Source organism: Geotrypetes seraphini, chromosome 19 (genome assembly GCF_902459505.1).
Source record: "Geotrypetes seraphini chromosome 19, aGeoSer1.1, whole genome shotgun sequence".
Taxonomy (NCBI): domain Eukaryota; kingdom Metazoa; phylum Chordata; class Amphibia; order Gymnophiona; family Dermophiidae; genus Geotrypetes; species Geotrypetes seraphini.
In genome coordinates, this window is record NC_047102.1 from 2,158,493 (window position 1) to 2,302,671 (window position 144,179).

The 144,179-nt window shown below is 40.0% G+C and overlaps 2 protein-coding genes across 2 annotated transcripts; one reads left to right on the forward strand and one right to left on the reverse strand.

Moving 5' to 3' along the window:
- Positions 1 to 3,229: 3,229 nt before the first annotated feature.
- Positions 3,230 to 65,883, reverse strand: METTL15 (methyltransferase like 15). Its single transcript, XM_033928429.1, has 6 exons — positions 65,734 to 65,883; positions 63,747 to 64,027; positions 39,567 to 39,703; positions 13,576 to 13,767; positions 11,643 to 11,821; positions 3,230 to 4,018 (listed from the first exon to the last, which is right to left on the reverse strand). Exons 2-6 carry the CDS (start codon positions 64,008 to 64,010, stop codon positions 3,585 to 3,587), a joined length of 1,206 nt encoding a protein of 401 aa, XP_033784320.1. The 5' UTR covers positions 64,011 to 64,027; positions 65,734 to 65,883; the 3' UTR covers positions 3,230 to 3,584.
- On the forward strand, positions 65,874 to 109,650 carry KIF18A (kinesin family member 18A). Its single transcript, XM_033928428.1, has 18 exons — positions 65,874 to 66,021; positions 67,500 to 67,858; positions 69,808 to 69,965; positions 70,881 to 70,985; positions 72,571 to 72,681; positions 75,782 to 75,979; positions 76,144 to 76,320; positions 80,117 to 80,191; positions 80,694 to 80,797; positions 85,095 to 85,257; positions 86,442 to 86,606; positions 87,070 to 87,191; positions 87,375 to 87,613; positions 91,150 to 91,236; positions 102,581 to 103,013; positions 105,149 to 105,256; positions 106,118 to 106,230; positions 109,291 to 109,650. The coding sequence occupies exons 2-18, from the start codon at positions 67,540 to 67,542 to the stop codon at positions 109,431 to 109,433; spliced, it is 2,820 nt and encodes a 939-aa protein (XP_033784319.1). The 5' UTR covers positions 65,874 to 66,021; positions 67,500 to 67,539; the 3' UTR covers positions 109,434 to 109,650.
- Positions 109,651 to 144,179: the final 34,529 nt, after the last annotated feature.

A 144,179-nucleotide genomic window follows, 5' to 3' on the forward strand; every position in this document is an offset into this window, starting at 1 on the left:
CAACTTAATATGTAGAAACTCAGGTTGAAAAGAAACTCCATGCAGTTTTTTCCCGGTTCAGAATGGAACCTGTGTGACTAGTTCAGCATATGTGAGTACTCATGTAATGTAATAACATTATGAACTGGGGTGCATGAAGGAAACAGTTACAAACACAGTTAGAACATACAAACTCTATATGTATGGTGTCCGTGGTAGAATAGAAAAGATGTCCCTAGTGGTTATAGTGTCATAGAAAGTGTTTTATAGTTGGAATTACTGTGAGAATAGCAGCTTTTTACATCCTTTCCATTGACATGAATGGGTGAAATCTCAGTTTCTGTTTGTAGCTCCGCCCACGTGTGCAGGTGGGCCGCGAGACCCCCAGAACATATCACCCCAGGTAGTGAGGGATCTGCATACCAAGTTTCGTTCAATTCGGTCAAGCCGTTTTTGAAGTACTGTGAGAATGGCAGCGTTTTACAATTTTAGCATTGACATGAATGGGTGAAATCTGATGTTCTGTTTGTAGCTCCGCCCACGTGTGCAGGTGGGCCGCGAGACCCCCAGAACATATCATCCCAGGTAGTGAGGGATCTGCATACCAAGTTTCGTTCAAATCGGTCAAGCCGTTTTTGCGTGATCGCGGCACATACACACATACATACCTCCGATTTTATATATATAGATATATCAATATCAATAAGTGCACCGGACATCCTGTATTTGTGGATAAGATTTTTGTTACCGACATGCATCACCTTGCTCTTATGCACGTTGAACCTCATTTGCCATGTCGCGGCCCATTTCTCGAGTGTGTTTATGTCACGTTGCAGGTCTTCGCAATCCTCCTGCGTCTTCACTACTCTGAATAACTTCGTATCATCTGCAAATTTAATCACCTCGCTCGTCGTACCAATTTCCAGGTCGTTTATAAATATGTGGAAGAGCACGGGTCCAAGCACCGAAGCCTGCGGGGTTGCTTTGCAGATGTGATTGTTTTGTACACATGGACCTAGTAGTGTATTGGTTACAGAGTTGTTTGTAAAGATGACAAAAGGAAGAAACATACAGTCTTAGTCTACTGACACAAACTCCAGTCACAGAAACACACATTCATAGCACAAAACTCTTCAAAAGTAGCTACTGTATATGACTACTTTTTAAGGGAAAACATCTCAAGGAAATAATTGCTTGAAATGCGGTAGTTTCGTTTCCATATTTGACAACCACAAGCTTCTGCTAAAATTGTATCAACCACCGTGGCTGTACAGTTTTTAAAACAACCATGCCCGACTACAAATCCATGATACCACTGACAAAAACTAGTAGCACTTTTGTTTTTTGTAAGCAGCAGATTTTCGGTATTATTCACTGATGGCATTCAAGTCACATTTCTTGCTGGCCAATCCAAAAGACATCCGATAAACTGCTATAAACATGTAGCCCTCAAGTGTTTTTTGAGAAAAATCATTTTTGTGCTGAGCAAACATATTTCCCAGAGTCCCACCTACTGTGGTCTATAATTTGTTCACATGCAAAATCTGTGTAGTATAAAGTCTTCAGGTTTTACAGAGCATGGTAGATATTGCATGGTAGAGGAACCAGGAGCAAGATGATTTTTATTTAAGGGTCACTTGAATAGAAGTCATCTTGGTACCAGTTCTTCAGGCCGTTTGTGCTTCTTTTGTTGCATGCTGGTCAGTATTGCACTTTTGGGCATTTCTTTCTTGTCGTCTCATTAGAACAAAATGGGAATCAGTGCAAATTGGGGTTTGCATAGAAGACCTAAAAAAAATGTTTGGATTCAGATGTTTCAAAAGGTGAACATTAGTGCTAGTTGTGTCTTAAGTGAAAAATGAGGTGATGCCTTGCAATGAGCAGCTCTTCTCTTTGATGCGTACACCACAATGCCCTGAAAGCATGATCTCTCGGCACACCGCCCGGTCCCCTTCACTTTTAGGCAGCTGCTTTGCAGAAAGTTGTGATTACTGACAAAACTAGAGTCAAAAAATGATCCTCTAGGACGGGCTGTGATCGGTTCTAGACCAATGCCAAAAGATTTTTCAGACCTATAATACGCTATGCTTACCAAATGAGGTATTTTGCTTTCCTTTGAATACTGGGGTCGATCTGGCTATCAGCAGCCATCAGGTGGCTAATTGCCCTAAGCTTTCATTAGCACTATTTCATTTTCCTTTAATATTTAGAGGGCCAGGTTGTCAAATCCTGCACTACTCCTAGGGACCTTGGGTAAGTCATTAATCCCCCATTGCCCCAGGTGTGAGCCCTTCAGGACAGATAAGGAAAAATGCTCAAATACCTAAGCTATAATATAAATATTTAAAATAAAGATATTGCTTTGCTACTAGGCAGACTACAATACACCCATAAATAATCATATTTAATACATGTACAAAACAATTACAATACATAAAATCACTTTTAAAAATTAATTACAAGCTAGCTGGAACATATAAGGGCTCCTTTACTATGCTGCGCTAAATTGCCACGCGCGCTAGACGCTTTTTGCTTGGGAGTCCCAAGGTGTCTTTCTGGTACTGGATCCCATAAGGCGGTTCCGTATGTTCTTCTGAGCACTGTTGAACTTTCATCATTGTTTCACTAGGAATCGTGCATTTTGCGACTCTAGTTCCAAACTTTGAAACTCTGCCAAAAGAAATTAGAGGTAGGAGCAGTCTTAAAAACCTAGCTTTCTAGGGAAATAACTGACTAAGATAACCAGAACCAATGCTAAATTTTATTTGATGATTTGCTTTCTATTGTGAACTGCTTTGATGCTTGTTAGTCTAATCAAAACAAGCATTGTCATTCAAACAAATATTTAAGATTTAAAAATAATGATGTAAAGACTCAAACAGATATTTTAACATACAAGAAAGATTATCCACCTGTGACATAAGTAAAAAGTTGGAACCACGTATACAATCCACGGCTGTAACCACCATGTAAATGTAACAGCTGCAAATATCGGTATTTTAGAAGGTTATAAAAATCTAAAAATACCACCAAAGACTATAAAAAAAAGGCAGGGAATAAAAGAATAATACAGAAAAACCGGCTTAAAATTCTATACTTTTTCCTCTCTTAAGCCTGTCTTTCTAAATTATTCTTTTATAGTCTTTGGAAGCATTTCTAGATTTTTATAACCTTCTAAAATACCCCATTATTCTAACCTATTAGGGCAGGGGTGTCAAAGTCCCTCCAGTTGGCTTTTCAGGATTTCCCCAATGACTATGCACGAGATCTATTTGCATGCACAGCTTTCAATGCATAGTCATTGGGGAAATCCTGAAAAGCCGACTGGAGGGACTTTGACACCCCTGTATTAGGGAATCAATGGACATGAAGCATTCCACTGCTAGGGGAAACGCTACTTTTATCTTGTCACTTGCATGGAGCAGCTTCACATCAGCTGCAGTCGAGCTCAGCAATTGGACTGGACAGGCCATTTTCCTACTACATTGGGGGAGCTCCTGCCCTTTTTCTTTTCACATGAATACTTGCTACATGGAGCATATTGTCATGCCACTCACAGTTAACTTTAATAACTAAAATACATACAAGGTGTACCACGCACATTTTTATAACTTTATAGCTGCTCTTAATTTCGCAGATCGGCCCCTGGGATTGTCTTGAACCTCCTGGAACTGGGGTGTCAATACTTTTTTTTGTATAACTGTCCAATGAGATTGTGTCCGTGGGAATTCTTTCTCATCTTCCTGTCTACTCAAACTCTTTGGTCTTATCTTCTGTCCTAAAGAAAGGTTGGGCTTTTCTGTCATGCTAATTCCATGTAGGAATCGTTTGATGATGCGATCCTCCAATGAATGAAAAGAAATGGTGACTATTCGCCCACCAGGCTTTAGAAACAGTTGAGCTGTCTGAAGTCCCAGATATAGTTCATTCAGTTCATCATTGACAAAGATTCTTAAAGCCTGAAACGATTTGGTAGCAACATGAGTTGGTCTCTGAAGTAAGTCCTTCCGTGAAAAGAGAGATGCTGCTGGCAAAGCACCTGTTACAGATAAAAACATGAACGCATGAAAGTTTTCCAGGTATCATAAATAACTTTAACAACAATAAATCTTAGTACAAATGTGAAGCGGAAAAACGACCTTAAGACTGACACGTCTCACCATGTCTTTGAATCCAACCAAATTCCCTAAAGAAAAGCCAGCTGATATGAGGTCTTGCCCTTTTGCAACTCTTTGACTTGATTTACCAATTCTATTTGCTCATCCCTCACTTTGAATTGGAGGGGAATGAATTATAATTTTGTCTGATTAGTTGAACAGAAGTTAAAACAATCCAAATAGATCCTTAAATTGATTTTTTAAATCTTCATTCTGAAGACAAATTATAATAAGAGAAGAACTGCTATACTGGGACAGACCAAAGGTCCATCAAGTCCAGTATCCTGTTTCCATCAGTGGCCAATCCAGGTCCCAAGTATTGTTTTCATGTTCATTTTTATGATATACTCCAAAAAAACTCCAAACTGCTCTGTTTGTTTAGATCATAAAAATATATTCCAAGTAGTGCTGCCTGATTTATTGATTCAGCGACCAGCACCACCCTGGTGAGACCTGACATACCTCCGAGGCCTCCTGAAACAGCCACAGCAGTGGACGGTCAGCAGCAGCATCATTCTGAATGGGCTTTCCATCTGCCGTGTCACCGATGATGTGGCAGAGGAAAGCCCTAGGGGGTGCAGGCCACGAGTAGCCCATTCAGAGCAATGCCGCAGCTGACTGTCCACTGCTGCTGCTGCTGCTTTAGGCCTTGGAGGTATGTCGGGTCTCACGGTGGGAGAGTCAGTAGGGTGCTGCTGCAGAGGGGGATGGGAGGGTGGAGGGATGGAAAGCTGATGTTCAGGGGGATGGGTGGGGAGGAAAGATACTGCACATGGGAGAGAGGAAGAGAAAGAAAGGGGTGAGAGGAAGAAATCCTGCACACGGTGGAGGGGAGGAAGACATGCATGGAGAAGAGGGAGGGAGAAATGTTTGACATAGGGTGAAGGGCAGGGAGAGATGGTGCATAGGGAGATAGAAAGAAATGTTACACATCATAACGGAGGGGAGGAAAGGAAAGATGCTGCATGAAGGGGAAAAGAGAGAGAAAAAGAAGGCAGTGGGAAAGAAACAAATGTTGGATATGGCTGTTTTCTATTTGGTGATTACAATATGTCAGATTTGAAATGTGTATCCTGTCAGAGCTGGTGTTAAGAAAGCAAGCAGGAACTAGGACTTAACAGAGAGAGGAAAAGCCTTTTTGTTTTTGGGGTTTTTTTGTACCATAGCGCCGGGGTGGGGTGGGTAGAAAAGCTACAAAATAAATTTGTCAGGACGTTTGAAAAAACAAACCAACCCAAAACGTCCAATTGGGCAGGAACAATGAATTGGGCTCATACTTAGATCTGTGGTGTTGTGAACAAAGCCGCACTTTCCTAACTCTAGCTCTGCATTTGTAAAGATAATAACATTTGATATTTGGGAGAGCTGCATGAATGCACAGCAGTTGAGGCTAAAACCTTTATGGTTAGCAGTATTGTTCATAAGTTTCAAACCTTTTCATGTGTACGCTTCTGAATGAAATTAACAAGGTGTTGTGGCTGTCAATATGACGCATTAAAATCCCCTGAGTGGAGAAGAGTGGCAGAGTTTAAAAATTAATTCAGATCTCACACCTGTTTGCAGGAATTTGCTTCGTATTTAATAAATCTCTGTGATGCAATTCATGTCCTTTTGTCTAGGCTTCTTTAATGCAGTGTCTTGAATTCTTAAAACCTAAAACTCAAGTGGTATTACATATTTCAAACTATTAATTCAACTCTAAACTTGAATATATCAAAGTGGCTTCTAGTTAAAACCTTTCTTTGCTGACATAATAAATACAGTGCATTTCTACTTTTACTTATACTTAGCTCATGCCTTTTCATTGATTCCCAAGTAGTAGAGGAAATATTTTCTTCCCTACTGAGACATTAAAATCTAATGGCCCTATGTACAAACCCGTGATAAAATGTGCATTGAACCGCACCAATTTCAGGTTTTCCTTGATAATATAAAATTACTAGTTCCTGCAGGGGAACCTGCACAGTCCATCAGTTGCCCAACAAAATGAGCTCATAACATATGATATGATCTTGATCTGTCTTTGCTAGGGACAGGTCACCGAGTTAAGTACTCCTAGAGCTTTTGCATGGGGACAGATACAGTTCCCTCCATTCTGGTTTTCTATGTTTTGTGACCCCTTTTTTGGGTCCAACTCTTCTGTTCTGTTCGGAATGTGAAAAAAAATGACTCCATTTTTATCCATATCCCAATCTCCCATCTTCCATTCAAATGTTATTTGTTTGATGTATCTTTCTGAAATTTGAAATAAAAAAGTGATTTGATGTACTTTTTTACTATAGGAAATTCCCCCCCCCCAGATTCAATAACCTCTGGTACCAAAGCTTATTAAATCCCATGGTAAATGAATGTAGAGAATGACATGGCGACAAATTTGTTCCTGTCCCCACAGAAACTCAATTTCTCCGTCCTGTGCCCGTGAGTTTTGTCGCTGTCCCTTCCCTTGGGGGTCTTTTCAAATATTCCAAAAACCTCTGAAAACTTGGTTATTTTTTAAGCTGTAAACTCTTGCCTATTTTTTCACTTTATTCAAATTTATTGTAAACTGTGTCGAGCTTTATTTTTATAGAGAAGATGCAGTCTATAAGCTTAAGGTTTAGTTTAGATTTAAAACAGACTGGAGAAAATATTTCTTCACACGTTTGCAGAAGAATGTGGTGAAATCAGATAGCTTAGCAGGAGTTTGAAAAGCTTGGATAATTTCCTACAAGAGAAGTCTGTAGGCAATTGTTGAGATGAATTGGAGAAATCCACTGCTTATTCCTAGGATAAGCAACATAAAATCTGTTTTACTTACTTGGGATCTTGCTAGGTATTTAGGATCTGGGTTGGCCACTGTTGGAAACAAGAATTGTCATACTGGGACAGACCAAAGGTCCATCAAGCCATTATCCTATGTTCTTAACATGTAGAGGTGACATATATGTTCAGTTTGAAATCCAGATTGGTACAGTTATACAATATCTTCATACTGTGTCAACTGCATTCCTGAGTGAAAGACAGCCTTGGCAATATCACTTGTCCTATCTTCTTCATTTGACTTGGTGAACCATACTGTAATAATTAAGGAGACACACTGAAAGATCTTTCTACAAGAAAGGGAAAAAAAAGTCATACCACTCCTTTTCTCTTCTATCCAACAACAGATCCATTGTGGTGTGTCGGCTCAGTTATTCTTTAATATCTTTCAGAGTCCTTTACCATACTCATCTAAGATCATGGCATCACTGCTTTTTTGATGCTTACATGGACCCTTAATCGCCAGACTCTGAACAGCTTTTTCTTGTTCTTAATCCCTCTGAGATGGTGGCTGCCTGGCTTATAGGTCAATCTCTGAATGCTCTGTGTGGTCCAATGCTTAAGAGTTTACGGCCAACATGATCAGCAATTATCTTTTGAAATTTAAAATTTCAGCTTTAGTTAATTTTTTTATATTACAATTTGAGTATTAATTAGATGACAAATCCCAATTGGCCATTGTAATAGTTCAACCGTGATGCAGCTGAAGATCTCACTAACGCTGGTATAGGAACAATAAAGCTACTTTAAATGCCTTTTAACCTTAAGTAGTGCTCAGACTCCAAGATGGATCGTAAGAACTCAATATGGGGACAAGCCCCTGTAGAGATTCCTATGGTATCTATCATTGCACCATTGTACAGTTAAAGGTGATTCAAAGCGCTATTTGAAAAATACTCATATATTTCCCTACTCCATATAGAAAGCAATAATGTCCAACTATAAAGTAACTTCAAAATTGTGACTTCAAAAATAGACTTAGCTTGAAAAATGCCAACAGCGTGAGTTCAGCTGGGTTCTGACGCGTTTCGCCGCCCTGGCTTCCTCAGAGAACCCGCTAAATTGCTGGAAAAGTTCAATGCAATACTTGTCCTGGTTCAAAGAGTAATTTTTCTGGTCACAGGATATAGAAAAATTACTCTTTGAACCAGGACACATATTGCATTGAACTTTTCCAGCAATTTAGCGGGTTCTCTGAGGAAGCCAGGGCGGCGAAACGCGTCAGAACCCAGCTGAACTCACGCTGTTGGCATTTTTCAAGCTAAGTCTATTTTTGAAGTCACAATTTTGAAGTTACTTTATAGTTGGACATTATTGCTTTCTATATGGAGTAGGGAAATATATGAGTATTTTTCAAATAGCGCTTTGAATCACCTTTAACTGTACAATGGTGCAATGATAGATACCATAGGAATCTCTACAGGGGCTTGTCCCCATATTGAGTTCTTACGATCCATCTTGGAGTCTGAGCACTACTTAAGGTTAAAAGGCATTTAAAGTAGCTTTATTGTTCCTATACCAGCGTTAGTGCATTATTGACCTTTAGGAACTTTTTTCTTTTGAATTTTCCCAGTCGTTTACATTGAGCAGCTGAATATCTGCCATCTCTGCAGGCCACTGAAATTAGAATTATGTGGCATGTAAAAAATATGACCATGTTACAGCTTTTGGTTCACTACCCCTGGCTTCCCATCCAATATAGGATAAATCAAAGGTTCCTACACTGACCCACAAAGTCTCAGACAGCAATACCTTTTCTTACCTTTCTTCTCTAACTATTCCTCATACTCCCAATGGGACTTTGAGCTTGCTACATGATGGTCAATTATGTATTTCCTGTCTCATTTGATTTTGAAAAGGAAGGTACCAAACTATTTACAGGAGCTTATGGTGATCATATACAGAGCTGAGCAGTCCCTTCTGCTTGAACCTTTAATATTTGACTGTTTTGCTTTTGTCTTGTCCAAAAATAATATTCCTTTTTATTTTTTAACTTTCTTTTTAATTTTAACAAATAAAAGATACACTACTTGTTAATGCAATAGTTAAGTAGTGCTTAACACAATATTAAAACTCAAACATATTTAATAAGAAAAACAAAAGGAAAAAAGGAAAGACTTAGGCACTTCCTCAGACCACTAAAATAAGGAGAGGAAGGAGCTAAGAAAAGGATTTGGGAGAATTGTTACTAAACTGTATTTCAACATAGCCAAATAGCAAAGAAGGCTATGCCTCAGGCCTTTACATTAAATTATTTCTCTTTATACAATGTCCAATATTATCTTCTTGAGGTCCAAAAAAGACCTTAGGTGTTCAGGCTGGAAACACACATATCTTAAGCCTAAATATTTTATCCCACATTTACATGGATATGCTAGTAAATAATTAGCTCCTCGTTTCCTCTCTCATTGCTAGGAATTGCTTTCTTCTCTCCTGTGTGGATTTAGTCACTCCCGGATATAACCATAACCTCTGTTCACAAAAATAGGAAGCTGAATTTTTGAAGTATATCCTCCGAATGGAATTCAGATCTTGCTCAAAGACAAAATTTACAATAAGTGTAGCCTATTGGTTGGAGCGGGGTTAATGAGCAAGCCAGCACCATGGCCCTCACAGACCCCTTTCCTCTTTGTATGCCGCATCTCCTCTTGAATAAGAAAGGGAAAAGAACCACTAAACAAAATAAAAAAACTCCAAAGAGGTAAGCCGCTCGAGGAAATAGAAAGAAGTACAGATGCCGTCAAGCGCTGTCAGCCATCTTAGTTCTTCCCCAGTGTTCCTTTTTATTTGAGTACTTTTCTGCAAATCCCCTTGCTATGAAAGGCAGTATATCAAATTTAATAAGCCCTAAACATAGTGGAGGAGTAGCCTAGTGGCTAGTGAAGCAGCCTGAGAACCTGGGGAACTGGGTTTGATTCAAGGCAAGTCACTAAAACCTCTACTCACTGCCCCAGATACAAAATAAGTAAACCACTTTGATAGAAAAAGGTCTATTAAATTGTCACTTTGAGCGAATTCCAGAAAAAAAGGAACAGAAGGACATACATGATATAATTAAGTTCATAATATATTATGTCATTTGACGAGAAGACTGATGTTTTCTGAATTATTAGGCGGTCATGGATGAATAAAAACTATCACATCTTATACTATGACTCAGTCGAGATTCTCTGATTATCCCAGATAACTAACTGCCTCTTGTGGCCATTATATAAGACAGCCCAGTCTCATACAGTCTGGCAGCCTATTGCTACAGGAGGGAAGGCAGAACAAGACTGAATAATTTGCAGTCCGGAAAAGGATAAATTTGATTGGGGGGCTGATTTCAGAGAACTTATTTTCTCCTCCTGAATCAATTTCCCCAGCAGAATCTTTAATAATGCCATTGTGATACGTGACAAAGGTTCTAGTATACAACATCGCAACTTGCAAAGTCTGGCTAAAAGAGTGTATTCAAAGATAGCAACTTAGCAAAATAAGGAAAAAAGAACTGATAAATGGTGAAATTGACACGGTTTAGAATCTAAGTAATGCTGCAGATTGAAGCCTAGTATCTCCTTTGAACGGAAAGAGAATGCTTGTGTAGGAGGAGAGTTGTGACAGGTATCTAAGGAAATAAGAGTGTATTACGTGCTGTGCTGTCATTGAAGTTTCTAAACAAAATGCAGTGCAAGAACAAGCTATTTGTATAGCCCAAAACAAGAGTGCATTTGAATACATCAAAGAGAGTTATTGCTTACCTGTAAATGCTTCAAAGAGTATTTAAACAGCTGGCTACCAAAGCCACTGCGGGCCTAGTCAAAAGAAAAATCTTCCCAAGGTCTATGGCAGGTGGAATTAGTTATTGGAAACCCAACCTCAATTCTTTTCTGCTTTTCTCATCACAGATCAACTTTCTTCATCTACTGGGGACTTGGGGAGCAATTTTTGACCAATATATTTTCAACAGATTTACTTTAGCATGGCACCTGATGTCTGAACCACGCAGATCTATAATGCCTACTATTTGATGCTGAAGTGCTTTTTCATGACAATATGAACATAAGAATAATCTTACTAGGTCAGAGCAATGGTCCACCTAGACCAGGGGTAGGCAAGTCCAGTCCTTGAGTTTTCAGGATATCCACATGGATCTATCTGCATGCACTGCCTCCTTGATATTCATTATGCAATTCACAAATGGCAGAAAGCTGCTTTTGTGTTTGTTCTGCTAGAAACAAACTGATCGCTTGTTGGTTGGTTTTTTTGCCATGGTGAATAAGCACTATTGTACATTTGGAACAAGTTTTATTAAATATAATGTACTGAAACAAACAATGATTTACAATGAGAAAAGATCTAGATCTTGCTGGCATTCCAAATCTGCTGAAATATCCTAGATCTGGTTATCTGACCACTTCAAATGCAGGAATTAATCATTTCACTAGCCGGTTTATAACCAAGTAAATAAATCATGGCTATCACCTGTAGTGATGCATCAAGACTATCATCTTGTCATTCTTTGTTTCCGTTTGGCAGGTAAAAATGATCCGTCATTTTGGGTGAAATTCATTATTACATTAATCAGCAAATTATTGTACAAACATGGGAAGCTGACATCAGAACAGGATTAGATTGAGCCTGATTTCAAGTACAAATAAATCCCTCTGGGACTTCAGGGATTAATATTTCTCCCTCTCAGACACTGTTCCGAATTAATGAGTGTACCTGCAATAATGCTAGCAAGCTGCTGAGTTCTGGTGATGGGGTAGACGCTGCGTGCCTGAACGAGGGCTGAAGCTATTTGCTTGGCCTGTCTCTCCTCCCCGTATGTCTTCAGGATGGACGCAAGCGTCTGTTGATCTAAAGCGTTCACAACATCAGCAGCAGTGGGCATGCCAGGGTACCTACGCACAAGGACAGCCAATTAGTTCACTGACGTCAGTTTTCATTGACAAGAGGTGAAGCTTCAGAGCACTGAGACAGAAAGCCGCATGTGAGTGTCTCTGAGGTTCTAAAAAAAAACATCCAATCTTTGAGAAAGAAAATAGCTTCTTTTATTGCTTCAGAACTTTATTCTCAACATTAGCAAAGAAAATCAGAAAGAAACTTATGTATTAATTGACAAAGAGCATCATGGACTGTCCTTAAGCACATCAGAAACAGTTTTGGATTTCTCGCACCACTTACCAAATATCACGGAAATATGCAATCGTACTAAATTTAATCATCATTTCATCTCTATTAGGGTCCTCAGAATCGAGCGCAGTAATCCTTTTCCATATTTCCATGATATTTACTTTGGCTCTTGATTGCAATCTACCGCTTAGGCACAAGGCCTACCCATGACCAAGAACTCCCTATTAGAATACATTTCAAAATGCGAACAGAATTTCATGAAACTGGTGCTTGTTCATATTATGCGAAGAGGAAACATCTGCTCTTTTTATGATGTTTCTTCTATTATGCCCCTAAGCTGCCTCTACACGTCCTTCTAATGGTGGACATCTGATAACGTGAAAAGAGAATTCAAAGCTATTCTATACCAAAGAACATAATACAAAAATCCGTAATATTACAATATGACAGATGCAGAAAATACTTATCTCCCCCTTTTACTAAGCCGCGGTAGAGGTCTCTACCATGGCCCAGAGCGCTAAATGCTCTGATGCTCAAAAGAACTCTATAAGCGTTGGAGCATTTAGCGCCCCAGGTCACGGTAGAAACCTCTGCCGCAGCTTAGTAAAAGGGGGGGGGCCTATATTTATTGAGTGTTTTGATACCACTGCCTTTGATATCCTGTTCTGAAGTGAAAATATTTTCCTTTCAGCAACATACATATGAGATGAATATTTTTGTATATTTATTGTGTATGTAAACTTAGAATCCACCTTTCACGATATTATCTTGAAATCCATCTACTGCTCAATCAATTACAACTTTTATTCAGTGCTGCCCCTATGAAAACACAATTTACCTCTTTTTTAACGAACGTATAGTGCGGGTTATACCGCCAGCAGCTGCTGCAACTGCTCCGCCGCTCCCAGGAATTCTATGGGCGTTGGAGCAGTTATTGTCACTGCCGGTGTTAAAACCCGCACTACGGGTTTGTAAAAGAGGGGGGTTAATAAGGTGACTTTTTGTTGGCTTGGCTTCTGAATCTCCCGCCGAATTCCACAGCACTGCTTATAATGATGAAGTGGAGCAAATGAGTTTGTTTCTTAAACACTTAAAGCTTAGCGCACAAGAATCGAATTAACGTATGCTAAGAAGCCTATAGGTGTAAAATGGGCTTCGCTTTAGTAAAAGGGTCCTTTAAGATTGGATGAAACTAAATGGTCTAAGAGTTAATTTCCTGGAACCGTGTAAATGTTGTAGTTTTTTTTACCAGGCAAGGATGAAATCTGACATCCAAGTGAAAATGCACTGCATCCTACATTATATCAGGAATCAAATTTGTATATGAAAACCACACTTTTATGGACTGTTTATAAAAATGCTGAGATGCTGGGCTTCACGACAATGCAGGCTGATTTATTATGTATGCACAGAGCTGCATGTGGGCGTATGATGGGAATTCTACGTCTCAAAAGGAAATTAAATTCACCCTGTTGAGAAATTGATTCCTTTTTGTGAGAAGGAATGCTTTATCAATACTCACCTGTCACCATCCATCCTCATGTCCAGGGGACCATCCTTTTGCAGGGAAAAGCCACGCTCAGGAATATCAAGCTGCATGGATGAGCATCCTGCATCCAACAGAACTCCATCCAGGGATCCTGGCCTTACCCCAGTTGCCACCAACAAGGCTTCTACTTGGCTAAATCGTCCTAAGAAAGCCCAGACTTGTTGCCTACAGAAAACAGAAGCAAAATTGCAAATTATTCTGACTGCATTTTCTGTCTCTAGCCTAATTATTCACTTAGCACATTTCAAAAATATTACATTATATAAAAGCAGCAATGACTTATATGGCTTATTCAGAGATTAAAGGTAGAAATCAAACGAGTGAGTCTTTGAAAAGCAGAAAAAGAATTTAATCTTTAGCAGTACAGGCAGTCCCTGAGATACCAATCACAAGAAGCAGTACCTTGAACAAAAAAAAAAAACCCTACCCCGTTCCACTCAACCAACCCTCATCCACTAACAAACCGACCAGCATCCTAAAAATCCAGGCACGTGACACGGGTTCCCCCCAAAATGAGCCGAAAGCAATCACAACATAAAAACAGACCTCCCTCCCTGGAACTAAAAGCAAATCACAGAACTCAACCCAAAAAGTACGAGCCCCTCCTACAGGAAGCCATTTCAGCAAGCATGTGGTACATGTCCAGCCTTCTAATGTGCGCTTGCACCCTGTTCCTTCTGCTTGCCTGAGTTAGCAGTTCCTCCTCTTCATGTGATGGGGGTACGTGGTTGTCAGTGAATTGTGAAGTAACTGTATGGCGGAAGTAGTATCATTGTAAAATGTCAAAATTATTGCAAGGCCCCACGCTGTATGAATACCACTGGGAAGCGGTAGCAGGAAACAAACGGGCAAAGAAAGAGACACAGCTTCACATGATGGAGTGACAATGGCCAGCTCCTAAAAAAAAAGGGTGGGGAGCAATGAGGGGAAGGGAGGCGAGGGGCCTTTATTAAAGTTTCCAATGACCTGTTCCTGGCCAGATTCAAAGGCCTCGACTATCCTCATCCTTCTTGATCTGCTGTCTTTGATACTGTTGATCATCGCCTACTCTTGATATGCTGTCCTTGCTGGGATTCCAGAGTTCTGCTCTCTCCTGGTTTTCTCCCTCTTCCGTGTATACAATGGTGGTTTCCCCTTCACAGCCTTCCCCTCTATCAATTGGTGTACTTCAAGGCTCTGTCCTGGGACTACTCTTCTCAATTTACACTTGCTTACTTGGAGCGCTGATCTCTTCCATGGCTTCCAGTATCACCTCTATGCTGATTTCCAGATCTACGTCTCCGCACCAGATCTCTCTACTGAAAGCCAGACCAGAATCTCAGCTTGTCTGTCCGACATAGCCATATTCAATTTTAGATGGCAGCGAGATATCCAGGTGGCAAAGACAGAGCTGTTCATCTTCCCGCCTAAACCCATCTCTCTGCTTCCCTCGTTCTCAGTCTCTGTGGACAACACTCTCATTCTTCCTGTTTTGTCTGCTTGTAATCTTGGGATCATCTTTGACTCCTCTCTCCTCTTCACTGCCCAGATACAACATATATCGTTAAAACCTGCTGCTTCTTCCTCTATAATATTACCAAAATCTGACCCTTCCTCTCTGAGCACTCTACCAAAACCCTTATCCATGCCCTCATCACCTTGCGCTTAAGACTACAACTCACTTCTCTCAGATCTTCCGCTCAGCCATCTTGCTCCCCTCCAATCCATCCAGAATTTGGCTGAACAACTCATATTCCATGAGAGTTGCTATACTCACGTTCCTCCTCTCCTAAAGTCACTTCATTGGCTTCCCATCGGTTTCCAAATACAATTCTAGCTTCTTTTACTGACCTACAAATGCATTTACTCAGCTGCCCCTCACAATCACTCTTCACTTATCTCCCCTCCGCGACCTCCTGTCTGTGCCCTTCTCTTCCTCTGCCAATTCCAGACTCCATCCCTTCTAATTTGCTGTGCCATATGCTTGGAACGAGCTGCCCAAATCACTATAGTGGGCTCCATCTCTGGCAGTGTCCAAGGCCAAGGTCAAAGCCTAGGTCTTCAAGACTGCTTTCAACTCCTAACTCCTCGCACCTTGGATGGCCTGACCTGTAGACACTGCCTTACTTTTTATCCTGTCCAGAGCCGTAGTTTCTCTTCTTTTGCTTCTATAATTATAAATTGCAATTTGTAAACAGTTCTAAACAGCTCTGAAAGGCTTCTCTAGGATAGTATATCAAGCCAAAATAAAAATGAAACCAAAACCCTGGTCATTCTACTGCAGTGGTCTGAAACTCAAACCCTTTGCAAGGCCACATTTTGGATTTGTAGGTACTTGGAGGGCCTCAGAAAAAATAGGTAATGTCTTAATGCAAAATTGTCATTTCTTTAATAAGTAAAATTCTTTATAGTTTATAAATCTTTCATTTTGGCTAAGTCTTAATAATAATATTGTCATTTATAGCTAAAGAAACTGTTTTATTTTACTTTTGTGATTATGATAAACATACCGAGGGCCTCAAAATAGGATCTGGCTTTGTGGCCCCCGGACCACGAGTTTGAGACCACTGTGTTACAGGTACTTTCAAAATAGTTTAACATAGTAAATGACGGCAGATAAAGACCTGAACGGTCCATCTAGTCTGCCCATAAGTTATATCCAATAAAATTAAAGTGTCTCTTTTTTGATATTTCTGGGTCACAGACTGTAAAGTCCACCTGGTCTTGTCCTAGGTTCCAAATGCTGAAGTTTCAGTCCAAGCTCACTCCAGCCATCCCGTTGTTTGCAGGACATCTACCGTAAAGTCTGGCCAGTAACATCCTCATGTTCCAAATTAGTGGAGTTCCCACTGATGCCCAACATATATGGGACACAGATCATGAAGGTCTATCCAATACCGACCTTAGTTCTTTACTTTACATCCTAATTAGAGATCCTCTATTTTTATCCCACACTTTTTTTGAATTCCATCACCGTTTTCCTCTCCACTACTTTCCTCAGGAAGGCATTCCAGGCATCTACCTCCCTCTCCGTGAAGAAGAATTTCCTAACATTACTCCTGAGTTTTCCTCCCTGTAACCTCAAATTATGCTCTCTAGTTTTACCATTTTGTCTTCTCTGGAAAAGATATTAATACCTTTCAAGTATTTAAACGTTTAACTCTTGTGATGTTGGTCTATATAAAAGAGCTTATAAAAATGTCCGAGTCAGCCTTTCCCTGGGGATTACATTTCACTAACATAGAACACTTCTGGATCATTCATACTGCTGTGGCGTGTAAAAATTTTAATTTATTAACAAATTATAGGATGGCTGGGGTTACAATGACATTAGGGAGCAAGAAAGAGCAAATGTGTTATTTTCTTATTAGTGGATCTCAGCTCTGCCTTCTACAGAAACATTGTAGTACCCTGCTAAAATGCATCCTAATTTAGAAGAGTTTAAATGTCAGCAGAGAATCTGGGTTAGAATATGACAGCACATCTGGATTTGTATCCACTGAAGTGAAAAAAAAAATCACCATCTTTCCTAGCCAAGAATAGGATATGAACCAGTTATTTTAAGCAAATTGTGTTAAATTGGCCAACAAAGATTGAATTGTCTACTCTTTAATGGCAATATTCAACAAATTAAATTCTCATGACTGGACAACTGCAACAGTCATGACACCAGCGACGGAAACCTAAGAGAACAAATGCTCCATTCCTTTTAATTACTCGTCATGTCTAGGAATGAAAGTCCAAGTTAATGGACATTTCATCTTCCTGTTAAACAAAAGACCTGGGAATTAATCTCTGGGGGAAAAAAACCACGCTGCAGTTTTGAGCATATTTAAGATGTTTGACATTTGAGTCTTAATCATGAAAAACCAGTAAAAGCAAAGAACGTTTTGATCCAAATTTAGAAATGCATGACTAACATACTATTGGCATACTACCTGAAATACTCACATTAGCAAGTCAATGATTTTTTTTAAGAAATTAACAGCTTAACAAAATTATAACCCATAGCTTTTCTGACTCACTGAATTTAAGTAGTGAAATTGTGATGTACGCACCGTCACCACAACAAATACAAAAAGAAATCCCAAAAGTATTTTGTCTTATATTAACCTTAAGGCCACTTAGCAATGGAGAAGTAAACAAAGTTTAGCTCCACTTGAATTATACAGTTGATGGACAGGACAAATATGTGTATCCGATATGCCTTGATGCATAGGGTCAGCAATTCTGTGCCTCCCTGCTTACTGCCTACTTGCTTGTCAGTTTATATCAACAAAATCTTGTTGGTGAGCCACAACTGAAAGGCTTTCAGAGTGTGAAAGAGCCCACTCTTTCCTCTTATATACCGCATCATTCCCATTAATCATGAAGTTCATTGCGGTTTAACTAGTTGGATGACACATTAAACAACTTTTGAAACACTAAAGAATCACATTTTCTTAAAAAGGAATGGACTAGAATGAGAAACAAGACCCTTTGGCTGAACACCTTTAACTGATGGAAAGACTAATGAGAATAATGAGAGATCTTCGACTTACTTCTTTGTCTTGATGGAAATAATATCAAAGGAACAATTTGATTATCTAGTTGACCTTGAGTGCGGAGATGAATCAGGTATATCCCTTGGATGGACTGTGCAGGACTTTTTTTCTGACATTCAATGTGTTACTATAAGGGGGGAGTACATCCCCTACATACCCCACAGATACACACCTATGGATCGCCATACATTTTAAATAAACAGTGCCCTCACCATTCAACACAAACGCATACACACTTGAGAGCCACACCACAAAACACACTTCAGTAGTCTCTCGCTAAGTCCTGCATAAAGGTGTGCCAGAGTGTGACAAAAGATGAAAGGGAAACACCTAGCTTTAGAAAGAAAAGCACACTACTGAGGGCTCAATGCAGAAAGCAGGTGGCAGTACTGCCAGATTAGCAAGAAAATATTCTGTCACATGCACTAAAGACTAAGCAAATAAAATGCAAATTTGGGGGGTGGAAAAATTGCTTTGTTAATAGGTGGATTGTACACACGTGCATTTGTTTTCTATGTTGTGGAAAAGCTGTTCCGTTCCCAAGCATGTGCAGGCGTACAGCTCTGATGGGTAAAGACCAAGAAATTCTCAGATGATAGAAACAAAACAAGAAGCCCAGCACAGACTCCTCTGGCACTTTTCTGGGGTTACTAGTGAGTGCTGCAAGGTTCGATTCTTTTTAGAACATTTTTGTAAGCAATATTGCCAAAGGGCTACCTCATTGTGGGTGATACCAAAATCTACAATATGATAGATATTCTTGATGGTGTGGATAACATGAAGGAGGACCTAGTGAAGCTTGAAGAATGGTCTGGAATTTGGCAGCTAAGATATAATGCTAAGAAATGCAGGGTCTTGCATTTGGGCTGCAAAAACCTGAGGGAATGGTATAGTTTAGGGGGTGTATAATTTTGTGCAGAAAAGAGAAGTGAGTCTTGGATGTGATTGCATGAAAGGTGATGGATAAAAACAGAAAGATGCATAGGGAGAGAAATGGCCAGTAGAAAACAGGTTTAAGTGGGGTATATGTTTTTAAATAAATACCGGTAAATGAAGTCTTATACAAGAGCATCATCATTTCTAATTGGTTCACCGATAAAAAAGGCTTTATTTATAGAGAGCTTGTCTTGAAAGCTACTCACTTTAATAATACTATTGGAGAGTTTTTTAAACACCTTTTTAAATCTCTGACATCGGTGCACAGATGACACACATGCACGTGAAATAATCACGCCGACGACAACGCACTTCTGGTTGTGTCAAGCCGGGGACACTAGGTTTGCGAGACACTGGTCTAGAGGAAGGCTACTAAAATAGTCGGTGGTCTTCGTCAAAGCGCATGGGGACTGGCAAGGATCTCAATACATATACTCTGGAGGAAAGGCAGAAGAATAGTATACATAAAAGGACATGCATAGTTTCTGTAAGAAGTCTCTGGCTTCATGCTTCAATGCACTGTCTATACTTCAATAGCCCAGTGAGTAATTCAGTTAAAAATAAATGTACTAAGACAATCTCTTGCAAATTATGCAATGTAGTTTTGCTTTCACTTCCAAATAAGTGTAGACCACAGTAGTGGTGAATAAACTATATAATCTTTTGAACACATCGTTCTGCAACAATATCATTTTTTAAAAAAAGCATTAAATCGCAATCGGAGTATCATTTTGAAGCACTACAACTTTGATAAAAATAGTTAGAGAGAGAGAGACTCCCCCACCCCCTACTTGTTTTATGCGTATCAGAAAAGAAGTGCTAATTGGTTGAAACCAGTCATAAAATTTTAACTATGTTTCTGAAAACAGAAGTGCCAAAGGGTAATGCATCGCTAATAGCTTCTATTGCAATAAATAGATGATCGACGTCAAAACTTTGCTACACTCCAATAACTGGATCACTTGGGGTTTCAGATACTTCAAGATGAATCTGAGTTTTAAGTACATGTATAAAAATAGAATGCAAGAAGAGCCTTACTGTTACGATGTAAGCTGACACTGATGTATGTCCAAAAAAGCGAGAGATGGTATAAAACTAAGTGTGTGGCTCGATTTTTAAAGAGAACAGAGACAAATTCAGTATCTCATACATTAATCATGATCAAAGAATCTCACACAACAAAGCAAGTTTTTCCTACCACGATACCATACAAGCATTCACCCCCCACCCCCCGCCAATAACTTGAAATGGATAATGATGCAATTACATAAGTTAATTAGGATCCTAATACATCAATAGAATACATCGGAAGGGCTTGTAGTTTTCAGCATCACTTCTCTTAGCTACACAGTAGGTTCAAAACATATCCAAAATAATATCAATCTAGCATGAATATGTCAAAAAATAAATTGAATAATATATGTCAAGGGGATAAAAATTGTATGCTATCTAGAATCGATGCAGGATAGCACTGAAAAGTAGCTAAAGAAAAGGGAGAATAATAATAATAATAATAACAGTTTATATACCGCAATACCGTTAAGTTCTAAGCGGTTTACAATAGATTAAGCGAGGTACAAATTGATTGAATTTAAGAGGGGGGGAGAGGAGAGTTAATAGGACCGGAAATGCGTTGTTGAGGAGAAAGAGATTAATAGGACAGAGGAATCACTATGGAGGAGAAAGAAGATGAGTGGGTCAGTTGTCTAGATACTTTAGGAACAGTTGAGTTTTTAGACATTTTCTGAATTCCTCATAAGTAGTGGGCGAAAGCAGTTGATCTAGGTCTTTACCCCACAATGCTGCTTGATGTGAAAGAAAGTGTTCATGGTGTTTTTTCAGTTTACAATCTCTAACAGGGGGGGAAACGAAGTAGGAATGAGAGCTTCTCTTGTGTCTGTTGGCAGAGAAGGAGAAAAGGTCAATTATGTATTTAGGGGCAAGTCCGTTTAGCACTTTAAAGCAGAAGCAGGCGAATCTTCTCCGATATTGAAACCAAACCAATGCTCAGCAATCTCCATGTCAATCGCTGTTATTTTCTGCTCAAAATAGCAAAAGGCCCAAAATTCTGTGTGCACTCATCCAAACGAGTGCTCCTGTAATGAAAATGTTGAAAAAGTCTGAAGAGAGTGTGGCGCAGTGGGTGGAGCTCCAGCCTCAACACCCTGGAGTTGTGGGTTCACACCTCGCGCTGCTCCTTGTGACCATGGACAAGTCACTCAGTCCTCCATAGCCTCAGGTACGTGAGTCCACCGGGACAGATAGGGAAAATACTTGTACTTGTAAAACCACTTAGATAATATAGAAATTGAAACTTAAATGACACGCTATCTCCTGTACTTCAACATTAAGAAGGCATCACAAATTTTGATTATGATAACATCAAGAAAATGTTCTTCTTCATTTTTTGCTCATCAATATGAGGTATACTATATATGTCTCTTTTGACCAGGGCCTTTGACCTTTGACAAGGTACCCCATGAGCGGTTACTTAGGAAGCTGTGGAACCACGGGGTGGAAGGGGACGTACACAGATGGGTCAAACACTGGTTGGCAGGCAGGAGACAGAGGGTTGGAGTGAAGGGTCACTACTCGGGCTGGAGGAAAGTCACGAGTGGAGTTCCGCAGGGGTCTGTACTTGGACTGCTGCTGTTCAATGTATTTATTAATGACCTGGAAACGGGGACGAAATGTGAAGTTATAAAATTTGCGGATGACACTAAACTCTGTAGAAGGGTCAGAACTATGGAAGAGTGTGAGGACCTACAAAGGGACCTAAGCAAACTGGAAGAGTGGGCGAATAAATAGCAGATGAAATTCAATGTAGGGAAATGCAAGGTCATGCATATAGGGAGAAAGAACCCGATGTTCAGCTACCAAATGGGGGGACTAGTATTAGAGGGAAGTAACCTTGAAAGAGATTTGGGTGTACTGGTGGATACAACAATGAAGTCAACGACGCAATGCGCAGCAGCCGCGAAGAAAGCGAACAGAATGTTGGGTATTATTAAAAATGGTATTACGACCAGAACAAAAGAAGTCATCCTGCCGTTGTATCGGGCAATGGTGCGCCCGCACCTGGAGTACTGTGTTCAGTATTGGTCACCGCACCTTAAGAAGGATATGGCAATACTTGAGAGGGTCCAGAGGAGAGCGACACGAATGATTAAGGGCATGGAAAACCTTTCATACACTGAAAGATTGGAGAAGCTGGAGCTCTTCTCCCTGGAAAAGCGGAGACTCAGAGAAGACATGATAGAGACCTACAAGATCATGAAGGGCATAGAGAAAGTGGAGAGAGACAGATTCTTCAAACTTTCAAAACATAAAAGAACAAGAGGGCACTCGGAAAAATTAGAAGGGGATAGATTCAAAACAAATGCTAGGAAGTTTTTCTTTACTCAGCGGGTGGTGGACACCTGGAATGCGCTTCCAGAGGATGTAATAGGGCAGAGTACGGTACTGGGGTTTAAGAAAGGATTGGACAATTTCCTGTTGGAAAAGGGGATAGAGGGGTATAGATAGAGGATTATTACACAGGTTCTGGACCTGTTGGGCCGCCGCGTGAGCGGACTGCTGGGCACGATGGACCTCAGGTCTGACCCGGCAGAGGCATTGCTTATGTGCTTATAACCTTGCTCAGTTTCTAAGCTTTGGGGGTCACTTTTCACAAATGCACAGACTGAACACAGCTTTTCTGATCATTAACTTTCTGCAGTTCTAAACATTACTTATGGGGCAAAGAGACACTGGAAAGCTGCTATTCTTAATATGGCCTTAGCCTTCAAAATATATCACAATACAGTACAGTATTTATGAAGCTTTGTTGAAGTTGCTGTTAAGACTTAAAATATTCTGAGCCTCTGACCTTTCAATATGAGACATACGTCAAAGCAGCACGACACCAGCAACACTGTTGGTTAGTACAGCGAGACAATATGGATCAAGTATTTTATCAACATGTTGAAATATGTACATAAATAAAAAGTAATGCCTGTTATGTCTATTACTGTATGTCTTTATCAGGTGTCCTTCTCAACTATCACCAAGTCAGCCTTTCCTCATACTTGGAAACCAGCTGGCCCAGTGGTAGAGCCACTGCCTTTGCACCCAGAGGTTGGGGGATCTAATTTCTGCACTACTCCCTGTGACTTTGGACAAGTCAGTTAATCCCCCACTTCCACTGCCCTCCACTTTGTATGTATAACCACAAGATTGCAATACCCACTTGCTCTCCCCTTTACCATATCACTCATCATTCAAAGTACGCTAATCCTAGAATAGGGGAAGCAGGAAGTTGTAATTGGTTTACTCTTACTCAAGACAGGTAGAACTGAAGGAACACATTACTCCACTAACAGATCCACTTATCAAGAGAGATCAAAGACTCAAGATTAAAGGAGATTTTAAAGGAAGTCATCAGTGTTTGTCTGATCTTGAGACCACTGCACATGAAATACCAGCAAATGGAATAACAAATGGAAAGCAAGTAGGGAAAACTTGAAGCAGATCATCTGTAATGCAAACTCTGTTGTCCAGGGTCCACGTGTGGGAATCGCAGGACTCAATCCAATTTGCCTGCCAGTATATTGTCCTTTTTCACCAGACTCGTGGCCTGAGCCACATTCCACATGGAGTGGACAACATTAATGGCGTACTCATGTTAACCCCTCTTCTTGAAATATCTATTTCTTCAGTTATGCTGAATACTTTCTTTAAAGCCAGATATCTACCTTTATGACAGCTACCTCTGGCAAAGCCAAATAATTTCTATTTCTGAGGCCAAAATTAATTTGGGTGAATTTTTCCTAAGATAAAGGGACCAACTTCTTTTATACCATAGAAAGAGCTCCAGAACAATCACTGGAAATGATCACACTGACTAATCCAATGATATTTCCTATATGAGGGAAGAGGGACAAGGAGACCACGCAAAGTGAAGTCATACGCTACTGAACTGAATACAAAGTGCACAGCCATTTCTGCAGCAGAACACAAAACAGGCATTAGGTGTGTCTTAAAATTTTGCACAATTAAAAATATCACCCGGTATTTTAAGTCTAGCTATATTTATTTCACTTCCAGTTATGAGACACCTCTTAAGGAAAAGCCTGCTCTATGAAACAGTCTGCTGCAGTGACTGCTAGGAACCAATTATCTGTTCTATTAACCAAACCATGCAGGGCCACAAAAGCTTTTATGTCTAGAGAAAAGTGATCAGCATTCCAAATCTCTATTAATAGCACGATCAAAGTCTAAGAATAAAGTTACCAAAGCCATTAGTATAACGTATCCATGGCCTTATGTTCTTATAGAGAACACTATCTGATAAGCATAATAGGATTAAAACTGTACTGACTACTAAAATACAGAGGTCTTCTCACACATAAGAAACAATCCATCTGTAGTCTTAATAAAAAATTATAACTACTCTTTGCCTGTCTATATTTAGATACACAATGCACTATAATACATTCTGGCATTCAGTGTAAGTTAGGAACAAATTGCATCTGGAACAAAAATTCAATTTGAGCAAATCTCCAGACTGGTTAGACATACGATATATACAGTGGTAAATTTTTTTGTTGTTGTCTTAAAGAAAAAAAAAAAAATGAACCAAGATGGAGCCAGTGATGGCTTAAGACGAAGCAATTTCAAAATCGTTCTACAGTAGATGGATTTTCTTTTTAAATTTTTTTCCTTACCATGTTGCCAATCCCTACTGGGTGTCCAAATTGTAACTGACCAAAAAAGGAAGGCTGAGGGAAATTCATCAGGGGATTCAGCAACCAAAAATATCCTAGTACTGAAGGTTGCTCAATCCCATCTTATAGAAATAATACTGCTTGCAAGTAACTTTAAAATGGATGACAAGGGAAGTGGTCTCTCTCTCAGATGATTGACAGACTTTTGCTTGGCATAATTCGTCTGTCTTCAGACTAGCAACTGCTCTTTGGCCGAACCATTTGTTTAAATTGGACCCAATGTAGCTGATTCGTGCGAGAAGAACTGGGGCTGAAGACAGGATTACCTGAATGACATGACATGTCTAGATGTGAGGTGCATGATGACCCGGATCTGAAAGAGGTTCTGGGAAAGGAGAGTGTGGCATGTACATGCAACAACCAATTGGATGCTGAAGAAGAGAGGTCAAGCACAGAACAGCCAATGAAGAGTGCCTGGTATTGTCTATTCTGTCTCCCTCCTTAAATGACTATGCAATGATGACTTGTGTCCTAGGACATGCATTCATGAAACTTTGGGGATTACATGGAATAAACGTTATGCATAAAAGAATATTCAGAGGCAATTATGGGGGTTTGGTTTTGTTCCTTCCTCTGGGAAAACATTGCTGAATAGAGAAAAGGCACTTGATAATATATTTTCTTTGACTTCATTTATAGTTTTTAGTTACAGCATTGAGGAACTAATTTATTATTTTTTTTTAAGTTAGGAGAACATAGAATAATAAGATTGAAGACCTAGAGGGTTTAGAAAAGTTTTGCTTTGTGATCAGACTGCAAATAAACCTGCCTCCAGTTATATATTAACCAGCTATACTAAGTTTTTTTTCCTTTGTAATTTACTGAATTATTATAATAAACTAATTTAATTATTCCAATTTCACTTCTGGTTTCCTTTGTCATACGTATTTGGGGAGAGTATTGTTTGTGAAGGGTGATTTATACGAATAAATACCGACCTCTGGGGAAAGAATAGCTAAAGATAACTATCCACATAGAAAGAAAATAGCCCAGTGATATATTACCTTAACAGCTTGAGTTCCATCCCCTCCCCTCCCCTCCCCCCAATGTAGGCCCCACTATTGCCCCCTGACCCAACCCGCAGATATGCCTTCTACCTCTCACATCAGCAACCAAGAGTATAAAGGGGATGGAACTCCTCTCGTATGAGAAAGACTAAAACGATTAGGGCTCTTCGGCTTGGAAAAGAGATGGCTGAGGGGAGATATGATTGAAGTCTACAAAATCCTGAATAGTGTAGAACGGATACAAGTAGATCGATTTTTCACTTTGTCAAAAATTACAAAGACTAGATGACACTCTATTTTTTCATTCAGAGAATAGTTAAGCTCTGGAACGTGTTGCCAGAGGTTGTGGTAAGAGCGGATAGCGTAGCTGGTTTTAAGAAAGATTTGGATAATTTCCTGCACTGGCATTTTTAGCTGAAACCGACGCGTAGTTGAATACAAATTTCAGGCTGGTTTTGGCCCAAAATTGGGCTGGTCTCTAGTGCTGACTGAAAACTGACTAAAAACTAGGGTTCAAATCCTGCTTACACTCCTCAATTTGTGGACGTCACGTAATATTTCAAGGCCTCAGGTTCAAAACTAGAGTATAAACCTTCTGGAAATAGAAAAATATCTGCTGTACCTAAATGTAGAATGTAACACAGGAGAGTCAAATCCACAATCACACACGCAGATGCGAAGGAGTGGAAAAGTCCAGTTTGCAAATGGCGTTTTTCACAGCGTGATTCAATATATTTCCTTTTTAAACCATTAGTGCGATGTCGATTTGTTGACTTTTACACAGACCTGTGAAACTCCTGAGGCAGGCCATTCAGACCGAAACATGTTCATGTCGAGTCAGTGTTTGTTGTATTGAAGAAATAAAGGGTGTTTATGTAACACTTTGAGTTCACCAGTCTCCTTTGGACTTTTCCACTCCTTCGCGTCTGTGTACCTGAATGTAGCTCATCTGGAGCTCCCCATAAAAAGGCATAGCTAAATCCAAATTATTTATATGATGGCCTTTAAAATGTTACCAAGATATTTCTAATATAATATTATCCTAGGGTTACTCTAGATCAGAATCTTACCATGCGCAACCAGGTGGACATAATGGTCCACAAGGGTTTCAATATGTTATGGAAACTTCAAACACTCAGATGATATTGCAGTAATCCAAGTGCCCGAGAATCAACAACTGTACCAGAATCTTAAAAGCAGAAAAGTAAAATAGTTTCTATTTGGCAAACACTTAGAAAAATGTACTTAAGATGTGAATAATCCAGAATACTGCGATTAGGTTCATTTATGGACTGAGGAAATACGATCACATCACACACTGTTATCGTGACTTGCATTGGCTGCCTGTGGAGGCATGGATTCTTTTTAAATTGGGATGTCTTTATTATAAGGTATTAATGGATTTGGTTCCTTCCTACCTGAGTGGTTTTGCTATTGCTCTATGCAACACTCACACATTGCCAAAGTCTTTTTTGGTTTTCCTCCATCCAAGGGCTGTAGGTACAAAAGATCTCATGATAACACCCTCACTTTTCAAATTGCTTTATGGGACAAGGATTTCAAGTGGCTTCATCATCATCATCCATTTCTTACCTTCATTACAGGAAACAACTTAAGACTTTCTTGTTTATTAAATTTCTTAGCTCTTAATACTAATATATTTTTCACATTGATTTATGTATCGTAGCATTGAACTTTATGGTAATGGCGGCCTAGAAATCAATTCTTCTGTTATGTTATCATCTTCTGTAAACCACCTTCAGAGACAATACATAAAAATGTTATCCAGAACATTTGAGAAATTCTCTGTGTATATTATGAAAATGGAGCTTCAAATTATTAAAAAGCTAGAGATCCTCATGCACCTGAATAAAAGATCACATCTTTTTTAGAATGAAAATTGTCAAACTAACCATGTTCACAAAATCTTTCAGTAACAGTGGGGCCAGGATGACTCATCTCACTTGGGGGTCCCATAATTCGAAGGCTGGCACTAGTACAACAAATGGGATGAATGAACTACAGAAGGTAAACACAATCTAAACATGCCCAGAAACACTTTGATGCATAAATTGTGTATTTAATAAGATTACACTGGCAAGCACAGGATACTAGCAAACATGAAAAACTTTTCAAATGAAAGACTACAAAAGATGAATCCTGATATGAAGTCCTTTTTTAAACAAAGCGTACAGAGCAGAATGAGGTTCAGGTTTATTAGGTTTGCTTAACCTCTTAGGGACACAGAGTCCATTCAAGCAGGTACAAACAATAAAAATTCAAGATTAGAAAGGAATGCCATTAATAAAGGGAAAGAAAAGTAAAAACCGGTGATCTCCCCCCATATCTTTCATAACCCCTGGGTCAAAAAGACCAACAAATCAAGTGACTGGGAACTCCGAAAAAGCCTTCTGAAAGTAATGGGCTTTCAGCAAACAGATTAAGATAAGGTACACGCAGGACCAGGGTTAGGACATGCTCAGTTGCAGAAGTATTTTACAAAAGGCTCTGCAGAGCCATCCTACAATACCTGCAGGACTGCACGTGTTGTTTGCAAGCAAGTGCAGGCGCAGCCATTTTATAAAATATAAATGTTGAAAAAATGAACTGGAAGAAGCCTCCATATGGAGGTCTCAGCACAGTGACTTCATACCTGAAGCTACCCCATTTTATAAATCAATATATGAAATCGTCATCAATTAAGTACACAGGCTTAAAACTTATAACTTGGCTTTATTTTGGAGGCGGATATAAAATTTATGGGATTAAGAAGTTTGGCCCCTTAATCACTCAAGTACAATCCTAGCCAGAAAACATTTTTAAAACAAAAAAGAACCTAACGATGCCTCTGAGAAGGTGTCAAACTCATGAGGAAATGGGGAATGTAGAGTATATGTAGATCTTGGTGCCTTCTAAGCCACATCCTAAATACACCCCCTCAAAATATGGGCATGATGGAGACCTTTATGTGTAAAGCAACTTTCTGAAATCAGCATATTCATGTGGCTACAACATGCACATGAGGATAAGTTCCTAAAACGGCCTTGACGACTGTAGTTATTTGACAATTTAGCTGAAAACATAACAGTCGCACAATTTGAACAGGTTAATATAGTAGATTGTTATTTTGGGGGACCATTTACTAAGCTAATGCAGCAGTTGGCTATCACATTAGAAATTCCAGATTAGATTAGACTGGGTGACGGCTGGGAGAGGGGTATGAGAGAAAGACTGGGTAATGGTTTGCCGATGTGGCATATAAGAGACTGGTTGGAACCTGAGTCACAGTGCTACATCATTTTCTCTTTGTTGTGCTGACCGCTTGCTTTGGGGAAGGAGAGTGAAATGGGGCACAATATACAGAGCGAGTTCAATTGTTAAGCGTTTTATTAAGTTGTGCAAAATCTGATGCAAATCAATTACAAATATATAGATATAAAAAATTATTAGTTTCTTTACTCACAGAATGAGACTTAGGACATCAATTTCCAAAAGAGCTACTGCTGATCTGCCGCATTTTGAAATGGTCAATGCTTATAGTCTGCCCCATCCCTGAAGAACTCAAAACGCGTCGGAGAGAGGGGGAAAGTATCTGAATTTGCAGTGCAAGCTAAGTTAAAAAAAATCATGAATCATTTATATTAAAAAAAGTAAAGTTAATAATCCTAATAAGGTGTTTATGGTGAAATATTGTAACAAGTAGAATATAAGATAAGAGTAGAGGTAGATTATAGGGATGGGATTAGAGGTAAGTTACAAAATTAATCAGGGACCACTGTTCAGGCACTAGGCCTGATGGGCCGCCGCGGGAGCGGACCACTGAGCAAGATGGACCTCTGGTCTGACTCAGCGGGAGCAACTTCTTATGTTCTTATAAGGAGAAAAAAGTGAATTGCCAGTTGTGCTGTGGGACATAACATAAGAATTGCCACTGCTGTGTCAGACCAGTGGTCCATCATGCCCAGCAGTCCGCTCACGCGGTGGCCCTCTGGTCAAAGACCAGCGCCCTAACTGAGACTAGCCCTATCAGTGTACGTCTTTGTTCAGCCATTAGGTGTTAGCTATTCCAGATTGCCAGATCCTCAGATTGCCGATGGTGTAAGCCTAAGTTAGATATTTGCGCTCTAGAGTGTTTGAATTGAATACGAGATTTGTGCATGTATTGGGGACTGGACAACAGCCATTGTAGCTTAGGCAGAAGAGGAATAGGCTGACCTGCAGGGCTCGTATAGCATGCAAGCAGTCACATCAACCTGTTCCCTTGGGGGATAATGAGGGGGCTGGGGGGTTTTATAATTTCATTGGAACTTAGTGGAGTTAAGTCCATAGTCACTCTGGACTTCATTGCTGTTGGTGGATTCTTTCTAGTCAAAGCTGCTTAATTAAAGTGAGGTGACTCAGAAAAATCCAATAAGTAAGCACAGTTGTTCAGGATCCTAATATGATCAGTTGGGCAAGTGGGTGGATGCTAGCAGAATTTATTCTTAGCAAAAAAAACATGAAGCCGATGTAAATCTCAAATTCAATTTTTATTAAGGCAAAAAATATTTATCATATGAGGCTTCTTAGAAAAACAATTACAAAAATAAATGATAAACTTTTTCTAACTACAGAATGGCAGTTATGTATGTTCTAATTGTTCATACTGGGATAAAGTCAGAGGTTGGGTTTTTTAATGCTCTTTCTTGCAATTTTCAAAGCAAAAAAGCATGCACATTTTTTTCTTGTTCTATTTTTGTCCAATTCTCCATACAATTTTTCAAGAATCCTCTTGAAAACAAAGATACCAGCTCTTTACGATCATAGGCAAGACTTGTAACCCTCTATTGTCTACCATACAAAACACAGGGACCCTTGTAATTAGCTCCTTTAGGCACTAATGTGTGCTAATACTGCAAAAATTGCTGAACACAGGACGTGCTAAAGCGTTTTGCCATCTGATTGCGGGTGAATAGGCATGGATTCGCTAACTGGTTAGCGCCCTTAATGTGAGAGCCCACAGCACCTCCTAATTTTTTTTGCTAATGCTAACATTAGTGCATGACCATATAATCAAGACAAAAATAAGGATTGAGGAGAAGTGGTTTGGTCTCTGGGTTTTTAGACATGACACACAACCCTATTTCCTAGGTTTGTGTTAAAAAAACAAAACTGGGTGCAGTTGGGGAGATATCGAGTCTGGGCCTCTGGTGCCCCTTTATTTTGGTCAGGCTTCACAGCTGGGAGGGAGGGTGATAGGCGCTTTGGGCTCCATTTGGAGTACCATGTTTTCTCTCTGTGCTGTTTCCCTCCCTTCAATTGGGGCAATCTGCTGGCTCCTATCAAGGGTCTCTTCCCCTAGTGCTATTAAGCATTCTGTGCACCTCATTGCATGGGGGGCAGCATAACCTATTCCCCCGGAGGGTGAACTCCAACGACCTTTCAGGTGGTACCTGGCAGTTTTTCGAGCAGTTTGACTTGGCTTCTTCTCAGGAAGTAGGATAACTTTCCTTTAGCAGTCATGGCTTGGAAGAAGGATAGGGTCTCCTTATGCCTTTGCTTTGTAGGTCCAGTCTTGGAGGTTACAGCTCAGCTATTCCTGAATATTTCATCTAGCTCCTTCTCAGGGTAGGGAATGGTGTTCCTCTGAGCTCCTTTGTGCCTCTCCTCTGGGTGAGAGAGCTATTTTGCTGACAGTCTCCCGGGAGAGGTGGTGGAAACAGACTGTGTCTGAATTCAAGAGGGCCTGGGATAGGCACGTGGGATCTCTTAAAGAGAGAAAGAGATAATGGTTATTGCAGATGGGCAGATTAGATGGGCCATTTGGCCTTTATCTGCCGTCATATTTCTATGTTTCTATGGCAGGGTGTAGCTCCTCCTCCTGGTTCTGCTTGACTGTACAGTGGATTGCTTAGCATACTGTCACCTGTGCACACAGATGTCAGTTCAGGCCTTTTTGGCAGCTTTGTCCCTGCGTTTAGTCTGTAGCACCCAGTATCTGTGACACAGACCTGTCTCTGGTGGGGGAACATAGTGCCTTCTGCCAATTGGGCATGGGCATGATAGAAGTAGGTCTCGGCCTCCACCTTGTTCAGCTCGGATTCTTCTCCGGATATCCTCCATTCAGGGGACAGCGCACAGAATCTCTGCTGCCTATGCAGCGCATAAGAACATAAGAACTGCCATACTGGGACAGACTGAAGGTCAGCGTTCCAAGTGAGCAAGTATAGATTGAGAAAAGGAGCGGTTCCAGGATAGAGCCTTGAGGTACACCAATCACGCAATGGGAGAGATAGGAAGAAAACCAGGAGAGGGCAGAACCCTGGAATCCCAACAAGAACAGCGTATCAAGAAGTAGGCGGTGATCAACAGTATCAAAGGCGGCAGACAGATCCAGAAGGATCATTGGAAACTTTAGTAAGGCCAGTTTCTGTGGAATGCAGCGGGCGAAAGCCTGACTGAAGCAAATCCAGAATAGCATAGGATGAGAGGAAGTCCAGGCAATGGCGGTGAACAGCATGTTCAAATAACTTGGTTAAGAAAGGGAGAAGGGAGATGGGGCGATAGTTGGAGGGACAAGTGGGGTCCAATGGGAGTTTCTTGAGGAGGGCTGTGACAATGGCATGTTTGAAGGCATCAGGGACAGTTGCAGTGGAGAGCGATAGGTTGAGGATGTGACAGACAGAAGGGATGACAGAGGACGAGACAGCACAGAGTAGGTGAGTGGGAATCGGATCGGAGGAGCAGGTAGTAGGTTTGGAGGATGAGAAAAGATGTGTAGTTTCCTCCTCAGAGAAAGAAGAGAGGGTGGCAGGTGTTGAGGGGAGGTCAGTAAAAGGGGCAGATGGTGGGAGGGGAGAGGGAAGCAGCCTGGTTGAGAGTTCAAGGTGAATCTTCTGAATCTTATTGTAGAAGAACTCTGCCATTATCTGGGGAGAAATTGAAGGGGGGATAGGCGGCAAGGATGCTTTGAGTAGGGAGTTTAGTGTGGTAAACAGACTGGAGCTAAGAGAAGTGGTTAAGTGGATATAGTATTCTTGTTTGGCCAGCAAGAGGGCAGACTGAAATAATGTCAGCATGAATTTGAAGTGTATGAAGTCAGTGTGCGCACGGGATTTAAGCCAGAAACGTTCAGCATAATGGGCACATGAGCACAGGTAGCAGATGCAGGGAGTGAGCCAGGATTCCTGTGAGATTGGAGGAGCCAGGATTCAAAGTTGGTGAGGAAGGAAAAGTGGGACGTATCGGGGGTCGGTAGATGACTGCTACTTGGAGAGGTAGGGGAGCAAAAAGTCGGATGGAAAGGACTTCAAAGGCATTGAGCATTGAGATGGTGATGGGAAAAGGGGTTGAAATCTGCAAGACAGTGAGTAGTATTAGCCCCACGCCTCCTCCTTGACCAACCAGGTGAGGTGTGTGGGAGAAAAGGTAGCCTTCATGACACAGGGCAGCAGCTGAGGTACAGTCATCAGGGCAAATCCAGGTGGCTGTTAGTGCAAGCAAGTGGACAGATCGAGAGATGAAGAGGTCATGTATGTAGGCAAGCTTGTTGGGAATGGAGCGGTCATTCCATAAGGCACAAGAGAAGAGGAGGGTGGGAGAAGAGGAATAGAAATAAGGTTGGTGGTATTGCGGGTTGGCCTATAGGAGTAAGGTGGACCATAAGAGTAGGGTGGGAGTTGGTTGGGAGGACCAGGATTGGGGTTGATGTCCCCAGCAGAAAGCAAGAGGAGGAAGAGGAGGAGGAAGGTATGGGTGAGGGGAGGGGAGGTGAGGAGGCACCTGCTGCTGCAAAGTGGGTGAGGTGCATGCAGGGAGAGAGGGTATGACCGAATGAGAGGAAGAAACTATAGGATCTTTAGAGCAGATAAAGAGGAAGGGAGATGGTTTGAAGAGTGAAGTGTTAAGGTTCACAGTGGCTTGGGGAGAAGGGAAAGATTGGGGATGGTTGATATCAGCAGGAAGGGAAGTAAGGAAGTCATAACAGTGGAAGGGAAAGGGAAACTAGGAAGAACATAAGAACATAAGAAGTGCCTCTGCTGGGTCAGACCAGAGGTCCATCGTGCCCAGCAGTCCGCTCGCGAGGCGGCCCATCAGGTCTAGGACCTGTGTAGTAGTCCTCTATCTGTACCCCTCTATCCCCTTTTCCTTCAGAAAATTGTCCAATCCCTTCTTGAACCCTAGTACCGTACTCTGTCCTATCACGCCCTCTGGGAGCGCATTCCAGGTGTCCACCACCCGTTGGGTGAAGAAAAACTTCCTAGCATTGGTTTTGAATCTTTCTCCTTTCAGCTTTTCCGAATGCCCTCTCATTCTTGTAGTTTTCGAAAGTTTGAAGGACCTGTCCCTCTCTACTTTCTCTATGCTCTTCATGATCTTGTAAGTCTCTATCATATCCCCTCTAATTCTCCTCTTCTCCAGGGAAAAAAGCCCCAGTTTCTCCACTCTCTCAGTGTATGAAAGGTTTTCTATACCCTTTATCGTACGTATCGCTCTCCTCTGAACCCTCTCGAGTATCGCCATATCCTTCTTAAGGTACGGCGACCAATATTGGATGCAGATGCGGATGCACCATCGCTGGATACAACAGCAGGATAACTTCTTTCGTTCTGCTTGTAATACCCTTCTTGATTATACCTAGCATTCTATTCGCTCTCTTAGCGGCCGCTGCGCACTGTGCCGATGGCTTCATTGTCTTATCCAATTGGTTGTGGCTCAGTCTGGAAAGCAGAGGGACACGAGCGAAGGTAGCGAAAAGAGGCAGTGAAGATGAGATGAGGGGTAAAAATGTTTCAGTCCCCAACAGATTGAAAAGGATCATTCTTTAACTGGTCATGTGATTCAAGGAGTGAAGGAAGTTGAGAGCAGGTAGACAAAGCAAAGGGTTTCTCAGAACTTTGAAGACCAGTTCTCAATCCATAAAAGGACATTACCTCCTATCCCATGACTCAGAAGTCTTTCATGAGGTACTTTGTCAAAATCCGAATACACAATATCAACCGGCTCATCTTTAAGTAACAAATGATCCATTCAGTCTGCCCAAATATAAATGCTCTATATAATTTAATTATTTAATTTAAATTGTTATTTTTCTTAGATATGTTCATTCACCCCTTCAAAGAAATGCAGTACAGGCAAGATTTCCCTTGACTAAATCCATGTTGGCTTTCTCGTATTAATTCAGGCTTCCGTATATGTTCTGTCATGTTGATCTAACTTCAGTCTCCTACCAAAGGCCAACTAAGGGCATTTAGGCACAGAAATGACAGTACTGTATTCTATAACTCTGGGAATGTCTTGACCCACTTGTGAGTTGCAGATGAGATAATTTAGGAGCTCATGTAATAGAATAGTGGCATAAGGCAGATCTGCACATAACAACTAATGACAGCCAATTAGTATTTCTTAATGCCAATGATTGTCACCTTATTACTCAATTAGTTTATCCATAATCAAAATTGCAAGTACCCAACTTTGAGCGACCTATACAGAATTTTCTGTATCCTGCATTCAGCGAGCCTTTTATAAAATACTCAGAAAACTCTGCCTAGCCAGACTAAGAAGTCTTTTCCTACCTAGACAACCGAAGCAAAATCTAGCTTCACATGTTTTATAGCATTATTCTTTCCTCTCATACTCTAAAGCAATTAATATATATCTTAACTAAAACAGAAAAAGATCTCCGTCTGGAATAAATACTGTCTCACTATATAAGACATTTTTCAAAATTAAATATGCACATGTGATAATATGAGATTCTATATTTTGCATAATTGTACTAACATCTTTTATTAAGATTTCCTTCTGGGGTATGATTTTTTTTTATATTAAAAAGAACATATTGTCTTCTGTGTGTAGGCTCTGCGTAGGCTTCTCAAAAGCTTGCAATGATATTGGTTAATTGCAAGATTTCAGGCACCTTTCTAACCTTGTTCTTTCTGTGGGTGTGAAAAGGTTTATTTGTAATATATATATTGCTACTGACAGAATTTTATTCTTTTTTTTTCCTGGAGTCTCAGCAGCAATTCCCAAGTTAGAGGTTTCCCCAGCAAGCACGTCAAAGGATTCCCACCTACACACTGAATAACTAACAGGACCTGACCCATTTTTTTCTTATTAAAGAAAAAGTACATCTTCCACAAATATATTATTTTCCTATTAAAATATTTTATTTCAGTATTGTACAATGCACATGATTGTGCATCTGTAAAGGGAGATAAATTCATAGACACGCACACCTTCAAATTCCAAGGCCCCAAAATCTGGAAAAGACTCCCTAGCAGCCTACGTCAACTTCCCACTTGCATCCAATTCAGGAAAACACATCTATTCTCTTCACTGCACTGACCTACTCTAATGCAGTCAATTGTGTGATGTCTACACACCTCAGTATCAATTCTAATATTATGTAGGCCGCAATGATTCCTAGCTGACATCTGCGGGATACAAGAATCAGAAACTTTGTAGAACTAATGCCCTTCTATTCATTAAAAAAGTCACAGTAAGTACAAGATAATTTTATACATATTTCCATTTATACATGTTTTTAAAATTCAAGTAAGGAAAAGTAAACATGATTTACAAATACATTACTCTTCAAAAATGTAGGGTTTTAGTTGTTCTGATTTATTTCTGTTTAGCTAGCATCCTTTCAGTGTTATATCTATTGGTAAACCATTCCCAAAAAAAATCCTGTCTCTAAGCTAAGACTCCAGTGTAATCATGCCTTTCCGTCAAAAGCTAGACATATCTAGAAAATCTATGAAGATGTGATGAAGTTCAATTTTTTTTATTACTTTTGTTGACTATTATATATTTATATATAATTTCTATTTTGATGCAACCAAGTTATTTAGGGGCCCTTTTAGTAATTTGCATTAGAAAATGGGCTTAGCACATTTTAATGTGGGACTTCCCCAAGCACTAAGCCTATTTGCATGGTGTAGTGGTTAGAGCACATATCATATTTCTATGTTTTTTAAAAAAATTATCCTCCAGTACATATCACGGGCTGTGCTGGGATCTAGTATATGCTCTCTTACAAAGGACTTTTTCTTTTATTTAAACGTATGCGTCCACACAGTGGTCTGATCAGTGTCCCTTCTGTAGTGGTTAGAGTTACACCCTCAGCACCCTGAGGTTGTGGGTTCAAACCCTGGCACTCCTCCACTGCCCCAGGTACATTAGATAGATTGCGAGCCCACTGGGGCAGACGGGGAAAATGTTTGAAGTACCTGTATGTAAACCACTTTGAGTGCGGTTGTAAAGCTACACAAAGGCTGTATACAAGTCCCTCCCTCTAATGTTTGCATTGCTGCCTGTTATATGATGTGCCAAGTGCTCCTGCATGAACTCTGCACGCTAGCAGGATAACGCTTCCATAGCAAACCTCCCTCCCCCAGGCAAGTAATATTAGCCCCAAATACTGTTCAGTCGATATTTCCTGCACTATAAGTTGCTGTACACTGCACATCTAGCTGGTTGACTCTCACCATGGAGTTCCTTTATGACATTTATTCTGAGCTAATATTTCATGTTGGATTTATTTTTTTTTAAGGTTTCATTGGAGCATCACTAGTTGTTTTACTACTGCACATTGTTTCTATCTATCCCAATATTCATTGGTCATTTCCCCCCAGTTTTGTCTTTACAATTTCCAAATAAAATTTTAATTATCATGTTTTTATTCTACAATTAGATGTGAGTTTATACCATTACACTTTATATTTACTTTTGAGTTGACCTTTCATGGTGGATTTAGGTTTGTTTGTTTTTTCCCTTTTTGGGTTAATTTGGATCAGGCCTTTTATTGATATCTGCTGCTGATAGTTATCCTTCGGTAAATTTTTTAAACCAAAATCAAAACCAGGAAGTATATGAGATAAGAGAGGTAGATGTGAGAGAAAAAGATGATCATTAACATAAAACACAAAAGGTTAAAAGTATAAATGTCTGCAAACAAGCTCCTGACTTAAATAAGAAAGCCAACTCTCACTACGACCAATAATCCAAGTTTCCAGTTCCTACCTCTGCTCTCTTGGCCTAAACGTATATACCAGCCAAAGCATTTCTTTAGGTGGGAGTCAGTCATACAAAAATAGGGAATACTCCAATAGAACGTGGCATGCTAATGAAAGCATTTCTCATAACAGCTGGGAAAACAGAGTGGGCCAGTAAGAGCTATAACAGTTCCTAAATGTCTTGCATAGTAAAAGACTGCTTCACATATGTCACAGCCTGGTGGTTTGCCCAATTCTGCCCACAGAAATAAGATTTGTACTGATGGAAAAAAAAGAGAAACTAAATCAGATCTGACTGGAAGAGACTATGAAAATTAATACATAAATATACTTTTTGATGACTGCAACGGATTAGCACATATGTCAATGGTTTTTAGTAGCTACTCCAATATGAGTAGCCATTGCAGTAAGCAAGCCATTTGAAGGTTGTTAGTCAAAGAAGGTTCTTCATCTCAATTCAATTACCACATTCACATCTCTAAATCACATTGATGCAGGCTTTTTCCACATAGAGATTCTCAAGGCCTCACACCTTGCACTAGCTCTGTTTTGGATCCGACACACCCTTCCCCTTATATGTTTATTTATATGTTCTCAATATACCACAGAAGGCCACAAAATGGCTTCAAGGTGGTTTACATGGTAAAAAAAACAAAGAGGGGTGAGCACGAGAGAGAGCGAAGAATCAGGGAAAGGGCTATAGGGAAGTATAATAGCTGAAGGCAGTTTCACTGGAAATTTGTAGATGTGTATGTGTTTTCTCTAGGCTCGTTATCTTAACAGTTTTCTATTCTACACTATTGACTCTGGGTAGATTACAAGAGTAGACTAGAAGAAAGAGACCTACTCTCAATTCTAGGAACTATCTTGAACCTACGGGCTTTCAAATTTGCACTGCTTAATTAATATTGGTTAGATACACCAAGAACTTCTAAAGATTTAATAAATAGCAGACTTATTGACAAAAAGTCAAGTAACATACATAATTGCACAATAAATTACAAATATTCAACCAGAAAGGACTGTAAAAGTGCTTCTAGGCATTTGAGGGCACAGGGAGGATGGCCAGCCTCTCCCAAAGCCCTCATTAAAATGAAGACTACATGAATACCTGCATTTCTGCCAGGACTTCTACTCATTTATGTACCTGCAGCATGCCAAAGAGACATATGATCTGTATTCTAAGTTATAACTGGCAGTATGACCAGAATACCTTGACTTTTGTCTATGGGAAAATGACAAATTGCCTTCAATAGACCCAGAAATTATGATCAACTGTTTGCTTTATTTAGGGCCCTTTTTACAAAGCCGCAGTAGTGAGTCCCAGAGCTGCAAAGACAAAGCCCATTCAATTCCTAATGGCTTTGGTGCATTTGCCACAGGAGAATCATTACTGCGGCCTTGTAAAAGGGGTCCTCAGTGAGTAATGCCTTACAGAGACAGATGAAAAATTGGATATTTCTCTAGCACTAGTTTTAAGGAAAACCTGAAAAATGCTATATCCTACAAACATGATCAATAAAATACAAAGTGGCCTTTCCTTATACACTCCTTATGACCCTGGACAAGTCACTTAATTCCCTACTGCCCACCAGGACAGATAGAGAAAATGCTTGAAGTGTGGTTGTAAAACTACACAAAGGCGGTAACCAAGTCCCCATCCCTTTCCTCTAATGCAGGACCGTATGGTTGATATATGGTCCATTTAAACTGACTATGTCTTATAGTACTTACGGGTACGAGAGTGAAAGCTTCTCAGCTAGTTTGTATGCGGTAGGATCTCTGTCCAATGCGTAGATTTTAACACCAGGAGTCTGCTGTAGAATACCTTCAGTATGGCCCCCTGCTCCAAAAGTCATATCTAGGATACACTGATGTAGAAAAAGAAAAAATAGATTACTTAAGACCTAATTCACTATCTTAAATAATGGAGATTTCTTGTTTACATCAAGTCTAGCCTTCCTCTCCAAATTGAGAGAGCTACTCTGCCAATCCTAAAATTTTGACCAAAGTAAATATTTGCCAACCAGGTGTTAGTTTTCCTGGTGTTGGATCTCGTTAGCCATATATTATAGAGCCCAGATTTCTTCATGCTTGCCTATGAATTTAAGTAAAGTTTAGTCAACAGATTCATAGTTTTGGGGTAGGTGTGATGCATAGGCTAACAAATGCCTTAAAATATAAACATGAACTAGAATGAACTCTCCTTAAGGCAAATCCTTAGGTTCCTCTTTAAATACTGGAGCAAAAGAACCAAATGACCCCAAAGTATCCAAAATTCAAAACCAGTAGGAAAATATTTCAACCCTCCAGGACATTCCCTATGTGACCTTTAGGTTATCACTACACCTATAAATGAACCTGAAAGGGACACCTCAGTGTGAAACTGCGCAATTGGAACTCGTCAAAAAGCTTGACATCATCACCCTAAGCCTGAAAAGAGACAATAAGATTCATAACACACTACAAATGTGTTTATTTATTTTGATGTATTACTCGCCTTTTCATGAAGAGATTCACCTAATCTTACTGTGGTTCCTGGGATTGAACTTGCAAGCTCAGAGGCCACTCCTCGACGTTGAGATCACCACAGCTCTCCCATTAAGACCCTGCCCTTTCCAATACTTTATCTTTATAGTCCTTTGTTTTGCTAAATGCTGGGAGTTTTTTATATAATCAACAAAAGGCAGTATCAAAAATAAAGCATTAACCATGATTTCAGTGCAGCCCAAGTGTGAGTGTAAGCTGCTCCAATATGAGTTTTCCAGAGCTTAGGTCCCTCCGAGTCCTTAGCCTCCTCCTTACCTTTAACCAAGCAAATGTCAGGCAAGAGCTGGGACCAAAATTCAAAACCTTACCAGCTGATCGTAGACCCTTAGCAGAACCATTTTGAATTTTGATAACAGCAAGTCAGGAGCTCACAGTCCGTATTAAACCACTGGGCTAATATCTAGAAGTGCAATTGCTTTGCATTTTTTTCCTTCACTGACTGTCTTGTTGTATAAGTGAGTGCCACACATGTGCTCTGTGTTAATGTTTGTTTTCCCTAACACAATTATCTCATTTCATAGGCATAACAAGTCTGACACATTTTCAGATTGAAATTCAGTTTGATTTTGTTACTCATCCAACAGTAAGTTTATATATAACCTTTAGACTTCTAGAGAGAAAAAATTGCTTACCACATTTTGCTACCCTATCCTGCTTGATAAATTTGAATCAGAAATAACTAAATGATATTGGAGTCCTTTTATAAAATTGCATTTTACTATGTGGCAGATATTAGCGAGGTAAACCCAAGTCAACCTCCCCCCCCTCAAAAAAAGGGAATGCCTGCCTCTGCACAATTGGAAGCCAATACAAAGAGCAGAGCAGTCCAAAAGGGATTTATTAGGAACCAGATAAGAATAATCAGTATTTTCCCCTTTTTAATATAGATGGTATAGGGAGGGTGGGTGGGTTTTAGTTTTCTTAAGGTTAAATGGAAAAGATGTAATTATTATATTATGGGATATCTAATATAAAGATTGTTATATGTGGGGTGGGGAGGGATTAAACTTTTTTCTCTGAGAATTGTAGAAATTCAAGTGGAATTGTATATTATATGAATGATTTTCTGTACACTTGTTGTAAAATTTAAAATGAATAAAGATTTATAAAAAAAAAGGAACCAGATAAGAAGAGCATTGTGATTCGACACAGGCCATGTTTCGGCTGAAAGCCTGCCTCAGGAGTCTTAGAGTTTTGAATAAAATAGACACTGAGAAATAAAAACATAACATACACATAAGTTACTTCACAATGTTAAAAATATGTGATAATAAAAAATGGCACACAATGAAAAAAGATAAGAACATATCTCATTAATGAATCTACTCACATCTGACATAAAATTACAGTACATTAGAGATTTCTATTCCGCCATTACCTTGCGGTTCAAGGCGGGTTACAAAAGAGTTATAGAAGGTGGATTACAAAAGAAGATAGCTGGTCATTTCCAGAAAATAATAGAGAGGGGATCAGGTAGTTTCAGGGAGTTGGGAAGTTAGTGGGAAGAAGGAAGGAATTTGTGGAATTAAGACTTTTTCGGGGATTTCTTGAAGAGTATAGTCTTTATTTTTTTTCTGAACATCTTGTAGTCTGGGGTTGGAGATTTGGTTGTCTAGTTTTGCAGCTTGAGTGGCTAGGAGGCCATCATATCGTTTTTTCCATTAACTTCTTTGATTGGAGGGTGTGTGAATGGAGTGTGAGTTTTCCTATGTCTGCTTGAGGTGGTTTGGATGAGGTGGTTGTTCAGATATGTTGGGCTGTCTCCGCCTAGAAAATGTCTAGAAAAGCAACAAAATCAAACCTGGATAAGGGAAAGGGATTGGGACAAGTAGACTGCATTTTTCCCTGTCTGTCCCGGTGGTCTCACAATCTATCTAATGCACCTGGGGCAGTGGAGGATTAAGTGACTCGCGCAGGGTCACAGGGAGCAGTGCAGGGTTTGAACCCACAACCTCAGGGTGCTGAGACTGTAGCTACAAATATGTGGTGGAAAAGGAATGTGCCTTGTATACCACTTTATTGTGGTTACACATTCAAAGCAGTTTACATATGTACAGGCTTGTTTGTTTGTTGTTGTTTTTTTAACTAGGGCAGTGGACTTGCCTGGGGGTCACCAGGAGTAGCACTGGGATTCGAACCCGCAACCTCAGGGTGCCGAGAGAGCAGTTCTACCACTAGGCCTCTCCTCAATGTAGTCAAACAACTGATTCCGGCAGAACAGATGGAAACTGCCATGCCAAAAAGAAGAAACCCGTTAACAAGGTTAACAAACAAAATGGAAAGTGCTTAACTGGGTGCTTTATTTTGCATTTCAAGGGCTTTTTTTTTTTTTTAATTAAATGCCTGTTTATCAGAGAGAGTATATAAGCACCTTGGTAGATATATTTTTTTCTTAACATAGCCTAGGGATTTGATCTAAGATTAATGTTTTTTCTTCCAACTTAAACTAAGTAAAGTGACAAAAAGTCACTTACTTCTTTTTGTAATTTCAATCATCTGGGCTTTTTTTTAACATATCTACAGGACACAAAAATTCTAAAACAAACAAACAAAAAAAGTTACAAGATCAACTAAATTATGAGATCAGACTATAGAATCCATAATAAAGAAAAATCACAGCTGTTTTTACTCCTTATTCCTCTGTGAAGTTTTTTTTCTCTGTTCTAAACAATTTATATCCAAAACCTGTTGTGATTTCAAATTATTAAATCTGCTAAGATATATATTAAGTACTGTTAGGAGAAAAGGAACACATGAAGAAATACCGAAATGTAATCAATCAAGACTCATCAATATGTTATAACACAAGGTGTTAAGGCCTGTACCAGGCTTAAATTTTGATTTGCAGCTTGTGTTATTTTATATAAAGTGTTTTATTATGTATATATAAAGTGTAAATATCATTGAAGAACAGACTTCAGTACAGGCACATTCAAGCAAATACGAACTTTCTTCAAAAGGGTGGATTTGTTCTGTACAGAACCACATTTTCCGAACAGGTGACAGTTGATGCTTTTGAAGTATGTTTAAGGCATCTTTATCAAAATCCAATCCAATCCAATTTGTTTCAAGCAGGCCTGGGGACTAGCGCCTTCCTATCTTCTTCCACAACCCCACACGGTCAACCCGAAACTGCAACACATTTGCATACTCAAGGTCACTGGCTGTAAATACAAATCCTTTTTGGACAGATCTTTCATGTTCCAAGCAAGCAAACAGCAGTCCTGACTGGGTAACTACATCAACAGAGCCAGGCTGACCTACGGCGCCTTCCGGAAAGTAATTAAAACCGTACTGTTTGACCGATTCATCTAAGAATCAGAAGCCACACTAAATTTATTTTTTCCTTCTGTCTATTCCTCGTGTAATATGTTCTACCTTCACCATTTGCTTTCTGTAATTCGCTGAATGTCCAACCCTCTTCGATGTGAACCGCTTAGAAGTCATCTGACTATGGCGGTATAGAAGAATAAAGTTATTATTATATAATTGAGCTGACTACTTCTTTATATTTTTAGGGGTTCACCCTCCATGGGTGCAGGAAGACATCAAACAAGATGTGGAAGAGACAATTTATTGAAACTTCCTAGACAGTGAAGATACCATGCACTGCTTCAATTTTAGTGATGTTAGCAGTTAGTACGATTACTGGCTAACGGCAACATATGTAGCTGCCAGAGTCTCTAGTGATTGAGAAAGGGACGAAAGAGGTTCACTGTTCAAGATTAAGAACCCCTGATAGATTCTGTTGAGCTGCCAAATAGAGTTGAAATTTTCCTGGAGTGATGATTTCCTGTTCCTACATTGTGGTGACCTCCATGTCCCTGGGAAGTTGCCTTAAACTACCTCTTCTGCCTTTTGGCTCTAGTATCTTGCAATTGCCTTATTCTTAGTGAACTCTCACTTAATTCTGACCTCCACTGCACACCGAAAGCCCCCTGTGAGCGGGCTACGGTATTGCACAATAAGCAAAGGACTGTCTATAAACTATACCTAATCCCACTCCTTGGGGATAAAGTAGAAAGGGTTTCTCTCCTCCCAGCTTTTGAAGCTGGGTCCACAGTGGAATTTATGAAGCCTGAACAAATGGCACAAGAATACTGCAGCCTGAAAAGGCCATAGGAAGTTCTAATAAGCCTGGGATGAGTAAATGTCAGGGACTTTTTTATTTTTTTTGGAGGGGTATGGGAAGCCAGTGTGATCCTAAGTAGCAAGTGACAGATTTAACTAAACCTAAAATGCCTTTTGAGCCACCCTGGTTTGGTTGTAAGTTGCACAAATATATTAGACAATAAAACAATATTTTTCTAAGGTTTTATTATCTGATATCAGAACACACAAGCAACCTTAGATATTTTCAGTTTTAATCCGTTTTAAGACCTCAGCGGTGCAAACTGTGTGTAAATTTCATTCACCAAAATCTTCATCTTTATAATTTTATATATATATAGTTTTATTTAATTCCAATACTCATCTCTTTTATGAAGCATAGCAGGGGATCTTCATCCAACATAGGCTATGTTTCGCCCAGGGGGCTTTATCAAGATATTTCCCCTTAGTTATGCCGTCAGATTTTAGTGCTAATGAACACAGTTTGCACCGCTGAGGTCTTAAAACGGGTTAAAACTGAAATTATCTAAGGTTGCTTGTGGGTTTTGGTTGTAGATTACCATGACATGATGCTCCAAAGAAATGGAGACATCGCTTGGCAGGAGGGGGCAGCAGCTCCCCGGGAAGGGGCAGAGTTGAAAGATGATTGGCAGCATTCTGCAAGCAACTTGCAGGTTCAGACGCATTCAGGACTACTAGACATATTGCATAAGAATGCTCATTTAAACCCTTTTCAATATCAACCCCTACATCAGTGTGTCGCAAACAGGTGCTGCGGGTAAGATTCCCAGTGGGACGAGGAGAGGCGCTAGTGCCGGTTGACTGTCAACAGGACGTGCCCCTTCCAGCGCCCCATCAGGAAGCCCTTCGCACATGTGATGTCATGCATGTGTGTGGCATCATCGCATCGATGTCCGCATACTTCTGGATGCCTTCAAGCTGTGGCCGCCAGTTTAGTGCAAAGCTTGCGAGACACTGTCCTACATGTTTACAAATATGCTGCAATTTATGGAAGTTCAGAGAGAACTTCAACCGGATACAGTTCCAAAGAACAATGCAAAACGTGGGAATTGACTTTGTAGTATCTTACAATGAAATGGAAAGCAGGATCTCTTTTCTTCTGCGAAACATATGGAGTCTTTTTCCTGCCAACTGAAGTTCATGGTTGGACTCAGTTTACAACTTGCATAGCTTAATATGCGCTGAAATTTCCAGGCCATAAATTGCACAGATGTGCTTTCTAACACCCACTTAAGTCATGATTATACCTAATAACCTTTCTCTCAAATACTACATGCAATATATTGAAAGCAGATTAATGCAAATAGCTATTCACAATTAATCTACCTTTTTTTTTTTTTTTTAAAACAACCTGTTCTGCTGTCACACACATCTAAACAAATCACCTCCAGATTTTAAAACAAATTTTAAAAACTGATATTTTAGAGCAAATTGTGCAGGGCAACATCCATCATACTGTAGAAAGCAAATGTTAAATGTGTCTTGATCCTTTTCAACTCAAAGGCCAGTTTGCTGACCTTTATTTATTGGGGAAATCCTGAAAACCCGACTGGAATACGGCTCTCGAGGACCAGAGTTCCCTACCCCTGATCTAGATAAACTACAACTTTCCAACTAGCTTGCATGCTTGTAAACTTGTTAAACTAGCAATGGAATTTGTACCTATTATAGCAAGCACTTGTGCAATCCCTAACGTTTATTTGGTTTTGTTTTCATTCATAAACAGAATGTTTGCATCCACAAGCATTTAAAATGGCCTAAAGGTTGATGAGCAAAAACAAGAAATTCTATAATTGAACTATTAAAGATCACTTTGAAAAAGATGAAATATGATATTATGCTTCAAGAGCATGATTCCAAGCAGACATAATAAAATTACGAATGAAACTACAGGCAACATTAAATTAGGATGTTTTAAGTTGTTTGGGGGAATTTAAGTATTCACTTCTGTCTTGCAGAGGATAGGGTTAATGTCTGTCCCTACTTTTATGTATTCTCTGCTTCCACTGCATATGTATTTAATTAAAACAGTCAACAGGTACCGTAGGCATCAGAACGGGGGAGGCCACAGGAACCATGGCCTCCTCAAAAATTGGCAACCGGAAGTATAGCTCTTCCGCCTCCCCCACCTACCACCTTCCCTGCTGCTGTAATTTAAAATCTTCTGGCAGCCGGCGACACAACGAAGACAGCACTTCCGGGGCAGGCCGATGGCAGGATGCTTGCTTTGTGATGCTATCGACTGCCTGAAGATTTTAAATTACAGCGGTGGGGAAGCAGTAGGGGACAGGTTGTACCACAGGATCCAGCTGAGAGGAGTGGGGGGGCTGGGAATGAGGGAAGGACAGATATTGCTTAGAATGGAAAGGCTTTGGGAAGGTAGGGAACAACAGATGCTGCATGGGTTAGGTGTTAGAAAGGGAGGGAAAGAGATGGCATATATGGGGAAAGGAAGAAAAAGGAAGAATTGTTGGACAGGAGGGAAGGAGAAATGTTACACAAGAGAGAGATATGACTCGAAGGGAGAGAGATCAGATTCCAGAGAATGGTGACGGAAGGAGGGGAGAAAGAGATGCTAGTCCATGGAATGGAAGGGAAAGCCATGTCAGACTGCATGAAGGAGAAAGATGTTAGACCACAGGAAGAGGGAGGAAAGGAGAGAGAGATGCCAGACCACAGAAGGGAGAGGAGAAAGATACCAGACCATAGGAGGGGAAAGGATGAAGATAGAGATGTCTGACCACAGGAGAGGGAGAGAGAGGGATGAGATGGTGCACAGCAATGGGAGTGGCAGGGAAGAGATGAGAAGAAATTCTTCTTATGGATAGATGGAAATAGGGGAGAAGAAAGAGGGAAGAGATGGTACACATGGATGGGAAGGGAAGACATAGAAAAGTAGATCAATTTTGAGAAGAAAGCAGAAAAATGGAAGAAAGTTGAATGTTAAAAGTTAATGCTAAAGATGGATGTAGGGCAAAATGTGAAGGAGAGAAAAACAGTAAATGGATAAGATGGCCCTAGATACACAGTTAAGAGCACAGACAGAAGGAAGTGCAGCCAGAGACTGGGAAAAGATGGTTAGAAAAATAAAATTACCAGACAACAAAGGGTAGGGGAAATGATTTTATTTTCAATTTAGTGATTGAAATGTATCAGTTTTGAGAATTTACAGCTGCTGTCTATATTTTGCACTGTTCAGGAAGAAATGCATTTGTTTCTATTTCTCTGGGGTTGTACTGCATGGAAAGACTTGCATCTTAGTGTTTTGTTTGTATATATTAGCACTTTTAGTTTGTGGTTCCGTATTTGCACAGGGATGTGTTCTGCATGTGTGACCAAGGCCAGGTGTTCTGGTAGGAATGAACGTTGAGAAGCATACAGTGTGCTTTGTGTAGTTTAATTTTCTGGTTAACCATTGTGTGTTGTTAGTTCTCAGTTTACTTTTGGTTTTGGTTTGAATTTTTCGTGAGTGTTCTTCCGGAAGGGTTTTTTCTTTTATCACCTTACATTTTATACTTTCCCCTTCTGGCACCTCTTTGATAACGTTCATGCACTTGATAGTTTCACCAGTTTGTTTATTATATTCCATAAATGGCATGATGATGTACGGGGCAGGATTTATTTAGATTCCAATCTAAAGTGCTTGTCACTCAATAAATACCTGTCCGGAGCCATTGGTCAACATAAGGGTTCATACAGGCTCGTACTGAATAGTGCCTCTTGACTGATCTTTTGATTTTTTGAATTTCTTTATATATATTTTATCCTTATTGAAGGATTTAGCTGGTGATGCATTTGTCTTTACCGTTGTAGGTTCAGATCTTTGGGGATTGTATTATTATTACAGTACCAGTTTTTAGTGCTTGGGTTAATAAGATTATACAGTATTGTGTGTATTTATGAAAATGAATGGAAAAGATGATATTACACTTAGTACTATTAGGGGGGTAGGGTCTGGGGCAGAAATTTTGCCCTCCCCCCCGAACAAAAAAGCATTCTACTGCCTATAACAGGTAAACTATAGGTCTTTAACTTACCACTATTTTCTTACTGAGAGGAGAAGAGTAGAAGGCATATTTTTGGGTAAGTATACATTATTTTGCTCTATAGACAGTTTAGATCTTAAATGAACAAACTTTACTTAGCTAGTCTCCATAGGATAATAGCTTTTTATAGTTCTACAGTTTTGTAATCTTGAACCTGTTGGTAGAGATAGTTTCTGGCAGGCAGAGCAGGGTCTGGCTTAGTCTCCATTAAAAAATAAAAGCACGTTTTAGAACTAGTTAATAATAGAGTATACAACCCTTTCCAATTTTTTTAAAAGTGAAGTGTTTTACCAGAGGTAGAACCTCTTTAACCTTTCCTCATGTGAGAGGAGTTCCATCACCTTTATCATTTTGGTCGCTCATCATTGAGCTTTTCTAATTCCACTACATCATTTTTGAGATACAGCAACCAGAATTAAACACAATATTCTCTCTCCCATCTCACTTCAATACTATATTGATTTTGCAGCAATTTTCCTCTCACTCATATGAAGATGTCATATACTTCCTCTTCTCCATCTACACCACTTGTGGGGTATCATAAAAGGCTCCATCCTCAAATCATTACTGTAGCCACCAAAAAGTTTAGCAATTGCTTAGGCTCAAAGAAAAGATCATTTTTATAATTGGAAGTTATATATCTAGCAGGAAATTTCAGAAGAAAAGGTGACACCTAATGAAAGGACACTCTGCTTAAAGGTTACTTGTGTATCACCTGAGCAAAATCAGGAAAAATACGAATACTGAATACAAGAAAATCACTCATGCAAATGATAACGTCACAAAATATAGGCTCTGCCATGTTCCAGAGCACCAAAAGCCTATTCTTCCAATTATAGCTTCTAGAGAACACTCAATAAAAGTTGCTAAATCTAAGGAATATGGGGATAGTTTTACTTCTCCCAAAAGGATGGAAGAACTTTGAGTATCGCCAGTTCATATATATTGAACTCTTACCATAGGTGGCATATTATTGGATGGGACAGCCAAGATCTCACAAAAATATTTATGGCCAGCAACCAAAGGAGACTTAGAAAATTCAATCATCTCAAATGGGTATTCTCAACTCTTTTCCACATACTCCAGTTTCTGTTGCAGTGCTTCTCTCTCTTATTACTATTTCTAGATTTTTCATTTCTTCTGCATTTTCTCCTGGTTTCCAAACATTGCTCATACTGTATGTTCCCATTAGCTTCTCATGTGCCTCCTTGGAGCTGACGATATTGACTTCAGACATCATCTCTAAGAATTAAGATTTTAGAGAGCTGTCCAGAGTTTTTGCCTCCACAGAGCATCCATAACAAAGGCAAGCTTCCTCAGTACCCCAAACAAACAGATGATGTTTACAGTGTTACAGATTTTCACATCATTTGTTTTACTACTATTGTAACAATTGGCAAAGAGATCAAAATGAGGAATCTAAAAAAATAAGTTGGACATAAGAAGTGTGTAGCATTAAAAATATAAAGGCCCCCTATTATCAAGATGTTAGGGGTTTTTATTGTGGGCCACTGTAGTAAAAGCTCCGACACGCATAGAGATTCTATGAGCGGACTTTCTACCATAACACAGCTTGATAAAAGGGGGCCTATATTTTTTCTAGAGGTCAAGTCTTGCCATACTGTATGGAATACAGTAGAGTGTTGCTATGTACTGAATAAAAGAGAAGGCTATTTAAAACCACATTTTGACCAGCAGAATAAAAGATTGGAAATACCAAATCCAAAGTAATTAACTTCTGCCCAATGGAAGGATAAAAATATAAAACAAAACCCCAAAATATTTGCATACTTTCTTGCATAAAAGCTATGTTTATACCAAATATTTCTCACTAGCACAGCAATTATCCTATTTGTCTAAATTAATTGTAATTTACTTGCACTGGGCTGATCCAGCACTCACTCTACAATTACTGTCAATCTTCAAAGCAGTTTTGTAACCTTCATTTGTTCACAGCACATTAACATTTCTGTTCACATAGGTGTAATTGGTCTTTTAAAGCACCCTTTTTAATCATTGCAATGATGGATAAACACTGACCTGAACTAGCCGAGTTCAGCTTCACAGCATAACAAGCTATCAATTAGAAATTGGTTTGAGAATTGGATATTACTCATCCTTAATTACTGTTGCAACATTGCCTTTGTGAAATGATTATTTGAGTTGGAAATCATTTAAATATTTTTGATTGAAAATGTCGTTAAACTGAGCTCTCAGTAATGTATAGACAAGGCATAATCAGAGTGATACTTTTCAATGAATGTTATGACTGACTAAACCCAATGAAAACTAGCAAACACATCAGATTGTAAATGCAGGCCTATTTTTAAGCCTGGAAACAAAATGAGAAGTTAGTAACCTAAATGATCAGTGAGAAAACTACCTTGTTCGTACTTGAAGAAACCAACTTTTGCAATTGACCCAGTGCCGATATTATACATTGTCATGCAGATGGACCCAATTCAATTCCTGAGTTAAGGATGATTGCAATTCATTTTCTCCCCCTTGGGGAGCACAAGACCTAATAGCTACATTCAGGAAAACGGTTTTTGTGTATGTCCCCTGGTACAGGATGATTGTTACAAATTGCTGAAAAATAGGAGGAAACATTCATGAAATACAGAAAAATGCAAGAGGAGGAACACAGAAAAGAATATCAGATATCAAGAGATAATTTATATATGGCTAGCAAAAGCACAGGTAGAAACAAAAATAGCTAGAGATGTTAAGAATCATGGCAAGAAGTTTTTCAGGTATGTTGAGGAAAAAAGGAAGGCTAGAAAAGGAATTCCAAGACCGAAGGTGCTGAGAAATGTAGCAAGAGCCTTCTCCAGAAAGGCTTTGCCTAATGCAACATTTTCTCCACTTCAGGTAGGAGGTGAAAGTTTGGTTCTTCTCCCAAACCTTTAACAGAAGGACAACCTAGTCAGTATTACTGTCTTCATTCATTTTTAATCTGGGGCACTTTGGATTCTAATGAGCCGAGAGCTGCCAAATATTTCCCCAGGCAGGACAATAACATCCATCCCCACCAGCTGATGCTTTGTCCTCCAGGCATGCAACTCTTCCCCCCCCCCCCACCATCCTATCCACTTTCCCCCTTTATGTTCTGAGTATTGATAGAAAAGCAGAATAGCAGAAAAAAAAAAAAAAGACAGAAAGACAATGGAGGCCAACTCAAAGGTCTCCAAGGGCTACCATTGGCCCTGGGCCTTGCATTGAATACTGACCTAGCTTGTCACACAAACAAAGACGAACACTACTGTAGCAGGACTTTATCCACTAAGATTCTAGAGGGATTCATTTTCCTGTACCTCACCTGATTTAGAAGTAATTTTCCCTCAAAGAAGGCAAAAGTGGAGCTAGCCAAGGAGATGTCACTTGAGCCACACTCAGGTTATAAAGTTGGGTATGGGCCCAGTGACATCCTTATCTCCTTGCCAGACTCCGCTTTTCGCCTTCTCTGTTTTCTATAGATTGGGAAGAGAGAAGAATAAAAACAATTTTCCCTTAAACAGCTCTCCCTTAAATTTCTCTGACTCCCTTCCTGCCTTGTTGTATCTCTGAAATGCCTCCGGATATACTTGACTACTCTTAACTTGCTAATGTAATTTGAAAGTCTTTCTCTTTAACATCGCTGTCTGTGTACAGTCTCTTCCTCTGTAAACCGCTCTGAACTGCTGTGGTATTACGATATATAAAATAAAGTTATTATTATTATTATTTCTGTTACTATATCTTATCTGTCCATATGTTTCACCTCCGCTTATAACCTATATTGCTTATTTAGATGCTTTAACGTTTATTGTGTTGACATTGTAAGTAGCATACCAAGTCATAATATTTGAATGTTTACTACTGAAATTGCTTATGTTTGGCTTATACTTGCTTTACACTGCCATGAGTACATTTCTTCAAAAAGGCAGTAAATAAATTCTAATAAATAAATGTATTAAATATGTGGAGAGTAATAGGGAAAAAACAGACATGCTGAACAAATACTTCTAGACAACTACATTTTTAGTGAATTTTAAATGATTTTCAGCTGAAATCTTAGCTGCAAGATACGGCTACTACATCAGCTTAACTTACTCAGCTAACTTTTGAGAATGGATTATAACCCCCCACCTCCCTCTTTTTACAAAGCCGGGTTAGGCTTTTTTTTACTCACCAGACCTGGTGGTATTAGCTCTGATGCTCAGAGGAATTTTACCAGAGCTAATACCACCACAGCTGGCGATAATAAAGCCTAACGTGGTTTCGTAAAAGGGGGGAAGTTAATGAAAAAAAATCATTTCTGCAGAAAAAAAATCTTAAAAGGGTAAAAAAGTAAATAGTGAAGAAAAATTAAAACAAGTTCATAAGAACAAAATACTTCACTAGGATGTTAATCAGCAACACTGAATAGACAACTGTGCTTTAATTAAATTTGAGACTTTCCAATTAGTCTGGAGCAATACAGACTTCATGCTGCCTGTGACTCAGTGCACTGACTCATCAGCAAAACTTTTTCTTACAGGAGAGATACAAGATCAAAAAGAAAGCAAGCTCAGTGACCTTCTGAGCAAGAAGCCTGTGACTGACATAACATGAAATGACCTCCCAGGACATTTTCACTTTCAAAAGTAATACTATTGTCATTAAAAGAAATGGCTGATTTGTAGGTTTATATATATTTACCTCTTAAAATTAGTATTTCATATGAAAAAATCTTCTAAAATTATTAAAGTTACCCAAAGTCAATTTAGGGATCATTTTAGACAGATCAAAAACTAATCATAAACTACATTAAGTTAGTCCAAGAACGAAGGTATTATTTTTTCCTTTCTGTTTTACTTCTATGTATTACCTTGAAGAGTGGACTAACACGGCCACCACACCATTTCAATTGTTATGAAGAAATATACTCCGATACTGATCATAAATAGACATTTTTTGAATAAGAGATTTTAAAATGTCATATAAAAAAGCCTCGGAACACTCTGCATCCAAATTTATCCAGAGTTCTGCTTCTCTTCCAGGATGAGTAACAGCATTAAGTTCTGGTACTTTTTCAAGATGCCCTCTACCACTAGAGACTGGTGTTGTAATTGTGGTTTGTGTCAAAGCCAGGGCAAGACTGGGCAACGTACTTCTTAGGTGCTGATTGTGCAGTAAATTGTCCGCAGATATGACAGAAATTATCAGGATGGTTAACATGATTATAATATCTTAGATAAAACCAAACAAAATATAAAAATTCACAAGCAGCACAATTACTTTTTAGTATAAACTTTCAAATTACTAGTATATGTGATAGATGAGCTGTCCTAAAATGCATGCCTCAGTGTGGATGCTCGTCATGCTGGTGTTCGAGCTCAATGCCCCAATGGAGTTTTCAAGTGACACTTGTACTAAGCTGAGGCTGAGAATATGGAGACAGACACTGGCACAGAGTATACCTACAGTAGCTCAGCTAATTCTTTCTTCAACATTTGAAGCTGTGCCTGCAAAGAAGGTGCCAATACCAATATTGACAAGAGTACGTTAGGCGTTGGTTGAGTTGGGTGTCAAGGCGTTGGGGACTTCGATGTCGAGGCTTACCCCAGAAGACACAAATTGTAAAGAGGGTGATCTGGCATCGGTGCATTGATGGTGATGATGCTTAGGACGATGCGGATGCCTGTCTAGAGGGAGAGAGATGTTTATGCTTCTTAGCTCTTTTACGAGTCTCCCCAAATGAAGCTGGAATCATCGAAGAAGCGGAGAATGTTGTCGAAGCCATTGGTACTGGTGTCAATGTTGGCATTGAGCGATGTTGAGTGTCAGCGTTGAAGTCTCCAGCCATAGTTGATGCAGCAGAAGCTGAACCAAAAAGTATTTTGAATTGCAATTTCCTGGCTTTAAGCGACCTCTTCTGCAATGTAGAGCAAAGCATACATGAAATATCTCAATGCTTAGGACCTAGGCAATGAACATACCAGTTATGTTGGTCCTTGCCCAAAATGGTCCTGTGACATCAAGTGCACTACTTGAAGCCGCTAGGCGCCTTTGACGTGGAAAGAAAAATCGCTGACGCAAGGTCAAAGGACTCAATGGTCCGGAGAGGTCAGGTAGAAATATACCGAAAATAAGTCGTATGCTCCTGGCCTAAAAACAGGTCGAAAAGAGCCCGAAGGCCCAAAACAAACAAAAATCGATCAAAAATGCAGGTAAATCGATTGAAAGGAAAAGCAATAAAGCAGAAAACTGACTAAAATGAGGAGAAAACACAAACGGGAATGACATCTGGTGGGAAAGCAGCGACATAAGCACGGTATAGGCAGCCTCAAGACTTTTAAAGTAACAGTACACTTTTGCACTGTACTTGCTGGGCTGTGTAGATGATGTCAGAATATACTGCTTTCCTCAGATTAACGTGCTAATTCAAGTTAGCACACAGCAGAACCGCTTCGTAAATCTAGCCCTTAGTATTTTTCCTACTGTGTTTCATGTTCTATGACCCGAGGACGGGAGATTGCGAGCTCACCTATTATAAAAGTGCTAAGAAAACTCTAGTTTGTTCCAGGACTCATATGGCTAGTGCAGCTCTACACTACAGGCTTCATCCTATAAACAGAATTTCAAATGAGTCATTTTAGAGTGATATTGATTACTCTTTTAAATTACACTTGATCTAAACTAATTGAATTGTACTGACTTAGCTGTTCCATGGGAGGATATATGGATTAGTGATTATAGCACACCACCAGGAACCTGAAGCTTCCTTTAGTTGCTGAATCACTTTGTGAATGTGAGGTTCATACCTATCAAGTAACTTACCCAACTACAACCAAAAATTTTACAAAAATCCCTGGAGCAGAGGTTAAAGCAACAAGTTCAAAATTAGGGCAATAATGGTTCAAATCAGACACATTTTTATGACCTTAAGCAACTCTCTTCAATAATAATAATAATAATTTTATTCTTATATACCACCAAAGTCGTGGTAGTTCAAGGCAGTTTACAACAAAGAAGAGCTGAACAAACAGCAAATACAGGTACAATGTAAGATCATCAAAATAAGTGGAGCATGGTACAGAGGTGAAGCATAAGAGATTTTGGGAACAATTTGGTTAGGGTTGGAGAGAAGAGGCTTGAGAGGACTTGGTTCACACTTTGCTGCATTGGATAAAATCTTATAACTATGTGAAATGTTAAAAAAAGAGCTCATAAGCTACCTATGTACTTATAAAACAGTAAGTACAGTTGGGATAGGCTACCACCCAAGTTCTCTTGCAAAAATTTAAATCTGGAGTGTGTATATATGCTTTATAAAAATATTCACATATATTGCAACTCTGTTCAAATTCTATCCAGGAATGCCTATGTGCAGATCACATGAAAGTACACATTTATTTTCGTTTTAGTATTTATAGACCACTTACAGCCTAAGTGGTTTACATTTGGGTACGCAAGAATTTCTCCCTATCTCTCCCGGTGGGCTCACAATCTGACTGAAGTGCCTGGGGCAATGGATAGTTCGGTGACTTACTCAAGGTCACAAGGAGCAATGCTGGACTTGAACCTACAACCTCAGGGTGCTGAGGCTACAGCCCTAACCACTAGGCCACTCCACAGGTTCTTCTTGGCATACATATCTGTCGATGCTTATTCCCACACATGCATAGTACTTATTTTTCAGGAAAATAAATCTGGCTGTCCAAGGAAGCCCTATAAAATTTAATTTCAAAGCTATTCTAACACTTGTCCTCCTTTCTCAGTGGGTCTGATTTATCAAGATCATTTAATACAGACACAAAAGGAGAGAAAAGCCTTAATGAATTTGGCTCTAAATGCCATATAATGTCCCTGTAAATAGCATTTGAATGGCCCACCAGAACAAGCAGGTGGTCAGAGAGACAAAACTCATTGGTGACCTCCAGATACCACAATAAAAGTGTATGCACATCCAAGGACCGGTTCTGTTCCCTCGACCCAAAGGTCTGCAATCTCCCACAGTGAAAGATGTCTTCGCAGGGAACCTCCACATCATGAGGGCGAAAACTGTGAACAGAAAACACAAACTATGCGACCGATAAATTGCTCAGTGAGCGATTGACATATGCGTAGAGCCCTAACAGTAGTGATTGGGGAAGCAGCTTTTTTTAATGGCACAGATGTGTGTGTGTGTGTTACACACGCACAATCTGTTCCATAAAAAAAAAAAAGCCCCCACTCGAGCCACAGTCCCCTTCCCTCCCCCCATGAAACCAAAAAAATTGGCAGGAGGGATGCCTACTCCCTCCTGCCACGAAGGACCTCCCGCGCCAATCGTCCCCCTCCACTAAAAAAAATAGGCAGGAGGGATGCCCACTCCCTCCTGCCACCAAAGGCCCCCCTCAAACTCCCCTCGTACCTTTTAAGTTGGGAGCAGGAGGGGTGCTCAGTCCCTTCTTCTCCGAGGCCGCCAAGTCTACAATGCTGGGCCTTCCCCTTCCCAGTGCATCATGTTATGCATGGGGAGTGGCCTATGGCCCTGATTGGCTCAGACACCTTGGGAGGGGTCTTAGGCATCTGAGCCAATCAGGGACTTCCTTAGGCTCCTCCCCCTTGTATCCAGGATACAGAGGAAAGAGCCTAAGGAAGTTGCTTTTGCTAGTATGCAAACTATTAATCCCAGTATGTGAAACTAGATTTAAGTTATTTTTACTTCATTCATTCATACTCAGAATGGGGACATGAACAAAGAATTAAATCTTTTAAGAGGACTGCACTAAGCACTCTTCTCTCAGTGTAGAGACTGAGGGAATTTGTACAAGCCTAAAAATATTATTTAGAAACACGAAGAAGTAAATTTTCTGTAGCGTACCTAATTGGCAGTCTTTGACCCAGCGCCTGTTTTAGTGAGAGAACTGGTAAAAATCCACAGCCACATAAAGTTAGCTTTTAACACGCATAAAGGGGACACGTATATAATTAAATAGGACTCAGTAGACTATAGAGAAATACAGTATTACTGTTACAGATTTCTGAATGTTCTAATGAATTCCTTTTATTTGCCTAAGCTATAATACGATACCAAGTGTGAACAAACCACTTAGATACTGTTTCTGTTCTGGTTAGACACTTGACCATTATCACCTGCCATTAGCAATGATTTCTTACTCTCAGTTAAGAAAGCGAGCCTAATGTTATTATTTTCCAGCACATGAAGATCAAGCATCAAGTTCAATTTTCAATAGAGAACAGAGCTAAATTAATTAGGTAACTGAACAGAGTTTATAAAATGGAGGCGTTTAATTTCATAGAGTTTACATTTCTGTGACTTAAGCAGAACATTATTAAAACTTTCAAAATCAAATTAATCATCCTTCAAATCCAGTCAACTGCCAGACTGAAGTTTTAGCTCAATGAAATTTTTAAAATATGCTATTAAAGTTTATTGAATTATTACCAAATTAATACTTGGGTCATGATAAGCGATCACTAGCAGTTCATGATAGTTAAAAATTGATGTAAAAAGAAAACTCCAAAGCAAGGTTGGAGCTATCATTCAGACATCTAAAAATCTCTCAGTGTGTCACCTCCAAGCCAATTACATGTACCAAATATTTAGAGAGAATAAGTACTCCCCCATACACCCAGAGCTGTATAAATACTTTTAACACATGATCAGCTCTAAGAAACAGTTCTATTCTCAACATGCCCTGGTTTTACAGGCATGCTTCTTCCTGGGATATCCTAAGCTAGTGGTCTCAAACTCGCGGCCCCGGGGCCACATCGCCAGGTACTAATTTGAGGCCCTCGGTATGTTTATCATAATCACAAAAGTAAAATAAAACAGTTTCTTAATCATATGTCTCTTTAGTTATAAATAACAATATTATTATTAAGACTTAGCCAAAAGGAAAGATTTATAAACTATAAAGAGTTTTACCTCATGCAAAATTGTCATTTCTTTAATAGGATATTAATTATTTTTTTCTGAGGCCCTCCAAGTACCTACAAATCCAAAATGTGGCCCTGCAAAGGGTTTGAGTTTGAGACCACTGTCCTAAGCTAATTCTTTAAGTTGAAAGTGGGACAATGATCCTTAAAACAAAGAGTTTCCAGAAAACCAAGTTTTTTTTATCTGTAGCAGGTATTCTCCATGAACAACAGAATACAAGTTCTCACAACATGAGCAACATCCCTGATGCAGCCCAATGCAAGAAAGGCAACTTCATCTTATAGCTTCTAGAAGCTTTTGCGAAGGTTCACCGAGTATGTGTGTCACTTCCTGGTTCAATCTATTCTTAAAGCTTCTATTGTACTGTATTAACAAACAGCATATTATTAAGAAACTAAGAGAGTCCATATATAAATAGGATTCACTAAATTTGGCTAGAGGGATGCTTTTGTTCACTGTGTCTAAACTATAAAAGTGATGGTGTGTAATTGTCAAGTCTTAGGTTTGAACCAGTCATCAATTGTTCACATTTTAAATTATACTTTTATTAATCTTGTTACTGTTTTTATGAATTTAGTTTGGACTTTTCTCAACTGTTTTTTTAAGGTATGTTTATATTAATCTTGTTATTGTTTTCAAAAGGTTTCCATTTGCTTTTATAAATTGAAACATGTAAAATATACATTTTGTTATCTGGAAGCACAAGGGGCAAATTTATTGAAGGACCCAACACGGTTTGTGGCGTGTCTACATAAAACATTTACACATAGTAAAAAAATAAAATCAAACTGTGTGTACATAAGAATCCTAACTATACATTTTTCATGTTAAACACTTGGATATTAAAATACAGTAGCAGCAAACAGGAAAAAAAATGTACTTAATGATGAAAACTTTGGAAAAATTGAAGTGGGAGAATGTAGCAAGACTCTGGTATGACAAAAACCCAAGTTTGAGGAAGCTACTCAGGTCAAAGTAAAAGATAAAGTGGATGGTGGCAGCAAGTTCTGCACTCTTCACACAATTCTACTACAAACAAACTTTTAAACAGTTTGAACCTAAGAGATGAGGGATGTTGAAATAAAAACGTGTAATTAAAATTGTTGTCAATGATGGCAAGAACTTCAGGACTAAGGAAAGTTCAATTAGCCTGCACACAGAACTCCTTGAGAGCAATACAGAGGCAACTAACTTCCAAAGAATTATTACTACTACTTATCTTTCAGGAGACATATGTCTAGTGTTCTACATAAGCTATGATAATTGGCATGCTTTAATTTGTGAGATATGCCTTGAGCCATAGGAAAAGGCAGATTATAAAACAAATTGACTTAAACAAGAATTACTTCAACACCAGCAGAAAAGCATTTGCTAGACACACCCTTAATTCTATATTACCTGCCTTTGGAGAACTGTAATCATTCTGAATTTCTATTTTGTTATCAAAGTTTGACCTATACACATGCAGTCACCCCACCCTACATCACTCTACCAACCTCACAATGACACGAGGACAGAATTTGTCTCTGTCCCTCAAGCCTCAGTATGTGTACTTTGGAGGAAAGGTGGAGAGGGAAGTATGATAGAGACGTTTAAATACCTACATGGCATAAATGCGCATGAATCGAGTCTCATTTGAAAGGAAGCTCTGGAATGAGAGGGCATAGGATGAAGTTAAGAGGTGATAGGCTCAGGAGTAATCTAAGGAAATACTTTTTTACAGAAAGGGTGGTAGATATGTGGAACACTCTCCTGGTAGACGTGATAGAGACAAAGACTGTATCTGAATTTAAGAAAGCATGAGACAAGCACATGGGATCTCTTAGACAGAGGAGGAGATAGTGGATGCTGTGGATGGGCTTTTCTCACATCAAGCAGCATTATGGAGTAAAGACCTGGAACAACTGCTCGTGCCTACTACTTATAGGGAATTCAGGAAACGCCTAAAAACACATCTGTTCCTGAAGTACTTAGGTAACTGACCTATACAATCTTAGTCCTCAACAAATGATCTTCGAACTGTTATTCACTAACTCTGAACTTTGTTTATTCCACTCAATCTGTAATACCTTTTAATCATTGTAAACCGCATAGAACTTCATGGTCCTGTGCTATATAAACTGTTATTATTATTTGTCCTTTATCTGCCATCATGTTTTTATGTTTCTATGTTGATCAAGGTGAGTAGAGATATATGTTGTAAAACCCAATAGCACTGTCTATATATTGTGGCGACAACTGAATCCTGACTATTATGGATATAATACCTAAGTTTGTTCTACCTAAGTAGTGAGCTGTTACACTACAAAAGTTTCTTTAAGTTTTGAAACAAATGATAAATTTACAATTGAAAGATAGATGGATAGCTGAGATGTACTCGTTTTTGGATCTTTCAGTCTGGGACAAATGTGAGTGACTTTCCATAGGTCAGGAAGAGTGTGGTGTAATGGTTAGTTACAGCCTCAGCACCCAAAGGTTGTGGGTTCAAACATCATGCTGCTCCCTGTGATCCTGGGCAAGTCACTTAATCCACCACTTCCTCAGGTACATTAGATAGACTGTGAGCCCACCAAAACAGATAGGGAAAATGCGTATGTAAACTGCTTTGAATGTGGTTGTATAACTACAAAACGGTGGTATACAAATGCCAATCCCTATCCCCTAGAGCAGTGGTCTCCAACTCCAACCCTTTGCAGGGCCACATTTTCAATTTGTAGGTTCTTGGAGGGCCTCAGAAAAAAATAGTTAATGTCTTATTAAAGAAACTAGTGTTTAAGCCCGTTACATTAACGGGTGCTAGAATATATGGCTGTCTGTCTTTCTTTCTTTATGTCTCTCTCCCTGCTTTCCTTTCTTTCTGTCTTTCTCCCTCCTGCAATTTTTTTCTCTCTCTCCCTGGCACCCTTTGCCTGTCTGTCTTTATTTCTGTGTCTCTCTGGTCCCCTGTCTGTCTTTATTTCTGTCTGTCTCTCTCCCTAGCCTCCTTTGTCTGTCTGTATTTCTTTCTGTGTCTCCCCCCCCCCCACTTTCTATTTCCCTTCCCCTCCAGATCCCTGTGAAGTAGTAGCAGCATTTCCCCCCACCCACCCCCCATTCCCTTCTCTCCCCCCCCCACTTTCCTTTGCAGAAGCAGCAGTGCTATTTCCCTTCCCCTCCAGATCCCTGTGAAGTAGTAGCAGCATTTCCCCCCACCCACCCCCCCATTCCCTTCTCTCCCCCCCCCACTTTCCTTTGCAGAAGCAGCAGTGGTATTTCTCTTTCCCTCCAGGTCCTTGCTGAAGCAGTAGCAGCATTTTCCCCCACCCCCCATTCCCTTCTCTCCCCCCCCCACTTTATTTTGCAGAAGCAGCTGTGATATTTCCCTTCCCCTCCAGATCTCTGAGAAGTAGTAGCAGCATTTTCCCCCACCCACCCCCCATTCCCTTCTCTCCCCTACCACCACTTTCCTTTGCAGAAGCAGCAGCGGTTTTCCCTTCCCCTCCAGGTCCCTGCTGAGTAGTAGAAACATTTTCCCCCACCCCCCATTCCCTTCTTACCTTGAGCTGCCCTGCTCCGTTCGGCCCCTCCCCCTTCCCTTCCCGTGTGCTGGCCTGCTGCGGCTGAAGGTTTTTTTCGGCGACTCCTCCTGTTAAAACTCCCCCCCCTCCCGCAACCGCTCCTGTTCAAAGCGGCCTGCTGAGGTTCGCGGCCGCTGTAACGAACCTCGCAGGCCGCTCTCCAACTCGGTAGCATGTTCCCTCTGACGCGATTGCGTCAGAGGGAACGTGCTACCATGTGGAGAGCGGCCTGCGAGGTTCGTTACAGTGGCCGCGAACCTCAGCAGGCCGCTTTGAACAGGAGCGGTAGCGGCTGTTGCAGGAGGATTGGGGGGGGGGGAATTCGTGAGCGGCGGCAGGACCATGAGGCGGGATTGAGTTTTTCGGCTTCCCCTATCTGGGGAAACCGCCGTGCCGAACTGAGCTGCGCGTGGGGCCGTAGTAAGCGCGGGGCATGCTGCAGTCTTGCCGGCCACGGACATACGGATCATGGAAGCACGCCGATAAGACTGCGCATGCGCCGCCTACGGTTTTATTATATAGATGAGGTAAAACTCTTTATAGTTTATAAATCTTTCCTTTTGGTTAAGTCTTAATAATAATATTGTAATTTATAGCTAAAGAGATGTATGATCAAGAAACTGTTTTATTTTACTTTTGTGATTATGATAAACATACCAAGGGCCTCAAAATAGGACCTGGCGGGCCGCGAGTTGGAGACTACTGCCCTAGACTATGGGAGATCATTGCATAAAGGAAAGACATTAGTTTAAGAAGGAAGTGGATCATGCACAGCTGCTGGCAATTCGATGGTATGAAAACAAAAAAACCCAAAAGTGAGCACAACCCTACAAAGATCCAAAAATAGGAAACAGTATAAGGTCAAAGGATTCAATGTCATTAAAATACTATGTGGGAGAGAGTGCATCATTGACGGTGTATCCTCTTCTATGTAATGACAGAAAATAGAGACAAATATATATTTTTTTTAAATCCACTTACAGAAGACCTATTTTACAATTTATATAAAGTTTTCAATATTATTTTTATATTTGGGGGGGTTTCCTTATGTTTGTGCAGCTCTTAATTTTATTTTGCTTGAATATCATTAATGAATTTTTTTTTAATTGGCAAAATAGGCCAGGAAGCAGAACTACTGACTTTCTCATATGTGACACAGACAAGAGGTCATAACCTGAAACTGAGTGGAAGCAGGTTCAGGACAAATGTCAGGAAGTTCTGTTTCACACAGAGAGTGGTGGATGCTTGGAATGTTCTCCCGGAGGAGGTTGTGATGGAGACTACTGTTCTGGGTTTTAAGCGCAAGTTGGATGCACACTTCCTTGCAAATCATATCGAGGGATACGGGAAATCCGGGTCTTCAACAGGGAGCACCTAACTGGGCCTCCGCGTGTGCGGGTCGCCGGACTAGATGGACCTAGGTCTGATCCAGTGAAGGCGTTTCTTATGTTCTTATTTAATTACTCTAAGGGCCTGTTTTACAAAGCCGCAGAGCAACAGCCTCGAAGCCCTTTAAATCTCTATGGGCTTTGGGGCCGTTACCGCGGCTTTGTAAAACAGGCCCTAAATGATACTTTTTGATAACTGAAAAAGTCTGTTTTACATAGCTTGTAGATGCAAATAAACTTGCAGAATACTGAAAGCTGAATTTTTTGTCAATATAAATTGGTAAATAGCTTGAAAGCTTCCTATAGAGAGAGATTGAAAACATTAAGCTCACCTGTCCTTGCTGGGGCGCTAAACAAGTCATGACTTCACTGAGCATCACTGGTATGTGCAATCTTTTAAACTGTTTAGAGCCATCATTATCTGGAACACTGGATGTATCCAACTCCTTTTCGATGATCCGTTCCTGCTGCCATATTGCTGACGTGTGGGTTTTTCTTCCCCAGATGTCTACATAACTAGCACTGGATTTGAAATTACATGGATGAAGCCAAGTAGACCTTCTTAAGATACTCTGCAAGCCTGAGCACTTCAGCATGCTGTAGATGACCAAACCTTTTAAAAAAGAAAAAAGCAAGCATTAACAATTGCTTAAACATGCCTGCAGTGGAAAAAAAATGTAGAATTGTTATAAAATAGCCAATTAAAAAAAACTGGCTGCTAAGAAGATTCAATTTGAGATGCTCTATTTTAACAGGAGTCTTACTATAGGCATTTTTTAAAAACTGTTTGAGTGATGCGAGACAATGAAAAGCTGTAATTGCTTTCAATCATTTCTTTATTTTCAAAGAACTTTAGGGCTCCTTTTACGAAGGCACGTTAGCGGTTTAACATAGGCACGTTAGCATAGTGTTTTTCATAGAGCTTAATTTTAAAATATTTTTTCAAACTTTTATATGTTTATATTTTTATACTTAGCTTAAAACTGTGGCTAAGTCTTCTTGGCTCGAGATGTCAGCGTTGGTTAGGGATGTCAAAGCCGACATGTTTCGCACAGAGCTAAATAGGGGAGGGTCATTGGGGTGGGCAGACTAGATGGGCCGCGGCCCTTATCTGCCGTCTTTTTCTGTTTCTAGATAGCTTTTTCAAGGCTTCATCCCTTTTTCCCACCGACTACCACTGTAACCGCCAATTGGCGGTTACAGTGGTAGTCGGTGGGAAAAAGGGATGAAGCCTTGAAAAAGCTATCTAGTCGAAACATGTCGGCTTTGACATCCCTAACCAACGCTGACATCTCGAGCCAAGAAGACTTAGCAACAGTTTTAAGCTAAGTATAAAAATATAAACATATAAAAGTTTGAAAAAATATTTAAAAATTAAGCACTATGAAAAACACTATAAGACCCAGTGACGAGCTGACACGTAAAGCTCAGGACAATGAAATGTTTGAGTCCTGAGTGGTGCCACTGAGGGTCTGATAAAGTGCAAATACGGTTGCTTATACAGCTGGAAAGAAATTGTTTTCTAGCTAAAATAGAATTATATGTAGTAAGCCCCTAGAGCAAGGGTGTCAAAGTCCCTCCTGGAGGGCCACAATCCAGTCGGGTTTTCAGGATTTCCCCAATGAATATGCATAAGATCTCTTTGCATGCACTGCTTTCATTGTATGTTAAATGATCTCATGCATATTCATTGGGGAAATCCTGAAAACCCGACCCGATTTTTACTTTACAGCAGGGTTGTCAAAGTCCCTCCTTGAGGGCTGGAATCCAGTCGGGTTCTCAGGATTTTCCCAATGAATATGCATGAGATCTATTTGCATGCACTGCTAGCATTCTATGCAAATAGATCTCATGCATATTCATTGGGGAAATCCTGAAAACCCGACCCGATTTTTACTTTACAGCAGGGTTGTCAAAGTCCCTCCTTGAGGGCTGGAATCCAGTCGGGTTCTCAGGATTTCCCCAATGAATATGCATGAGATCTATTTGCATGCACTGCTAGCATTCTATGCAAATAGATCTCATGCATATTCATTGGGGGAATCCTGAAAACCCGACTGGATTGCGGCCCTCCAGGAGGGACTTTGACTCCCCTGCCCTAGAGTCAAAACCAGTGCTTTTGTTTTGATTTTTTGCAAATACATCTCATGCATATTCATTGGGGGAATCCTGAAAAGCCGACGCGAGGGCCTTTGACGCCCCTGGACTGTAGCTACCCGGAAGTGAGTGGGAGTGAAGAGTTGGCGGCAGCTTCAAAGAAAGGGGGAGGGATTTGAACCCACCAGCTCAGGCCGCGGCTCTGACCACTGAGAAGCCCACCTCGGCGCTTTGACGTCCAGCCTAAAGGGTCCCCCCTCGGCCGCCTCTTCTCGTCCTCGCTCGCAGCAGGCGGGAGAAACCCGGAAGGAGCCACCTGGCGCCGACGACGCCGGGCGGAGCGCGAGGCAGAGCCGCCAATCGGAAGGCCGGCTCGCGGGCGTGCGTGCGAGGGTTGACGCCGCGCGTCGCGCGGACGGGGGCCAATAGGAGGCCGCCGCCGCGGGACGGCTTGCGTTTGAATTTGGGCGGGGCCGCGTCGGAGAGCGAGTGGCCGCTCCGCCGGTGCAGGTGAGCTGAGGTCCGGCCGATGGAGCCCAACAGCCCCGATCCCGAGATCTTTAGCGTTAAGAGGCCTCAGAGACCTTCCTCGTGAATTGGATTCTACATCGCCTAGAATGTGAATTCTTATAGCCAAACAGTTTACAATTTGCCATAGTTAGGGGGGGGGGGGGACCGTGCTTGCCTACTGCAACAGTGCAAACATCTGAACGTTTTTTATACTGCTTCAGCCAGGGCAGGGATCTCAAAGTCCCTCCTTGTAGGACTGCAATCCAGTCGGCTTTTCAGGATTTCCCCAATGAATATGCATGAGATCTATTTGCATAGACCGAAAGCAGTGCACGCAAATAAATCTCATGCATATTCACTGGGGAAATCCTGAAAACCTAACCTGACTTTTACTTTACAGCAGGGGTGTCAACGTCCCTCCACGAGAGCTGCAATCCAGTCGGCTTTTCAGGATTTCCCCAATGAATATGCATGAGATCTATTTGCATAGAACGAAAGCAGTGCACGCAAATAAATCTCATGCATATTCACTGGGGAAATCCTGAAAACCTAACCTGACTTTTACTTTACAGCAGGGGTGTCAACGTCCCTCCTCGAGAGCTGCAATCCAGTCGGCTTTTCAGGATTTCCCCAATGAATATGCATGAGATCTATTTGCATAGAACGAAAGCAGTGCACGCAAATAAATCTCATGCATATTCACTGGGGAAATCCTGAAAACCTAACCTGACTTTTACTTTACAGCAGGGGTGTCAACGTCCCTCCACGAGAGCTGCAATCCAGTCGGGCTTTCAGGATTTCCCCAATGAATATGCATGAGATCTATTTGCATAGAACAAAAGCAGTGCACGCAAATAAATCTCATGCATATTCACTGGGGAAATCCTGAAAACCTAACCTGACTTTTACTTTACAGCAGGGGTGTCAACGTCCCTCCACGAGAGCTGCAATCCAGTCGGGCTTTCAGGATTTCCCCAATGAATATGCATGAGATCTATTTGCATAGAACGAAAGCAGTGCACGCAAATAAATCTCATGCATATTCACTGGGGAAATCCTGAAAACCTAACCTGACTTTTACTTTACAGCAGGGATGTCAACGTCCCTCCACGAGAGCTGCAATCCAGTCGGGCTTTCAGGATTTCCCCAATGAATGTGCATGAGATCTGTGTGCGTGCACTGCTTTCAATTCATACTCATTGGAGGAATCCTGAAAAGCCGACTGGATTGCGGCCCTCAAAGAGGGATTTTGAGACCCCAAAGAGCTCAGAGCGGGTTACATACAGGCAGCAGACGGGATGACAGTTGGCGAGAGAGTGTTAAGTAGATGGGTGGTGATGGGATCAGAGGAATAGTTTGATCTTGCCACTCACCATTCTAATTATAGGTTTGCTTCTGTTTTTAATTATAGAATTATTTTTATATTAAAACTTAAGTTTGATATGTTGTGATACGTGGTATCTGTTTTTTGATTTTAGGAAATTAACTTTTTTGGGGGAAGAAAATCGAAGGCTCAAGATGTCCACGGAGGATGTTTGTAGTCACGTAAGGGTGGTGGTTCGAGTCCGCCCACAGAATCAAAGAGAAACAGAAGGAAATTTCAGTAACGTAGTCCAGGTGGTGGATAAACACATACTGGTCTTTGATCCAGAAGTAGAAGAAATTAGTTTTTTCCATGGCAAGAAAATTTATCATCGAGATATAAATAAGAGAAAAAATAAGGATCTCAAATTTGTGTTTGATGCAGTTTTTAGTGAAAACTCTACTCAGATGGAAGTTTATGAAAATACAACCAAGGTGGTATTAGATGGATTTTTAAATGGCTACAACTGTACAGGTACATTTTATTTATTTATTTATTTTAAATATTTATAATTCACTTTTAGCCAAAGTGGCTCACAATTACCATATACATAGCTTAAAACACATAATGTCTACAAAATTCTAGACAACAAAACTAAACAAATAGAAACATGAATCAAAGAAGGGTACATCGCATCATGTTCATGAAAGAGAAGCGATACATCTCCATAACTCAGTCTAATGTACAGCAAAAAAAAAAAAAAAAAAAAAGCTTGTGCAAAAAGAGAGGCTTTCAATGAGTTCTAGGAAATGACTTAGTTGATTTCAAACTATGGTCCGTAGACGAGATTATTAAAATCCTTCCTAAGAACTCAGTGAAGAGGTATTACTGTCATGTGGCTCATTGTACTTGGAAGTTTGGAGCCCAAGCATTATTTAGAGTAACCAGAGGTAAAAGAAAATAATTGAAACGTAAATATAGTTTATATTTCTGACCTTACAAGAATGTGTGTGTAGTTCTTACTTTAAAAAAAATTGAGCATACAGGTAGAGGCCTGTGTGTTAAGTTTTTCTCCCATTTTTGTTTATGTAGAAAAATTGTTTAGCAAATTGACTGTTTCCTGTAATTTTGAATTAATCCTTTCCAAACAGATATCATTAGGATGACTTTTGGTATACATCATTCTATTTCAATGTGTCTAGTGGTGCTCAACCATAGGGTCTTGTATCTGAACCCGCAAGTTGCTTGCAGAAAGATCCAGATCACTTTGTTCTTGAGCGTGCGATGTTAGTGCGCAAGGGACACTCGGTGTTAATCATTTCTACTCTGCTCAAATCCAAGAAGCCTGCAATAGTCTCTGCCTATGCTAAGGCATGGGAAACTTTCCAGTATTGTTGCATTAAGGAAAAAGAAGCCTTTTCTCTGCTCAATCTCTGTGGTGTTAGCCTTCCTCAAGGGTGGCTTTGACAAGGGACTTATAGTCCAAGTGGTAGGACTCTCTTGTTTCAGGGCTCAGTCTCGACTGAAAGGCTTTGTTGGAGTCTCATCCAGACATAGCCAAATCCTAAAGGGGGCTCTGTGTCTCGGGCCTCCGATAAAACACTTGTTCCCTCATGGAATCTTAACATGGTTTTGCAAGGGCCCAGCCAGGCTCCGTGTGAGCCTTTGAAGGAAGTGTCCTTGATGATCTGATGCTCGACTGCTTTTTCTTGTGGCCATTACTAGAGAATGACAGGAACTCAATTTCCCCGTGAGTTTTTCTGCTGTCACTGTCCCTGCCCCATTCCTGTAAGCTTTGCCTTAACCTCACAAGCCTTGAACACTTATGGTTTTAAAGTGTTTGAGGCTTGTGCAGATGAGGATGGAGCTTACAGGAATGGAGCACAACAAAGAAAAATGGGGAGACCCAATGATCCACAGTGAAACATTCCACCAATGAAAACAAAAAACTGTGGATACAGATGTTCTGGAGATAATTTATTTTACACTGACATGTAAAAACATGAAAATTCAATTAAAAAAGTACAGTGATAAATACAGTGATAAAAATCCAACCGGAACCTAGAGAGCACAGTGAAATACAGCAGAGGCACAAGAAAAAATCCAGAGTGGATTCCTTCTGCAGATGGCACATGGCTATTGGGATACTACCCATCTGTCTAGAATGACTCACCTATCTACTGGAAAAGAGCTTACCAGAGTAAGGACATCATCTCTTTTTACATGTCTCATGATAAGTAAGAAGAAAAAAAAAATTAAACTAAAAAAGAATTAAAAACATCAATTTCTATAGCTTGTTTCATCAAAATCTGAAGACTTTTTAAAATACAAAGTTTATTTTTATAATCTCGGTATGATCTCTAATTCATCACGCACACAGCTTTTACTTTGATTTTAGTGTTTGCTCAATTTAAAGGTAACAGTATTATGCGTTTTGTTACTGGCATTCACGTCTTGATATCTCTTCTCCCTCTGAAATGCAGTGCTTGCTTATGGAGCAACAGGGGCTGGGAAAACCCATACCATGCTGGGCTCACCTGGGCAGCCAGGAGTAATGTACTTAACCATGATGGAACTTTATGATCGTATTCATCAATTAAAAGAGGAGAAATTATGTGAACTTGCTATCTCATATTTAGAGGTAAGTCATTAAAATAATTCAGATATCTCTTCTCTCTCGACACACAAGCCTTATTGATCCAAACTGCTCATGAGGGGCAGTGTATGGTGGCAATTATCAGTAAGTAGATTAGTACACGAGTACTGGTATATTGGCAGATTCTTTCTAACTATGTAATTGCAAGAGATTATCTGGGTAGTTTGTCTTGTATGATTTCACAGGAAATTTTCAGAGTAAAGAAGTACAGTAAATGCTTGGTTTACGAGCATAATTTGTTCCAGAAGTATACGTGTAACCCAAAGCACTTATATATCAAAGCAAATTTTCCCATAGGAAATAATGGAAACTCAAGACGATTCGTTCCACAACCCAAAAACTATAATACAAAATACTATACGTACTTGTATTGTAAGACCTCGTTAATTTAGAACAGTCACTACACTCCCGCAGCTACAGAGAAAGAAGAACCATCGGCTCAGTATGTACTTGTATTGCGAGACTTTGCTTATTTAGAACAGTCACTACACTTTTGCAGTGTCGGAGAGAGCGAAGAACCATCAGCTCAGTTGTGATGTGTGTGTACTGTATGTATTTGCATTGCAAGACCTTGCTTGTATATCAAGTTAAAATTTAATCAAATGTTTTGCTTGTCTTGCAAAACACTTGCAAACCAAGTTACTTGCAATCCAAGATTTTACTGTACTCACATACTTTGCATCTGTTGTCTTGGTTGATCCTCAACCACACATCTGTATATGTTACCAAAGACAGGCAGAGTGTGCTGAACAAAAATCACTGGATGCTGCTGATATATGGCTTTAGCAACATAATTGATATATTATTTTTTGTGCTCTTTTTACAAAACCTTTTTCTCTTTCATAATCTAATAATGCAGCATTACAGACCACGTGATCTTGGTTCTTTTATCATTTGTAGGTGTACAATGAACAGATTCATGATCTTCTTACCAATTCGGGACCTTTAGCGGTTCGTGAAGATGCTCAGAAAGGTGTTGTGGTTCAAGGGCTGTCATTGCATCAGGTAAAATAGAACAGTGTGAAAGACTGGATAAACTAGTCTTTTCTTCTATGGGTTAATTTTAAACCCAACTCAGGTTAGTAGAGTCTCGGTTAACCGGGACACTTGCACAACTGACGAAATAACTGCCGGTGGGGGAAAAAAATGTCCCCCAAAGCACCAGCGTCCTGAGCCGCAAATCCTCAAGCTCTCAAACCCTGAAGCAGCTACTACTACTATTTTTCACTTGTATAGCGCTGAAAGGCTTATGCAGCGCTGTACATTTTGACATTTATAGACAGTCCCTGTTTAGAAGAGCTTACATTCTAACTTGGACAGACAGACATGGCATAATGTAGGGTTGGGGATGCAGAACCCAATGTGAGAGGAGTTAGGAGTCAAAAGCACTCTCAAAGAGGTGGGCTTTTAACTGGGCCTTGAACACTGCCAAACTCCCTCTTTCCCTTCCCCCCGCGCAGCAGAACCTCTAATGTCATCAGTGACGCAGCGGCACAGGGAAGGCAGCAAAGCAGCCTGTTCAGAGTGCTGCCGCCGATGCTGAAGGTATATCGGTCTCGCGGTGGGATGGTTGGTGGGGTGATGGATGGGTCAGTGGGTTTATTAGGCAGATCGTGGGTCAGACAAGCAGTGCGCAGAGGCTGCCAATTGGCTGGTAGTTTGGTGTATTATGCATATATCTGGGACTGGGTGATGGAAGACAAGAGTAGAAAGTAGGTTGAAGGAAAATCAGGGCTGGGGGATAAGGGAGTTTCTACCCTGTAGACCTCGCCTCTTCATCCTTATTCTTGGGTACCAACTGCTACGGGGTACTTATAAAGACTCTAGAAGTGCTTTTGTTTTTGTTTGATTTTGTTTCCTTCATCCAAAGCAAATGTGTAAGGGGGACATTATTAAGGTACACAAGCCTCTGCAATGGGGCACAAGAATTAGGGTGGAGGAAAGGAAGGGAGAGATGATCGTTGTACATGAAAAAATAAGACATCCCTGAAAATAAGCCCTAGTGCGTTTTTGGGACCAAAAATTAATATAAGACACTCTTATTCTTGGGAAACACTTCATTTTTGGGTTTCCATTCCTTTCCTGATAATTCTTAATATTCTATTTGCTTTTATAGCCTCTGCTGTACACTGAACAGAGGGTTTCAATGAATCATCAATGATAATAACATAACTGCCATATTGGAACAGAACGAATGTCCATCAAGCCCAGTACCCTGTTTCCAACCGTGGACAACACAGGATCCAAGTAGCTAGCTAGATCCCAAGTAGTAAAAACGATTTTATGCTGCTTATCCTAGGAATAATCAGTGGATTTCCCCAAGCCATGGACTTCTCTTTTAGGAAATTATCGAAACCTTTTTTAAACTCTGCTAATTTTTAGCCCACGCTAAAACAGCTAGCACGCCTTTGTAAAAGGACCCCTATGTGTGGGACCTAGTGAGTGGAACAGGCTGTGTAAATTAAAAAAAAAATTGTTAAAGCGTCATCTGTATTTTTGGTTGTAATCCGCCTTCTTTAAAAGCAGAATATAAATAATAAACTATAACCACACCTATTTTGCTCACTTGTACTGGAATAACTTTTTGCAGCCAAAATCTGCTGAGGAGATCCTGCAAATGTTGGATTTTGGAAACAAAAACAGAACTCAGCACCCTACTGATGTTAATGCCACCTCATCTCGGTCCCATGCTGTTTTCCAGGTAAAATGTTGCATGGTGCTAGCCTATATATTTGTTGCTGCAACTATCGGGAAATAATTGCTCTAACGCTTTTTGAGTGCAATGGGTGTATCATTCTGGATGGACAGGTAATATCCCCATGCTTGTGAGCTATGCAGAAGGAATCCACTCCAGCTTTTGAATCCCTCCTTCACTAAAGGGCTCTGCTGTCCCCTTCAGTATTTCCTTTGGCACGCGAGCCAGAAGGAGTGTGTTTGATTTTCTATCGGCCTTTTTTGTGAAGTTTGGATGGCTTTTGGTGTTAATCGTGTTTTCTATTCTGCTTTTATCTATTATGTTCAAGGTCAGATTACAAGAGGTTGGGCCATTTACCCAGGACGGATTGACATAGACATTGAATAGGATTGCTAGTACAGGTAGATCAGTATAACTATTAATACAGTTAGGTCATAGTTTCAACTATATAGTTACAAGTACAAGTGGGTCATTGTTAGTTCTTTGTTTTGTCCTGGGAGTTGCATTAATTTAGAAATGGACTTTTACAATTACCGTTTCAGTTACTTCAGGGTTGGCTGCTTGTCTTGGTACAGAATTGCTTTTAGAAGTTTTCTGAACCTGAGGTAGTGGTCACAAGATCGTAGTGTAAATGGTAGTTGGTTCAAGCATTTTGCTAATTGATAATGGATGGACAGAGTAATTTGCCTTGTTGCATGCTGAGAATTTTAATTGGAAAAGATTTCTGGTGGAATATCTGTTGGAATGGCACACTAGAAAGAGGTTAAGTTCTTAACCTTTGCTAATATCTTTTCTAGTAGATGGGTGTGTCATTCTGGAACCCTACTCAAGGGAAGAGTGTGGCATAGTGGTTAAAGCTACAGCCTCAGCACCCTGAGGTTGTGGGTTCAAACCCACGCTGCTCCTTGTGACCCTGGGCAAGTCACTTAATCCCCCCATTGCCCCAGGTACATTAGATAGATTGTGAGCCCAAAGGGACAGACAGGGAAAACTGCTTGAGTACCTGAATAAATGCTGAGCTCCCCTGGGAGAACGGTATAGAAAATGGAATAAATAAAAATAAAGTACTCTGTTATCTCTTGCGCCTACCCACTATCTCAATCAGAGTTTGAGTCCAAACTGAAATTTGGATGTCAGTCAGTCTTTAGGAGTATAAAGAATGAACTGTTGGTATAACATGTTAGAGTTATACTTGAGCTCCATAACTGTTTCTGTTTTGATTTCAGAGCAGAACAGAGTTGTAGTTCAGGGAGTTTCCCCAGACCCCTCCTTAGCATATGTTTCTGTGATGGGCTATTTGCCTGCTTTGGGTGCAAACTGAAGGGGGCAGCAGAGCCCTGTAGTGAAGGAGGACAGATTCAAAAGCTGGAATGGATTCCCTCTGCATAGCTTGAGAGCATGTGGATATTATTCATCCATCCTGAATGACATACATTTCTACTAGAAAAGATATTAGCAAGGTAAGAACCTCATCTCTTTTTAATAGGGAATATAAAACTGGTTAGCATGACTATGTACAGCTCAGAGTGTTTCAGCTTCAAATCCATCTTACTACTTCATAGAAGTGTCTGGTTTATGTATTATAGAATCCTTCAACTGTATATATAGAATCAGGTTTTCCATCTTGTAATTAGTTATATTTGTTTCTTTATGACAAATGTTAATAAAAGGAAAGAGCAGAACTGTCATTAAGTAATTCATTGACAAGTCCATTAACAGGAGATGAAAGGGAACAGAGAACAAGGAAAAGAACATTTTGCCTTCTGGTACCAGTTGAATTTTGTACATAGATTGACAGGATTTGTATCAATATTGAATTTTTTTAATGTTTTTTTTTGTAATTTTATATTTAGCCTTTATTACCAGTGAAAACGTATGAGTATATTTGTAGATTCAAAATTGATGAGACTGCTGCAAAATAACATTTTAAAATCGTGATTTTCATCATTTTAACTTATTGGGCTTATTTTTTTGTTATGTAATATGATTTAGCCTCTCCTCTTCAGAATTCACTGTTTTTATATCAAAACAGTTTAATCCTTTTAGGAAGGATCTGAAAACATATCTTAAAAAAATGAGTTGATTATTTTTCCTTTTATTCTGGCTTTTTAAAAATTGACTTTTTTTATTCGTTGCAGGTTGCTTTGGACTGACACTAGGGATTAAGTATGCTAAAAGCAACCAGATTAGATTTTATAGGCTATAGAGTTGCAAGCGAATGAAAATATGGCATGTTAATACTCACTAGAGCAGGGGTCTCAAAGTCCCTCCTTGAGGGCCACAATCCAGTCAGGTTTTCAGGATTTCCCCAATGAATATGCACTGAAAGCAGTGTATGCACATAGATCTCATGCATATTCATTGGGGAAATCCTAAAAACCCGACTGGATTGCGGCCCTCAAGGAGGATCTTTGAGACCCCTGCACTAGAGCCATGTTTCAAATACAAAACTACTATGTATTGTTTACAACAAGGCTTGACAGAACCAAGGCTCCAGGTCACCATGATGACTAAAAACTCGGTGCACATGGAGCTGGGAAACATTAGGATTATTCAAAGGATGACTCACTCCTATGGGGGCAACACTGAAATGTTGCTGCCAGTTCTCCTCATATCCTGACCAGAACCTCTAAACCCTTATAGAGCAATGGGAGCTTATCTGCATTGAGCTCTGTCTGCTTGTAACACCGACAGTCAAAACAGCAGTGAAAATACAACCTCTCGCTGCTCTTAAGGATTAGGAAAAGGGGCCGATATTGGGAATAGAAATGTCAGAAGAGGCAGAGGGATAATATGGAATGGGTGCAAGGAGCTTGAAATGGTGAGGCTATTAGAAGGGGGCTGATGCTAGGCCAGGGAGAAGAATCTAATGAGAAGGTTCTGATGCTGGGATTGGGGGGTGTATGGTGAATGGATGGGCACATGGAGGAGGGGAGCCAATAATCAGAGGCTGAGGCTCCTGGGCTGTGCATAAACAAATATTCAAATGATTCATTCATAAATCTGACTCTTAGATTTTAGCTCTGGCTTTAGATCTTACGAAAAGTGTAGGTGTGGGCTTGTGCTATTTCCTTTTTTGTTAATTTTAATATTTTTGATTCTCAAGATATATTTACGGCAACAAGACAAAACAGCAAGTATCTGTCATAACGTACGGCTTGCCAAAATGTGCTTAATTGACCTGGCAGGATCTGAACGGGTCAGCTCTACAAATGCCAAGGGAGCCCGCTTTCGAGAAGGGGCAAACATTAATCGGTCACTGTTAGCTCTAGGAAATGTCATCAATGCTTTAGCAGATCCTAAGGTGAGTACAGACCATGTATAGCCCTATATAGTAATTAATTTGTGATGACTTGAGAGCTTTAAAACCACCACATGCTTCCCTTTCATCAGCTTCAACCACTTGTGTCAAATATCGCAAGCTTGTTAGCCTATGAGAAGACGTTTGACTAACATTTTATTCTGCAGAACAAGAAGCAACATATTCCTTACAGAAACAGCAAGCTGACCCGCCTGCTGAAGGACTCGCTTGGTGGAAACTGCCGAACTATAATGATTGCTGCTGTCAGTTCATCTTCCATGTCTTATGATGACACATACAATACACTCAAGTATGCAAACCGAGCCAAAGATATTAAATCAACAGTAAGTTTTATTTGGTCATTTTCCAAGTATTTGATGCAGTAACAAACTTTGTTTACATTTCTCTAAATGGAAAACTGTACTGTGGGAGTAATACTAAGACCTCCTGAAAATGAACCAACATTATAAATGAGTAGCAATTTAAGAGATGTTATGGGTTCTTGTTTTACTGATTTGAATTTGTACTAAAATTTGAAAGTCTGTGCTGTACCCTCCCCTCATTTATATCCATTAGGAACACTTTCAATCTCTTTGCTTATGTTGTTAGACCAGATCAGCCCATTCTACCAGCAGATAGATAAAAACACAACTTTTCCGACATCACTGCTATAAGGAGAGGTGCAGTCCTGGTGCTTGCCAGTAAAAACCAATATCAAGGCTGAACAATAATGAAGAAAATAAACACGACACCACAGAAATAACGTTCAGGATATAGGCAAAAATTCTAGCCTCCGAAACCTCAAAAGAGATGGCTTGAACACTCTTATCACCGAATTTAAATGGGTAAGAGCCCCATTCAGTCGGCAGCCTTTCCTAGAGGGAATTGAATTGGTGTAGTTGGTTTGGGGACCTACCATACATTTAGCAGGATGAGAACTTTGTTGAACCCTACAAATCGCGCATGGAAGTCAATATGGATTCTGCTTTCAGGAGAGCTTGGCTTCTTTTTATCCAGTTTGAGTTGGATTCAAAGAAAATAAATGAATTGGCAAAACTAAAGGGTTGCTGTTCTTTGGAAAAGGGAAAGCAAATAGGGTTTAGTGTGTGCCTTTCTTAGAAGCTAAAGAAGGTATTTTTCCTGCCCCTAGAGGACTTAACTTTTTATTACCTAGTTACTTGCACAAGATTATAAGGATTTGAACCCAGCTTCCCTGGTTCAAAGTCTTTGCTCTAACCATTAGGCTTCTCCTCTACTCTACAACAGGAGCCCCAAAGACCCTCCAGAATCTGATAGCTTGCAGCATGTATTCAAAGATGTAAGATGGGAGGAGAGAGATTGATGAGCACAGCTCAGGGGAGGGACCTTGGGTGACGGTGTCTGAAACAATGTGACAAGTTGATGACCACAGCCAGAAACATGCTAAGCTGCATAGAGAGGGGTAAAACTAGCAGAAGAGGGAGTGGATGCACAACATATGAAATAAAGTCTGGAATGTCCATAGAGTGATTGGTTACCAGAGGCATGGACTAGGTTGTCCCATTAAAGGTGATGGAGATCAGTGGTGTGTGGCTACACCAAGTATTATTCAGTAAATTCTTTGAACTGTACAGCAAAGTGTTCTTAGGTGGCTGTCATGCACCCGGGGATCCAGATGAAAACAAAAGTATCCACTCTGAGGTAGTACAAACCTGTGAGGCAGAAGGTGAGCTTGGCAGGCAGGAACAGGAGGATGAATTAGTCCAGCAGGAACCGTTCACACTTGAAATGAAATGGTGTCTGCTCACACAGAAAGGAATCCACGTGTCATCCAGGAGCAGTACCCTAAAAGATATGAGCATATTATCAAAATAAACCTTGAAAGAGGGAGGGAGAGAGACACCGTGTTGTCTGTACTGAGTGTGGCAACATTTGACAATATTAATGCATGTAAACTGGTGTATATATTTGACAAAAGATGGACAATATTCATGTACTTAGTAGGACATTCAGAAGAGAGATCTTGCCAATCTGACACAGACTTGATGGACCGTCATCATGTATTATGTTAGAGCCAATTCTCTCCGTCATTTTCCTGGTAATGTTTGAGGGGCCTACTGAATATCTTCAAAGAGCCTATTGACCTTCTAAAAGGCATTGCTTACCTTTAAGTATCAGCAGGACTTAATGCACATTTAAAATATGATCTCTGACCCTACTAAGAACAGCCTCAAGGAAAGCAAACAAAATGTTGGGTATCATTAAGAAGGGTATCACGACCAGGACGAAGGAAGTCATCCTGCCACTGTATCGTGCAATGGTGCGGCCGCATCTGGAATACTGTGTCCAGTACTGGTTACCGTACCTCAAGAAGGACATGGCAGTACTTGAGGGAGTCCAGAGAAGAGCAACTAAGCTGATAAAGGGTATGGAAAATCTTTCATATACTGACAGATTGAAACAGTTAGGACTGTTCTCCCTGGAGAAGCGGAGACTTAGGGGAGACATGATAGAAACCTTCAAGATCCTGAAAGGCATAGAGAAAGTAGACAGGGACAGATTTTTCAAATTAAGGGGAACCACAAGTACAAGGGGGCACTCGGAGAAATTAAAAGGTGACAGGTTTAGAACAAACGCTAGGAAGTTCTTTTTCACCCAGAGGGTGGTGGATACATGGAATGTGCTTCCAGAGGCTGTGGTAGACAGGAACACATTACAGGGCTTCAAAGAAGGTTTGGATAGGTTCCTAGAGGACAAAGGGATTGAGGGGTATAGATAGGTGTAGAGGTAGGTTATAGGGATAGGAGTAGAGGTAAGTTATAGGAATAGGAGTAGAGATAGGTTATAGAGCTAGTCAGGGACCACTGCTCAGGCAATGGGCCTGATGGGCTGCCGCGGGAGCGGACCGCTGGGCGAGATGGATCTCTGGTCTGCCTCAGCGGAGGCAACTTCTTATGTACTGGCAAGTTCCAGGACTGCACTTGGCCTTTATAGCAGTGATGATAGAGAACATGACTTTTCCAGTGACAATATTGTCATCTGTTGACAGAGTAACTTAACCTTCATGTTTGGGTTGGTCTATCAGGATTCAAGGTAAGTAAATTGATAGGTAAAATGAAAATTCTCCCTTGTCAGCCAAAATTAGATATATGTTTTTGGGCAGGAAATTACAGCTTATCAACATATTATTTCATCATCATCACTTTTACATTTTTGAATTTTGAATTTCATCAAAAGAACTGTGTTATTGAGGATACATTGAAACCCTCAGCTCAATGTGCAGGAGCAGCTAAGAAAGCAAGTAGAATGTTAGGAATTATCAGGAAAGGTATGGAAAACAAAGATGAAAATGTTGTAATGCCTTTGTATCGCTCTACGGTACGGCTGCACTGCAAATCTTTATAATTCTGGTCGCCATATCTCAATTAAAAAGATGTAGCGGAATTAGAAAAGGGCAACAAAAATGATAAAAGGGATGGGATGACTTCCTTTGAAGGAAAGGCTAAAGTAGCTAGGGCTCTTCAGCTTGGAGAAGAGACAGCTCAGGGGTGATATGATAAGAGGTCTATAAAATACTAAGGGGAGATGTCAATCGCTTGTTTACTCTTTACAAAAAGACTGGTACTAGGGGGCATGCGATGAAGCTACTAAGTAGTAGATTTAAAACAGACCAGAGAAAATATTTCTTCACCCAACGTGTAATTAATCTTTGGAATTAATTGCCGGAGAATGTGGTGAAATCAGTTAGCTTAGCGGGGTTTAAAAAAGGTTTGGTTAATTTCTAAAAAAGAAAGCCATGGATCATTATTCAAATGGCCTGGGGGAATTCAATGGAGTCTTCCTTTGGCCTGCCCTCGTCTCTGGACTTGTACAGCAGATATTTGAGATTTACTGCAACTTTGCTCAGGATATTTAACACAAGGTATTTCTTCAGTCCCCTTTTGTCGTCTCCATGTTTCCAATTACGTCTTATCTTGAGCATACTGTGTATTTATTATTGTAACCTGTTCTGGGCTCTTTTGGTAGGACGGGCTAAATAAATAAAATAAAGGCACTAAAAGTAAATCCTTGTGTGTTTAGCTATGCATAACAATGTAATGCTCCTACATTAGAATAATTTATTTTCAGTAATTTAAAAGGCACATTTTTATTGCTTAATAGGTAAAGAGCAATGTTGTTAGTTTGGACAGCCACATAAGTCAGTATGTCAAGATTTGTGAACAACAAAAGAAAGAGGTATGTAGTATTCGTTCCTTTCCATTCACCTACATAGAGATCATATTAAGAATTGTAAGACCAACCAAGAACCTAAAACCTTTGAAATCAAAATAAGGTATTTTGGCACCTACCAGACAGAACTTACCAGAGATCTGGGCTTTCTTTCCCACTATAAAGACATTTAAAACTGTCACCTCTCTGTCTCCTGCCCACCCACCCCTCCCTCCCTCTTCCTATCCCCAAAATGCTTTCATGTTTTCCTTATATATACATTTGCTTTTTTCTGATCTGAACAAGTGTTACCTTCGAAAGCTCGTCATAAAAAGGTATCACCTGATTTCCTTTGATTTTTGTTTTATACTACCTTGGAAAGTAGACTAACACGGCCACCCTCCCATTTCACTTCATTAAACTACTAGAAAATATAATGAAAACGTTAAAACCCAATTTTTCCTCTGTATTGTAACAAGAACACTTTATATTTCAACCAGAGGAATCTAGTTTGCTCCTTCCGTTTCAGATCATAATGTTAAAAGAGAAGCTAAAGGCATATGAAGAACAGAAAGCGGGTGTGCCTGAGAACTTATCATTTTTATCCAGCCAGGAGCAATCTGAAATAAAAAGGTAACAGTGTTCTGTTAAGAGAAGTAATAACATGGACAAATCTTACCATTAGTAATTATTTTTCTGACTGATGGTCTATTTAGCAGGGAGCAATGTCTCCAAATGGGTTACTTTGATGAATATTGTGACGGTAATGAACCTTACTCCAAAGCCTGGATATATCTCTCAGACTTACTCCTAATGCTCATCATTGTACTTAAATCATACTAAGGAGCGCTTCCTATTGGAGTTTGAGATTCAATGTATAAAGGCAACCTATGGTGTGCTTGAAACTTCTTTTTAATGAGGCCTGTAAGACCCAATACAATTGGAAATATTTCTGTATCGTTCTACCACATGGACGTGGTATTTGAGGATCTTCTCACTCCCCATCTGATTCACAGAATAATAGCTTGGAACGGACAGCTCTGTTCAGCATTTTGTGGAGGAGTATATGGCGAGGTAAATGTCTTCATGTTTGTTTGTTTTTGACCGTTTTATACTAATATGTTGTTGTACTTTTTCAGGTCTTTTTAGTAGCGTGATTTGCTTAGAGGCTATGTGGTCAGTAACATCATTCAAGAAACTTTCTGTTTATCAGACCAGTTTTAAAACTGGCAAGCATAGAAATAGTTTGCAGGTGCTGTCCTCTTATTTGAAGGTGCAAATCATATTCCATGATGTGAAACATCTTTTCAGGTTTGATAACTTTGGTAACAGAAAATTAGTAGGAGGGGGCTGCTGGACCACATGAAGGGCACTGAAGGGGGAGAGAGGTGAGAGGAGAAGATGCTGAAGGAAAATGGGGAGGGAGGAGAGAGGGGGGAACTCATACTGGATGGAAGGAGGGGATAAAGGGCACATGGTGGATTGGGGATACAGATACCAGGTCTGAGGAAAGGAAAGGAGGAGAGATATGCTAAAAACCACCTGGGAGAGGAAAGGGAAGAAGACAGAGATGCCAGACTATGGGGGAAGCAGAGGGAAGAAGATGGGTGCTAGACCAATGAGGGGGGGGGGGTGGAAGAAGAGATGGAAGGGAGAGGCACAGTAGCAGAGCAGATGCCACATGGAAGAAGCAGAGAGAAGGCAGAGAGTGAATGGAAGGAATAGAATGACGGGAAGATGAAGAAAGCAGAAACCAGACAACAAAGGTAGAAATAAAATTCTATTTCCATTTTTTTCCTTTAGGATAAAGTAGTATATTAGTTGTGTTGATAAACATTTATAAACGAAGCCCTGCCAGCTGAAGATCTCTTCCTCTAGTTCAGCAGCCAGAACTTTGATTTTTAAAATGACAGTTGTACAGAATATTGTTTCTTTTTTATACTTTAATAAAATAAGTTCAATATAAACTATTTGAGGCTTGTGCCGAAGGGATCAGATGGTTTGTGGGGACCAAGCTCGTGGGGATGGGGTGGGCACCAATTTTTTTTTCCCCATGTCATTCTCTGCTCTAAAGTTCCCACCTGCTGAAATGTTATCAGAAATTAGGGAGGCTAACAAACTGAGAAACACAATAATGGGTGAAGTCCCTGAGCTTTATCTATTTTAGCTTTAGGATTCCCTTTTCCCAAGTTTGGAAGCAATTTCCCAGCAAAGTCTTGCCAGTGAAAATCTCCATCTCTAGAAGTCCTCTCACAGCACCTCTTCATGTCCTCCATCGATGGTCCTTGAAACATTCAGCAAGTCATTTTAATTCATTACCTTAAGAGGTAATTTTATAAAGTTTTATCCACATGTGAAGCCTATTTACATCCAGAAAAGACCTTTTATGAAATTGGGCAGTCGTATGTGCATGGAATGTGTGTGCGGTGTTCCTAGGGTCATAACACAGACAAAGGAGAGAGAGAATTGCAATATAAATGCGTATTTTATATAATGGGTCCATACACAGAGGAGTCCGTACATTAGTTGATCAATCCCCAATTCTTATGTTCTTAATCCCCAACTGCGAACTGGCTTTGCAGAAGTGCATCCCTCACAGCTTTGAGCACCTCCCTCATTCCCTGGGAGTGTTTTGCTCCCTCCAGTTGTTTTTCAGCAAACTGTGCGGAGGTGTGTTTGATGTGCTCTGTTTAGTTTTTATTATTTTCAGTTGTAAGTTTGTTTTTTGAAGCTTTGGTGTCCTGAGACCCCATATTTGGGGGTTCTCTGCCTGGGAAAGCCAATATTGAAATGGTTAAGAAAACTTTCAGGTTACCTGTTTGCCTGCCAGCGATTCCTATCAAAGGAGCTAGCTAGAATAATGAATGTAGAGGAAGCACAGAGGGAGGTGGATTTGCCACATAAACTTCAGCTTTTCAAATGGACTCATTTATTTATGACACCTTATTTACGTTCTACGTATTCTAATGACTTTTCATAAGCGAGATGGGTAGGCAGAATTATAGATGTATTTGCACCAGTACCAGCCCTTGCTGTGCCCTAGTTGTTACCCTCTGTCCCCCTTCATTCAGCAAAACATGTTTGGATTTACAATTTCACGCCTACAGCTAAAGCATCAGGACACCTGCTCAGTTCATTCACTTACTGGCATCAGCATTTGGAGCATACAGCAGTGAATTTCCAAGATCTGTAGATTTTTCTTGATTAAAAATTTAAGAGTCTGACAAAACTGCAGCAGTATCTACGTAATGGATTTTGTGCTGAGAATTACAGTCACCTCTCAAGCTTTCATTAAGAACTATTGACGCAAGCGCCTGGCAGCTTTGGAAATGCCTGTATGAAACGTTGGTCTTACAGGAATCGTTTAGAACTATTTTAAATTCCTGCTGCTGCTTCATTTTCATTTATTGGATTATAATTCAGCCATCATTTCCTGTTTTGTAAGCATTCTCCTGTACCAGTCCACACAGATGATTTCTGAACTTCCAAACAAATTTGGCTCCACTCCTGTTGGAAAGTAAGGCCAAGATCCTCCTCCCGTTTTAATCGATAAGGATACTGTACAACCACTTGACCCCGAAAATAACGATACAAACAGAGATCGGCCTCGGTACCCTCCCCAGAAGGAGCCACACATTTTCCAAATGTGGTGAAGCTCTACCCCCATCCCACAGAAAGCATAAAATGATGAAGTTGCATGTAAGCAAAAAAATCCCCCTGAAGACCCTCATCCCTCCCAACAAGCTCATCGAACTGCAAGGTGTTTAAACCCCCAGTAGCCCATTGTACAAACATACCCCTGTCTTTTCCCCAAATGGATGCTGAAGAGGAAAAGACCCCCCCTGGATCTTCCCGTTTCCAAACCCTACTCCATAATCGACTAAGATGGCACAAAAAAAGAGTTATGCACACCACGTAACCGTTCGGCCTCAGTAAAGGATGCCCAAAGCGTCTTCCCTAAGTCAGGGCCACTTCCCAGGCGGCACTACAACACTGCCAACTAGTGTGTGTTAATAGCATTCATCCCCACCTGCACTGCACACCTTTGAACTTTTCATTGGAGGTTTCATCAAGGAGGCGTGCATTTCCAAGTGCCTTTTTGTCCTCAGTTTGGGTCGAGAGGCAGAGAGTAGCAGGAAAAAATGCAATGGGACCACCCCATTGGCCACTGCTCTGGTGGATCCTCCTACTATTAGCCAGTGTATCCCTTGGTGCTCTGATCTCCTCCCATGGTTTTCTGTACTATCTTTACACTGATGAACACTTAAATTTACTCCTTTACATCAAAAATGTCACCAGGAATGTCTGACATAGCTGCCTGGATGATCCCCCATTAAGTGTGTCTCATTACCTCCTACTTGGATCCCTGCAACTTGCTCCTAGTAAACCCTCTCTCCCCCCTACACTCATAACCTCTCTCCTTGTCACTTCATTGACTCGATCCATTTTCATATGCAGTTCAAATTCGTAGCATCCGCTCCTTCCCAACTCTAGACTCCGTTTTTCCATCTTGCTGCACCATATGCCTAGTCATTACGTCATAGCTAAACGTCCACCTTTCTGGGGCTGTTTTTTAACTTTTAACCCCTTATTCATTCCCCATGTTTTAACCATTTCCATAATAAATATAGTTCCTTAATCTCTTATTTTTCCTATTTTAAATAGATTGTATTGTTTGTGGAGTAGGGACTTTCTCTTTGTGTATAGTGCTATGTATATCTTGTAGCACTATAGAAATTAGCTCTTGTTAGGCTTCCTTCTTAGGATCAGCAGGGGCTGCCTACTGTCGGACAGGTTGCTGGCATCAATGTGACCCAGTATGGCACTAATTATTGCTGCTGTTCGGCATATCAAAACGTAGGTTTCCTTTACTGATTTTATTTGTAAGCTTGATTCTTTATTCGATGTTTGTTTGTTTTTTCTTTTGTAGATTTCAAGAACTTCTTAAAAGCTTGTTTGCAAATAGAGAAGGCATTAGAAAAGAAATTCTTACCTTAGAACTACAACTTAAAGAAAATGAGCTGAGAACATTTTATCAGAAACGATGGCATGAACAAATTCATCTAATTTGCTCAGAGGAAAAAGCAGTGAAGGTAAACCCAAAATATTTAGGCTTTTATCAAACCACTGTTAAATGTCAAATGACTTTGAACAAGGTTAAATACCATATGGCCCTAAATTCATGTCTCTTGTCTTGAAAAAACCTTGCCAAGGCCTTGATCTGTACTTTCTTTGCTTTTCCACATGAGTGTTTCTTTTCAGTTCTTGAAGTGCTGCCTTGTTTTGCAAGTAGCATGGAGTATTTTACCAGAATTCTGTTGACGGTTTCAGACTGTTGAATGAGCAGAGGCTTGACATTGCTAATTGCAAATTGCTTTGGTTTTCAGAAGTTCAAATATAAGTTAACAGTATAACAAACCATTGGCATAAGTTACTAATATACAGCTGGATGAATTTAAATGGGATTGGACAATTGTGTGTGTAAACATCAAAACTTTCGTGGGGGGCCTTTTTTTGGCATTGACCATGTTTTAATGTTAACCTTCTCCTGCCTCTAAATTTCAGATTAACACTGGTTAATTTTTCTTGTAATGCTAAGTATTGCAGTACAAACAATTAAGGATGGTTGGATAGGCTGGAGTGAGCTTGGACGGAACCTAAGACAAGACCAGACTTTACAGTCTATGGCCCAGAAATTTCAAAGAAGAGACAAGTTAATCTTATGGACAGACTGGATGGACCGTTCAGGTCTTTATCTGCTGTCATTTCATTTACTCTGTATGAGCTACTTTAAGTTGGAAGGTTTGAACTTCATGCCTCAAGATCTAAAAATCGTCATAGGATGTTAAACAAGAGTTCTGTCCTAGATTATCAGTAGCATTTTTTTGTGTATGAAATCCAATTGTATCAATTTCAGTAATATGTTTAAAACAAATAGGAGAAAATATTTCATTCATAACAAATTACTCTGGTAAAGTCCCTAAACCTGAGGAAAACTAGTAATCTCTGGGATCAACAGCATGGAATTCTGGATTGGCCACTGTTGAAAAACAAGATACTAGGCTTCATGGACCTTTGATCAGACCCAGTATGACAATTCTTTTTGTTAAGCGTCTATATTCAAATCTACTTGGTTCACCAGTACAAACCCAACACTGATTGTAAATTTACAGTTGAAGGTCCAGTCCTATTTATCTTACTTTACCTTGCTAGAGAAGTCTGAAATACCAAATTCATGACTGCAAACAGCAGTACTGTTTTGTATCATATGTTTCAGGCTATTTGCAAACGTGATCATAAACTTGCAATGCTTAAAGCTCAACATTTGCACATTCAGAAGAAAAAGGAAGAAGAGCTGAAGCACTTTGAGGAGAACACAAGCTGGTTACATCGTCTTCAGAATGAAATGCGTCTGTTGGGACAAGATGGCAACATTCCAGAGGTAAGGATTTATTTTTATATGTATGGTGATGGACTTTATCTTGCAGAAGATTGTAGCAATCATAAATTTCATTTGTTTTGAATATGTAGTTGATGACTGGGTTTTCCTGAATAGATGTAGAATGGGGTTATACCAGAGGCAGTATATTTAAGCTGCAATAATGATGACCTATTTTGGTTTCATATTGATCTTCCATATCGGAGAAACAAGCTAGTGATCCTTAACAGATTTCACACCTAGAGCTACAAAGTTCAGGAATGGGTCACATCTTTTCATGCAGCTGGCCCTGGTTGCCCAAAAAGAAAACTTAGGGGGCTGACTACTGTCACAGTAGATCTTTACAAAAAATGTTGATAAGAGTTAGAGTATTTTCTTATAGAATGGGAAAACCCCTTGGATATGCATGCATGTAATAACTTATTTTGTGATGTATTTTTCAGTTTTTTTTACTGCAATTTTGTAGGCTCTTTGCAAAGATCTGCACTGCTCTCACTTAGAGTTAGAAGTGAAGGACCTTAAAGCACAAGTTGATTACATGATGCGACTTGTGATACTTCAAGAGCAAGAGAATAAACAGACTGAGAAGTAAGTGTAGAGGCTTCAGAACAAATGAGAATTCCTTCCATGATCATTGAAAAATGGCTGCTGTTAGGTTTCCCTAGGGTACATAATATGCTATTGGCCTCCTTACACCCACTTCACCCCAAAAGTTTTGATAAACTTGGCAATTATGAAGGCCAGGTATTGACTTATTGCTTTCTCTTCCAGGTTACTAAAGCATTTGCTACCTGCCCAAAGGCAACAATATTTTGCTTTAAAAGAAGCAGGATTAGCAACTTCAAACATGGATGCAGATTTCCAAGCACTGGAGCACTTGGTTTGGAGAGAAAAGGTTGTGGTTTGGGCAGATCAAACTTCTGCCGAGGAACCTAAACAAAATGACCAACCAGATTTTTCTATCCTCATGGCTTTCCCACACATCAAATGCAGTCAAAGTACTCCATGTGGTAAGTAGAATCTGATTTCTTAAATGAGCATTGTCACCTTTGGGCTTTGATGTTTTAAGATTAATTTTCAGCCCACTCACCTATTTCTCTTGTACGTACTGTATATACTCAAATACAAGCCAAGATTTTTAGGCCAAAAAAGGTCCATAAATGGGTATTTCAGTTTTTTTTTTATATTCAAGTCCCTCCTCGTCCCCAATGACCAATAGTGCATGGCTATCCTCCCCCTCTCCCTCTGAGCATCGGCATGCTGCTGTCCTCACTCCCTCCTACCCAAAATCACTGGTGCTGCTGTCATCTCCCACCGGCATTGCTCTTACCCGCTGAAAAAACTACCATCGGTCCTCTGTGTAGGTCCAGTGTGGGGCCTTGAGCATCTGCGCATGCTCAAGGCCTACTGGCTCCTGCCAGCTCTGAGAATCTCAGAGCTAACGGGAGTGTCTTTAGCATGCACCAGCCATACAAGGAGGATCGCTGGTAGCTTGTTCAGCGTGAGTAAATGCAAAGCCAGTCGAGTAGGGGGGAATGTCCAGGTGGTTAAAAGGTAGTGGTTGTGTATTGTGTGTTAACCCCTACTCCTACACAAAATCTACCTTTTTAATAGTGTTTGATCGGTTTAAAAGAGAAGTGGGTGCTTTGTGATGGTCCATTTTTATCACATAGACTCTGAGCTTGGAAGAAATGTCTTGAAAGACTGCTGATGTGTGGGGAGAGAATTTGAAACTGATAATCTCAGGAGTTCATGGACTCCAAATAATAGGAAACTTTTCAGTTAGTACATATGAATATTTGCAAAAGAGACCATGGTATAGATGCAGAGGAGAAGGGGTAATTTCTGGGGTCTGTAGTTCTTGCATTCTTTGGTGGGAGCTTCACTACTTGAGCTAGCAGCAGGTTTTAACCGGTTGGTGATTTAATTGGAATTGGCAGCTTCTGGTCTAAGGTACCTATAGCCTTCATTCCCAACTACCCAAAGAATTACCTCTATTTTTATTATGTTACATAAACTTACTTCAGTTATTAAAGAAACAGTCCTTGGCCAGGTGCCACAGTTCACCTACCTCTGAACTAAGACCTGGAACAATCCTCCAGTAATTATCAAGACAGAACATAACTACCCCAGCTTTCGAAAGAAACTGAAGACTTTCCTTTCTGAGAACACATACCCCATTGATACTCTCAAGTATGCTCTTCCACAGCATTTCACCCTTCCAGAAACCACAAGAGCTCCTCCCCAATCTACTTGTATCTAACTTAATTGTATTGTACTTCAAACTGCTGTGCTGTAATTCTAATGACAGCTCAATGTTCCCCTCTGTTGAATGATTACTACATCTCCTATCTCTGGTAACTACCTCATAGTATTCTGCTTACTTTATATTTCATTGCTGTAACTCCTAAACATAATATGGACTTCTGTTGCAAATACTCAGGATCTGTACTTAGTTGTTGATTCCTACTTCCCACAAAACTGCAGAAGGGTATTATTTTAATATCTTGAACTCCTCCCTCTCTGCAAGCGAACGCAGGTATGTTCTGATCTGCTCTGCTGCTTTTTGCCATTTTCAGATATTTTTCTTTCAAATCTTTGAATTTCTTCATGGATCTGGTGATCAGAGGTCCCCATCTTGGGCTTACTCTGCCAGAGTGGGTGGACTACTGCTCCTAGGCCAATCTCATCGAGTACCTATGGAGCCAAACTGCTTTGTGCCCCTTCAGGAGCTTGGAGTCTATTCCCCTGGGTTCAGCTCGCCTGCTGATTTCATTAGAGGCTTGAGCGCAGGCTGTGTGGCCCTTGTGTAACAACCCTTTGGGTATTAGGGAGCCGGTTGCATAGTTTCTCCCATGTCGCTGTGTGAGGAATCTTTGGGATAGGAGTAAGTGGTCATGATCCGTCCAACCAGCAGCCAGAATTCCTTTTGGTCGAGGTCTGACAAGCTCTGAAGCAGAAATTCTTTCCCCGCATATAGGCTGATTTAGGCAAAGAAGTGACAGTGCATACTCCCATTACTCCCTAAGGGAAAAAGTGAGGGGGAAGGTCTGTTGATTTCATTTTTAGAGGTTTCTGGGGTTAGGATTCAATTCCCTCTCCTTGAAAACACAAAAATTGCTGCCTTTTTTTTTTTTTTTTAAATCTAGCTTCAAAGGCCCGTTTTTGGTGTGTTTTTCTTGATGGTGGCCATCTTGGAATTTTAGCTATCTTTTTTTAAACATTGTTTTATCTGCCTCAAAACAGCTCGATTTTACTAAAGCACACCTCTCACAGATGCCCCAAGCCATTCTAGTCCCAGATCCTGCTTATTTTGTGCAGAGTTGCTGGTTGAGGAGCAGCTATGTTCTATGTGCAGCGTTGGGCTTTGCTCCCATTCAATCCTCCAAGGCCTTGGAACCCTCCAAAATCCCTGAAAATCCGGTCTAAGGTCTAAGATCCTGCTCAGGTGATGGGGTGAAATCCAAGTGCGTGGTGATGGATGAATCTCCTCTTCCCCAGTTTGGGTTTGTGCAAGGAACCTCCGGTTCCCCAATGCAAGGCTTCTCCAATTTTGTCAGCTTCTTATAGAAAACCTACTTTACTTTACAGAACCAGGAAGCGCTGCCTACAAGCACGCTGGCTCCACCTCAAGGGAACTCATCTCCCAGGTAGGTGTCCCCGCCTCGTACACTTTAGAACAGGACTGAGATGATTGGAAGTCCCTTTCCAAGTCTTTATCATCACAGGGCTCTTCTGCGACGGTGGATGATTTGGGATCCTAGTAGACAGGGGGCAAGATTGACTTCATATCACAATTTTGATCCCTCAGATCAGCTTCCATTTCCCATGTCATTTCTGACACTCTATGTTGAAATTCGATGTCCAGCCCTTCACCTCGTAGTGCTCCGTCATGTGTAGCATTATTGCATGTTCATCCAGATATCACCACCTTAGTCACTGACCAATGGGGAGTCCATTTAGGTTAGATACTTTTCCTACTGAAAGCAATCTCACTCTGATAGGATTGAAAGGAAACTTAATATGGCAAGAGCTGAAAAAGTGCCTCAAATTTAACTAATTTGTTCTTTAGCTTTATTAAAGAAATAAAACAAAAACATAAAGGAAATAAGGTAATACCTTTTTTTATCAGGCTAACTTAATGGATTTTATGATCAGCTTTCAAAGGCAAATCCTTCCTTGGATCGGAAATAAGCAAATGTTGACAAAGGCTGTTACGTTGGTGAAACAGGCCAGATGCTAAAGTCTAGGATCAACTTACACAGACATCATAGTAAAAACTACAATGCCAACCAGGATGTCACCTTTGTCAGACAACACTGTGCTTATCTCTGATATTGTGTTGCTTGTCTGTGTGTAATGGATTTTTTTTTTATGTGAGGTGAAGAAGCTGGAGCTGTCTATAAGTTTCTTTTATAAAGATGTTTGTATGTAACCATACTCCCCAGAAAAAGTCGATTTTCTAATTTGATTGTAGGATGGTATATATTGAAAGAATTGTAAATTTGTTTGAGAGCAATACATTAATTTTGTTTTCCGTTTTAAGGTACAGAGAAATACCAGCAGTCTAAACGGGTCCAATGGAAAGAAAGAGGAACTGAAAACACATTTGTAATGGTCAGGCCTTTCGCTGGTAGGAATATCTATTTTATTTTAAATAAGCTATTGCCTCATTTTCAGCCATTAAATTTTGTTTTCTTCACACCTCTGTTCTTTTTGCAGTAATACAGGACAGGTAACACTTTCAAAGTAATTATATGTAATCTTCAGTTATGTTGTCTATATTAGGTAGACAGTTTTTCTAAATCTTCAAAATTAAGTTCTTCCAAACATTTCTTGGTGCTTGTTTTGATTTGCCTTTGTATGGCTGAAAGTAGAGTGCTTGCTTGGAAGTCATCCTTGTTGAATATTCATTTGACAGAAAATCCCATCCCTTATGTTCAACATCAATTGAATGGGTTATTTTCCAACTCAGTTGCACCTCTTAACTCACAGCAAGAGCCCTGAAGTTGCCTAGTCTCTTAGAATTGTAGGCCTCAGATGTGGCCACTAGGAATTGCTGTTGCAGAGTGACTGACTTTCTCCCACAACTTTTTCTTTTTTTTTCTTTTTTTTTTTTAAATCTTTATTCCTTTTTATTTCTCTCAACAAGTGTACAATATTATTACAATTAATTCACATAACTCACTTGACATTCTTACACAATATTATTATACATGTTTTAATCCCCCCCCCCACCCACCTCCCATCCCTTCCCATATCAATAAAATAATCTATCCAAACATATACATACTTAGACATCCCTCTTCCTTAATACAATTAATCATACTTTAACCTATCCCTCCCCCCACCCTTTCTTCCTCAAACTCTTTTTTCATTTTATTATATACATTAATGCACAACAAATATATCTCATCATAGTACATATATCCCCTAATATTCCATAACAACATATTTCCAATAATTTTACCCCCTTTTCTTTTCTATTCATACATATATACCATGTTTCTTATATCCATTAATCAGTTGAAATATACCGCTATTTAAATGGATTATCCTATCCCCCCACCCACCCCCATTTCTACAAATTATCCCCTAAGGAAAAAGAATAAACCTTAATCATTATAATATTCAATTAATGGCCTCCACACCTCCTGAAACCTTTTAAAATGCCCCCTCTGTACTGCAAGAAATCTTTCCATCTTATACATATGGCATACGGAGTTCCACCAAAAACTACAATTCAGTCTAGAACAGTCTTTCCAATTAGTCGTTATTTGCTGAATTCCCACACCAGTAAGAATCATCAGTAATTTATTTGGCATTTAGCCCTCATGCACATTCCAAAAACCACTGTGTCATAGGACAATGCCACATGACTCTCCATCATTAGGCTTTTTCTTTCACTGGGAGGCAAAGGACAGCAACCTGTGAAAACTGCTGATCCTCTACAACCTATATCTTAGAACCAGCCCATCCCGAAGCCTCTATCAAATCATCATATATGGGATGCCCAGTACTGGCCTTGATTTTCTAATCCTCTGTGTTCATCCCTATGCTCTCTTGTTTTCATCTCTGCCACCTCCCCCAGGAAGGCATCCACCACCCTCTCCGTGAAAAATAATTTCCCAACATTACTTTCAAGTCTGCCACCCCGAAACCCCAGTTCATGCCCTTTAGTTTTACCATTTTCCTTCCTACTACTACTACTATTTATTATTTCTATAGCGCAGAAAAGACGTACATTTTAACATACAATAGACAGCCCCTGCTCAGAAGAGCTTACAATCTAATTTAGACAGGAAATTACAGGGTTGGGGAGATTATGGTAGAGAAAAGGATACAGTGGGTCTAGGTATCTGACAGCAGTGAGCGGGAGTTAAGAGTTGAAAGCAGTTTCCAAAAAGTGGGCCTTTAGCTTAGACATAGGATATGATATATACCTTTTAATATGATGCTAGCAGAATACTCATCTCACACAGCTTCTGGTTACAACTGGATGGTATTCACGGCAGTCTCCACCTCCTGTGCATGGGAGGGGACCATGAAGGGTCTGGCCTGCAGAAATTTGCAACCATAGCTCCAGAGTGCACAGAGATGGAATATAAGGGCAAAAAGCTCTGGAAAACAAATCCTAGTGCATAGTGCAGCGACACTCCTGCTCCTCCCTGTACCCAGTCAATTCTGCTTCGTTTCTTTCCATCTTTACTAAAGCACCTGTTTAGCTGATTGTGTGCCTAAGAATTTCTCAAGATACAAACCTCATGTATTATCCATTAAGAAACTTTCCAAATGTGTCATTCTTGAGCTTTCCAAAACTAATTAGCCTGTGTAGGTGTAAAAGTTACCGAATAAAATGATTGTATTTTTATACTGTGCCTGTACACACTTGGGAAACTGCTTACTTTTGCACATTATAAAACACCAGACACTAATCTTATAGGAAAGAGCATTTCTTTCTTTCTTTTTTATTTAGTAATTTCAATTATTCATATCAAGTCTAGATATACAAGAAAAAAATAACATTATAAATAAAAAGCAACTCTCTCCTTGAAGTGGACTTTAGAATTAGTTTCAAGGATAAACTAAAAGTAAATTATTCCAGCTAGAATCCTAACTATAAGCATTGAGATCCATTTTCTGTTTTAATTACCCTTTTTTCATGTTCCAATAGAAAGTTCTCCAAATGGGAATGATCCTAAAGTAGAAATTGTTTACCCTGATAATGTAAAATACAGGGAAAAAAAGGTTGCTCCAATAGCCAAAACCCTGGATTTCAGGGCCAAGAACTGTTTCCTACTTTCCTGAGTGGCTTTCGTTACATCTGGAAAAATTTGAATTAACACCCCGCAAAAAACCAACAGATAGCATAGCCACCAACTTCAGGATAGATACATGGCTCACGTTTCAACTACTTTCTTCAGGGAAACGAGGTGAAAAAAAATAAAATCACAAACTGCCCAAAAGTTAGGAACTTTAATAATACTAACATCTAAATATTACCTAATTTTGCTTTATAGCCATCCAATTCAAAGTTTTTAGTAAGCCATGTTTGTTTAAAATGGCCACAGCGTTTATGCAGCCTTTTAAACAACCCTCCATGGAGTTTGACATCAAAAGAAAATTTTTAGGACACGCCCCCCTCCTTGATTTTAATCACAGCTGACTTATCAAAAAATAAGAAATAATAGATTCCTAGCTACTGGAAATTAATGTTGCCAGAGATCTCAAAATGGCTTCCTGGCTCCCTCTTTCTGCCAACAATTGAAGCAGTGGTTATTGCGGTCCTGCCTTGCCAGCCCATGGAACTTGTAGCCCACAGAAGAAGTGGCTACTGCCCAACCTTCCTTTTCCTGTCTCTCTCAAGGGAAAGGTAGCTTGCATTTTTAATCAAGTGTATAACCATTTTATAATTCTTATCAAAGGTAAATTATTGATAAATCCAAGGCTTGTATGAATGGTGAAAATTCCTAATGATCCTAGTTGTACCACATCCATGAATATAAACCTTTTTTAACATTTCTTAGTCATTGCAACAAGAATGCTATCAAATTACCTATTATACTGATGCTTTGCATGCATATTAAATAGTTCCAATTCATTCAGTAGACATCATTTGCAACTTGGAATTCCATGAGTCAGAAGGCTGTTAAAAGAATGAAAATTTCTGATTAGTAGAATAATTGTATCATTCATCGGCAGCCTTGAAATGTTTATTGAAATGCATACATTAATATATGATTTCAATTTAGAAGAAGAACCTGACGGACTTAATTTTGCAAGGTTTCCAGAAATAAGTAAAAGCAAGAGTTGCCCTACTGGGTCAGATCCTGTTTCCAGCCCAAGAAGTAAAATAGATTTCATGCTGCAGTGGATTTCCCCAAGCCATCGCAATAATGGCCTATGGATGTCTTTTTTTTAGGAAATTATCCAAGCCTCTATTAAACCCTGCAAAGTTAACTGATTTCACCACATTCTCTCCGGCAATGAATTCCAGAGTTTAATTAGACGTTTTTAAATCTACTGCTTAGTCCTAGATGCACTAAAGCCAGCGATTGTCGCTAAACCTGTTTTCACAGCTTCAGCAACAATCGCTCTTACCAATCCGATGCTCAAAACGGTCCCCTCAATCGCCCATTTTCTGATCTGGCCATGCAAATGAGTGCATCAATCGCTTGGCTATTTTGCATGGGGTTTTTGCTAACATCACTTGGCTATTCCAAATGGGGTTTTAGCGATCGTAAAAACTGATGTGTCTGCCTGTTTTGTTTTCTTTTTTTTCCAATGGCACAGATATTTTGCATGTATTACACACACGACATGTCTGTCTCATTAAAAATAAAAAAGTCCCCCACTACCAATGACGGACCTCCCCAATGACCCCTGACAAATGTGGCCCCTCCCCCCAAACCCAAAACAAATGGCATGAGGGATGCCCACTCCCTCCTGCCACTGGACCCCCCCCCCCCCATACCTTTTAATTTGGGAACAGAAGGTGTGCTCAGTCCCTCTTTTCCAAGAACGCCAAGTCTACAATTTCTGGCCTTCCCCTCCTGGTGCATCATGTGACGCACGGGGAGGGGCCTAAAGCTCTGATTGGCTCAGATGCCTCAGGCCTCTCCCCTTGGGAGGGTCTTAGGCTTCTAAGTCAATCAGGGACTTCCTTAGGCTCCTTCCTTTGTATCCTGGATACAAGGGGGAGGAACCTAAGACCTGGCCCTCTCTTCTCTTTTGTTACTAGGGCAATGTCATGATGAGCATTGAACCAACTTTGGGATTCCACTTCTGATTTTCTGCTGCTATTTACCCTCTTAGTCTTTTATTTCTCTTGAGTATACTCGCAAGGTAGAGAGGTTCAGAATCAGTTTGCTTTCTCCTGGGTGAGTTGCACCCAAGGCTAGCAAGCTCCATATACTCAAAGCTACTCACTAAATGTCAGGAATTTTGCCTTTTGCATCTTAAGAATACCAAAAAGGACCTGCTACATGGAAACTAAGGAGAGATTTTGATGTCGGAAGCCATTTGAGATCCTTTTCCTAAGAGTATTTTAGAGTGAGTTCTAAACTGCATGCCCACTCCAAAGTCTTGTAATGCGATTCTTTTTTTTTTTTTTTAAGTCATGTAAGTAGAAAACTAAAAATTTAATTAATGAATGCTATAGCCCTATAGGAATAAAATGGGCTTTATCCATATAACATGGGCTACTGTTAATGTTAACCATACATAAACGATCCTGAAGGGTATAGAGAAAATAGAGAGGGACAGATTCTTCAGACTAGCGGGGGCAACAAAAACAAGAGGGCATTCAGAAAAATTGAAAGGAGACAAATTCGGAACAAATGCTAGGAAGTTCTTCTTCACTCAGAGGGTGGTGGACACCTGGAATGCACTTCCAGAGGAGGTGGTAGGGCAGAGTGCGATTATGGGTTTCAAAATGGGATTAGATGATTTCCTGAATGAAAAGGGGATTTAAGGGTATAGTTAGAGGGTTACTGTACAGGATATTTAACGGTTAGGGAATAACATGTTTTAAGTAAAAGATCACTTAAAGGTCATGGACCTGGGGGGGGGGGCCGCCGCGGGAGCGGACTGCTTGGCATGATGGACCCATGGTCTGACCCGGCAGAGGCAATGCTTATGTTCTTAAGTGAATTCCGAATTTGTCTCAGGTACTCTGCTTCTGTGCAACTGAAGTTCAATGATCACTCAGACTACTAAGTTCTACTCGATGAACAGGTAGTCATAGTTACCATGGACCGTTCCAACACAGGAGAGCAATCTAGAGGGATTGAAAATATTTTAGTAATAAGGCATGAAACACTTAATCGTGTTTCTAGTTTATGATAAGACTAAAAGCCAAAGGATAAGTGATATGAACTTCAAAGAGGTATAAATAAGCCATTTTAATAACAGCCCTGTAGTATGCTTTTATGTTGCAGAAGAAAACTGAGATTAATTTAGCCATGTTGTGGGAATTTACATTAAAAAAAGAACACAATTAACCACTGAGACCATTTCTGGGTTTAATAATTTTATTAAAGGAAGAATAGCTGAAAAGCAAAATAAATTTTGGACATGTAGAATGTTTGTGACACTTTGCTTTTTCCAGATATAATGCAGGAGTACGGTTTTGTGAGAAATAGCAATGGCAAGAAGAGGGCAACGTCTAATATTAATGTACCTTGTTAAATCTATAAAACAGTGGTTCTTAAACCTGTTCTGGGGACCCCCACCCAGAATGGCAAGATCCCAAGGAATAAAACAGATCCTAGGAATAAGCAGTGGATTTCTCCAAGCCTATGGACTTCTCTTTTAGGAAATTATCCAAACCTTTTTTAAACCCTGCTAAACTAAACGATTTCACCTCATTCTCTAGCAGTGAATTCCAAAATTTAATTACACATTGTGTAAAGAAATGTTTTCTCTGGTTTATTTTAAATCTACTACTAAGCTTCATCTCATGCCCCCTAACGGGGTTTTGATTTGTTATAATTTGAGGCTGTGTAAAGGTTGTTTGAGTGACTATAGAACCCCACTATTTACCCTTCTCCATTTGGACTATTGACCATTTAAACCTACTCATCTGTTTCTTGATCCACAACAGGACATAACCTCCCATGACTCTCTAATTTCCTCAGAAATCGTTCGAGGTACTTTGTCAAATGCCTTTTGAAAATCCAAATACATGATATCCGTCGGCTCACCTTTATCCACATGCGGTAGATTGGTGAGGCAAGATTTCCCTTGACCTAATCTGTGTTGGCTTTCTCTCATTAATTCATGCTTATCTACTTTATAATAGTCTCTTACCATTTTTCGCCCAGCACCAACATCAGACTCACCAGTCTTTAATTTCCTGGATCATCCCTGGAACCCTTTTAACAAATTGTGCTGGATTTTTAGAGAACGACGACTAACCTAAGTTAATTTTTCAATTCTATCAGCATTCTGGAATGTATACCATCCAGTCCAGGCGACTTGCTACTGTACAATTTGTTAAACTGACCCATTATATCTTCCAGTGTTAGAGATTTTTGTAGTTTTTCTGATTCATCAGAATTGAATATCATTTCTGGCACCGGTAACTTCCCCACATCTTCCTCGGTGAAGACCGAAGCAAAGAATTCATGTAATCTCTTCACTGCTACTACTGTTTACCACTTATATAGCATTGAAAGGCGTACACAGTGCTGTACATTTTGACATTTAATAGACGGTCTGAGTTGAAAGCAGTCTCAAAGAGGTGGGCTTTTAACTTGGCCTTGAACAATGCCAGAGACGGAACCTACTGTAGGGATTTGGGCAGTTTGTTCCAAGCATACGGCAGAGCAAAATAGAAAGGACAGAGTCTAGAGTTGGCAGAGAAGAAGGGCTCACACAGGAGGAGGGACTTACCAGCTTGGGAGGGGAACATTGGGGGAGATAAGTGAAGCTGAGCTTGCCCCTTGTATCCCTTGGTCATCTAGCAGCCCAAACAATTTTCTTCCCAGTTCCTTGCTTTTAATATACCTAAAAAAAGGTTTTTACAGTGTGTTTTACTTCCAGTACAAACTTCTTTTCAAGGTCTCTCTGCCTTGCATTTGACTTGTCATTCCGTGTCCTGTGTTGTTTTTAATCGTATCCTTCTTCTTCCACTTTCTGAATGATTCTCTTTTGGCTCTAGTAGCTTCCTTCACCTCACTCATTAACCATGCCGGTTGCCGTCTGGTCTTCTTCCTTCTTTTTAATACATGGAATATATCTAGTCTTGGCTTCTAGGATAATCTTTTTGAATAGCATCCATGTCTGATACAAATTTTTGACCATTCTTCTCATGTTATCATAGTCTCCTTTTTAAATGTTAAATGCTGTTGTATTGGATTTCCTGGGTAAACATTGCAGGGATTATATCAAATCTGATCATGTTATGATCACTATTATCAAGTGGTCCCAGCATCATTACCTCCCGCACCAATTCAGGCACTTCACTAAGGGAATGGGGACTTGTATACCGTCTTTTTGTCACTTTGGCATTTCAAAGCTGACATTCAAAGTGATGGGCACTAGAGGATTAAGTGACTTGCCCAGGGTCACAAGGAGCAGCATCAGGATTTGATCTCTCAACCTCTGAGTGCAGAGGCAGCAGCTCATTCAGATCATGAAGGGCATAGAGAGAGTGGAGAGGGGCAGATTCTTCAAACTTTGAAAAAATAAAAGACAGATTCAAAACGAATGCTAGGAAGTTCTTCTTTACCCAACGTGTGGTGGACACCTGGAATGCGCTTCCAGACAGCGTGATAGGACAGAGTACGGTATTGGGGTTTAGGAAAGGATTGGACAATTTCCTGTTGGAAAAGGGGATAGAAGGGTATAGATAGAGGATTACTGCACAGGTCCTGGACCTGTTGGGCCGCCGCGTGAGCGGACTGCTGGGCACGATAGACCTCAGGTCTGACCCAGCGGAGGCTTTGCTTATGTTCAGTGAGCCACAGCCCTTCCTAGGTCTAAAATTGCTTCACCTCTTATACATCCGAGGGTACTGAAGGAACTTAGGGAAGTTCTGGCAGCTCTGTTAGCTGACCTTTTCAATGCTTCTCTAGAGTTGGAAGTGGTACCAGAGGACTGGAGAAGGGTGGATGTAGTCCCTCTCCACAAAAGAGGAAGTTGGAAAGAAGTAGGGAACTATGCCAGCAAGTCTAATACAACCTTGACCCGTGTTCTCCCCTGGACCACCCACCTAATAACTACAAACTTTATAGTGCCGTGGAGTACTTCCTTGCCCCCACCTGGCTACTCCTTCATGTCATCCTGTTGGCAAAACCCTTCTGGGGAGAAGACTGATGGAAAGAATGTATCAAGCTGAAACAATATTTTGAGATGTCTTTCCTCTCCATTAAAATAAGCATCTTATAAATAGGTAATAATTGAAAAATTTGGTTTGGTACTATTTTGGTCAAGACAATGTATTCTCTTTTGCATTTTGCTGGGACTCTTCCTTGTACAAATGTTCTATTAGGTGCATTTTGCTAAAATAGCCCAAATCAGAATAAAGTTGATTTTTATCCCCTTGGGTAGAGGGGGCAGATGACATCCCATTTGATAGTACTAAAACTTCATGCTGTGATAATTAATGGTTAAAGAGGTTTATTATTCCCAATTAGTTCACACTTCCGTGGGTGGTGTAGGAGTTCTGTTGATTGTCATGTTCTTATGGCAGTTCTGTATGCGACTTCTGATGCTCATTTTCATCCACAGCATTAAATGATTCATTCCAGTCATTAGTCAGATTGGAGATGAGGTGCTGGTCTTGATCAGGTTAGGTATGTTGTCTGGGGGGGTTGGGGAGGAGGCGGAGTTCCAGCTATTCTATCCTTTTTTATGAGTTTTCATTTTTCTAAATGGATACATAGCTGGTATACTAGTTTTTTCCCTCAATTAAACCATCAATCATCTGCACATAAGCATTGCCTCTGCCGAGTCAGACCATAGGTCCATCATGCCCAGCAGTCCGCTCCCGCGGCGGCCCCCCAGGTCAATGATCTGTAAGTGATCTATTACTCTAAAGCATTTTGTACTGTATAGTAACCCTCTAATTGTACCCTTCAATCCCCTTTTCTTTCAGGAACTCATCCAATCCCATTTTGAAACCCCAAATCGTACTCTGCTCTACCACCTCTTCTGGAAGCGCATTCCAGGTGTCCACCACCCTCTGAGAGAAGAACTACTTCCTAGCATTTGTTCTGAACGTGTCTCCCTTCAATTTTTTTGAGTGCCCTCTAGTTTTTGTTGCCCCCGCCAGTCTGAAGAATCTGTCCCTCTCTACCTTCTCTATACCCTTCATGATCTTGTAAGTTTCTATCATATCCCCTCTAAGTCTCTGCTTTTCCAGGGAATGAGCCCTAGCTTCTCTAGCCTCTCAGCATATGGAAGGTTTTCCATGCCTATTATCATCCTTGCTGCTCTTCTCTGGACCCTCTGGATGCCTTCTTGGAGGCCACTGCGCATTGTACTGCCAGTTTCATTGAGTGTTCTTTTTCTCTGAGATCATAGGCATTCATAAGAACTTCATGCCTTCTAATTTTTTGGGACAGTTGCAGCTGTTCATTAATTAATTTAAAACATTTAGAATCTGCTTTTTTACCAAAGCGGCTCACAATTCACATACACAGCTTAAAATACATAGTCTTACAAGACCAAGTGGAGTGATGCTAGACAACCCGAATAAGTAGTTTTCAAGTGCAGAAAAGTATGATTATAAATTTAAGTTAAATGTTGAAGTTTAATTATGATGTAGAGTGTTTTTATGGATCATTAAATGGTGTCAATTTCAATGTTTTAGGGAGAGGTTACTATTAATGCTGACATTTGTAGTTAAAAATCTGCTATACTTGTCATTAGTATGATATTACTGTAGTATTTCACTGTTAGACATTGATCCTACTGGTGTGGTGATGTGGTACATTGTCACTGGTTTCCAGTGTGTGGTTATACTGTTGGGTTTTCACTTGTACAGTTTTTCCTTTTTTTAGATTAATAAACGATTAGATGTTTAAGCAGATAAAAAGCAAAACATGATATGTACTAATTTACAATACTTTTGTGTATTATCTTACTGTCCTTCATATTTTCAATTCTTGAAATAAGTATTTATTAAAATGTGATCAATGAATATTTTAAAAATAATTCTTTTGTAGAAACAGTCCTACCATAGGAAAAAATGTACTTTCAAGCACCATAATAATTTTTATTGATCAAGTAATACACTTTTGCAGAGGAAAATGAATTAAAACATAAGAAAACAAACCAAGAAATTATTATTATATTTATTAGTAAATATTTACCATTTAATTGTATATGGCTGCAATAAAACTTTAAAAAATACATAATTTTATAGTAATCTTTACTATTTAATTATATGCAACTAGTTGTATTCAATACTTTTTTCCCTCTTCTTTGGGTAGGAAATCACTAGGGAATATTGGGCAACTTGTTAAAAAAATTAAGGATCTAATCAAGCAAGCTGAAGCCCAATCACTCAACCAGTAGAGGATTAATTGCATACGGTAAACCCTTCCCCCCAGCATATCTTATTTGATGTGTGTAACTCAGATACACAGTCCATCATTATTATTATTTCCATCACAGTTAGAAACAATCCATCGATTCTGACAGGTTTAGCCTGAGCTTCTGCAGATTTCCACCCGATCAGCCTGGTTTTGAGGCTATCCATAATGAGTATTACTTTAGGTCTGCATAGATTGCGACTAGAGGAGCAGCACTTTTATGTGCAATTGAATGTGACATATGTCACTCCCATGTATCTCTATCCAGTGACGGCTCATTTGCTTATTGGAATGACATTAAGAGAAAATACATGGACTATTCCATTTTTAGGGGAAGAAGGTGTAGATAGTTAAAAATATTTTATTAACATAAGGAAGGTGAAAGAGCTTCATTTCACTGTTTAAATCTTCACAAATTATGCTTCTGTTGAACAGCGACAGCTTTGGAGTCCAAGGAGAACCTACAGCAAGAATTCAAAGAAACTGTTATTCCTGCCCAAAATCGGGCAAAGCGAAAATTAATGGAATCCCCTAAACTCTCGGATCCACGGAGCAATAATCGGCTAGATGATTCCTTCAGCAAAGACCTCTTCCCTATCTTGTACACACCAGAAAACTGCAAAGGAACAACAGCCCCAGAGGTTGGTTCAGAAATCATCACAAAGCAAGACATCCAGAACAATATTGATGACCGGGACTTCAACATGCCATTTCAAGGAAAGAGAGAAAGCGATGCAGGATGTGAAGAGACTGACTTGAACTCCACTGTCATTTTGTGTCCAGGCCCAAGTGACACAAATTGTGACTCTTCAGATGATTTCTGTCGACAGGAACCACAGGCATGCAGCAGTAGCAATGTTTTTCAAAGGTGTGGGATGTTTTTCCTTTCCTTTCTTTATCTATGCAAAACAATATTCTATTCCAATAATGTTGCTTCTTTTGATAGTGTTCTGCCAGGGACTGGCACTTTTTCAACAATCATTACAAAAGAAAATGAAGTGTTTGGCAAATGATGGCTAGAATATATGGTTCACATAAATCTTAGATTATAAATTTCTTCTAATTAAGGTATATTAGACTATACAAGATCCTCCTCTTGCTTGAATGTGACTTTCACTCTTAAATAGCAATTAAGTTGGCCAGCACATAAAGATCAAAAGGAGCATACACATTTTTCCTTCTGCCATCTCAACTTCATTCTAAATGTGAAGATGTGATCTGCCCTCACATCAGAAGCATCCCCATGTTAACCACACTTAGAATAAATGGTGTTTTCATATACCCATAAAAAATGTCCATGATGAAGCAGAGAAATGTTTTAAAACTCCAATTGTTCTTTGTGTAGAATTGCATAACTTTGTAGCAATTAACGTGCAGATGTCAGCCAAAGATGATATGCTCTGCAGGCTCATGAAAAGCAAACTTTTCAGCTATTTAAGGGGTGTATTAACTTTTAACATGGCAATTAATGTGTTGGCAGCTAACACAGCATGTGTTAACTGCTGCTTTCAATAGGTAACAGAAGGGGTTATGAAATCTGTCAACATTTTTATAAGCAATATTGATGAAGGGCTATCAGGCAAGACTTGCCTTTTTGTGGATATTACCAAAATCTGCAATAGTGTAAACACCCTGGATGGTGTGAATAACATGAAAGATTTAGCGAAACTTGAAGAATGGTCTGAAATTTGGCAGCTAAAATTTAATGCTAAGAAATGCAAGGTCCGAAGGAATGGTACAGTTTAGGGGGTGAAGAATTTATGTGCATGACAGAAGAACGGGACTTGGGTGTGATTGTATGTGATGATATTAAGGTGGCCAAACAGGTTGAAAAGGTGATGGCGAAAGCTAGAAGGATGCTAGGGTGCATAGGAAAAGGTATGGCCAGTAGGAAAAAGGAGAAATTGATGCCCCTGTAGAAGACTCTGGTGAGACATCATTTAGAATATTGTGTTTGGTTCTGGAGACCACACCTTCAAAAAGATATAAAAAGGATGGAGTGTGTCCAGAGGAAGGTTACTAAAATGGTGTGTGGTCTTCGTCATAAGGCATATGAGGACAGACTTAAAGGTCTCAATCTGTATACTTTGGAGGAGAGGCGGGAGAGGGGAGATATGATAAATGTTTAAATACCTACGTGGCGTAAATTTCGCATGAGTCAAGTGTCTTTCATTTGAAAGGAAACTCTGCAATGAGAGGGCAGAGGATGAAGTTAAGAGGTGATAGGCTCCAGAGTAATATAAGGAAATACTTTTTTTACAGAAAGGGTGGTAGATGAATGGAACAGTCTCCTGGAAGAAGTGGTGGAGGCAGAGACTGTGACTAAATTCTTTCCTGCCCCCAACCCCACCTACTTCATTGCCTGCAACGCTGTTCAATTAATACTTAACTGTATGTAACTATGTTTAAATTAATGTGAACCGCCTAGAACTCACTGGGTATGGCGGTATACAAAAATAAAGTTGTTATTATTATTATTATAAATTCAAGAAGGCGTTGGATAGGCACGTGGGATCTTTTAGAGAGAGGAAGAGAGAATGGTTACTGCGGATGGGCAGACTGGATGGGCCATTTGGCCTTTATCTGCCATCATGTCTCTATGTAATGCAGAGACTGTTTGCGTATTTAAGTACTAATGTGGTAGATAACAATATAGAGCGATTCACACAGTCTGAAGAGCAAATTTAACTATATTGCTGTTGATAACTTTATCTGTATTAACTGTAGAACTGTCTCAGAGTGCTGGGAATGGTCTTGTATCTGAACTAGCAAGGTACTTGCAAAAAGCTGTCAGTCATGTTGTCCAACTCAACCTCCATCCCAGGGAGCTGCTCCTGCCCCCTCAGTTTGTTATCTGCAAGCAAGTTGTTCAGAAGTGTGTTTGATCTGCTCTTCTATTACATACTTAGAAAGAATACATTTTGAAATACCTTCTTAAGCTTCCCGTGCATTTCATAAACTATGTTCCTTGTGTAAAACTTTTATCCACTATTTACATTATAGATATGATCTTGCCATACTACCAAGTAAAAATCTTGTGAAGCCACAGAGTGAGAAGCCGTCTTACATGGCGATGACATCCGCTGCGGAGCGTAAAAGAAAACTGTTCTGGTGAGTTTGTTGCATTGGATGCCGAGTTCTGAAGCCTCAACTGATTACTAACATACCCCGCTATAGACCCAGCATGCTCTCTTAACAGGCAGAAAATAGGATTAACCACGCTAGCCTAGTAAACAAATTCACATCTGCTGCAAAGAACAGCGGACTAAGGGCGAGATTCTCAAAAATTTGTGTTAAAAACCAATGGGCCGCTATAGTGATTTAAAAAAAACAAAAAAACTCATGCAATGAGGTTGGCGGAGACTAGTGGAAGGTTTGCTAAATTTGCATGTGCCCATCATTGGTGATAGCAATGGCCACATGTGCAGAATAAATGCCAACCCCCAACAACAACAAATCGAGCTGCTGAAGCCAAGCAACCCCTCACCCTTTGTTGTACTACATTTGCATATCAGTATCGGAGACTGCTAGAAAACTTGGAGAAGACCTCGGTAAGCCGCTAAAATACTTGCTGGAACCAGTTTAGCGAGCACATGATCCTGCAGATACACCTAATCACTCTGGGCAAATTACGTCATGCTCCATTGCTTCAGAGTCCAAATTTGTTTCCCTGTCCAGGAGGGCTTACAGTCTAACATACTAGAATTTAATTTGTCTGGAGCTAGATCATGTAGATACTGTGTCTGAGGTAACTAACAGCACCAGAGATCTTTCAAAAGAAAAAAAAGAGCCTTTAAAGCTATATAGTGATTAGCCATGCAAATCTTTAGCCTTCTTTCTTTTTAAAGAAAAAAAGCAACATGACAAAGACACTGAATTATCAAAAGCATGCTACATGAAGCTATATAAAAACTGAGGTTTTTTTCCATCATATAATGAGCACAAATAGTTTTTTGTTTGTTTGTTTTTAAGCTCTGCATCAAGTGGTACATCAAAAGAGAATCTGCCAGAGTCGCACTTGGCAAAACGCATTCGACAAGACAACTTAGTAAATTGTAAAGCCTTGAGAGTACCCATAGCTCCAGGTGAGTGTCAGACAATGTAAGATATCACAGTGGGATTTCTGGCTAGAGATGTGTAGGTGGTTGAAGATTAGAGGATGACATTTACAAGTTATCAATTTCAAGCTTGTTCCTATGATGCGAGATGCCCATTTATATAAAAATAAGGAAAAGAAAAATTACTCATTCAAGTCGGATATTGTTTTGATTTGTTGTACTCCAGAAATTCCAGACTTGTACTCAACAACTTGTGTTGTACTGGTTCTCTTTTGTGATGAAGTGTAGATTTTAAGTTGCCTCTAGGAATGATGTTCTTGAACTCCTTAAGTGTTTGAGAACAGCTTTTTCTGTTCCATCCCTTCTGGATTCAGTACGCTAAATGTTCAATCGCTTCCTGCAATCCAGGAGTTGCAGAAATCCAAACACTTTTCTGAGCGTGTGCTGCTCCTCCCTTAAAGAGAAGGTTAGAGCCCCCTACAGTTTCAATTTCTGCAAGCAATCCATGCAGAAGTCTTCTGGTCTGCATCTTTTTCTGATTTTTTCACTTCAAGTTTGTCTTTTTTGGTAGCTTTGCGGTCGTCCTCTGTCAGAGGAATGGATGTAGTCTCACAGAGCCCGACTGCTGCTTCACAGAGAAACTTCAGTGTGTGTGCCACCCTTTTTGGACTCTGGGTCCATTCTCCTGGGAGTTCACTTGCTCTCTGACCTTGTCAAGGGTTTAGGAGCAGGCTGTATGCATCAGCTATTTGTTTAGGCAAAGGAGAGTGTCCTAATTAAGTATCTATCGACGCAACATGAAAAGATTGGAGCTTGCCTTTCTCTAAATTCAGTAGATTCTAAAACAAACTGTTAATAAAATGGTAGAGTTGTTGGTTTGGCAGCCTTTGGCTTATAGTACTTTATTCCTGTACTTGACATAATGTTAACTGTTGTTGCGATAGTAGAGAGCAAACTGACTGTCTCAAATATAAATATATGCTATGTTATACTAGCATAAAAAATGCTGCAATAAATTTCCTAGGGCTCTAGACCTCCACTGTGTTTCACCTTGGAAAATCTCATGATCTCTACCATTGGATGTTTTATGTCGGCTTTCTGTTTCTTTTAACTGTCTTGCAGTATGTCCTTGGCTTTCCAGAGAAATAAAAGCCTGGTCATTTTTTATATAATGAAGGTGTTAGATTTATTGCTGCACATGTGTGTCTGCTGAACCAGAAATAAAACAGGGCTATGTAGCCTGAATCCTTTTGTTCCACTAATGGATCAAATGTTTGCAGTGTAGGTTAAGCTTGATAAAGAATGAACAGGATACAGAGAGAAAATTTCTACCCTTGTTTTGATATTTAAATGGAGCCAAACCACGTAGAGATGAAGATACAAACTGTTCAGCTGAAACAGTAATTAATCTGTATCTACGATTGTTCTGTTTAGTAAGGTATCTTTTAAAAGATATCGCCACAATAGAGAAGATAGAACGTCCCAATAGCGAAGTTGCAATAGAGACCATAGTAGAATAGGAGGGCTGTTTTTGATAGGACGCCTTAAGTCTTACTTTGGGCGTTTCCTGCAAAACGTTCAAAGCTGGAAGCGGAGAGACGTCCATTTTCGAACGGGATGTCCAAATCCTTTTTGTTTTTTTCCAAAAATATCCTACTTGGACATCTTGGCCGCTAGGATGACTTTATTTATCATTTTTGACTACAAAAATATCCAAGTTAAAAATGTCCAAATCGGCACCATTTGGATGTGGGAAGGTCCAGGATTGTAATGGACTGGCCACATAGACATCACAGTGGGGCACCTTAGAGAACACTGCTGTGAACTTCACATAAAAGGTGCCAGATATACATCTCACCATAACCCCCTTATTTATGATCCCTCCAAAACTCCCCCAAAATCTACTATACCCACCTGTCTCCTACCCTCAATAGTGCAGAACTTATATGGTAGTATAGTAGGGCTTTGGACTCCTCCCCCTCCCCCTCACACACACCAGAAATATGAATAAAACTACATACCTGTCTGGTATGGGAAAGGTTAGTGGAGCATCACACAGGTGTCTTAAGTAGCCTGGTGGGTGGGCTAATGAGTCATAGAGAGGAGGACCCAGGCCCATAAGACACTAGCCACTACATTTATGGTGGAAAGTGTAATTCCACCAAAACCCTTACCTAGATCCATACTACTACAACGCAAGCAGCTAAACTCAACCACCCCATATCCAACATGCTGACAACAATGACCGACTTCAAATCATTTTGAAAAGAAATCAAAACCCTGCTATTCAAAAAATGTATCTAGATATCAAAACTCAGCCCCATGTCTATCCCCTCTCTTGTAAACTTTCCCCCTTTTGTAAACTTCCCTTCAAAGTCTCAATCATGTAAACAGCACCCTAAATTGAAATTTTCCTGGAAATGTCCAGCTATCTTCTTTTGTAATCCACCTAGAACTGCAAGGTACTGGTGGAATAGAAGTCACTAATGTAATGTAATGTAATATAGGTGTTATCTGCAGCCATAAGGGCTATTGGGGTGGGAGACAGGTGGGTATAGTAGGTTTTGAAGGGAGTTAGAATATATGGCATAAATGAAAAGATAAATATAATAGGCATCTCAGACCTGGTGGAAGGAAGATAACCAATGGGACACTGTGACACCAGGGTAAAAATTATATCACAGTATTAGAATGGATCAAATTGGTGAGGCTTAGCATATGTTAAGAAGGAATTCTGCAGGAACCAAAACGCACCTCGGAATCCCTATGGGTAGAAATTTCATGCAGAAAGGGAAAAAGGATTGTAATAGGTGCACTTCTGTCCACCTGACCAGAATGAACAGACAGAAATTAGGGAAGGTACCAAATTGGGTGACATGCTAAGGAACTCTTTGGGGTCAACGGGATAGAAAGTGAACTAATTCATTGTTGACATCAAGGACTGCTTTATGGAGTGTAATAAAAAGCCAAAGAGGCAAATATTAGGAAGACTTCAACTTCAACCCAGTTCGCAGTGGCATGGGTTGCTTTCAACAGCTAAAATCACTTATCTTCGAAAAGTAACCCTTTTCTTTGCATGGTTCTTAGGGAGCAGCAAGAATGCAGACTGGGGCATGCAAAGACAACTCCTTAGAAGCATTTCCGAAGGAAATCTATCAGGTGGCAGAAAAAGGACATCAACGTTTCTGAAATCTCGGACTTTCATGCATGTTATAAAGAAGAAACCCTAGTTCGGAGAAGGGGCAGAGACTGGGACTCAACATTTCTTTTATTTGATAGTCAATTTTTGTCATGTACTAATGCATTAGATTATTGAAATAGATTTATCAATGTTATAATTTATGCTTCAGAAAGTAAAATGTATTTTTATTAACAAGAAAAATATTTTGTTTTAAACATTTACAAATTTGCCATTTTAATAAACAGAAACTTGTCTTTTGTAATCATGTATATTTGTAGAAGGCTCTAAAAACTTACATCTCAATATTTTTCTTTTAATATCACATAACAAACTGGAGCTTTGATGTCTTGTAAAATAGTTTTCTTTTCTTACTAAGAAAAGAGATAGAGCTAACTGATCTATATAAAAATTTATTCCGTGCTGAATCAATGGAATGATATCGTTTTTAAAATAATTACAATTGTTGTGGTGTTTGCTATGGAAAGGAGAAGGTTCTCCTTTTAGGGAGCTCTCTTGATAGCTTTTATTCATTCATACACCAGTAGTGTTGGCCCTGCATCAGGGTTATCAATTTTGCAACCAGCTCTTGTGTTCATATATGCTAAATGGTTTGTCAGTTGTATACAAGCATAGCTAATGGTGACTCCAGTGATGTGTTGGGGGGGGTTTGGTTTTCTTCCTACTGACATCCAGGTGTAGTGGTGCTTCTGCCAAAGACTTGTAGTCTTCCCTGCACTACACCAGGCCACGGCACTGAAGAGCACATTGGAGAACATGACAACAACTAAAGGCCAAATGGCCCATCCAGTCTGATCTTCCACACCATCCACTATCTCCACCCATTGCCCTCACCACCTTTCACTTATTTTCTTGGTCTCATTTTGCATCCTCTGCACCCCTTTAGTGCTTCTCTATCTCTGCCTACCTCCAACCTTCCTTCCCCACTGGTGCTTCTCTCTCCTTCCAATCCCCCTCTCCTATGGGTGCGTCTTTCTGGGTTTTTTTCTCTCTCTCTCTCTCTTAACCCTCCATGGGTGCCCCATCTCTCTCTTTCTCTAACCTCCTCTCCTGCTATTTGTCTCTCTTCCCATCCAGCCCTATCCTACTGCATACTCTCTCTCCATTCTTTCTCCAGCCTTCCCTACCTCCCTCCTCCCCAGCCACTGTAATTCAATCTTCAGGCAGCTGACAAGCAATGAGATGAGCCTGCTTCTGCCAGCCTGCCCCAGAAGCCACTGTCTGCATAGGTGGGACCTGCAGAGAGGTGGCTTCCGGGGCAGGCCAGTGGCAGAAGGCTCACCTCGTTGCTGCTGCCAGCTGCACGAAGATTGAATTACAGTGACAGGAGAGGAGGTAGGTGGAGGAATCCGGGCAACCGGCTAAATCCAGAGAGACTGCGCAAATTTTAAAAAGAAGTCCAAACACCCTGACTGTTCTCTATAAAGAGGACATGTCTGGGATTTCCTGGACGTATGGTAACCCTAATTTTGACCCATACTACTCTTATTAAAATTAAATAAAAATTCTCAAGTTGCTCATACTTTTTGTAGAGGTACATTTTAAATGTAAGTTTATATGTTTTAAACTTGTGCTATTGTGGTCTAATTTCCTTGACCCACATCTGGTAGTATTTGAGCTTTGAATCCTTTGTTTAATAAATATATTCTACTGATGTTACAAGGAGTAACTATAAATATTTTAAAATTAGGGGAGGAGTCATTTTACAGTTTAAATATATTTGCAGAAACACTAGGCCCAATGCCGTCCTATGTGTTGGCTCTTAGCCTCCCTGAAGCATCTGACTTAATTTCATTTTGTATCTAACCTGTAAAATGCTTCATGTGCTTTATATTTCAACTTGTAAACATCCAGGCAATTTTCCAAACTTTAGGTTGAAAAATGCTTATTGTAAGTTTACATTTTAGATTTAACTTACCATAACTATTGAAAATCTGTTGGCTACTTACTTAAAGAAAACTTAGCTGATTTATATTTGACTTGCTTAACATGTGTTCACATACTATGACTTCAGTGTGACAGAAGGATCCTGGCAGAAGTGTGACGACGCTTGTACATAGTTTCATAATTGAGCTAACTTAAATATTTCATTGTGTTTGTAAAGAAGGGCCTGCTGATAATTAGGAAAATAAAGTTAAATCAAAAGCAGTGTGTCAAAAGAGTTGGGGGAAGGAACAGAAGGAAAGATAAGTAGTTTTACTCTGGCGTTTGCAGATATGTAATTCCCACTAGATTTCCTCTGTCAGCAAAGCTCAAAGTGATGTACAACAATCAAACATAAATTACTGCAAATAAAATATACCGCTGGACAGTGCAAACTGAAGGAAAAAGCTCAAGGCATATGTGTGTGTAAACCCCCCCCCCAAAAAAAAAAAAACAAAAACCCCACTTTGGTATGACTGTCTCTAATATACAACTGCTCTATTGAAAATAGTGGCAAAAGATCTTTGTTAATTGGAGTAACAATGAATGTCCAAAATTGTACTTTAATACAACAGACCTTAGTGGTATTACCCAAGTCTGCTGCATTTTCACTAGAAATTTATGCTTAATTCTTTATCGGTCTCAGGGCGGTAAAAGGCCTTGCTTTCATGGTAAACCATCCCTGTGTCGGTCATGTGCAACATCTGGGTTCCAATGCTGTGAGGGAGACCATCCTACAATAAACATCAAAAAGTCAAAATTGTAGCAGAAATGAAGAAATATAAATGCAATGAAGACCGACTGAGATCTTTTTTTTTTATGACTTGCATGCTATTTGAGTCTTTATATTTCTAAACATTTTGGGATTGTTAGCAATAGTGGAACAACTTCCCCAGACTAGTGTCAGCACATTTTTTGATATAGAGTAATTGAAATCACCTATTATTATACTGTTGCCCAATTCTCCAGTTTTCCTAATCTCCGAAAACCTTTCTTCATCTGCTAATTTAGTGTAACCCAACCTTTATATTCCTTCCCTTCACACATGGAATCTATCTATATGGATTCCACACTGCTATTTGTCATGCAGAATTTTGATTTGATTCAATTCCCTCTTTGACATATAGTGCAATCCCCCCCCTCCAATTTGATCTACTCTATCCTTGCAATATAATTTGTATCAGGCAGGCAAGTGACCAGGCGCTCCTCATGCCCATCAGCTACTCAGCTGTCTACATGCCTAATGAATCATCAAATACAACAGCTGCCCTAACCCTTCCCTCCTGGGCAGAAGCCCCTGGAGACACTTAGGAGGGCATCACCCTGGTGAAGTAGGAAATAATCATGTAGCTAGGACCTACCCACCAGGGGATGCAATATCCTCTCACACCGAGGATATTGCATCCCCTGGTGGGTAGGTCCTAGCTACAGGAATATTTCCTACTTCACCAGGGTGATGCCCTCCTAAGAGACCTCTCTCCTCCAAGGCAGCACAAGTGGGACTTCTCTATGTACTTCTGTCTCCCTGAGATCCTTCAAGACTGGCAACTCTTGCCTCAAGGGAACATACTCGTTCTCTGAGAGCTAGGAGCTCTTTGCAGTGAGCACATGCATATAACTTCTCACCCTTCCCTCCTGGGCAGAAGCCCCTGGAGACACTTAGGAGGGCATCACCCTGGTGAAGTAGGAAATAATCATGTAGCTAGGACCTACCCACCAGGGGATGCAATATCCTCTCACACCGAGGATATTGCATCCCCTGGTGGGTAGGTCCTAGCTACAGGAATATTTCCTACTTCACCAGGGTGATGCCCTCCTAAGAGACCTCTCTCCTCCAAGGCAGCACAAGTGGGACTTCTCTATGTACTTCTGTCTCCCTGAGATCCTTCAAGACTGGCAACTCTTGCCTCAAGGGAACATACTCGTTCTCTGAGAGCTAGGAGCTCTTTGCAGTGAGCACATGCATATAACTTCTCACCAACTGGGAGAAAATCATACATGTGACATTCAGGGCAAGAAAACTGGATAACGCCTCTCTTGCTGTTAGTTTTCAAGGACCAGTCACGTCAAAGAATGATGCTTGTCTGGGCGGTTGTATCCTTGCACACCCACAAACGCTCATAACATTGACAAACTCTTGCATATGTAACATACATGTCATCTATTCTAGTATATATTTATGAAGGAAAATTTTTAAATAAGGTAAAATTCTGGAATCTCCTGTGGCACACCCAGAATCTCGTCAGGGCACACAGTTTGAGATACACTGCCTTTGTCAATTTGGTCATTCCCCCCCCCCCTAATAACTCTTATAATTTCACAATCTTTTATTAAGAGTCGGCGACCAAAACTGCACTTGATACTTAAAATATGGTCTCACTATGGCGCAATACACAGTCATGACTGTTTAATTCTCCATTCCTTTCCTAATAATTCTTAATATTCTGTTTGCTTTTCTGGCTGTTGCCAGGCAATGAGCAAATTTCAATGTATTGTTCACAATAATACCTAAATCCTTTTCCTCATTGGTCATTCTTAATGTGTAACTTAGTATAGTGTAGCTATAATTTTGATCATTTTTTTACATTAATTGGATGTCTAATCTTTCAGGCTCCCAATATCCTGCAATGTCTCAGTCTGCATGTGATTAAAAAAAAGAATTATATATATATATACATACACAGACATATATAGTAGAATTAGTAAAGGTACAGAAATGGATGACCAAAATAATGAAAGAGATGTAACTTCGAAAAATTGCGAGCCATGGAATCGAGGGTGAAATACTCACGTGGGTTAAAAACTGATTGGCGGATAGGAAACAGAGTGGGAGTAAATGGACAATATTAGGACTAGAAAAGCGTCAGGAGTAGAGTGCCACAGGGTTTGGTGCTTGGACCTGTGCTCTTCAACATATTTATAAATGACCTGGAAATTGGTACGACAAGCGAAGTGATTAAGTTTGCAGACAATACAAAGTTATTCAGAATAGAGAAGACACAGTAGGATTGCGAAGACCTGCAATGTTACATAAACACGCTTGAGAAATGGGCTGCGATATGGCAAATGAGGTATAACATGGATAAGTATAAGGTGATGCAAGTCAGTAACAAAAATCTTATACATGAATACAGGATGTCCGGTGCGGTACTTGGTGAGACACCCCAGGAAAGAGACTTGTCAATGAAGAGACAAGTCAATAAAGCCGTCTGCGCAATGCACAGCAGTGGCGAAAAGGGCTAACAGAATGCTAGGAATGATTAAAAAGGGGATCACAAACAGATCGGAGAAGGTTATGCTGCTGTACCAGGCCATGGTATATCCCCATCTGGAATACTGCGTCCAGCACTGGTCGCCGTTCATGAAGAAGGACACAGTACTACTTGAAAGGGTCCAGAGAAGAGTGATTAAAATGATTAAGGGGCTGGAGGAGTTGCTGTACAGTGAGAGATTAGAGAAACTGGGCCTCTTCTCCCTTGAAAAGAGGAGACAGAGGGGACATGTTTGAAACATTCAAGATACTGAAGGGAATAGACTTAGTAGATAAAGACAGATTGTTCACCCTTTCCAAGGCAGAGAGAATGATAGGGCACTCTCTAAAATTAAAAGGGGACAGATTCCGTACGAACATAAGGAAGTTCTTCTTCACCCAGAGAGTGGTAGAAAACTGGAATGCTCTTCTGGAGTCTGTCATAGGGGAAAACACCCTACAGGGATTCAAGATAAAGTTAGACAAGTTCCTGCTGAACCAGAATGTACGCAGGTAAGGCTAGTCTCAGTTAGGGCATTGGTCTTTGACCTAAGGGCCGCCGCATGAGCAGACTGCTGGGCACAATGGATTACTGGTCTGACCCAGCAGTCGCAAATTTTATGTTCCTCCAAAGTATACAGATTGAGATAGTGATTTTGCATCATAAATTGGAACGATTTTTTAATTTCCCTTGTTCACCTTTTGCTTTCAGCTGAAATATTGCTTAGAAAATATTTTAGGGAAATCTAAAAACTGGAAATATCTTAGTGAATTGTATTTCAGAAAGTTATGTACCTGCCATCATCACTCGCAATGTCAACTAGAGGAGCAGTGGATATAGCTCCAGCATTCGAAACTGAGGAACTCACTGCCTTCTTAGAGGACACTCAAGATATCATTTCCACTTGTTCGAAAGAGATAAACTGCTAGTTTACTTTAAATATTAAAAAGTTGGTTTTTTGCGGGGTGTTAATTCAAATTTTTCCAGATGTAACGAGAGCCACTCAGGAAAGTTGGAAACAGTTCTTGGCCCTGAAATCCAGGGTTTTGGCTATTGGAGCAACCTTTTTTCCCCTGTATTTTACATTATCAGGGTAAACAATTTCTACTTTAGGATCATTCCCATTTGGAGAAATTTCTATTGGAACATGAAAAAAGGGTAATTAAAACAGAAAATGGATCTCAATGCTTATAGTTAGGATACTAGCTGGAATAATTTACTTTTAGTTTATCCTCGGAACTAATTCTAAAACCACTTCAAGGAGAGAGTTGCTTTTTATTTTCTATAATGTTTCTTGTAAAATATGTTTCACTAATGTTATTCTTTTCTTGTATATCTATGCTTGATATGTATAATTGAAATTACTAAATAAAAAAAGTGAACTTGAATATATAATCTGCTGTACAATCATTTTGATGGAATGCCTTTGAAAGACAGCACAATAAAAAAATGCAAAACTTTGTTGCCTTTGCATGCATTGAAGTGGAGTAGCCCCTCCCCCCCCCCCCCCCCAAATTTTTAAGCATTTGCAAAGACAGTTTGTATGTGATCAGCTACGTCTTTGGAGAATTTTACCCCCACTTGATGTGGAAAGTAAAGTTATCAAGGCTTTGAGAAAGGACATGTCAAATTTCAGAAATAAATAAATAATTATGAAGCTGAAGAATGTTCCCTGTCCTGTAAAGCTTATTTATTCACAAGGGCAACCTTAACCATAACGAGAAGGGCAGGATGCCTCACAAAACTCTGCTTTGAAGGAAAGCCACAACAAACATGAAGAGCCATTCATGAGACCAGCTTTCTACTACCGCTTGTGCCCTTCGTGCAAGAAGAAAACATCTTTTGTTCCCACATCCTTAACTAAAATGAAACATAAACAATGAGCAAGTATTTAGGGCTGAAACTTAGTTTATGAATTCTATATTGTGCTTGAGCTCTACCTTTTCTGCCCTTTCCCAAGCCGAGTTTAGACATGAGAGAAGCATAATAAGGTAAATGGGAGAGATCCGTCTATGTTTTATGTTCTTTCATGGGGAGAACATTTTTAAACCCACCAGAGACTTTTCAATTCTACAGGGAAAAAGAGACCAACTGATTTTCCCACCAAAATTCAAATTGGTGACTAACTGACTTTCCTGCCTCATTCGCCTCAAGCTCCAACCAATCAGGTTTGAGAACCTACTATATAAAGACAAACTGCAGACCTCACAGCATACCCTGAAGAAAGCCACAGTATCATGGCTGAAATGTCAAGACGCAGCGAGGCTCCGAAAACTAAATAGCATCAGTCTATGTTCTCGCAGCATTTTGCCACTTTAGAGCAGCTGCTTTTGCAAATTAGGTGTGTCAATTCTGTAATAGCTTCTATGCACCAAGAGGCCATTAAAGCTGGCATGGGAGTGCCTACTTAGTTATGGAATTTTTTCCCGGATACGATCCATTTGTTTCTGGAGTTTTTTATCCTTTCGTGATAGTTTGAAGGCTCATATTTTTTGAAATGCTTTCCAGGATTTAGGAGTGGTTTAATTTTATGAGTTGTGTGTTCATGTTGTGTTACTGAGTAATTGTATTGTTTTTATTTTATGAATGTGATGTTCTAATCGGCATAGATTTCAAATGTGCGGTATATGAATGTGTAAATTAAATAAATTCATATCCTCTAGTTCTACCACCTTCCTATCTCTGGTGAAGGTTTGGTATGATACAAATATTTGAAAGGTATTAATCTATATCGGTCCTAGCTCTTCTTTCCTCCAGGTTGTATATCTTCAGGTCTTCAAGTCTCATACATCTTCTGGTGTAAATCCCAAACCATTTTCCTTTCTTTTTTCTGAACCGCTTCATCCTTTTAGTGTTACCCTCTACGCCCTGGCAAGGATAAATAGGTGATCTTACATGAGTCAAGGGACGCACATAACTAACTGATAGCATTCTAGAAGTCTCAACGACGAGACGAGAACACACAACAAGGGAATCATGAGGATAAGATGTCATGAGATCAGCCAAGGATATATAGTTCAAAAAAATCATTTTATTGATGAATATGGTGCAATGGCTCAAAGTCTTTGAGCCATAGCAGCATATTCATCAATAAAGTGATTTTTTTTGAACTAATATCCTTGGCTGATCGCTTGACATCTTGTCTTCACAACTCCCTCGTTGAGCATTCTAGAAGTTACATGTGGTCATTTGAAGATGTCTATAGGCTGCTCATGCTTATGTTCCCCCACCCCCAATGTCTAGTGCCCATTTCCATGTAATTAGCATGGCTAGGTGTCAATTGGTGGAATTACCTTCATCGTGCACAACTGTATTTGATTCCCAGTGACTTATCCTTCATTAGCTTTTAGCTTATTCAGCACCACACCACAATCCAATCAAGATGTAAAACAAAAACCCTGTATCATATTATATCTTAACTGAAATATTATATATAATTAATTTACTGCAGTTAAGTGGAGTAGGGTCTCTTGAAAATATAAGTTGTGGTCTTTGTAACATCACGAGTGACTGTGTGATGAGTGCTGGAAAGCTCCGGATTAATCTAATAAAAGCAAGCCTTCTGTTGTGAGTCAAGCCAGGAGGTGTCTGATTTATAGAACTGCTCTTAGTTAACTTATTTATAGAGTGCCATTAATTGTATGCAGCACCGTAAATGTATTGCAAATGCTACACAGCCCCTTACCGTAGCAGCTGGTCCCCAGATCCAACCCTGGCAATGCTCTAATGCCAACTTCTGAATCTTCCTTGCAGACAAAGTGGTAAACGATTAATTGCAGCTGGTGCTGTTTTCTTGGTAACTCCCCCCCCCCCCCCTCCTCTGGTAACTGCTTTTACTTCCCAGCTAGGACTGAAGCAGTAATTGCAGATATTTTTCCACCTTAGTACCATTGTTCATTTTTCGATGCTCCTGTGTAGCACGTTTGTAATGTCATCACCTTTTTCTGTTAATTGGCAGAATGTATGTGACTCTTGCACAAGATTGTGTGACTGAAGGAAAGGATATATGGATAGCATATAATGTACAGACAGCGGTTTGATTTCTTATTATATTGCATATGTTTTTCACATTTCGTTGCACCAGAAGTCATTAACCCTGTTTAAAAATCAAGAGTACGGAAGAAGCTAAACCTATAATTCCATAGTGTGTTTACATATGACCATGTGTTAATGGTATTCTATCATGTTTACAAGTTTATTAAAACTTCATACACCACCTAATCAGGCTTAAAGGTGATTTACATATTTAAAACAAAAAGGGAAACATAAAATATTCAAATTAACAAACATCCGCAATACAGATAAACATGAATTACACAGACTGAAACAGGAATGAAAGGGGAAGAACGACAATATTTGGAATGATCTCCCCCTTTGTTTTTTTTTAAGGAGTTCCAGTTCGTTTCAATTTTTCCGTAAATCTTTAAAATCTACTCGATTTGCCAAACATTTTGAAAATTAATTCTTTTGAAATTTTAGATTATCTTCTATTTATCATTTGTAAATCTTTCCCTTTTTATTTAATTGCTGTAAACTGAGTCGAGCCTTCTCAGAATGGTAGACTCGGTAGACAAAGTTAAGCTTTAGTTTAGTTTAAGGGAAAGTTAAAGGCCTTAAAAGGACGATCGTAGGTCAAAGGCGTTTTTAGATTCGATTTGAAGGTATAAAGTGAAGTACTTTCTCTTAGGTAATTTGGGGCTAAATTCCACAACAGAGAAGATGTTAGTTTGCATAGGGCTCCTTTTACGAAGGTGCGCAGACACTAATGCCTCCAAAGAGCTGGCGTTAGTATTGTCTGTGTAGCGCGCAGCATTGTAGTGCACGCTAAAAACGCTAACGCACCTTCGTAAAAGGAGCCCATAGTGTTAATGTGTCTTAAAGATGGGATTGAAAGCAAATTTCGATGAATTGATCGGAGGGAATGTTGTGAAGAATATGGAATAAAAAGTCTAATAATGAAATCTGGTTGACCAGAGGCTCTAGTTTTGTAAGTCAATGTTCGACTGGTAACCAGTGGGTGTTAATCAAGGGGGTAACATGATCAAATTTTCTCATATTGCTTATAATTTTAATGGAAGAATTCTGAACAATTTGTAAGCGCCTGCTTTCTTTCTTGGTTATTCCTTTATATAGAGCTTTGGACTAAGGACTTTGTTTATAAAGAAAAGCGACCCGGTAACTTGGAATTCCAGAAAATAAAGGTCAATATTAGCACAGAGAGTGGAGGGAAATTTTCAAAAGAACGTCCAAGTCAGAATCATCCAAAATACGTCCATCTCGCAGCATTTTTGAACAGGAAAAATGACGGGATTTCTGAAAAGAACATCCTGGCACTGAAAACGTCCCATACAAACAGCCAGCTTCCATGTCCAAAATATCATTGACTAAAAAAGCAGGCACAAAAACAGCTGTCTGGCATCACTGGTCAGTACAGTGGAGTTTAATTAGTGGGACAAACCCCACCTCGATTCCGTTAGGTTATTGTGAGCCCTCCAGGAACAGATAAATGCCTACTGAACCTAAAGGTACACTACTACAAGAGCCATCACATCTTATAAGCTCAGGTGCTACAGGAGTGGAGGAAGAGCTTAGTGGTTAGTGCAGCAGCTTGAGAACCTGGGATAAAGAAATTTGTCCCTGTCCCTGTCCCATTCCTCGAAGGTCTGCCTTAACCACATGATTTTAAAGTGTTTGAGGCTTGTGCGGATGAGGACGGAGCTTGCAGGAATGGGGCAGGGACAGGAAAAGAACTTGCTGGGACAGGACAGGGGAGCTCAGAATGGTTTACATGAATTTATTCAGCTACACAATCTATCTAATGTACCTGGGGCAATGGGGGGGGGATTAAGTGACTTGCCCAGGGTCAGACGGAGCAGCATGGATTTGAACCCACAACCTCAGCTCAAGTGCCCACAGAGCTGGCTCCTATGGTTGAAACAGTGTATGCAAATCTCTCATGAAGATTCATTGTGGATATCCTGAAAACCTGACTGGCTGACATACGTCCAAGACTGCTCAGGTGGGTAAGCTGACTCTGCCTTTGCATTTTTCCCTCAACTTCCATATAACTTGCCATTTTCTTTTACATTCACCTCATACCTCTAATTTACCTTCCTTAATTCTTTTAATGCCACTCGCACAGTTTTCCTCATCTTCAAAGCTGCCATCTTCAAAGCTGCTGCCATTTTTAACCTGAAATTGTAATGAAATATTTCAATGACAATCATAGGCAGTGGATGCCTTTAGCCTGTGATGGTATGAAGTGCACTATTTTCCATGAATGAATGAGGCTACCCTGGGTCTTCGGTTTCTGTCTTGTGTTCTTTCTGTAGAATGTCAAGTGCTGGTAGGATATTCCTAGTGACACAGTTAAGGATGAAGCTTTGTAGACAATCTGAAACAGAATGCCGACTAGGGTGTCACCCAACCCAGACACACTGTTACGACCAAAGAATGCTGCCTTGATGTAGTTCCACAACTGAACAAGTACCAAAATAATACAAAGATCTTTGGAAATAATTCCTAAGAAATTCTTCTGTGGTAATATGTTGCCCGAGGCTAGCTGCTAAGAGTTGTTCTTTTAAAGGCGCACTGCTGCATGTTTTTTTTTTATTACGAAAACATGTGAAGAGGCAAGAGCGCCTCACTGTCGTTGGCAGATTGGGCAGCTTAGATATGTGGAAAAAGGAGTCAAGCACACAGATTGTAGGCGATAGTTTGGGGGAGTTATACTGCCATCGTTAGGGCCGTCATAAATATTTTAACTTAGGCCACTAAGCTCTGAAGATGGGATTTGTTTTGAGGTGTGTGAGGAGATCCAGCTAGTAGATTTCCAAATAGGAAGTTAAAAGTAAGTTAAGTATACTAGCTCAAAACCTTTCCAAAGTACAATGACCCCAGAGTTCACTAACGTAAGCTTTCAGCACTGTGTATCAGCTATCCAAAGCCACTGGCTCAGCACCCTGAGGTTGTAGGTTCAAATCTTGTGCTGCTCCTTGTGACCCTGGGCAAATCACCCAATTGCCCCAGGTACATTAGATAGATTGTGAGCCCAAAGGGACAGAGAGGGAAAATGCTTGAAGTACCTGTATGTCAAACTACAAAAAGGCAGTATACAAGTCCCAATCCCTTTCTTTAGCAACCCCAATTATTTTGAAAAGTTGGTTCCTATGGCTTCAGCTGCATGCAAATCTTTCTCATGAATATTCATTCTGGATATCCTGGAAACCTGATTGGCTGGGGTGCCTCCTGGACTAAGGAGAGTAGGTGGTCACTTAGGGCTGCAGACTTTGAGGGGCAGCAAAAAAAGACCAGAAGCCACAGATAAACAAAAGATCCAGCAACACAAAAGCAAGGAATCACTTCCGTAAAGTTCACCTGCAAGATCAAAGTGTAAACTTTAAAAGTATGATGTCCACTAATGCATTGTTGCAGGATTGTTCCCGCAGACCTGGTGCTGGTTTGGTCATGATAAGATTGTAAGAGCTGCAATACTGGATCAGTCCAAAAGTCCAACTAACCCAGTATATCCTGTTTCTAACTGTAGCCAATCCAGGTTATAAGAATCTGATAGAATCCTAAAAAGTAGCCAGATTCCATGCAGAGAATGACACAATGACAGAAGTTGTCCCCATCCCCGTCCCTGTGAATAACCAAGGGAAACCATCCCATGTCATTCTTTAGTGTCCATCTCAACCTCAGTCCTTCTATACCAGCATTATTCAATGCAAGGCTTGAGGGTCAATGACTGGAAGCCATCCCGTGTCATTCTTTAGTGTCCATCTCAACCTTAGTCCTTCTACACCAGCATTCTTCAATGCAAGGCTTGAGTTCAGTGGCTGGAAACCATCCCATGTCATTCTTTAGTGTCCATCTCAACCTCAGTCCTTCTACACCAGCATTATTCAATGCAAGACTTGAGGGTCAATGACTGGAAGCCATCCCGTGTCATTCTTTAGTGTCCATCTCAACCTTAGTCCTTCTACACCAGCATTCTTCAATGCAAGGCTTGAGTTCAGTGGCTGGAAACCATCCCATGTCATTCTTTAGTGTCCATCTCAACCTCAGTCCTTCTACACCAGCATTATTCAATGCAAGGCTTGAGGGTCAATGGCTGGAAACCATCCTGTGTCATTCTTTAGTGTCCATCTCAACCTCAGTCCTTCTACACCAGCATTTTTCAATGCAAAGCTTGAGGGTCAATGACTGGAAGCCATCCCGTGTCATTTTTTAGTGTCCATCTCAACCTTAGTCCTTCTACACCAGCATTCTTCAATGCAAGGCTTGAGTTCAGTGGCTGGAAACCATCCCATGTCATTCTTTAGTGTCCATCTCAACCTCAGTCCTTCTACACCAGCATTATTCAATGCAAAGCTTGAGGGTCAATGACTGGAAGCCATCCCGTGTCATTCTTTAGTGTCCATCTCAACCTCAGTCCTTCTACACCAGCATTCTTCAATGTAAGGCTTGAGGGTCAGTGGTTGGAAGCCATCCCGTGTCATTCTTTAGTGTCCATCTCAACCTCAGTCCTTCTACACCAGCATTCATCAATGCAAGGCTTGAGTGTCAGTAGCTGGGCCCATTCAGACTGATTCTTCCCTCTCTCCTTGAAGAATGACATGGGGATGGTTTCCCACAATTAACCCCAGGGACGGGGAGAAATTCTGTCACTGTGTCATCATGCTACCCATCCCAGGGATAAGAAATGACTTTCTGCTGGTTTACCCCAGTAATGGTTTAAAGACTTCACCTTCAGGAGTTTGTCCAAATCTTCTACAAAATAGCTCAAGAGCTTAACTATACATTGAGTAAAACCTATTTTCTCTTATTTGTTTTTAATGTATTGCTATGTAACTTCATGGCTTGTTCCAGAGTCTTTATACTTTTTGAAAGAGTAAACAGTTGATTCGCTTTTACCCATTCCAGCCAACTCAGGAGCATGTGGACCTTTCTCATATCCTCCTTCGGCCTTCTCTTCTTGAATGTGAAGCTTCCTAATCTCTGTAGCCTTTCTTAATACAAGACTCATTCCATCCCCTTAATCATTTTGGCTGCTCTTCTGTGTACCTCTTTTGAGACAGCATCCAGGACTGCATACTTGAGGGTAATAGAAATGCTAAGAGTCTAGGCCTATCTAGCTAATATTTTCAGGATAATTCCTTATCAAATGTCATACATTTTGTCTCATCTGTTAATTTGATCCTGCGGGTATTTTGTGCCTCATCTCAAATTGCAAATAGTAAATCTTTTAACATAAATAAGCTGAATGAAAAGGAGGGAGTGATGAGACTTTTTAGGAACCTACTATAAATCCTATATTAACCTGTTTTTTCTAGGTTTGCAAACAGAAAGAGTCTGTCCTAAGGCACATCAGCTGCCATCTGTTACGCTACAGAAAAGCACCAGGCTCATTTTCAGTTCATGCAGTGTTTCTACCTGGATGATTGTTCACTAGTTCACTGCTAGAAGTAATGCAGAAGTTGTGACTGTTTCAGCGGCTCTAAAAGATGAGGGATGACTGTTTGTAATTGTCTTTCCCTAGTCGCCTGAGTAGTTTGTTGTGGTGTGTGTTTTAAAGTAATAGTGCAAACCTTTTCCCATCAGTCTACTTCTGGTGCAGCTCCAGGATAAAAACCATATTATGCAGCTTCTGGAGTCCCGACCGATGCTGCGTACTTAATAGCCATTTAATTTTTGGAGGAAGAAAGGCAGAGCAATAGATAGACTTGCTATGATTAAGACGCTCATACATTAAACAGCAAGGCCTCAGGTCCCATATACCTGGGAGTTTTAATATCATCAGAGTTTAGACAACGTACGCCCCAGGGCTTAATTTCTGGGGGAACCATCTAGAACAGAGTTCCACGATTCCTTTTCAAACTCCAGAGCAACAGGAGTGCTTTGCTCCAAATACAGGCACAGAGCTTTTCTTAAATGCGACTGCATTATTTAATCAATTCAAAATCAACTGGAAATGGTTTTCTTTAATAGAGTTATTTAAATATATTAGTCAGAGCAGCAGCGTTTGTTAAAGCTTGTTTTGGATGCCGCTATGTTAGCATGTGGCTGACCACAGGTCCAACTACATGTCAATTTCTCCCATGTCTAGATAGATATTCGTAATAAGACAGTGACCTCAAAAATGGACTTCAGTTCTACAGTCTTGGGGCTAGCAATGTTCTGTTTGAAATTAAATAAGAAATGTCATCAACATTTCCTAATTTTGTTTTGTTTTTCAAGCAAAATGTTCTGTTGATCTTCTTTTATTCATACTAGGCTTCCTCCTGTCTCCTCCAGACCATCACAGCCCCCTCCCCCACCTAAACTTTCTTGCAATGCCAGAGTTTTCCCAATAGGAGAAGCAATCGCTAATCCCTCCTGACCTGCTAGTTCTATATTTCAAAATGAGACCAGATGAAGCTTCTGCCATTTTGATTAGGGTTACCAGATTCTACGTATGTAAAATCGGGACCCATAGATCTGCCTCCAGGCCCGCCCAGTTATGCCCACGCCTCGTCCCTAACCCCCGCCCCCCTGAGCCTGTTTGTCTCAATCAGGAGGGCATTTGCGCCCGAACAGATGCTCCTCCTGATGCGATCTGCTTTTCAAAACCCAGACAAAGTGACGGGTTTTGAAAAGCCATCCAGACGCCCATGTAGTCAGGAAAGCAAAGATGCAAATGGAAGAAAAAATAGCTGACAAGGTAAAACGGAGAGACAAGACATTTTTTAGATTTATTAGTGATAGGAAGAAGTGCAAAAGTGGCATTGTGAGACTCAAAGATGAAGGGGAGGAATATGTAGAAGTTGATAAAGAAAAGGCCAAATTGTTTAGCAGATATTTCTGTTTTGTGTTCACGGCTGAAGCACTGGGAGTGGGACCACAGAATAAGGGATGGAGGAGAAATAGACCCGGATCGATTTTCGGAGAGTTGTGTTCGTGAGGAGTTAGATAAAATAAAGGTGGACAAAGTGATGGGGCTGGATGGTGTACATCCGAGGGTGCTGAAGGAACTTAGGGAAGTTCTGGTAGCTTGTCTGACCAACCTTTCCAATGCATCTCTAGAGTCGGGAGTGGTAGCGGAGGACTGGAGAAGGGTGGATGGGGTCCCTCCCCATAAAAGTGGAAGTAAAGAAGAAGAAGGGAATTACAGGCCGGTAAATCTGAATTCTGTGGTAAGCAAATTAACAGAAACACTTTTAAAACAGAGAATGGTTAGGTTAGGACCCTTCAGAAAAAAAACACATCTGAGGGGAGATAGGATTGAAGTCTACAAAATCCTGAGTGGAGTAGAATGGGTAGAAGTGGATCGATTTTTCACTCCATCAAAAAGTACAAAGATTAGGAGACACTCAAAGTTATAGGGAAATACTTTCAAAACAGAGAATGGTGAAGTTTCTGGAACCCAGTGGATTGCAGGACCAAAGGCAACATGGATTCATTAGAGGTAAGTCTTGTCAGACAAATCTGATTGATTTCTTTGAATGGGTGACCAGAGAATTGGATAGAGGATGTGCGCTAGATGTGGTGTATTTAGATTTGAGAAAAGCCTTTGACAGTGTTCCACAAAAGGCATTTGATAAAGTACCTCGAACGATTTCTGAGGAAATTAGAGAGTCATGGGAGGTTATGTCCTGTTGTGGATCAAGAAACAGATGAGTAGGTTTAAATGGTCAATAGTCCAAATGGAGAAGGGTAAATAGTGGGGTTCTATAGTCACTCCAAAAACCTTTACACAGCCTCAAATTATAGCAAATCAAAACCCCGTTAGGGGGCATGAGATGAAGCTTAGTAGTAGATTTAAAACAAGCAAGAGAAAATATTTCTTTACACAATGTGTAATAAAATTCTGGAATTCACTGCTAGAGAATGAGGTGAAATCGTTTAGTTTAGCAGGGTTTAAAAAAGGTTTGGATAATTTCCTAAAAGAGAAGTCCATAGGCTTGGAGAAATCCACTGCTTATTCCTAGGATCTGTTTTACTCCTTGGGATCTTGCCATTCTGGGTGGAGGTCCCCAGGACAGGTTTAAGAACCACTGTTTTATAGATTTAACAAGGTACATTAATATTAGACGTTGCCCTCTTCTTGCCATTGCTATTTCTCACAAAACCGTACTCCTGCATTATATCTGGAAAAAGCAAAGTGTCACAAACATTCTACATGTCCAAATTTTTTTTTGCTTTTCAGCTATTCTTCCTTTAATAAAATTATTAAACCCAGAAATGGTCTCAGTGGTTAATTGTGTTCTTTTTTTTAATGTAAATTCCCACAACATGGCTAAATTAATCTCAGTTTTCTTCTGCAACATAAAAGCATACTACAGGGCTGTTATTAAAATGGCTTATTTATACCTCGACGGGCAACCAATGAAGCTCCCAATAATAAGGGGACACATGATCAGACTTCTTCAATCTGAAGATTAAACGGACCGTGGCATTATGTACTATTTGCAATCTTGACAGATTCTTTTGTGTGCCCACTAAATGCACTATGTTGCATTAATCCAATTGGCTCAATACCTGCCTCAAATATTTATAGCTGCAATGCTCTTGGGTTGGGAAAATGCCGCTGCGCTGTCCCTGTTTCGGCCCGACTGCCGCCTCCCCTTGCTCTTTGCCCTTGGCGCAATCCCCCACCCCTCCCTCTGTGTCTGCTCCAGATCCTTATTGGCTATACCTACTTCTTCCTTCTCCCCCTTCCCTCCTTTTCTTTCCCTGCCTCCCTCCTGACCCCCTCCCCAACTGCCCTACTTGCTGACTCCCCCCCTAATGGGGGTGGGGGGGAGATCTTGCCCTTTTTCATCAACTCTCTCAGTTGCCAGATTGGTTGAAGCCTTTGCTGTACAGTTCTGGATGAACAGGGCAAGCATGAAAATGCAATGAGATGAGACTCCACGGTGGAGACCTAAGGAATGACCCCTGTGTGTCTTCTAAGACACAAGCAGCTAGAAGAGAATGGTGCTGAGTTTCAGTGCTAGTTGGCATTTCATGTTATCAAAGGAATTCACATTTTTTTTCAGTGCCCTTGTGTGCAAACACTAGCAGATGTGATTACAGGAAAGAAGTCTAATCTGTGTGCATGCGTTCCGGCGGCATTGACCTCTTCTAGTATCGGATTCAGGATAATAGATTCTGTTACCCTCTCTTCAAATTACAGGTATTACTTCTCAGTCACTCCAGCTTAGCACATGATATTCTCAAAATGTTTAAAGCCAACACTATCTCATTTCCTGCAGAGTTCATGTTCCATGCAAAACGCATTTTCTAGAGTAACAAGAATGAAGTGTATCCTTCTCTACAATATACACATACATGGAGGACGTTTTTTTCTAAATATTTCCAAACTCTACTACAAAAACCCACCTGTTTGCAATGAATTACCCATGCAGGTCCTAATTCTATGATCTTAGCACTTAAACGTAACTGCTATAGGTAGAATTCCAGCTTTTATGCTCACAAATGTAACTTTCACACATGCTCAGCGCTATTAGGAAACCTTTAAGCACGCAAGTTACATAGGGAGAAATCTATAAATGGCACTCCGAATTTGACATTGAATAAAAATTGGCCCTGAATGGTATTCTATAGTGGTGTTCAACAAAGCGCATTGCATGAGGGTTCATGCTCAACTTTGAGCTCAAAGAGTTACCCCAACTAAAACCATTTGTAAAGCCCTCACATTCTGTAACACTGCATACATTTTAAGGGCTATTCTATAAACGCGCCACTTACGCACATTACTTGACTGGATCCTACCTGCTCTAGACACTTTCCTATAAGTGCATGAAGGACAGGCGCATGGCTGGGTCATGGGCACTAGAGTAGAGCCCGGGGCAGTGGCACTCATCCCTGCCCTCTTCTCCACACACACACACACACACCCCCAACCTCCCCTGCTGCACGTATGCCCCCCGTCCCTTCCCTTGTTTCTTCATTCTGTAGAATGTAATTATGGAGAGGTCAATGGATCATTTTTTAAAAATGAGAGAGGTCAAAAATCAACTTATACATTCTTTGAGTGCTGAGTTTTTAACCGTATGAAACCAATCTCCAAGTAGTGCTTCATCTTGGAAACCTAGACACGAGACATGGAAATGAGCAGTAAGTTTGTGATGCTGCCCACGCCGGGAAAATTAAAGATGTACAGGGAAGGGACGCCTGCATGTGGCAGGAGGGGCTCAGAAAGTAGTGGGGGGCAGTAAAGAGGATGGTTGTTGGTGCCCTCACCAAGACGGCGCCCAGGGCATGGGGGTGTGTCTCAGTTAGGTATATAGTTTATGGAATACTCTAAATTACACATGTTACTTGGCCCATTTAGGTGTGCCAACTTGGGCCTACCATTGGCATGTGTAAGAGAGTGGGCCTAAACGTGAGCATGCCTATGCTGATATAGACTAGTCTTCCATAATGGAATCTTGGCTCACAGATGCCATAGTAGAATTGTCACATGGCATTGAGTGCCTGGACTGAGGAGCCATTTTATAGAATTGCTCCATCTGTGCACATGTGTAAAGTCACAATTTATTTTAAAAAATGTATAGTCCACGTATCCAGAAATATATGCAGGTTACAAAAAACAAACACACAAACATTAAAACACTAATAATGTTACATCACAAATTAAGACTTGCAATATGCTCCCATTAATAAATTACTATATCCTTCTGCACTGTATATGTGTGTGAGCCAAGATTTCATTATGGAAGTCTATATATATATATTTAGAGAGAAAGAGAGAGAAACTAATTAAAATGGAGTGGAGGAAAAGAAATGACACTACTCACTATATAACTCCACTATAACTACACTCACGATCCTTCAATAAATGGAGGAAAAAGCCTCAGGATTGGATTTAGCTCAGCGACCCAAACATCATAGGCACAAAAAAACTCCGGAATGCTGAAGCCAGCAGATGAAAGCAGCGACGTCGCACACTTAACATCCAGTAGCTCTGAAGAAGTGGCGTTTGAGCCACGAAACACGGGTCCATATAGGGGAGATGTTTTTGAACTAGAGGAGCTGACGTGGTCGCATTGTCTTTATGCTTGCATTCACTTTCAGCATTCTGGAGTGTTTTTTTGTGCCTAAGATGTCTGGGTCACCGAGTTAACTTTGTGGCTTTCTCCAATCCTGAGCCTGTTTCATCCATTTACTTAAGGATCATCAGTAATGTCACAAGTATATTTATAGTGGAGTTGATCAGCCTTACTTTTTATTCAAGGTAAATGCACTTTATGTATTTATTTTGAGGTTTTAAACACCGTGAAGCATTTTGACGCTGTGATTACAAATTTTGAAGGGAACCACTAGTCTGTTACTCTCTTGTAGCACAAAAAACTTAAGTGTGAATTAGCATACCATATTCATGAATGATATTTTTGATTTGATCATTGTCGGTGGGTAATGGACATTTGACAGTAAAACCATATTAATAATTCTAACATCCTCCAAAGTCAGTGGTGGCATTATAAACATGGATGGAATCTGCATCGAAACATAACCTAACTCAACATTATCCTACATTAGTTAAAGGAAATGCAGTTCTTATAACTGATGGGAACAACCAACCAAACCTAAATCAAAATCTGTTCTAAGATCCCACTGGACTTAATATCCTTGCTAAGACTGGAAGATCATTTGTTCCCATAATTCCATTTCTATCTTCACCCCAGGCCTACATTTTGTAAAACTATAAGCATCACTATAGAATATGAACACCACACTGATTAATACTGAGGCTTGTTCTTCATAGATGATCTCAATAACTTCTGCACATGTCGCTTTCCCACTTCATTAAGGACTGCTACATTTTACCAATGTGAAGTGGGTCACAGGGATATTTTAACATCTAAACAAAATTATCCACGGGGCAGGAAATGAAACCCTTTATTTTGTAAACTGTGGCAGATGAAGAGTAATGGAAGACACCTGTTCTGGGAATGTTGCTACACTGGGAACAATAACCAGATTTGAAATTATACATGGAAGGGGAAAATAAAGATGAAAGCTATCCATGGTTGTTTTCTGCTTAAGAATGAGCTAATAAATCCCTTCATCCATCCGTTTATTAGGGCAACACACTCAAAAATCATATCTGACTATTGAAAATATGCCAGAGCTTGTAACAGATATGAAAAGACTATGGAAATGCAACGGTCAGTTTGGAACTCTGTTATCTAGTAATAATTCAGTTATATTCTAATATTTTAACTAGTTCAAATAATTGACTGGATGCTTTTCTTTAATGAGGTCTCCTGACCGCATTAATGATGAAGAGCATGGCTGTCAGCCAGTTGGAGTCCCTCTCCAGTTTCCTTGCAAAAGTTTTGAATTTGCTATGCCGTGTCATAACTCTGATCTTCCAGTTTGGAACAAAATGTTACACACCAGTGACTTCAATTCCCTGATGTTTGTCTCCACAGCCGCTGATGTACTGGAAATCATGTAGGTTTATCGCTTTAGACTCAGGGGAAGGAAGGTGATATTTATGGAAGAGGAGAAGAAAAAGTGAAACGCTGCAGGCATTTCAAACAAACATTTTTAGGTCTAGAATTTTGTAAGAGGACAATGAGCTAGCCAATATTTTTGAACAGTTACACAAAAGTAAAGGTCCATAAACAAGATTCATAAGGAGACTCGTTTTTACAGGACTAACTTCATGCATTTTCTTGATCAACATTGGAGAGTTACATTCCTTTCCTCAGGATGTTTTAAAGAGATTTAAATGATTTATTTAGGGGTTAATATTCAACCGGGGGCTAAGTCAGTCAGTCCCAGTCATGGACAGACCTAATCAGGGTATGCGCAACTCCTAGCATTAAATATCTAGGTGTGTGCGCTGACCCAGAAGTTAATTGGGCCCCAGTCAATATTCACACCAATGCCTGGTTAAGTCAGCGTATAAAATTAGGACAGCCCAGGCTCCATCCCCGACTCGGTTTACTATTCTTGAATATGGTGTGGCTCTGGTGTAACTGGGCGGAACCCTTTTGAAAATCTACTCTATAATTATTTGATTTATCACCTTGCAAACCAAAGAAAAGGAAGACCCCACCCCAAATACCTCCGTCAAAAGGCAGTTTCCCCCAATAAGGCCACTCCTCTTCTGTTTGGTCAGCCCATTCCTTCGGTAGATTCTTTTAAATATCTTGGGGTAATTCTGGATTCACCCCATTTTCTCATCAGATGTTTTCTGTCCTAAAAGCAGGTTTGTCTGCACTCCAGTGAATTTGTTCAGTAAGGAATGATTTCACTTTTGATTTATGTACTTCTTCATGCCTTTGTATTGCTATTATGCTGGTAAATCTCATGCAAACAGCAGCTTAACTTTTGTGTTGAGAGATGCATGCATGGCATTTTTATTTTTATTTTATTCATAACAGAATTTCAGCGCATCGAGCGTTGCATATAAAGGAATATATTCTAAGCATCAGGATATTTCAATCTGAGACTTTGCTGTGCTCTGGACTCAAGATGCGTTAATGGGATACATTATTATACAGACCCCTGAAGCAGCTTTTATGCCGAAACACAGACCATTAGAATAATATCCTGATCCCATTGTGCTTTCTTTCATTGTATGTGGTTTGGCTTTTGCACTTTTAGATTTCCCATTCTTTTGTTGTCTTGGACAAAGTAAAAGCAGGATCAAGTTTCCCTGCTTGTTTCAGCAATTACACTGGTTTTCTCCCTGGTTTTTCTTCCATGTTAGGAATCCACAAGAAACGACACTTTTGGAATGATCTGCCTCTGTCCCTACATTCTAAGCTTTCCTACGCCAACATCAGAACAGCTAAGCAAACACATTTTTTGATGCTGCTTTCAGAGTTTAACGGAGGACCTAGGCAAGAGGCCAACACGGCAGTTACTAATGTCTTTCCCAGTATACCGAACAAGAGTCTGGATTAGAAACTGTGTTCTTGACGTCAACGCTTGAATGTTTGAATCGTTCCTATGGTCCTGTTATCAGAAAACTGCTTAGTCTTTTATGTTCAATTGTAAATCAAAACTTTCATGATCAAATATTCTACTATATTTATGTTTATTAAAATTTGATAAGCGGCAATTTACAATTGATCAATGCGGCTTACAAAACACAATAAAATCAGTTAAAACAAGAAAAGAGCGTCATTCTCAATAGGAAAGACCTACTATGAATAATGAAGAGAGAGATAAAAAAAACCCAAACCTCTTTTTGTTGTGATCTCCTGAATGCAGTCTTTTCATGTCCACTGATAATCTAAAAATTAAACGCCAAGTTTAAAAAATGAGTTTTCAACATCAACTTAAATTATGGACATGAAAGTTCACTTTGAATAACTTGTGGAAGGTCGTTCCATAAGGATGGAAATAAAAAGGAAAAAGCAGAATTACAAGTTGTTTCATAATGAGTCATTTGGGGAGAAGGAAGTACCAATCTCTGAGAGTCAACCGACTGCAATGTACGTGTTGGGGTACATGGAATGGTTACAGCAGCCAAGTATGATGGATCTGCATAATGTAGAGCTTTAAAAGTCAAAGAATTTTAAATTTTGATCTATAATGTACAGTCAACCAGTGTAAACTCAACAAAGGAATTCAGATACTTTAGCCTTGAATAGAAGCCTATTTGCTGAATTGTGTCATATCTGTAACCTACGTAAAAGTGCTGCATTGATTCCACAATATATTGAATTACAATAATCCAACCTTGATATTACAAAGGCATGAATTAATGTGTGAATGGAGTCAAAATCTAAGGTCTTACTGACTGAACAAATACGTCTAAGCCAGTAATAACCTTTTTTTAATACCTGACCTATCAGCTGTTCAAAGGAGAGTTTACTGTCAAAAAGGATTCCTAGATAACGAAATGTCTTTACATTTTCTCGGATGACAACCAATAGACACACAAGATTGAAGAGGGGCTAAATCGATATTATGTGGGGCAACCGGAAAGATCAGTAGGATGTCATCTGCCTCTACAAATGCCTTAATACTATCAGAAATCCCCCATTATCCAGAAAATTGATTATGTGGAACAAGTCTGAACCCAACCTTTCTAGATAAATGTTGAACTACTTAGTTCACCTCCAGGACGAGTCCTGCTCACTGAACTGTACCTATCTTTCTGTGCTTGACCATCAGGAAGGCATTATATAAATGGTGCCCAGATTTTGGCACTGTAAAAAAATTGCCACAGGACACTATTTATACAATCACACTTCAAAAAAACTGGGCAACAAATCAAACTCTGGGCATTTTGGAGTGGAAATTGAGCTATTCTATAATCCTTTTTCTGCCAGTCCCCTGGCCACACCCCCTTTTTGAGTTGCATTGGGGTTATAGAATAGGGCAAAATTCAATTATTGCCAATATACTGCAATAATTGTTTTTTTAACATCAATTAATTAGCTCATAAACTAATTAGCTAAAAGATCCCCTTGCAAATTTCAGCACTAATCAGTATATATGAGGGGGTTGGCCCAACCAACCAACTTCCTAAATTCTGAGCGTTATTTTGCCACTGGAGCTGAAAAGAGGGTTATCTTATTTGCAGAAACAAAATCCTCCGTTTTGACATTGTTTCAGATAATCGATTGAACCATATCCAGGTCATCCTCTTCTTGGTTGGGCTGAGAATGTTTCAGCACCCCCCCTCTCATCCCCCCTCCATATAACTCTGCAACATATTAGCAGTGTATGTAGTGTGCTTAGGTACTCCCACTGACCTGGTATAAGTGATTGCACCCAAATGGGTTTCCACTGGTATTCTATAACAATTAGTCATGCCTAAATGCCATTATAGAACTGGTCTAAACATACCCATTGTTGGTGGCAAATGATAGAATTAGATTTCTATGCTGCCTGAACCTCCCTATTTATCTAATGTGCCTGGGGCAAAGGGGGATTAAGTGACTTGGAGTAGCATGGGATTTGAACCCACAACCTCAGGGTGCTGTGGATGTAGCATTAACCACTGCGCCACACGTAAAACCATGCTCCTACATTTTGAAAGTATAATAAGGGAAAACAAAAGAATGAATATTTTCATCATGAGAAGAACCATCTTAGGAATGGCAGTAAAATCGCTTGTTTCTCCATTCTGTGGAATGTAATGATGGAGAGGTCAATGGATCATTTTTTAAAAATGAGAGAGGTCAAAAATCAACTTATACATTCTTTGAGTGCTGAGTTTTTAACCGTATAAAACCAATCTCCAAGTAGGGCTTCATCTTGGAGACCTAGTCCAAACACATTGATATGCTCATCTACCTGGTCTCAGTAACATACCAACGAACAGTGTGGGTTCTGTCATAGCCCCGTTCTTCAGCAGATTCAGCTCCTGTTCAAAATGCTTTTATCACAAGGCTTGAGAACCTGAATAATTTGTAATCCGCATAGAATATGCGGATTATAAAGTATTAAGTTAAATATACTAGAGACTGCTGTTTCAGAGTGACTGTCACAGTATTCAGTCAGTGTCTAATATGATGCTGAGTACCTGCGTCACCTATGGAATGTATATAGTCCTCTAACTTTCTGCTTTTTTGAATATATCTGTGAGTCTTTTATTCAATTATGATTTACAGGATTTGCTCTTCTTCACATATACTTCCATCTGATTCATATCTGCAAAGCTTGTAGAAGACTCACAGTCGGAGAAACAGCAGATATTGTGTCCGGGAAAACTGGATCATCTTTTCTCAGAGTCTTTTATTTTAGATTTTTCATGACAAAAATAAAAAAAAAAGATGACTAAATATTCCCTGCTTTTATTGATTAGTTTTCCATCATTAATGCTTGGTGACAAAATGGGGAGCCTTTGTTTCGCCCTGAAACAAGAAAAGGAAGAACACGATGTTCAATTTTTGTTTAAACAATTCAAAATATAGGGGCCAATTGCAACCATGTGCGCATTTCTCTTCCGCATATTAGACTGACACTTCCACTGCATTTGTGATGATCTCCCTTTTAACAAATTCAGCGTTCCTGCTTATGTATTGCACTATGACATCCGGCAGCATCTGTCATGTCTCGTGCATAAAACTGAACACAGCAATGCAGGAAAGAAAGTGGAACAAAGGCCAAGCGCTATAAGGCTTGATTTATAACAGTTTTATTCCATGGGTACAAGATGTGACATGGCCTTTTATAAATCAGATGAAGAGAGCAAAGACCTTTCAGCACATGAGCTCAAGTTGCCTGGCACATATTTCATTCACTGTCGCTTATATATCAGAGGCAAATTAATAATTTATTTTCAAAGCATGGAAATCGGTTCCACAGAGCAAAGTATTTCTAGCATGTTGAATGCAGCATGATTTCAGAGCTGGGGAGTAAGAGCTACAGGGCAAACGATCTTACAAACTTAGCACTGCATCAGTTTTGCCAATTACCGTCTGAATATCTCAAATTGGCTGGGAAAAGTCACTCAATGTAATAAAACCCAAAATAAAAATGAATAAATCCACTAAAAGCAAGGAAAGGTGCTTTGGGATGTTGGAATATTGAGTTTAACGGAGGTTCAGTGATCTCTTTATTACTGAAAAGTCCTCAGTTATTTTTTTGAAATGTATAATGCTTCCCTTATACCAAATTCTGTTTTAAATTATTATGCCTAAGATGAAAATGAATATCCCTGCACAAAACAGGAGGTGCATTGCCACAATAATGAATTCCACTTTGCTGTTATGTTAATTCCATGTTTTTATACATTTGTGTTCTCTAAAACACCTGGCACAGTCTGAGAAGTTTATCTATTTGCAGGGGGCCACCAGGGATTTTATGACTCAACACCAGAAATTTCATAAAACACATTTGTTGTTTGTTTGTTTTCCAGGAACTTTATAAATGTTACTTATGAAAGCTTTGTCTAGTGTTCTTTACCTTGTACCTCACTGCAAATGCCACACAGCTCCAAGACGCCCCTGCTGTCAAAGACCTTCAATCTGTGTAAACAGTGAAGCAACAGGAAATGAGGTAGCCTAAGTCATGAGGACTCCTGGAGAGGAGCAGGATTTGAACCCTGATTGTAGACTTAGACAAAGACTATCTAAATTCAAGAAAGTCTGGAGCAAGTACTGGGATCTCTTAGGAAGGAGTTAGTGGATGCTATGGATGGCCAGACTGGATGGGCCATTTTGCCTTCATCTGTCGCCATGTTTGTGTTTCTGTGTAAAGACCAGCTTCCAAGTTTTTTTTAGATTGGCACAGGGCACTTGGAAATTAGCTTAGGAGAATCAAACTTTTCTAGACACTTTGTTTCAATGATATGAAATGAAAACTGAAGAATAACTCATAAGTTTCATGGTTCCACATCATTTTCTTCTCAGCTGGGCTGAGAACTTTTCAGCAGCCCCTTCCATTGTGATGTCATAATGCCTCATTCCACCAAGAGCCAACCTCATCGGTGATGTCACAATAGCTCATTCCACCAATGCCTAAGAGCCATCCTCATCAGTGATGTCACAATGGCTCATTCCACCAATGCCTAAGAGCCAACCTCATTGGTGATGTCACAATGGCTCATTCCACCAATGCCTAAGAGCCAACCTCATCAGTGATGTCACAATGGCTCATTCCACCAATACCTAAGAACCAACCTCTTCGGTGATGTCACAATGGCTTATTCCACCAATGCCTAAGAGCCAACCTCATCGGTGATGTCACAATGGCTCATTCCACCAATGCCTAAGAGCCAACCTCATCAGTGATGTCACAATGGCTCATTCCACCAATACCTAAGAACCAACCTCTTTGGTGATGTCACAATGGCTCATTCCACCAATGCCTAAGAGCCAACCTCATCTGTGATGTCAAAATGGCTTGGTTTCCCTATACTTGTGCCCATTTACTAGATGCATTTGTCTCCTTGAAACAAAGTGTCAAGAAAAGTGTGGAACAACTCATAAATTTCATGATTCCACATCATTCTCTTCTTGATTGGACTGAGAACTTTTCAGAAGCCCTTCATATTAAGTTCAAGGGCTTACTTAAAGCATATTTTTATTTAGGTATTTGAGATACCAGAGATGTAGGAGGATTGCTGATGTTCTCTCTGTTCTGTTTGTATGTTGGATGTTTGATTATTACCTTCATTGTAAATGCCGAGTTCTTATTAGAGCTTGTTTTGTATTATATTTTTATATGGTTGTAAGCCTACCAAAGCCAAGCAATATACCAAGTTTTCACATACTCAACTAAATTCTCAGCAGTCCAAACAAACATATGAAGCACACGTGGCTACGTTTCACCTAAAGGCTGTGTCGGAGAAATACAAAGAGAGGTTAAATACAAAGCAGAGTAGATCAGTCGCAATAGTCCTTCTGGAAACAATGTTGCTGAAGGCGGAACGTTGGATTATCACAAGCATTGCTTCTTGATGAGTTTGATTATTTTAATGTGTAATAGGATGCTTTTATTTTATTTTGTAGATTGTGGTGTGTTTTTTTTTTTTATTAGATTCATTCATTTGTTACATCTCATAACAACTGAAAGCAAAAACAGTAAAACATCTTAAGGAATAAATTCTATCAAACAAGCCAAATCTTATATTCCAGTCCACATTATTGGGGCTGATTAATTCCATAGAAGGCTTTACATAAGGCAAAGAAAATAAATTCTTATTCAGACAAATGGGCAATATCTATCAAATATCACTTGTTATCAACCTATTTTGTAAATTGTTGTGTAAGTTGCTGTTTTGTTGTAATCCGCAAAGAATTGTGGGGATAGCGGACTATAATTTTTAAAAAATAAATAAATAAATTTCTGTAGGACTACTGCTATGGATCTTCTCCACAGAGAAGGGTCTCTAGTTCTTGCCTCTGACGCAGCCTTTAGGTGCTATTTTGCTTCACATGTTTGCTTGGACTGCCGTTTTTTTCTGCTGTTCTTCCATCGCAGATCATTCACCTCCATTACATCCCCTAAACCAATGGTCCCCAACCCTGTCCTGGAGGACCACCAGGCTAATTGGGTTTTCAGGCTAGCCCTAATGAATATGCATGGAGCAGATTTGTATGCCTGTCATGTCCATTATATGCAAATCTCACTCATGCATATTCATTAGGGCTAGCCTGAAAACCCGATTGGCCTGGTGGTCCTCTAGGACAGGGTTGGGGACCACTGCCCTAAACTAAGGGTCCTTTTGCAAAGCTGTGGTAATCGCTCCAACGCCCAAAGGGATTTAATGCATGTTGGAGTGTTTGCCACGCAGCAGCTGATACCATAACAGCTTTGTAAAAAAGGGAAATGGGGTATAATTTTCTTTATATTTTAGAAATTCAGGGCAAGATTCTCAAAAGTTTAATGCCATTGCTACATTGTTTTCCGGCGGTTTAGCCTGTACGCAGTTTAGCGGCGGATTATCAAAAGGGATTTTCTCAGTCTTTAGCGAAGTTTCTAGCAGTCTCCGACACTGACACGCAAATGGGCTCTTTAACATTAAAATGAGCCCTCCGGTGGATTCTTAAAAAATGCTGAGTCATTTTCCAAAAGCGGCATCAGCTTTGGGCGACAAAAAAAAGCGACTGGTCCAAGGGTGCCGGTCAGTGTCAGAGACTGCTAGAAAATCTGTGCGTTGTGACGCAGCGGGAGAAATGCCAGCGATGGGCACATGCAAATGAAGGAAATCTTCGCTGCTGTCCGCCGATCTTATTTGCATGTGCAATTTTTTAAGAATGCCTTGGGTTTTTAGATTTGTTAGACAACCGTCGCTTTATAACGTGGGTTTTTGAAAATCCTGGCCTTAGTATTTGCATTTTTACATCCAGTATGTGCAGAGTTTGAAAGGGAATGTTTTGGGGAATGGTTTGGCTTAGCTGGCAAAATATGCATACATGGAAACGTTCAAAATTCTGGACATTGGCCTTTGCACCTGTGCCGAGGTTGCCAACATATTTGGACTTTCTTAAGGGTCAATTATGCTTCTCATTCTGATGTTGCAAACCGTTTCAAAATTTTATGTAAAAAAAAAAGAGAATCACTTGTGTATAATTAAGGAAATAGGAAAAAATTATAGCTTATATATTAATTTTCATTATGAATCAAGCATAAACTTGTACAGAAAGGAAATTAAAGCAAAGCAAATGAAAGGAAGAAAATCATTTAGATTAATTACAACTAAAATCAATATTCGCTTAAATTTCAACTCAAGTCCACGATAGGATCCATTATGGATAATAAAGCGATTTATTAAAGAAAATTATAGAATTAACTAGCTAGTTGACAGATAGAGCAACTTTCCTTCAATTGCACTCAGGTCTCATCTTTTTCCAGGCGTGACGTAGACAGGAACGTCGACAGTTGGAAAGGTTCGAAAAAGACAAACTTTTGCTTTTGATAATGGTTGATGTAGAAAGAAAATTGCTCCCAAGGAAGTTACACCAGGTTTCATTAACAAGAATTCACGTCGTCATCTCTGTGAATCCCTCGCCAAATCTGGGAACATCTGAATCCTGAAACCAAGGAATTCTTTTCGCTTATGTCTAAAGAAAAGTCTTAGGGCTCCTTTTACGAAGCCGCATAATAGCGCACGCTAATTTGCTGGCCGCTACCACCTCCTCTTGAGCAGGTGGTAGTTTTTCGGCTAGCCCAGGGGTTAGCGCAAGCTAAAAATGTGCTTGTACTAAAGCCGCTAACGTGGCTTCGTAAAAGGAACCCTTAGCAACCAGTTTTTATCTGGTGCAAGGGCTACTGTCAGAAGCAACGTAGTTGGGGTCACCAGCTCCTTATCAGATATTTCCAGCAGGTTAGATATATTAATTGGATCTTGTTCTGATATCTGTTGTTGGTCTTGTTCCTTATTTGGAAGATAACAAACCTGTGTAAACGAGGGTACTGATTCCTCAGGAATTTCTAGAACTTCTAACAGATAACGTTTCAGCATCTCCCCAGGTGCGACCATTGTAAAAATAGGCGTGAGTTTTCCCAATGGGCGTCCATGAAATTGTGGATGCGCCTACAAAGCGCCCTTTATAGAATCGGGGCCTTTATGTCCAGAAAACACATTCCCTTTTTATTTTGCACTTTGTAACCTCTTAGATACTCTACTTTATAGATGGTATAATTGGGAAAAAGGTTCATGAGGCATTTGAGAATGTATTCTTACTTATCTGCTTTCAAACTCATATATGAGCACATTTGAATTGTTTTTCTCAGGCACTTTTGAATAATGCACGCTTCATTCATCTTTTCTGAATCCTATGTTCCTTCACAATTTCTGGTGGGAGCAGTCGAACCACAGCTGGAAAATGTTCAATTCCTTGCCAGTGGCACCCGTCGCCCACGCATGGGGCTTTGTCCAATAGTCAAAAGCTTTTCTTCAGCCAATCAGATACTCTGATTCACCTTGTGAACCCCTGTACAGGGCTGATACATGCAGACTGATAGAGTTTGAATCAGTCCCTTGTTATTTTACCTTGCAAATGAAACTTAAACCATAAGGGAACGGGATATGTTAATGGTTTTGTATGTTCTCCAACTGTTGGCTTGAATTATTTAAAATAAATGATAAGGCAATTGCTTTCACTTTAATCCCCTGATAGCCATCTGTATGAAGTGTGTTACTGTTATGCAGCTCTTCTGTTTGTTTTAAAGAGAATAGTTCTCCCCAAAAGGATAAGAATCGTGCATAGTAGCCTCAGTTCTGATATACAAAAGCTTCATTATACACTGTCTCAGGTACAAACTTACAGTGTGAGCCCTCTAGGGTCAGGGAAATGCCTATTGCACCGGAATGTAATCTAAACTAAAACTTAAGTTTATAGACCGAGTCATTCCCCAAGAATATGGAGCTCAATAATAGATTAAAATAAAAAGAAGGAAAAGGAATATAGACCAGAAATCATAGCGATGACGTTACAAAGGTTAAGAGGAGTGGTTTGTCAAATATTTTGAAAGTAATAATGTTTTCAAGGTTCTAGGAAATAATTGAAAAGAATTTAAATCTCTTATCGTAAATATAATTCCGTTCCAAATCTCCGTTAGGAGTTCACCAATTTTCCTGCAGATTTAATTCCCTTAAAAGAAGGAAACGAGCGTTTTAATTTTTCTGTACTCCTTGCAAAGCCAGATCTTTGTGCATTCCAGGTTAACGGAACCATAGGTAAAAAAATACCAAATAAGAGTTTAAAGACAATACATGCACATTTAAATTTAGTCCTTAAATAAACAGGGTGACAGTGAAGTTTTTTCCAGCAGAGGAGATACATGATTGAACTAGAGGTCTGCACGGGAACGGGGATTGCGGGAATCCCGCGGGTCCTGCGGGGATCCCGTGGGAATCCCCACTAACTCACGGGACTCCCATGGGGACCCCCCTCTAGGCAACAGGACTCCCACGGGGATGGAAGGCTTTGGAAGCAGGGTTCGTCCATATAATATAATGGACACGTCAGCCTTAGTAAAAGAGGAGGTTTATAAGTGAATTACCTGAACAGAAAACAAAAAAAGGGTTCCACGAAAGAGATTCCACAAGGAAAACAGCAGTGCAAACACAAAAGAAACTGTGGAATTGATGATCCTGTCAGAAGTAATTGCTGCTTTTTATAGGGACGGGCGGGGATGGGTGGGGACGGAGAGGATCCTGGCGGGGATGAGTGGGGATAGGTGGGATTTCTGTCCCCACACAACTCTCTAGATCGAACTTCCTTTTCCCATTCTACAACTACTACTGGGAAGCTATGAGTTAAATTCAAACGATAAAATCATAAATATCGCTGAAAGCATCAAGTCATATCTTGCTTTGTCATAATCCATGATCCAAACACAAGACTTCAGCAGATTAGACCTCCGAGCTAAAGAGGAGTCAGAGTATTTGAAAGAATAGATAACTGTGTGGCATTACGACATATATGGTCTTGAAAAGATAATATTAAAATTTAAATCTGGCTTGGCTTAGTAAGAAGCATTTTAGGGATTAGGGTTATTTCTTGTTTTCTTTCTTTTATTTGAAAAGTTTGGGCTACGGATGAAAGTCAAAACACAAATAAATTGTTTAAAGCAACCGTTCAGTAACACAGTCGATGTGGTAGAATACAGAAGATTGGGAAGATGCGTTTAGCTGCGATTGATGTCATCAGTCAACCAGATGGTGTCAAACAGCATTCGATTGGTTTTGGAAATGCTCAGAGCCTCCATTGCACTCAATTCTGCTTTATTATGCCCAAAAAGAGAATGCATTTCCCTTTTTCTCTTGTGATCCCTATTTGCAGTGTGAACAGGGGGCCACCAGGGATTTTATGACTCAGCACTAGAAGTGTCATAAAATACAGATTGGTTTTTTTGCAGGAGATTTATAAATGTTTACCTTGTGCTTCACTGCAAATTCCACACAGCCACAAGAGGCCCCTTCAATTTGTACAGTATGTGCAGTAAAGTGAGGCACGGTGGCATACTAAGCGGGGGGCGAGGAGGCACTCCGCCATGTGGGCTATATTGGTGGGGGTACCCCCTTCCTTTCCCCCATATCTCTAGTTGAACTTAGGGTTCACGGCCCTCGGCTCTCCCACTGATGTGCTGTGGCCTAAACTAAACTAAAGTAAACCTTAAGTTTATATACCGCATCATCTCCACGGATGTGGAGCTCGGCACGGTTTACAAGAACTTAAAATATAGGAAGAGAAGGAAAAAAAAGGTTTACATGAACTTATATATAGAAAAGAAGAGTAAAGGGGGATAGAATTACATTTTAGTGAAAAGCCAGGTTTTCAGTTGCTTGCGGAATAATTGGAGGGAGCCCAGGTTCCGCAGCGGGGTAGTAAGGTTGTTCCAAAGACCTGGTGTTCCTTCCATTAAAAGTGTCTGATTTATTAGTCTCTAGGCTAAAGGTATTCAAATGTTTCTATGCTATTAAGGGGAGATGGGGGTGAAGTAATGGGACAGTAAAAGGAAGGGGAGGGGTCTGGGTCCACCAGGCCATTCCAGGTCCAGGGGTTAATATTCGTAAGCTATGAGGACTTTGGAAAGGAGCAGGGTCTGAACTCTGATCAACTCTCTTATGACCAGTAGAAAACAGATTTCTTCTCTTTCCTTAGAAGGGACCTCCGATCACATTTTAAAAATGAGATGTGATGATACCCAGTTCTCCAAACTTATTATATATTTCGTCTGCCTGAATTTGAGAGAATCAAAGCTCTGGGGTTGTAGAAACCTGTTTGAAAGTACATATATAATTTATTTAAAATGATTTATATTCCCGTAATCTGTTTGATTATTTTCTTATCAGATTGCAGTAAGTGACAAAGAACATAGGCCATATGGTTTTAAAAATCTATTGTTCTTTTCTATATTTCTGTGTTTCTACAGTCAAAGTATCTGCAAATAATGTGTACAGTGCTGTGTACCGCTAGTAGCGTTGTAGAAATGATTAATGGTAGTAGGAACGGAGGCGGGAATATTTGCTTTTACTACTTGAGGATTGCAGTTTGGCTCAGTTTTTCCCTGCAAATGCACGGATAAGCATAATAGCATGAAATATATTTTTAAGCTTCAAGCCAAGGCAGCGGGTGGGAGTGGTTGACGGCAAATGTCACTATATCCAGGTCATTTTGCGTTTCTGATAGAATTAAGAGAGCTTCGATCTCTTTGCCTTTTTGCTTATAATGCTTCCACTGTATTAT

Coding starts and splice junctions, on each gene's coding strand:
- KIF18A (XM_033928428.1), top strand. CDS start 67,540: ATGTCCACGGAGGATGTTTGTAGTCACGTAAGGGTGGTGGTTCGAGTC. Junction 69,966..70,880: donor TTGCTATCTCATATTTAGAG/GTAAGTCATTAA, acceptor TATCATTTGTAG/GTGTACAATGAACAGATTCA. Junction 70,986..72,570: donor AAGGGCTGTCATTGCATCAG/GTAAAATAGAAC, acceptor AACTTTTTGCAG/CCAAAATCTGCTGAGGAGAT.
- METTL15 (XM_033928429.1), bottom strand. CDS start 64,010: ATGCTGAAGTGCTCAGGCTTGCAGAGTATCTTAAGAAGGTCTACTTGG. Junction 13,768..39,566: donor AAGCTTTCACTCTCGTACCC/GTAAGTACTATA, acceptor TGTTTTCTGTAG/GCAACAAGTCTGGGCTTTCT. Junction 4,019..11,642: donor GCTTGCTAGCATTATTGCAG/GTACACTCATTA, acceptor TATCTGTAACAG/GTGCTTTGCCAGCAGCATCT.